Raw genomic sequence first — 144,179 nt, forward strand, 5'->3', positions numbered from 1 at the left:
TCTTCTTAGTGTCATGGAGGAAATTATAATCAAGATGACACCAGGAAACCATTATCCCAAGTATTAGTTTAAAATTTGAAAAAAAAGAAAAAAAAACAACAAATAAATGACCTCACACTTCATCTCAAAACCCTAGAAAAAGAAGAGCAACACAACAGCAAAAGTAGTATAAGGCAAGAAATAATTAAAAGCACAGCTGAAATCAATGAAATTTAAACAAAAGAAACAACTGAAAATTTTGACAAAACTAAAAGTTGATTCTTTGAAAAATAAATAAGATTGACAGACCCTTAGCCATGCTAATGAAGAGAAGAAGAGAGAGAACTCAAATTACTAGCATATGGGATGAAAAGGGCATTATCACAATAGACACTACAGAAATACAGAAGATAATTAGAAATTATTTTGAATCCTTATACTCCAATAAAATAGAAGTTAATGAAGGCATCGATAAATTTCTTAAGTCATATGATCTGCCCAGATTGAGTCGGGGGGGGGGGTATACACAATCTGAACAGACCAATATCAATTGAGGAAATAGAAGAAGCCATCAAAAGACTGTCAACTAAGAAAAGTCCAGGACTGGATGGGTATACAGCAGAGTTTTAGAAAACCTTTAAAGAAGAACTAAGAACAATACTTTTCAAGTTATTTCAGGAAATAGAAAAAGAGGGAGAACTTCCAAATTCATTCTACAAGGATAACATCACCCTGATTCCTAAACCAGACAAAGACACTTCAAAGAAAGAAAACTACAGACCAATATCTCTAATGAACATAGATACAAAAATCCTCAATACAATTCTGGCAAATCGGATACAGAAACATATCAAAAAGATTGTCCTTCATGATCCAGTAAGATTTATTCCTGGGATGCAAGGCTGGTTCAATATATAGAAATCAATAAATGTTATTCACCACATCAATAGACTTAAAGATAAGAAGCATATGATCATCTGGATTGATGCAGAAAAAGCATTTGACAAGGTACAGCATCGCTTTATGTTCAAAACACTAGAAAAACTAGGGATAACAGGAACATACCTCAATATTGTAAAAGCTATCTATGCTAAGCTTCAGGCTAACATCACTCTTAATGGAGAAAAATTGAAGGCATTCCCTCTAAAATCTGGAACGAGACAGGGATGCCCTCTCTCACCAATTTTGTTCAATATAGTTCTTGAAACACTGGCCAGAGCAATTAGATGAAAGAAATTAAAGGCATAAAAAAAGGAAAAGAAGAACTTAAATTATCACTATTTGTGGCTGACATGATTCTATACATAGCAGACCCAAAAGGGTCTACAAAAAAACTACTAGAGCTAATAAATGAATTCAGCAAAGTTGCAGGATATAAAATCAACACGCATAAATCAAAGGCATTCCTGTATATCAGCGACAAATCTTCTGAAATGGAAATGAGGACAACCATCCCATTCACAATATCCTCAAAAAAAAAAAAACTTGGTAATCAACCTAACAAAAGAGGTGAAAGATTTATACAATGAAAACTACATAACTCTAAAGAGAGAAATAGAAGAAGATCTTAGAAGATGGAAAAATATACCGTCTTCATGGATATGCAGAACTAACATGATCAAAATGGCGACATTACCAAAAGTTCTCTATAGGTTTAGAGCAATGCCAATCAAAATCCCAATGGCATTACTTGTAGAAATACATAAAGCAATCGTGAAATTCATATGGAAAAATAAAAGAACCAGAATAGCAAAAGCAATTTTAAGCAGGAAGAGTGAATCAGGCGGTATAGCGATACCAGACTTCAAACTATACTACAGGGCAATAGTAACAAAAACAGCATGGTACTGGTACCAAAACAGGCAGGTGGACCAATGGTACAGAATAGAGGACACAGAGACCAATTCACAAAACTACAACTATCTTAAATTTGATAAAGGGGCTAAAAGCATGCAATGGAGGAAGGATAGCATCTTCAAAAAATGGTGCTGGGAAAACTAGAAATCCGTATGCAACAAAATGAAACTGAATTCCTTTCTCTTGCCATGCACAAAAGTTAACTCAAAATTGATCAAGGAGCTTGATATAAAATCAGAGACTGTGCGTCTGATAGGAGGAAAAGTTGGCTCCAATCTACATATTGTGGGGCTGCGTTCCAAATTCCTTAATAGGACACCCATAGCACAAGAGTTAAAAAGAAGAATTAACAAATGGGACTTACACAAACTAAAAAGTTTTTTTTCACAGTAAGAGATTAAGAGAGGTAAATAGGGAGCTTACATCCTGGGAACAAATTTTTACTCCTCACACTTCAGACAGAGCCCTAATATCCAGAGTATACAAAGAACTCAAAAAATTAAACTATAAGAAAACAAATAACTCAATCAACAACTGGGCCAAGGACCTGAACAGACACTTCTCAGTGGAGGAGATACAATCAATCCACAAGTACATAAAAAAATGCTCATCATCTCTAGCAGTCAGAGAAATGCAAATCAAAAGCACCCTAAGATACCATCTCACTCCAGTAAGAATGGCAGCCATTATGAAGTCAAACAACAACAAGTGCTGGAAAGGATGTGGGGAAAAGGGTACACTTGTACATTGCTGATGGGACTGCAAATTGGTGCAGCCAATTTGGGAAGCAGTATGTAGATTCCTGGGAAAGCTGGGAATGGAACCATCATTTGACCCAGCTATTCGCCTTCTCGGTCTATTCCCTAAAGACCTTAAAAGAACATATTATAGGGATACTGCCACATCGATGTTCATAGCAGCACAATTCACAATAGCTAGACTGTGGAACCAATCTAGATGCCATTCAATAGATGAATTGATAAAAATGTGTCATTTATACACAATGGAGTATTACTCTGCACTAAAAATTACAAATTCATGGCATTTGCAGGGCATTAGAGCAGATTATGCTAAGTGAAGCTAGCCAATCCCTAAAAAACAAATGCCAAATGTCTTCTTTGATATAATGAGAGCAGCTACGAACAGAGCAGGGAGGAAGAGCCTGAGAAGAAAATTAACATTAAACAGGGATGAGAGGTGGGAGGGAAAGGGAGAGAGAAGAGAAATTGCATGAAAATGGAAGGAGACCCTCATTTTTATACAAAATTACACATAAGAGGAAGTGAGGGGAAAAGGAAAAAAAAACAAGGGAGAGAAATGAATTACAGTAGATGGGGTAGAGAGAGAAGATGGGAAGGGAGGGGATGGGAGAGGGGATAGTAGAGGTTAGGAAAGGCAACAGAATACAACAGACACTAGTATGGCAGTATGTAAAAATGTGGATGTTTAACCGATGTGATTCTGCAATCTGTACATGGGGTAAAAATGGGAGTTCATAACCCACTTGAATCAAATGTATGAAATATGATATGTCAAGAACTATGTAATGTTTTGAACAACTAATAATAATAAAAACAATAGTTTGGATTTTATTTTGTCAAATAACATGTTTAAAATATGGAAGTAGTAGGGGAATTAAATATCAACTGTTTAACATCCTGTTAAGAATCTGCTCAAAAACAAACTTTCATACTTTATTTTGCATAGATGTACTACATTTTATGTCTTCACTAGTTAATATTGTTGATTCAGTGCTGGTTTTAACTCTTTCTTAAGATATATCTCTGAGTATATGATTCTGTGCAAAGAAAGGCAGTTTTTTATCTTTAATTCTATTTTAATATCTGGGATTACCAGATTCTGTTGTATATACATGTGGGCTTGTAATAGGTTTACAATTACTAGTAGAAGTGCTGTCTAATGTCTGCTTTTTTTGTGCATCTAATGTTCAGTAATTGACCCTCCTGCTAATCTTGAATTTTTTTATGCTGTAAAGTAATAACTTTGAGCAGGATGAAGATTTGAACTGTTCTTTGGGATTTTAACTTGTCTCATTTTCTTCCTCTTTGCTGATACACCTCCTCCTGACTATATGCCACCTGATGAACAGCTGGGCCAAGATAATGCCCAGCCTATGGATACAAGCAATAATATGATTCCTCAGATTATGCCCAGTATATCCAGCAGAGGTAAGAGAAGTATATTTTATCTTTTATCAGAAAGTTATGTTCAACCATGTTGATTTTATTGTAACTGTGTTTTTTCTTTGTTTAATTTTCTTTTTTAATCAGTGGATCTTTTATTTATTATTATTATACCTGGTGCTGAGGATTGAACCCAGGGCCTCACACATGGCAGGCAAGTGCTCTATCACTGAGCTAGAAATCCAGCCCCTGTAGCTGTTTTTATTTTATTTTTGTTTATTTATTTGCAGTGTCATAGGCTCAGTGCAGGGCCTACCACATGCTAGGTGAGCATTCACCACTGATCTACACCTCCAGTCTTGGCCACTTTAAAAGAAACAGGAACATGTATATTTTATATACTATAAATTCACCTTAAGTATATGATTGAATGATTTTGGAAAACATATAAATTTTGTACCCCAATGAAGTTTGAGAGCATTTGAAGGGATCGTCACTCATATGAACAGCTCTACATACCATTCCAATTTGTTTTCTGTATGTATAGATTTATCTTTTCTAACCATTTTATATAAATGGTCATGTAATATGTAATCTTTCATCTGGCTTCTTTCAAGTAACATAGTATTGTCAAGATACATTCATGTTATAACATACTAATTTGTTCCTTTTTATGGCTGAACAGTGGGGTTTTTTTGTATAGGTATACCACATTTTACCTATTCAACAGTCAGTAGGCATTTTAACTATTTCTTGTTTTTTTTTTCTTTAGTATGAATAATACTCTTAGAAACTTTTGTATAAAAGTCTTTGTGTGGACACCATTTTTGTTTCTTGGGAAGATACCCAGGAGTAGAATCACTGTGTCATATAGTAAGTTTAACCATTGAAGGAAAACTGCCAACCTTCTCCAATGTAGCTGTAACTTTTTATACCTGCAGCATATCAGGGTATGAGTTTTTCATAATCTGTTAACACGTACTATTATATCTGTCTATTTGATTATAGTCATTTTAGTGAGTATGAATTGCACATTGTGGCTTCAGTTTTATACTCCTAATGAGTAATGATGTTGAGCATTTTAAAAATTTTTCTTTGATGAAATGTTTATTTTATGTTTTTTTGCCCATTGAGTTGTTTATCTTTTTATTAAGTTGTACAAGTTCTTTATATATTCTGGATTTGCATCCTTTTATCAGAAAGTGATTTACAAATATTTTATCTCAGTAGATTTTGTTTTCTTAATAATGTTTTCTGAAGAACAGTAGCTTTAAATTTTGATGAAGTCAAGTTTATCAATTTTTTCTAGATCATGTTTTTTGGTATTGTATCTAAGAACTCATTATCTGTTCCAGGTATGTATAGATTTATCTTTACAAAAAATATTCTTCTGTGTTTATTCTATGTGTTCTGTAGTTTTAGCTCTTATATTTAGGTCTCTGATTCATTTGAGTTATGTTTGTGTATGCCATATGGTAAATATCTATATTTTTTGTTCTCCATTGCACTGACATCTTTATTAGAAATCACTTTATAATAAAAATTTACAAATGTGAGGGTTTGTTTAGGGCCTCTCAGTTTTCTTCATTGATTGTATATCTGTACCTCTTTGTCTTGATTACCAAAGCTTGATATTGAGGATTTTTCCACATAATTTTTTATTGCAGTAAAATACACATAAAATTTATCATCTTAACCATTTTAAAGTCATATAGTTTGTTGCCATTAATTACATTCATAATGTGCAGTGGTTACCATCTTACATCTCTGTAACTGTTTTTACCGTATGAAACCAAAGAAAATTTCTGTACCAATTAAACAATAACTCTACATATCTTCCTTCCCTAGCTCCTTGAAACCACCATTCTATTTTATTCCTTCTTTCTTCTCTTTTTCTCTCCCTCTCATGAATCCAGGACCTTACTCAAGTGCTCTTTCACCCAGCCCCACCATTCTACATTTTGTCTATTTGTCTTTTTATGACTGACTTATTTTACTTAGCATAATATCCTCAACTTCATCTTTTGTGGTAAGATGAGTAATATTTCACTGTATGTTCACACCACATTTTGTTTATCCAGCATGCACTGATGAACACTTGGGTTGCCTCTAGGTTTTGGATATTAAAGATAACTTTTTGAAACCCTCCTTTCAATTCTGCTATTGTGGGGTATCATAGGTTCTGTGCATTTCAACTAGGTGAAGTTGGTTGACATTATTGTTCAAGTTTTCTATATCCTTATTTCCTTTCTAATTATTCAATCATTTATTGAGAATGGGGGATTGACGTTCCCAACTATTGTTGAATTGTATATTTCTACATTCAGTTCTGTTGAGATTAACCTTACATGTTTTGGGATTCTGTGGTTTGTATAATTCAGCATACAATTCAGTGGTGTTCAGTACATCTACAGTGTTGCTACCACTGTCACTATCCGTACCTATTATAAAGCTCCCTATTCTCTCTTCTCTGGCCCCTGATCAATACTCTGTTACTTTTCATCTCTGTAATGGCTACTTGAGGTATTTAAGTGGAATGATGTATTTAGGAACTTTATGTCTAGCTTATTTCACTTAGTATGGATGGCATTTTCAAGATTTATCCATGTCATAGCATGTATTAGAAATTCATTCCTGCTGGGTGCGGTGGTGCAAACCTGTGATCACAGTGGCTTAGGAGGCTGAGGCAGGAGGATTGGTAGTTCAAAGCCAGCCTTAGCAACTTAACCAGGCTCTAGCAACTTAGCAAGACCTGGTCATTAAATAAAATATAAAAAGTGTGAGGGATATGGCTCAGTGATTGAGTGTGGCTGAATTTTAATTCCCAGTGATAAAAAAGAAAAGAAAGAGAGAGAGAGAGAGAGAGAGAGAGAGAGAGAGAAAGAGGGAGGGAGGGAAGGATTCCTTCTTAAGGCCAAATTATACTCCATTGTATGTGTGTACACTTTTTGTTTCTCTTTTATCTATTGATGGTTCGGAGTTTTTCTACTTTTTTTGGTTGTTGTGAATCATGCTGTTATGTTTGAGTGTCTGCTTATAATCCTCTTGAATATTATATTCTTGAAAATAGAATTGATGTGTCATATGCTAATTATGTTTAACTTTTCAAAATCACCAAACTGTTTTGTAGAGCAGCTGCATCATTTGACATTCCTACCATCTACACATAAAGGTTCCACTTTTCCCATGTACATGCTAATGCATGTTTTTGATGTTTTTTCTTTTTTAATAATTACCATCCAAAGGATATGAAGTGATTCTCATTGTGGGTTTTTAATTGTCTCCTTTTTAAATTGACAATGAAAAATGGTATTTTTTTATCCTTTCATTGTGGTTTTAAAGTCACTTTGGTTTGAGACTTTAAGTTCTGTGGATTTTTATTCACAGAGTTTCCTTATAACCTCTTAGGAAGGTGTGATCCCAGCTAGAAGCCTCATGGTCCTAATAATAAAATTAAAAGGTCATCACTCTGGACAGCTCTGGTGGGGGACAACAGGCTGCTTTTGTGGATGAAGCAGCCACTGTCCACAGGAAAACAGCTGCCCCATGTCCACCTGTACCCAAAAGTCCTACCTAGCACACCGGCCAAAAATTCCCTGCAAATCTGTCTGACCATGCAGAAAAGAAGTGTAAATGGGAATGTCAGCACACATGAAAAGTCAGTCACAACAAGGCACTTGGGGAAATAGACATCAATAAGGATGTTAGGAGATCAGGCAAAGTACAAAATGAGTGATAAGATCAAGGATAATTTCAACAGAGGGGTAGTTGAACACACATTCCTTGAAAGAATCAAGTGTATACTCACCATAGCATTGAAATTTGAAAACAATAGGCAATGCAGACATAGATGATTTTAGTAATTCATGCTCTCTTTAAAATGAGGCTTTGGGAGAAGAATAAAATAAGTGTGAGTTTTGCATTTTGTGTCCAGAACATGATGTGATGAAAGAAATATACGGAGCAGGTGACATGCATATTTCTTCCACTATTTTTGGGAGCATGTTTTGAAACCCTATCATTTAGAGTTTGGGGATAAAAATAGGTGTACCCTGGGTTTATGTATATTGAGATGATGCATGAATAGACCATATGGTGAATAAAAAATATAACAGGTTACTATTTTAAATAATGGATTGAATTGATATTTTCAAAAATACATGAAATCTGGTATTCACATACAAACATTCAATCCAAGTAGTTATACATGTAGTGCTAATATTAGGGTTACTAATTATAACAAGCTGTGTTTGAGTTTTGCTTCGAAAATGATGATGGAATTCAAAAGTTATGTGATATAAAAGAAATTTCATGAAAAAGCAAGTAAAGCAACATGGAGAAATACATGGGATCTGATACAGGGAGTGAATGTAAGTGAATCATATGCATATCAATTTGTGAATTGTGGATGAAATGATACATCCTATGATGTATATATACTGAAGAAATAGGAATATAACAATTTTGAATAAAAATTTAATTCAAAATACACATCATGTCCCATAGGAATATACTTTCATTGATGTTAAACTGGGTCACTTACTGTAGAAATACTAGGGTTAGTACTCAATATTCACAGAAGTTCATGTTGAGTATTCCGAAATGAATATGTATGTCAAGAAAATGAATATTTCTGAAAAATATCTCCTGAAAAGTTGATTATAAATCCACACAGATGGACATGAAAGAATCAATGGAGTATAAGTGTATGACACAAATAAATCATGTTTGCAAATTCATAATATATATATATATATATATATATATATATATATATATATATATTTAATACATTAAATGTAATAGTATGTATGCCAATCAAAATTCATAAGGGGATATATATCCTTCACATATGTACCCAAAATATTCATTTTCCTCTACATTGTTTCATGTCTAAACTTGAAGTATAAAGCTCAACACAGATTGAAATTTCAGTTACCTCAGTGTATTGGGGGGCAGTGATCTCTTCATGAAATTCGTATTTACCAAAATGAGAATACTTTCAAACATATACCTGTGATGGCACTAGGATTATATATATATATATATGTGTGTATATATATATATATATATATATATATATATATATATATATATATATATATAAACATACATTGTGACCCAGGCGACAGAGACAGGGAGTCAGGAAGTTACATATTTGTTAATTTTGAAAATTCATGGAGAATTAAAATGAGAAAAATGTGTCACAGGTTTTATGATATGTATCTCTGATGAAGCAAAGGGAAGTCCAAGTATACACCATGCGTCCTATCATATGCCTCTACTTCTATTCCTTTAGGATTAATGTTATCGATGTTAGGATAAGTAGTCAGAGCCTAGGAGGTTATGGGTTAGTGCCAGATATTCAATATTTCAAATGGCAAAATGGAAAATGAGTCTAATACATATGGGAATACATGGCACATAAAAAGCTTCCACTGTCATCCACCACAATGCCTGGACATTACTATCACCCCAAAGAAGACACAATGAGAGGAGAAGAGGAAATAACTCTGTGAATACATATCTGAAATGGGAAATTCTGAGGAGCTCACAAACTTGGGTGTGGAAGAAGAGATCCCAAAAGTAGAGGACAGGGTAAACATTCCACAAACCTAGAACTTTGCTGGCCTAATGACTTCTTGACTATCTGCCTCTGACATTTGTCCACTACAAATATAGCTTGCCGCAGTCTCTGGCTGGGCACAAATCACGAGCCTCCACACAGCTTGTAGATTCAAACAGCAATTCTTTATTCCCGAACTCACACCGGCCGTCTACAAACACGCTCTGGGGAAATCCACGTTCTCTGCCCAAATCCACTTTCTCCCAAATCCACTCCGCATGGGCTTCTGTCTCCCAAAATATACTGTCTGACCCTAAGCACTCAAGAGGAATTCAGCAGCAGGATACGCCCTATTCTAAAGGGGGAACACCCTAATCTCCTATTATGCTAAACTGCCCTATTCTAAAGGGGGAACACCCTAATCTCCTATTATGCTAAACCGCCCTATTCTAAAGGGGGAACACCCTAAACACGGATCCTGCCCTGGTCCTTGAGCAAGGTCACCTTTCAGAAGTCCTTCCACTAGACAGCATGGGAGTAAGCTGGCAAGGAATTTGTCATACCTACTTGGCTGATGGCTCCCAGCATCTCCCCCCTTCTGATTAATTAAACAACAAGTAATGTGGCTTAAGGACCGTGCCTGGTAGGTTGTCCAGTTCAACATATGGCTCTTACCCGTCATTGGAAAACTGACCTTTAGGCGTCAGCCTCCTCTCTTAGGTTGATACCACTGCAACTGGATCATACCCGTCACTGACTACCGGTCCAGCATACAGCCATACTTGTGGATAGGTCTATGCACCAGTGGGGGGTGAGGTTCTTTGCCTCACCTCTGTTGGCCCCCAAATTTGGCCTTGGTGCCAGTGGGGGAGTGAGGTTAATGTGGCTTAAGGACCGCGCCTGGTAGGTTGTCCAATTCAACATATGGCTCTTACCCGTCATCGGAAAACTGACCTTTAGGCAACTGACCTTTAGGCGTCAGCCTCCTGTCTTAGGTTGATACCACTGCAATTGGATCATACCCGTCACTGACTACCGGTCCAGCATATAGCCATTGGCCCCCAAATTTAGACCATCACTAGCAGAAGGGAGGAGGATACAGAAATGCCACGACACCAAGCCAATTGACAGTTCCTTTGGAAAAAATTGCATCACTGGTGACACCTTCAGCAAAGATATGCCAGCATTACCACAATTTGCTGCACTAAACGTAGTTACAAAGTCCAGGCAAGTTCTGTAAGCAGTTCAAAGGGGAGGAATCTATCAATCTGTCCGTCTCTTCCCAAAGTCCATTTCCTCCCAAAGTAAGTTGACTCCTTGATTGAGCATACTTGTTGAGTTATATTCATTGGGATGAAGATAGGAATTCTGGCAATGATGCTAAAAAGACATTAACCTGAAAAGAATTATTAAATATAATGAAAAGGAAAGGTGAAAGTAAACAAACAGATCTGTTAACCTCCTTAAAAAACAATCCTTAACAGCTGTTTACCTGATTTAAATTAGTAAACAAGCAGATCTGTTAACCACCTTTAAAAACAATCCTTAACAGCTGTTTACCTAATTTAAATTAAGCCATTTAAATCACGTGAATAAAAAAAAAATAATAATAATTTGGATCCATTTTTCATGAGCGCTCCTCATATATGAAATATGAACATACGCACACACAGACATATAACACAAAACACAAATGTGCAAACAAACGTACAACACATAAGATAATAATAAAGGCCTTGTAGCTTTACCTAGGTGAAATCTCCATTGCAATGTTTAAAAACTCTATAGTCAAAAAATAAAACTGATCAGAAAAACATTAACCTAGGTTTGTATGAGCTCAAAAAATAAAAATAGAACCTTATGATGTGGAAAATGCAATAATAAAATAGATATTGAAAAAAGCATCCTGGTTAATCACAGTCGCAGATGTAAGAAGGGCAAGCTGGAGTTCTGGATATCAGCTGTTATGGATTTGAGTCAAATCATCTTCTTTTCGATCTGTAGAAATCATTTTGGTTAGTCTTTCTGATATCCAAATAGGCTGCTGTTCTCCCTGTGGAAACACGCAAACAGAGCCCCGACTCCAGACAATCACTGGGTCTGGACCTTTCCATTGTCCTGTTAGAATATCTTTCCAAAGAACTTTAGGCTTATGCACATTTTTTGGATACATATGCCTTTCCGCAGCACTAAGTCCTGATGAATCCAAATTTAAAAAGTTTAGAGTAAAAAAGCGTTATTTTAAGTTTATCTTTGGGGGATATATACCCCTTTCCAATTCCCTCTTTTTGCTTTAATAAGTACGTTTTAATAGTTTGATGAGCTCTTTCAACTATGCCTTGTCCCTGTGGATTGTATGGAATTCCTGTTATATGAGTAATACCAAATGATGAGCAAAATTGTTTAAAAGAGGTAGAGGTATAGCCAGGACCGTATTCAGTTTTTAACTGTTTAGGAATGCCCACAGTGGCAAAATTTTGTAAGCAATGAGCTATAACATCTTTAGTTTTTTCTCCGGCATGAAGGGAGCCCATCAAAAATCCGGAAGAAGTATCAACTGTAACATGTAAATATTTTAATTTTCCAAATTCTGGCAAGTGTGTGACGTCCATCTGCCAAATATGGTTTGGTATCAGTCCTCTAGGATTGACTCCAAGATTAACTAGTGGTAAAAAGGTCACACAATTTTGACATTGTTTTATTATATGTCTGGCTTGTTCCTTAGTTATTTTAAAACACTTTTGTAAAGTATTAGCATTAACATGGAATTTTTTATGAAAATTTGTAGCTTCTTCTAGTCTAGAGAAAATATGTATGTCATGTGTAGTTTTATCTGCTAAATCATTGCCCAAACTAAGGGCTCCAGGCAATCCTGTATGTGCTCTAATATGTCCTATGAAGAATGGATCTTTTCTGTCCCAGATTAGACTTTGTATAGTGGAAAACAAAGAGAAAACAGTAGAAGAAGGGGAAATCCTACCAGCATCTTCAAGAGATACTATAGCATTAACTACATACTGACTATCAGAAAATAAATTAAATACAGAATCTTTAAACATTAAAAAGGCTTGTAATACTGCATTAAGCTCTACCTTTTGAGCTGATTGTTTGGGTACTAAAAATGTAAAAGTTTGATCAGGGGTAACTACTGCTGCTGTACCATTATTTGACCCATCAGTGAATATATTTGGAGCATTCATGATAGGGGTTTTTCTTGTCATTTTTGGAAAAACTACAGGATGCTTAGACCAAAAAGACAACAAAGGATTAGATGGTAAGTGATTATCAAATGAAACATTAGATTTACACATGATTATTGCCCAAGTATTTAACTCATTAGCTAACTCATCAATTTGATCCATAGTGTATGGAGTAATAATTTTATTGGGAGAAATTCCAAACACTTCCTTTGCTGCCTTTATTCCTTTGAGTATTAATTGTCCTACAGCCTCAGGATACCTAGTAAGAATAGTGTTAGGAGAATAAGATAAATGTATCCACAATAATGGACCTTCTTGCCAAAATACTCCTGTAGGAATATATTTTGTTGGTAGTACAATAAATAATAAAGGCAAACTTATATCAATTCTATCCAAATGTATATTTTCCATATATGTTTCAATAATTTTCAATGCCTTTCTTGCTTCAGGCGTTAACATGCGGGGTGAGTTTGGATCTGATGGACCTTTTAGAATATCAAATAAAGGTCCCAACTCTCCTGTTGGTATGCCTAGATAAGGCCTTATCCAATTTATGTCTCCCAATAACTTTTGAAAGTCATTATGTGACTTGAGTTGATCTACTCATATTTGAATTTTTGGTGGACGGACCATGGTTGAGGATAATAGAAATCCTAAATTATTAATTGGAAAATTTAATTGTACTTTATCTATTGCTATCTCTAGATTATAATTTTTTAATAAGTTTGTAAGTGTGGCATAACATTCCAGCAATATGTTTTTATCTTTATGTGCCAATAATACATCATCCATATAGTGAAATATTTGTAGTTCAGGATTTTGATTTCTAAGTGGCTGGATTGCTTTATTAACATATATTTGACACATAGTTGGACTGTTAGCCATCCCTTGAGGGAGTACTTTCCATTCATATCTCTGATCAGGACCTTCATGATTTAATGCAGGGATAGTAAATGCAAAACGTGGACTATCCTCGGGATGAATTGGAATTGAAAAAAAAACAATATTTAATATCTATGGCTAAAACATGCCAGGTTTTTGGCAAAGCAGACAATTGAGGAATCCCTGATTGAGCAGGTCCCATAATAACCATCTCATTATTAATGGCTCTTAAATCTTGCAATAATCTCCATTTACCAGATTTCTTTTTTAATGACAAAAATGGGAGTATTATGAGGAGATATGGAAGGTTGTATATGTCCTTCCGCTAATTGTTGTTTGACCAGATCATGGGCTACTTGTATCTTTTCTTTAGTCAGGGGCCACTGAGGAACCCAAACTGGTCTTTCTGATTTCCAAGTAATTTTTATTGTCTCAGTGGCCCTTTCTGAAAATCCAACCCATGTCTTTCTGTTCCTTGATCTATTTGAATTGGTGCTGCTATACCTTGTCCTTGTTTTCCTAATCTTTTTTCTTTCCTAAAACCTTGTCTAGCCCTAGTAGTGGGCGCATTAGGATTGATGTTATTTGTTAACGTCAAACCTAATTGATCTAGGACATCTCGTCCCCATAAATTTATAGGAAAATGATCCAATACATAGGGCTGTATAGTTCCCTCACAACCTTCAGGATCCTTCCAATCTAATATCATTGCACTTCTATGGGGATTAGTAGCCACTCCTAGCCCTCGAAGCGTTTGATTGGCTTGTTGTAATGGCCAATGTTTTGGCCATTCCTTACTAGATATGATGCTAAGGTCTGCACCTGTGTCCAGTAGCCCATTAAAGTCGTGTCCTTGAATATTTAGTTTTAACATTGGGCGAGAATCTAAATTTAAAGACAACATAGCCCAATCTACACCTGTGGAGCCTAATCCCCTGGAACCTCTTTTTACACTATGACTAGGAAATTTATTGTGTAGGCTGGGTATTATTAACAACTGTGCTATTCTATCTCCAGGTGAAATTACTGATATACCTCTTGGAGAACTAGCTATAATTTTTATTTCACCTACATAATCGGGATCAATTACCCCAGGACTTATCATAAGTCCTTTTAATGTAGATGAACTACGTCCCAATAATAAGCCTACTGTCCCTTAGGGAAGAGGTCCTTTTATTCCTGTGGGAATGATTTGAACTCCCATCTCTGGAGTTAGTACTGTTCTGGCAGAGGCGCAGATGTCCAACCCTGTGCTCCCTCGGGTTTGTCTGATGAGGGATTTAATGGACAATGTGTCCTGGGCAGTACTCTGATGGTGTTGCTGGGTTCCTCCACTGCCCCGTATATTTGTGGTTGTGGGCCCCGGAGCATTGGGCCCGGCTGTCCGTTTTTTGGCAATGGAGCCTGATGCCTTTCTCCACGATATCGTGGGTAAATACTTGGTCCTTGTCCGTTTCTTGATAAGGGAGTACCCTCTATGGTAGTTTGAGAACGGCATTCATTATCCCAATGTCTCCCTCTACGGCATCGTGGGCAAATACCCGGTATTCTATTTCTTTGATACCTAGTTTTGTTAAAACCTCCTCCTATGGGGCAACTCCTTTTAAAATGTCCTGTCTGTTCACAATCATAGCATGTTTTTGGCCTGGCATCTAAGGCCTGTTGTACTGCAGCTGCCAAGACTTGCCCTTGTTCATTAATATCTCTACATAATTTAATATATGTGTTTAAATCTTCATGTCTCCATGGTCTAAAAACCTCTCTGCAGCAACGATTTGCTTGGTCATAAGCCAGTTGTTTTATCATTGGCATTGCTTGTTCCGTATCCCCAAATATTTTGGCAGCTGTTTGAATTAGCCTATCTACAAAGTCAGCGTAAGGTTCATTAGCTCTCTGTATTACCTTAGATAGCTGACCTTGTAAATCTCCATGTCCTTGTAAAGTCTTCCATGCCCTAACTGCGTCTGCAGCAATTTGTGCATATACAGCAGGATCATATTCAATTTGTTTCTGCTGACCCTCATAAGGTCCTTTCCCTAGTAACATTTCTAGATTTCTAGTAACATCTAGTAACATTTCTAGATTTCTTTGAGGGTAACCGGCTGCTGCATTTCGCCTAGCTGTCTCTGCGCAAAATTCCTCATTGGCAACCTTCCATAACAAATATTGTCCTCCATTTAGCACAGATTTACACATGCTAGCCCAATCTGCTGGCGTCATGTCCATGTTAGTAATGGACTCGACCATGCTTACCGTGAAGGGAGCTTGAGGACCATAGCCTCCTTTAACTGCTTTACTCTTTTAAAATCTAAAGCACGGTGAATTCGCTGCCCTCCTACCTGTTCAAGTACAGGGCATACTAATCTTTGAGGTCCTGTCTCAGGATTCCATTTATCAACTACGGGGTTTGAGGGCCACTCAGCTGTCTCAATCGGTGGGCCTGTTGGTTGAATTAAACCCTCTTGTGATAAAACAGAGTTAGTAACAGCCTCCTGTTGTGGCCTTTTTCCTAACAACCCCTTTTCCTTTAAATTTTCTTCCTCTGTCTGACTAGCTCGAGAGACCTTCTCTTTTGCTTGATCTAAAATGTCTTTCTCCATGTTCTGAACCTCTAACAATTTACTTAACATCTTTTCAGTTTGTTTTAACCTACTATAAAGATAACACAACCCAATAAGATAACACAAAACAAAACTGAAATTGAATGAAGCAAAAAAGGAATAAAAAGTCGTTGTATCAATTTTCTCTTCCTCAGGGCCGACAAACTTCAAGCCTTTAGTCAATCATTTTTTCCAGTTTGCCTGAGAAATTTCTAGGGATAGGCAGCTTGAAAGAAAAACAAAATAAATCAAAAGAAGAACACATTGTTTTTTGAAATGGTCACCCATTCTCTCGCCTTCCCTCAGGGGTGAGCAATTTCACTTACCTCCAAGTTTCAGACGTTCCGCGTACGAGCCACCAGATGCCGCAGTCTCTGGCTGGGCACAAATCACGAGCCACCACACAGCTTGTAGATTCAAACAGCAATTCTTTATTCCCGAACTCACACCGGCCGTCTACAAACACGCTCTGGGGGAATCCACGTTCTCTGCCCAAATCCACTCTCTCCCAAATCCACTCCGCATGGGCTTCTGTCTCCCAAAATATACTGTCTGACCCTAAGCACTCAAGAGGAACTCAGCAGCATGATACGCCCTATTCTAAAGGGGGAACACCCTAATCTCCTATTATGCTAAACTGCCCTATTCTAAAGGGGGAACACCCTAATCTCCTATTATGCTAAACCACCCTGTTCTAAAAGTGGAACACCCTAAACACGGATCCTGCCCTGGTCCTTGAGCAAGGTCACCTTTCAGAAGTCCTTCCACTAGACAGCATGGGAGTAAGCTGGCAAGGAATTTGTCATACCTACTTGGCTGATGGCTCCCAGCAATAGCTTTGTGTTTTAGCTTCGTTTGTAGTGAGATCATGAAAGCTTGGTCTGAGTCTATGTGAACAGGAGGACATGGGTTCATATTTTCCAATAGAAACAGGAGGCAGCAGTGCTGAATCCTCTCTATGCAGGTAACTGTGGCCTTTGGGGTATGAATGTCTCCCTGGGTGCATTGGGAAGCCTTTGGCTCACCACCCAGTTTTAAAGGCATTTCTTACAGCTTCCATGGAAAATTGGTGTTTGATTTTGAAATACAAAAACGTCAACCAGGACACAGTGCTGGAAAAAGCTCTGCCACGTGGGGTGAGTCAGGGTATGAAGGCAAAAACACAAACTGTGCTGCTACCCCATATACCTTTCCCACTTGAGCATACCAACTTGTTTCTGAGCATCGCACCAAATACTCTCCCCCCAACAACATGCCTTTACATTTTTGGGTCTCCTGACTGCACCTTATCAACAGATGTCATTTGGAAGCCAATGACAGAACCACAGGGGACCACCACAGATTTTGGATCACACATCTGCACTCCATTGCTCCAAGCCCAGTTCCCTGCTGGCTCCTACTCACTGGCATCTCTGTTCTTCACCATGGTCATGAATTCCACTCAGGCAAAAATTGTACTCGCTGGTTCAGTCATGATGAGCAACAGGAGATCTAAAGTTCTCCAGGGATTTCTGGTCATGGGATTCTCAAAAACTTCATGCTATTGGCCTAGCCATATTTCAAGGATGAAGAAGTTGACACTGTGGGTTTTGATTCATTCAGGAGCCACTAAGTGTTGAGGAATCTCCTTTCAGTAAAAGCTCTGGAGATCGCATGCAGGCAAGGTTCCCAAAGAGTGGGGAAAGGTCACAGGAATCCAGGCCCATTGGGGTCTAAAATATGAGGTTCCTCTGAGTTTTGGCTCTCAACTATAGCTGAGAAGGCTTTCACAGCAAAATCATGTGAAATCCTGGCTGAGATTCCCAGTGCTGTGAAGAAAGACACCCTCGTCCTAGATACCGGTTTCCAAAGGCTCCTCTAATGACTGGCCTTCTAAAATCCCAACACAATTCATGGCAATACTTCTCAGAGATCAGTTCCAGAACTCAATCTCTAATGGCAACACACCAGAGTTCAAGCTGAGGTGGACTCAGTCATCTTTTCCAACCACCACACCAAAGACCACTATTCTAACAAAAACAGTCCCACATGGCCCTCATCTTCTTCCATACAGACACTCATCATAACATTCTAGCTGGGGGTTTCTATAGGGTGAGCAGTCTTAGACGGTGTGCAAAGAAAGCTCTCATGCCCATCATATGCCAAATGTCATGGTGGCCTGGACACCCTTCCTGAGAAACAGGATAGAAAAAATGGGCCTGTAGTTAATACTGCTCTGCTTGTCAAATTAGAGGCCTCCTGCCTGCCAGGGGTAGATTCTTTATGTGTACTAAACTCATGAAAAAACCCAAACATCTGTGTGCTAGTTACTGGAGGGCTTGCAACAACTCATTTGACCCAGAGGATCCCTGTTCTGACTTCATAGGGGTCAGGAGCCTGACCAGAGGAAGGCATGAGACTTCATCCAATAGTACACTTCTTTTTTATCCTTTTAGATTGGGATGGACACATGGGATTTTTCTTGAGTTTTTTGTGGTGCTGATATTGTAATTCACAGCCACACAGAGGGCCAAGAGTCTGATTAAGACACAGCTTTTACAAAGCACTTTACTTCAAAGGCACAGATTAGGCCTTTTCTTTTCCATTTGAAACTGTTTTCTTGAGGAGTCCAAAGGAGTGCCCTAAGGCAAACACCTCCCTGACTTTCAGGGAAACAGAACAATAGGGAAGAAAGAAGCCTGGAGAAACACTTTTCTTTAATTGAACACTGTGGCACTGACAGCTCCTAATTATGCAACTTGGGTTACTATCTATCCAAGCAGGGATTCTCCAGAGAGATCCTTACCAGTGATAGAGCAGGACGCAAGAAAAGACCACTGACTCCAATTAAAATCAAATTAAAGAAAGCTTATTATTTCATCCGGCTGGGCTGCTTCTCCCTCCAAAAACAGAGGGAACAAGACAGCAAACCCACCTTTCCTACAGCCCAGCTTTATAGCCCAGGAAGTTACACAAAGGGGGGTTACAGATAACAGAACCCTGACAAGCATCACACTAATGGTAGTTTACATTTTTTGCTGGCCCCAACATCAGAATTTATGAGGAGCATTAGAGCCTCAGAGAGGGTCATTGTCTGGCCAGGGAAGGCCAATATTTATGAGGTGTCACTAAGTTTCAGAGAGGGCAGTTATCTGGTCAGAGAGCCAGGCATGGGTGAATTCAAGGCACGGAAGGCATTCCAAGCAGGTTCAGAATTTGCAGTAATTAATACTAAAGCCGAAATTATCTTTTCATGGCTTTGTGGCAAGATGGCTCCCAATTTTAATAAAAGATCAGGTTGGGTCTATCAACCAGTCATGCTAATTTTTGAGTTTTCTGAGATGCTTGGCATGCCCTTCAGCAATCCATTCCATGGCCATGTCACAGAGCTTGAATGTGGTACACATCTTGGACACAAAACCACGAACCCCTTCAGAGAGTGGCCAAAATTCAGGAAGAATACAGGAACTTAGGATCTTGGTAGGTGTTGCCCATCTGCAAGGCAAGCAGCAGTCCATTCATAAATTGGCCATGAGGAGTCCTGCAAAGATTTCCACTAGACAGGACACATTCATGGCTGCATTCTTCTCTCTATTCTCTTTAACCACAAACCCAATGGGATCCAATGACATAAAAGGCTCACTAGTTAACAGTCATTTTCTAACAAACAACAACAAAAAAAATCGTTTTTCCTTCATGTTCTCAGAACATGAGACAAAATGACAAATTGAAACACACACCCACTGAGACACACAAACCACCCCTGTATTTGGTCTGCATCTATCCACTCTGTCCTCTGACTGGTGGGTCAAAATATGTTCCTCAGCAGTGGCCTGTCCTGTCTTAGCTCTAGTCTCATTGGCCATCTCTGTTTAGTTGTCAGGAGCCAGCAATGAGCCAACACTTCTTTCTCAGGAAAGGCCCCTGTTGAGACCATTCAAGGCATTTGGCTATCCACACATCACTAGGTACCAACAAAGAATGACTCTGGCCTTGGTACAGACAATCAAGTGAGCCCACTGGGAGTGGAACTGCCTCTGGATGCCTCGCCTCCTGGATGCCAAGTTCAGAGAGTTCCATTTCCAAGGAAGTGAGGTGAGGTCACTTCCTTCAGGGAAGTGAATGAGGTCACTGCCTTGGCAACCACTTTGTCCTAACAGTTGTTTCCAAGGGTCCCATGAGATGGAGGCTGCCCCACCTTCCTGTGACATTTTCACAAGACATAAAGGTCTATATACCCTAGGAGCCCAGTTTCAGCAATCCACACAGACTTGATTGTGTCCATCTTCCCTGCATTGAGAAGAGAGGGGCTGATTCAGCCTCATCCCTTCATCCTGACTGGGTTCTTGGCCATGGAAGATGACTTTAGACCTCACAGGTCCTACCTAGCTGCCTACATTTGCTCCAGGGATCATTTCTGCATCTACCTTTGATCTTCTCAGCAACTGTAGGATTCCCTACATACCTGTATGGCAAGATCACCTCAGGACCTGCTGTTATGTTAAAATAGATTGAGGGAACAGAGTATGGTTAAGGGTCATATGATGTTCGATTTTGGTTAGGTGTCATTCTGCTGGATGAATACGGGTATTGGTCATCTGGGATATTTATATGAATGTAAGGTGAAATGTAAGTATGAAAATAGAAAACTAGGTTAGATCTGAAGCACACAAGTTTGTTGGGCCCTTGATTTGGATACATAGTTTTGAATTATGTTCTGCAGAGATGAATCCTTTAAATCCATAGACAATGGCCTAAGATCTTGTACCTGGGACTACTGAATGTAAAAGAGAACTTGCAGTGAAATAGAGTAGGCAGGATTCCAGTGTAGGGTAAGGAAGAATAGTGAGTTTAGGATTTGGACCAAAGGCCCTTTTTGCAATCCAATGAATTTCTATTAAAGTGTAAATGGGAATGTCAGCACACATGAAGAGTCAGTCACAACAAGGCACTTGGGGAAATAGATATCAATAAGGATGTTAGGAGATCAGGCAAAGTACAAAATGAGTGATAAGATCAGGGATAATTTCAACAGGGGGGTAGTTGAAAACACTATCCTTGAAAGAATTCAGTGTATACTCACCATAGGATTGAAATTTGAAAACAATAGGCAATGCAGACATAGATGATTTTTGTAATCCCTGCTCTCCTTAAAATGAGGCTTTGGTAGAAGAATAAGAAAAGTATGAGTTTTGCATTTTGTGTCCAGAACATGATGTAATGAAAGGAATATATAGAGCAGGTGACATGCATATTTTTTACACCACTTCTGGGAGCATGTTTTGAAACCCTATCATTTCGAGTTTGGGGATAAAAATAGGTGTACCCTGGGATTATGTATATTGAGATGATGCATGAATAGACCATATGGTGAATAAAAATATAACAGGTTACTATTTTAAATAATGGATTGAATTGATATTTCCAAAAATTCATGAAATCTGGTATTCACATACAAATATTCAATCCAAGTAGTAATATTACGGTTACTAATTATAACAAACTGTGTTTGAGTTTTGCTTCGAAAATGATGGTGGAATTCAAAAGTTATGTGATATAAAAGAAATCTCATGAAAAAGCAAGTAATGAAACATGGAGAAATACATGGGATCTGATACAGGGAGTGAATGTAAGTGAATCATATGCATATCAATTTGTGAATTGTGGGTGAAATGATACATCACATGATGTATATATACTGAAGTAATAGGAATATAACAATTTTGAATAAAAATTTAATTCAAAATACACATCATGTCCCAAATGAATATACTTTCATTGATGTTAAACTGGGTCGCTTACTGTAGAAATATTAGGGTTAGTACTCAATATTCACTTAAGTTCATTTTGAGTATTCCAAAATAAATATGTAGGTCAAGAAAATTAGTATTTATGAAAAATATCTCCTGAAAATTTGATTATAAATCCACACAGATGGACATGAAAGAATCAAGGTAGTATAAGTATATGACACAAATAAATCATGTTTGCAAATTCATACTATATATATATATATATATATATATATATATATATATATATATATATATATTTAATACGTTAAAATGAAATAGTATGTATGCCAATTGAAATTCATAAGGGGATATATATCCTTCACATATGTACCCAAAATATTCATTTTTCTCTACATTGTTTCATGTCTAAACTTGTTGAAGTATAAACCTCATCACACTTTGAATTTTCAGTTACCCCAGTGTATTGGGGGGCAGTGATCTCTTCATGAAAATCGTATTTACCAAAGGAAGAGTACTCTCAAGAATATACCTGTGATGGCACTAGGATTATATATATATGTATATAAAAACATACATTGTGACCCAGGCGACAGAGACAGGGAGTCAGGAAATTACATATTTGTTAATTTTGAAAATTCATGGAGAAGAAAAATGAGAAAAATGTGTCACAGGTTTTATAATATGTATCTCTGATGAAGCAAAGGGAAGTCCAAGTATACACCATGCATCTTATCAAATGCCTCTACTTCTATTCCTTTAGAATTATATTTATAGATGTTAGGATAAGTAGCCAGAGCCTAGAAGGTTATGGGTTAGTGTCAGAGATTCAATATTTCAAATGGCAAAACAGAAAATGAGTCTAATACATATGGGAATACGTGGCACATAAAAAGCTTCCACTGTCACCCACCACAATGCCTGGACATTACTATCACCCCAAAGAAGACACAATGAGAGGAGAAGAGGAAATAAATCTGTGAATACATATCTGGAATTGGAAATTCTGAGGAGCTCACAAACTTGGGTGTGGAAGAAGAGATCCCAAAAGTAGAGGACAGGGTAAACATTCCACAAACTTGGAACCTTGCTGGCCTAATGACTTCTTGACTATCTGCCTCTGACATGCGTCCACTAGAAATATAGCTTTGTGTTTTAGCTTCCTTTGTAGTGAGATCATGAAAGCTTGGTCTGAGTCTATGTGAACAGGAGGACATGGGTTCATATTTTCCAATAGGAACAGGAGGCAGCAGTGCTGAATCCTCACTATGCAGGTAACTGTGGCCTTTGGGATATGAATGTCTATCTGAGTGGATTGTGAAGCCTTTGGCTCACTGCCCAGTTTTAATGGCATTTTTTACAGCTTCCCTGGAAATTTGGTGTTTGTTTTTGAAATACAAAAAGGTCAACCAGCACACAGTGCTGGAAGGAGATCTGCCACATGGGGTGAGTCAGGGTCTGAAGGCAAAAACAAACTGGGCTGCTACCCCATATACCTTTCCCACTTGAGCATACCAACTTGTTTCTGAGCATCGCACCCAATTCTCTCCCCACAACAATATGCCTTTATATTTTCAGATCTCCTGGCTTCACCTTGTCAGCCACATGTCATTTGGAAGCCAATGACAGAACCACAGGGGCCCACCACAGATGTTGGATCACACACCTGCACTCCATTGCTCCAGGCCCAGTTCCCTGCTGGCTCCTACTCACTGGCATCTCTGTTCTTCACCATGGTCATGAATTCCACTCAGTCAAAAATGGCACTCTCTGGTTCAGTCATGATGAGCAACAGGAGATCTAAAGTTCTCCAGGGATTTCTGGTCATGGGATTCTCAAAAACTTTATGCTACTGGCCTAGCCATATTTCAAGAATGAAGAAGTTGACACTGTGGGTTTTGATTCATTCAGGAGCCACTAAGTGTTGAGGAATCTCCTTTCAGTAAAAGCTCTGGAGATTGCATGCAGGCAAGGTTCCCAAGGAGTGGCAAAAGGTCACAGGAATCCAGGCCCATTGGGGTCTAAAATATGAGGTTCCTCTGAGTTTTGGCTCTCAACTATAGCTGAGAAGGCTTTCACAGCAAAATCATGTGAAATCCTGGCTGAGATTCCCAGTGCTGTGAAGAAAGACACCCTCGTCCTAGATCCCAGTTTCCAAAGGCTCCTCTAATGACTGGCCTTCTAAAATCCCAACACAATTCATGGCAATAGTTCTCTGAGATCAGTTCCAGAACTCAGTCTTTAATGGCATCACACCAGAGTTCAAGCTGAGTTGAACCCAGTCATCTTTTCCAACCACCACACCAAAGACCACTATTCTAACAAAAACAGTCCCACATGGCCCTCATCTTCTTCCATACAGACCCTCATCATAACATTCTGGCTGGGGGTTTCTATAGGGTGAGCAGTCTTAGACGGTGTGCAAAGAAAGCTCTCATGCCCATCATATGCCAAATGTCATGGTGGCCTGGACACCCTTCCTGAGAAACAGGATAGAAAAAATGGGCCTGTAGTTAATACTGCTCTGCTTGTCAAATTAGAGGCCTCCTGCCTGCCAGGGGTAGATTCTTTATGTGTACTAAACTCATGAAAAAACCCAAACATCTGTGTGCTAGTTACTGGAGGGCTTGCAACAACTCATTTGACCCAGAGGATCCCTGTTCTGACTTCATAGGGGTCAGGAGCCTCACCAGAGGAAGGCAAGAGACTTCATCCAATAGTACACTTCTTTTTCATTCTTTTAGATTGGGATGGACACGTGGGAATTTTCTTGAGTTTCCTGGGGTGCTGAGAATGTAATTCACAGCCACACAGAGGGCCAAGTGTCTGATTAAGACACAGCTTTTACAAAGCACTTTACTTCAAAGGCACAGATTAGGCCTCTTCATTTCCATTTGAAACTGTTTTCTTGAGGAGTCCCAAAAAGTGCCCTAAGGCAAACACCTCCCTGACATGCAGGGGAACAGAACAATAGGGAAGAAAGAAGCCAGGAGAAAAACTTTCCTTTAATTGAACACTGTGGCACTGACAGCTCCTAATCATGCAACTTGGGTTACTATCTATCTAAGAAGGGATTCTCCAGAGAGATCCTTAGCAGTCATGCTAATTTTTGAGTTTTGTGAGATGCTTGGCATGCCCTTCAGCAATCCATTCCATGGCCATGTCACAGAGCTTGAATGTGGTACACATCTTGGACACAAAACCACGAACCCCTTCAGAGAGTGGCCAAAATTCAAGAAGAATACAGGAACTTAGGATCTTGGTAGGTGTTGCCCATCTGCAAGGCAAGCAGCAGTCCATTCATAAATTGGCCATGAGGAGTCCTGCAAAGATTTCCACTAGACAGGACACATTCATGGCTGCATTCTTCTCTCTATTCTCTTTAACCACAAACCCAATGGGATCCAATGACATAAAAGGCTCACTAGTTAACAGTCATTTTCTAACAAACAACAACAAAAAAAAATCGTTTTTCCTTCATGTTCTCAGAACATGAGACAAAATGACAAATTGAAACACACACCCACTGAGACACACAAACCACCCCTGTATTTGGTCTGCATCTATCCACTCTGTCCTCTGACTGGTGGGTCAAAATATGTTCCTCAGCAGTGGCCTGTCCTGTCTTAGCTCTAGTCTCATTGGCCATCTCTGTTTAGTTGTCAGGAGCCAGCAATGAGCCAACACTTCTTTCTCAGGAAAGGCCCCTGTTGAGACCATTCAAGGCATTTGGCTATCCACACATCACTAGGTACCAACAAAGAATGACTCTGGCCTTGGTACAGACAATCAAGTGAGCCCACTGGGAGTGGAACTGCCTCTGGATGCCTCGCCTCCTGGATGCCAAGTTCAGAGAGTTCCATTTCCAAGGAAGTGAGGTGAGGTCACTTCCTTCAGGGAAGTGAATGAGGTCACTGCCTTGGCAACCACTTTGTCCTAACAGTTGTTTCCAAGGGTCCCATGAGATGGAGGCTGCCCCACCTTCCTGTGACATTTTCACAAGACATAAAGGTCTATATACCCTAGGAGCCCAGTTTCAGCAATCCACACAGACTTGATTGTGTCCATCTTCCCTGCATTGAGAAGAGAGGGGCTGATTCAGCCTCATCCCTTCATCCTGACTGGGTTCTTGGCCATGGAAGATGACTTTAGACCTCACAGGTCCTACCTAGCTGCCTACATTTGCTCCAGGGATCATTTCTGCATCTACCTTTGATCTTCTCAGCAACTGTAGGATTCCCTACATACCTGTATGGCAAGATCACCTCAGGACCTGCTGTTATGTTAAAATAGATTGAGGGAACAGAGTATGGTTAAGGGTCATATGATGTTCGATTTTGGTTAGGAGTCATTCTGCTGGATGAATACGGGTATTGGTCATCTGGGATATTTATATGAATGTAAGGTGAAATGTAAGTATGAAAATAGAAAACTAGGTTAGATCTGAAGCACACAAGTTTGTTGGGCCCTTGATTTGGATACATAGTTTTGAATTATGTTCTGCAGAGATGAATCCTTTAAATCCATAGACAATGGCCTAAGATCTTGTACCTGGGACTACTGAATGTAAAAGAGAACTTGCAGTGAAATAGAGTAGGCAGGATTCCAGTGTAGGGTAAGGAAGAATAGTGAGTTTAGGATTTGGACCAAAGGCCCTTTTTGCAATCCAATGAATTTCTATTAAAGTGTAAATGGGAATGTCAGCACACATGAAGAGTCAGTCACAACAAGGCACTTGGGGAAATAGATATCAATAAGGATGTTAGGAGATCAGGCAAAGTACAAAATGAGTGATAAGATCAGGGATAATTTCAACAGGGGGGTAGTTGAAAACACTATCCTTGAAAGAATTCAGTGTATACTCACCATAGGATTGAAATTTGAAAACAATAGGCAATGCAGACATAGATGATTTTTGTAATCCCTGCTCTCCTTAAAATGAGGCTTTGGTAGAAGAATAAGAAAAGTATGAGTTTTGCATTTTGTGTCCAGAACATGATGTAATGAAAGGAATATATAGAGCAGGTGACATGCATATTTTTTACACCACTTCTGGGAGCATGTTTTGAAACCCTATCATTTCGAGTTTGGGGATAAAAATAGGTGTACCCTGGGATTATGTATATTGAGATGATGCATGAATAGACCATATGGTGAATAAAAATATAACAGGTTACTATTTTAAATAATGGATTGAATTGATATTTCCAAAAATTCATGAAATCTGGTATTCACATACAAATATTCAATCCAAGTAGTAATATTACGGTTACTAATTATAACAAACTGTTTGAGTTTTGCTTCGAAAATGATGGTGGAATTCAAAAGTTATGTGATATAAAAGAAATCTCATGAAAAAGCAAGTAATGAAACATGGAGAAATACATGGGATCTGATACAGGGAGTGAATGTAAGTGAATCATATGCATATCAATTTGTGAATTGTGGATGAAATGATACATCCTATGATGTATATATACTGAAGTAATAGGAATATAACAATTTTGAATAAAAATTTAATTCAAAATACACATCATGTCCCATATGATTATACTTTCATTGATGTTAAACTGGGTCACTTACTGTAGAAAATATTAGGGTTAGTACTCAATATTCACTGAAGTTCATTTTGAGTATTCCGAAATGAATATGTATGTCAAGAAAATGAATACTTATGAAAAATATCTGCTCAAATGTTGATTATAAATCCACACAGATGGACATGAAAAAGTCAAGGTAGTATAAGTATATGACACATATAGTTCATGTTTGCAAATTCATACTATATATATATATATATATATATATATATATATATATATATATATATATATACATATATATATATTAATAGATTAAAATGTAATAGTATGTATGCCAATCGAAATTCATAAGGGGATATATATCCTTCACATATGTACCCAAAATATTCATTTTTCTCTACCTTGTTTCATGTCTAAACTTGTTGAAGTATAAATCTCACCACAGCTTGAATTTTCAGTTACCTCAGTGTTTTGGGGGGCAGTGCTCTCTTCATAAAATTTGTATTTACCAAAGTGAGAGTACTCTCAAGAATATACCTGGAATGACAGTAGGATTATATATATATATATGTATATAAAAATATGCTTTGTGACCCAGGCAACAGAGAAAGGGAGTCAGGAAGTTAAATATTTGTTAATTTTGAAAATTCACGGAGAAGTAAAATGAGAAAAATGTGTCACAGGTTTTATAATATGTATCTCTGATGAAGCAAAAGGCAAGTCCAAGTATACACCATGCATCCTATCAAATGCCTCTACTTCTATTCCTTTAGGATTATTTTTATCGATGTTAGGATAAGTAGTCAGAGCCTAGAAGGTTATGGGTTAGTGTCAGAGATTCAATATTTCAAATGGCAAAACAGAAAATGAGTCTAATACATATGGGAACACTTGGCATAAAAATCTTTCACTGTCATCCACCACAATGCCTGGACATTACTATCACCCCAAAGAAGACACAATGAGAGGAGAAGAGGAAATAAATTTGTGAATACATATCTGGAATTGGAAATTCTGAGGAGCTCACAAACTTGGGTATGGCAGAAGAGATCCCAAAAGTAGAGGACAGGGTAAACATTCCACAAACCTGGAACCTTGCTGGCCTAATGACCTCTTGACTATCTGCCTCTGTCATTTGTTCACTAGAAATATAGCTTTGTGTTTTAGCTTCGTTTGTAGTGAGATCATGAAAGCTTGGTCTGAGTCTATGTGAACAGGAGGACATGGGTTCATATTTTCCAATAGGAACAGGAGGGAGCAGAGCTGAATCCTCTCTATGCAGGTAACTGTGGCCTTTGGGGTATGAAAGTCTCCCTGGGTGGATTCTGAATCCTTTGGCTCACTGCCCAGTTTTAATGGCATTTATTACAGCTTCCCTGGAAAATTGGTGAATAAAAAGTATAACATGTTCCTGTTTTAAATAATGGATTGAATTGACATTTTAAAAATTACATGAAATCTGGTTTTCACAAAGAAACATACAATCCAAGTAGTTATATATGTAGCGGTAATATTAGGGTTACTAATTATAACAAATTGTCTTTGAGTTTTGCTTTGAAAACAACATCTCTAGCAATTAAAGAATTGCAAATCAAAACTACTCCAAAATTTAATCTTAGTCCAATCAGAATGAAAATTATTGAAAATACAAGGAAAAATATATATTGGTGAGAATGTGAGGAAAAAGGCCCACTGTTACACTGTTGGTAGGACTCTAAATTGGTGACACTAGTCTAGAAAAGAATAAGGAGATTCCTTAGAAAACTTGGAAAGAAACCAAAATTTACTCACCTATCCCACTCCTCAATTTAGACCAACAAGAGCTAAAAACAGCATAATACAGAGGCATATCCACATCAATGCTCATAGCAAAACAATTCACAATAGGTAAACTATAGAACCAATTTATATGCTCTTCAATAGATGAATGGATAAGAAAAATATGGTCTATTTACACAGTGAAATGTTACTGAACATTAAAAGAGAATAAAATTATGGAATTGGGAAGTAAATGGATGGAGTTAAAGAATATGATTTTAAGGTAAGTAAGCCAATCCTCCTAAATCAAAGACCTAATGTTTTCTCTGCTAAGTGGATGGTGATCCACAATGAGGAAAGTGGGAGATAGCATGGAAGAAATGAAGAAACTTTGAATAAGACAACAAGGAGGGAGGTGATGGGAGATGGTATAGAGGTAGGTAAGATGGTGTAAGGAGATGAAAATCTTGTTGTACACAAATTAGAGGTTCATGGGTTTTGTAACTATACTTTCTGTACATCAGAAGAAATAAAATTGTGTGTGCTATGAAGTGAAATGTATTCTGCTCTATTAGCAAGTTAGAACAAATTAATAAATTAATTGATTTTTAAAAATTCAGGAAAGAGACTTGCGTTTCCCCAGATCTATATATAAACATATATGTGCATATATATGTATATATTCTATATATAACATGTACATATTTAATGTGTATAATTTATGAATAATTTTTTTATATTTCTATCATTTTTTTAAAGAAATGACAACAGAAGCATTACAATTCTTATTTAATGTATAGAACACAATTTTTCATCTCTGGTATATATATAAAGTATAGTGATACAAATTTGTGTCTTCGTACATGTACTTTTGATGATGGTCTCTATCACATTCCACCATTTTTGCCCCCTTTCTTTTCCTTCCACCCCTATTCTTTGTTGAGAATCCATCTATTTCTCTCATGCTCCCCCTCCCTACCCCATTATGAGTCAGTCTCCTTATATTTATTTTTTTTTGGAGTTGGCTAATATCACTTAGCATTATCTTCTCCAATGCTATCCATTTACCTGCAAATGCCAGATATGATTATATACCTAGGAGACTCAAAAAACTCCACCAGAAAACTTCTAGAACTAGTAAATAAATTTAGCAACGTAGCAGGATAAAAAATCAACACCCTTAAATCAAAGGCATTTCTGTATGTCAGTGAAAAATCTTCTGAGAAAGAAATGAAGATAGATAACTACCCCATTTATAATAACTTCAAAAAAATAAGATACTTGGGAAGCAACTTAATAAAAAAGGTGAAAGACCTAAACAAGAAACACTACAGAACCCTAAAGAAAAAATTTAAAAAGACCTTAGAAGATGGAAAGATCAACCTTGATCATGAGTAGGCAGAATTAATATTTTCAAAATGACAATGCTACCAAAGCACTATACAGATTTACTGCAATCTGATCAAAATATTAATAGCATTCCTCACAGAAATAGAAAAAGCAACCATGAAATTTATCTGGAAAAATAAGAGACCAAGAATAGATAAAGTAATCCTCAGCAGAAAGAGTGAAACAGGTGGTATCACTATACCAGACCTACAGTCATACTACAGAGCAATGGTAACAAAAACAGCATTGCATTTGCAAAAAAAAAAAAAAAAAAAAAAAAAAAAAAACCAGACTGCTATAGAATAGAGGTCACAGAGACTAACCCCCAAAATATAATTATTATATATTAGACAAAGGTGTCAGTCAAAACATGCACTGGAGAAAAGATAGCCTCTTCAACAAACTACTCTCTCTCACCATGCACAAAACTCAACTCCAAATGTATCAAGAACCTAGGAATTAAACCCAAGACTCTGTGTCTAATAGAATAAAACACAGGCTCTAATCTTCATCATGTGGGATTAGGCCCCAATTTCTTTAATAAGACACCTATAGCATAAGAATTAAAACAAATAATCAATAAATGGGATAGAATCAAACTAAAAAGTTTATTCTCAGCAAAAGAAACAATCTGTGAGGTGAAGACAGAGCCTACCTTTTAGGAGGAATATTTTACCCCTCACATATCAGATAGAGCACTAAACTCTAGGGTACAAAAAAAACCTCAAAAAACTAAGTAAATAATAATAATAGTGATGATGATGATGATGATGATAATAATAATAATAATAATAATAATAATAATAATAATAATAGCAATAATAATAATATTAATAACCCATCAAGAAATGCTCCAAGGATCTGAACAGAGAGTTTTTAGAAGAGAATATACAATCAATCAACATTTTTTTATTTATCTGATTGATTATGATCCTCCCTTTTCAGGAACAGTTCTGAACAGGTTCAGTTTCTAAGGAAGGGAAACATGAGCAAGAATTATTCTCAATTCCCCTTTATTAATTATCAAATACAATTATCTATGTCATTTTCTAAACATAGCTGGACATGGGAAATATAGGTTTGGAACAGAGAACATTTTTATTAGAAACACAGTGTAAAAGAAAGAAAAAAACATAATTATATGTACCACATTGAACCACAAGAGAAATGTAACCTGGAATTCAGAAAAGAAAGATTCAAACTTTATACTTGGGAATGTGGATGACATGGATGCCTAAAGTGAAAAGTTTATTACAAGCTTTTGAAAGAAAATTCATGTGAGTGGCAGATAACGGTTAACCAAATACAATCTGCTCATTGTATTCCAGGGGCTTTGTCAGCTGTGCACTATAGAACATACAGGTATTCATAGCCTCCATGAAGAGCATTATTGATCTGTGCCCTCTGAAATTATTCCCATAGTACAGATGAAAAAACATGGGTATCTGGATATTAAGTGGCAATTCAGCAGCCCACAGAAAACTACCCAGAGACAGAACTGTATGAAATTTCTTCAAAGACCATCAATGTATTTTTAGGTCCTAACACAGGGATGTCAGTCTGGAAAAATATTATTTTCTCTCCATTTTGAAGAGAGTGCATTGACAGTACATTTCAGGGGCAACATATAGACATTTTTTCTTTAATGTTAAGAAACTCTTCAGAAACAGAGCTCCCAAGACAGATTTCTTAGAAGGGTAAATGCCTGGAGATTACAAAATAAAAAAATAAAAAATAAATAAAAAAAACAAACATCAGTGGCCCTGAGTGACTCAGTAAGGAAATAAATCTAAAAGGCTTATTAGAAACTGAAAAGCCAAAAAGTAACTATGTCTAAAAATAAATATGTTCATTAGTTGCTATCTCCACAACATGTCATTAAGTAAACAACAAATTATGTATGAATACTTCTAGGATTGGCCTAATTTTATTCCATATGATTTTATATTAATTCCCCAAATCTAGATGATAGAATTCATGATTCACTGCCAAAAATATTACAGTAAAAAAATTTAAGGAGTGGATGTTTAGTAAGTATGTCATTTAACAATTTTATTACCCTATGATTTTAAAGAAATTTATTCATTTTCCTGCAGCCATAGTGTAGAGAAATTCCTTATTTAATTTTCCTGAAGTAACTAACAAAGATAAGCCCTAGAATCCACTTTAAATAACCTACCCTTACAATCATACAAGAAATCTATAATAAATGATGAGTAAAGAAAAAAGTCAATTATAGAAATTTAAACCTTTTTCTTTTTTTGAAATCAATGTCTAGCTGCATTTTTGGATCCTTTTCTCATTTTTAAGCCAAAAATATATAAAAGACAGAAGTTTGAACTTCAAATTTATACATGAGATACGTTTATTAACTATAAAAATTCAAAATCTTTAGAAATTTTAGAAATACAAAATAAAAACCCATCATGGAAAAAATTAGGTAATATTGATGAACATTTAAAACAAATTAATAATCATTAACTCAAAAGGAGTTTAAATTAGTATCTATTTGTGGAAACTATTTTGCTATTGAATATACATGATACTCCCCATCACAGAGACTTACTGAAATTAGAGCATATGTGATCATGATAGCATGTAAGTATGCGATGGTACTTACCCAAACACCTGAAGCCCAAGGGCATAGCTCAATACAGTATACATCTTGGAAGAGATAAATAATAATCTGTAGGAAAAATGGTGACTGTATGGAAATATGTAAATCAATGGATGTGTAACTGATGTGATTCTGCAATCTGTATACGGGGTAAAAATGGGAGTTCATATCCCACTTGAATCAAAGTGTGAAATATAATATATCAAGAACTATGTAATGTTTTGAACAACCAACATTAAAAATTAAAAAAAAAGAAGAAGAAAAATTGTCACTGGGGCCAGTCAAATTTCCCAATATATCCAGTTTAAAAAAGGGCATAAAACACTATGTATAAATTTTACATAGGTGCCTTATGCAAGTGGTATTTCACAAGTGTACATTTTTAGAAATAAAATATGTAGAACTTATGAGAAAATAGAAGTCACAAAAAGCACATAAAAGACTGAATTATACATCCCATGTAAATAATATAACTCATCATTACAAAGGTGATCATTTTCCCCCAAATTAACTGACAATATATCTCACCAAAACTGCTATATACAAATAGAAATATATCACAGTGAAGTCTACTTTTATGTGCATTCTATAAAGCAATAATAATAATGACACTTCCAGTAGTTTATGGTAGTTAATAACATTTTGGGAGACCAAGTAGTTCAGCATATTCTCCCCTCATGGCCTAAGCCAATCTGTTCAAATGAATCCCCATCTTGTATTAACCAATCATGCTTACCCAACTTGTTCCCACTAGTGAATGTGCTAATCATGTTTTAGAGTTGTTTATGATAATCACAAGGTGTGTGATGATTTGCTAAGAGATGCTCTTGAAGCCAGATTTAAAATTAGGTAGTCAGTGTAGTTAGGTAAATCAGATCTAAAATGGAGGCCATGTTGAGAATGAATTCTGGGAAATGTAGGACACCTCATGGAATGTTAATGAAGTTCTGACAAAAGCCCTAGGCCCAAAGTCCATCCCAAAGAAATGTTAATTAACAGCCCCAGAATATTTAAAGATAGCCCATCCCAAAGAAATGTTAATGAAGTCCTTCAGGCCCAGATTACTTCTTTGGCCCACCAGTGTCCCACCCCTTGGGCCTTGGAACCTACATTCCATCACTGAAAGAACTATAAAAAGGGGAAACAACTGCACTTCCATGGATTCCACCTCTTGGGTCCCCTTCTTCCCTTTTCTGCTGTCCTTTAATAAACTTCTATTTTCCACTCTGACCTGGCCTCCACCTGCTTCTCTGATGTTGTACTTTAACAGTGGGGAAGCAAGGACTCCTCACAATCACCAGTCAACAGCAGTAACACTATGATGTATGTGGGGTTTCTGCCTTTCCCAAAGAGTTATAAAACTGCTGCAAACCCCGGGCTCGGGGCCTTTAAGCCACCAGTTTCTGTGTGTGTGGAGGACTGAGCTTGCTTGCAATAAACACCTCTTTGATGCTTACATCGATCTTGGTCTCTGGTGGTCTTCTGGGGATCCTGCATTTGAGCATAACAGTCTCTCCTGAAACCTATGGGAAAAGAATTCAGCACTCCAGTTCTCTAGGACTGTAGTTTTATAGCACAAAAAATTACAAAAGTGGGGTGACTTTAGAACTTACACAAATAATAGGATTTTTACAATCATAATACAAAGACACATAGTAGGTTAATGGTCTAAATGGTTTAGCACATAGGGAGTAAATTTAGATCACAATATCAGAATTTATGATGCAAACACTAAACTTTCAGAGTGAGTTGTTATTTGGTCAGGGAAAGACAGAATTTATGAGTCATCACTAAAGTTTCAGGGAGGGTTGTTATCTCATCAGGGAAAACCAGACTTGGGTAAGTTCAAGGCCCTGGTAGGCATTTCAAGCAAATTTACAAGTCACAGTAATTATTAATGAAGCAGAAATTAACTTTTCATGCCTTTGTGATGAGATGGCTCCCAATCTTAAAAGGAAATTAGGCTGGATTTTTCACAAGCTATGGCCATTGCTTTTAAAGTATATGTTTCATACTTTAACAAGTATGACAATTAAATTATTAATATTAATTACTAATTTTTTTAAAAGACCGAATAAAATAGGAACTAAGATATTTGTTATATTAATTGCGTAAAAATTTTTGATTAATATATTGATGATATAAACATGAAAAATTTTGACAATGATAAAAAGACATTTAATATAAGGGATTCAATATTATAAGTCCCTCATGTAAAGTGCGTCAGTCCTTCAATGATTTTTTTCATTTTATTTTTAGGTCATTTTGAATTACACTTCTACAAATGTTTTTTAAGTATACAAATTTAAGATTTTGTATTTTGTAAAGTAGAAAAATGGCAGATTTGAGCTCCTGTTAGGATTTTAAAACTTATAAGCTATGTGGGGCATTTTAGCACTTTTTAAAAAAATGTTTGCATACAGTCCAATTTTAGAGGGCAATGAGTTGGAGATATAGTCTACAGTCCTGAGTAAAAGAGAAATTGCCTTAGGGTATTTCTAAAGCTTTTAACTTTTCTAACTTCAAAATTTTTGGTGATATGAAAAAAAATTATTTATTTTAAGAAATGAATTGGTTGAAATTAACTATTTATCTTTCCTGCATTATTTTTAACTTTCATTGATTTTTTTATAAGTACTAACAGAACAGAATTCCAAAAGTGTTCCATGTAAATTTAAAGGTATGTTTCTAATAATCAAGTTAGAAAGCAGAAGCAAAACATCATCTATTTTGGTGGTTCTGCCTAAAACTAGAGAGTTACTTATTTATTTCTGCTATTATTCACTAGGTTCCTGAGGTTGCAGAAATCACCAACCAACACAGAGAAAAGTCTTTTTAGTTTGTTTCTCACAACGAATTCAAGGTAAAATACACTAGTATCACTGTAGTTTCAGACCAAAGTGTGTTTGTAAATAATAAAAATATGTATACACAAATATATAAATAAATATAAAATAAAATATAATATTAGATAGATTTTTTCCTGGATAATCATTTTGTACATATTTCCCTTTAGACACAGTTCTGGGAACAAAGTGTCACAAAAAAGACATAAATCCTACATTGCTACACAGAGTAATTAAGGCACATACTAGGAGCTTGGTATAAAACTTGGCACAGAAAACATAAATAACTAGATAACATCATAGAGTATTATAGCTAAGTGCTAAGTAGCAAATTCATAGTCTTTAAGTACATTAAGAGACAAGTTATCATAGCAAATTTTGTAACTTAGTTGCTGCTAATTTAGAGAGTTAGAGATATTAGTTAAGAGATGGTTTTATGTAGATTTTTGGTTTAAAAAGGGAAAGATCAAATAATGGAAGTGATTTAAACCTGAGCAATAATATTTTTCTGCATTCAGTACCTTTTTTGCAGACATATGAATTATAATTAATTCCATCCAGTAAAATGCAGAAATAGTATAAAGATTTTTCACTAGAAGTAAAACTACTTAAAAAGAGAAAAAAACTTCCATTCCTGTCCAAATGTTTATTCCTGACAAAAAGACTGCTTCTTTTGAACCATTTCTGTAGATATGATTTTTTATAATACATATTTTGGTGATTTTTGCATATTACTTAATATATTTATGCTTCACATTTTCTATTTTGTCCTATTTTACTACCTATATTCTGAAAGAAAAAATTTCTAACTCCTAAACACCCTTGATATTTGAGCGATCTTTTAATTTTTAAGCTTATATCATTTCTATAATGAATACTGTGCTTTCAGTAAAGAACGACTATTTTTTATGCACCTGGCTCATTTACAGAAGTTTTGTTGTGTTCTTTGGTTTTATTTACAGTGAAGTTAAAAAAAAGGTTAATGTTAAGCCAAAACACAAAGAAAAGACGACCAACTCAAATTTTAAATCTAATTAAATCAAGATTGTATTGTGGGCTGGCTGGGGATGTGCCTCAATAGGTAGCGCGCTCGCCTGGCATGTGTGCAGCCCGGGCTCAATCCTCAGCACCACGACAAAAAAAGATGTTGTGTCTGCCGAAAACTAAATATATATATATATATATATATATATATATATATATATATATATATATATATATATATATATATTAATTCTCTCTCTCTCTCTCTCTCTGTCTCTCTCTCTCTCTCTCTCTCTCACACACACACACACACACACACACACACACACACTCTTTCTTAAAATAAAAGATTGTATTGTGTACACAAAAGCTGTCCAGGACTGTGTCTTATAAAATTTCATGCTAGAGATCATTACCCTAATCTTCAGGAAAAAGTTTTTACAGCACAAAAAGTTACTAAGGAGGTGGGTGTCTAAGGTACTTAAAGCTAACAAGATTTTGACAATCATAAGACAAAGACAAAGACCAGATTAAGTATCTACATGGCTAACATTTCAAGGTAGAAAATAAATTCAGCTCCAGACATTAGAATTTTTGAGCTGCCACTGAGATTTAGAGAGAATTGTTATTTGGTCAGCAGGAGCCAGAATTTATGAGGCAACAGTAAGGTTTTAGAGAGGGTTGTTATCTGGTAAGGGATAGCAAGGCATAGGTGAATTCAAAACACAGGTAGAAATTGCAAGCAAGTTTAAATCATCAAAATATTGTCAGGCCAAAGAGAAATTTTAGTTTTCTTACAAAATACAAAAATTAACTTTTTACCTCTAAAAGCTCTAAGAGAAGATATTATGTATGTATGTATGTATGTATGTATGTATGTATGTATGTATATTTTCATATCTAATGGCTTCTGGCATTCCTTTGTTTGTGACCATGAATGCTTCTCTTCTGTGTTTATGGGGCTTCCAAAACAAAAAATATAGATAAGCCCTTCTCATAGGGAAGATTCTTCAAACATAGCAAGTAACTACCCTTTAACCCACATGGTCTGACAACCATATTATAGGATATGAAAGACCCTCCAATATGCTTGTTCTCCCAACCATTGTTTGCAAAGATTGACAAAAGTCAATTCATTGCCCATAATGAGTGAGGTGAGTCTCTGCTCTGCAGTGCAGAACAGGAGGTAAAAGAGCCCCCAAAGTGAGTTTAAGACAGGGCTTTACATGACATAGCTGCCAGAATCCTAAAAACAAAAGAAAACTTAAATTCAGAGAGAACCATACTCACATAATCTCATTTGACAGAATCAAATTCATAAAAGGAACAGAGGACAGAGGAAAATCTAAAGGAATTTAACTATGTTTTCTTTTTCTAAATTGCTGTTAATGTCTCCCACAATTATAGAGTTCTGGATCTCCTCAGTTACTACTTTATCATTACCTTCAACCTACAATACATGAGGCACACTGAATTTACCCTGATACTCATGTACTTATCACTTATTTTTTTTTATAGAAATGCATATGAATATGAATATATTTTTCCCACATTTCCAAGATTCTACCCTGAAAATTTCTGTGATATCACTTCCCTGAAATGTATTTTCATTATTTCATGTCAGTTCATCTAAGTATTCCATATCATGTGTTGGAAAAGATGAGACAACTCTAAGGTCCTTCTTATTTGATATTTATAAACTATAATTAAAATTCAACCTCAGTACCTCCACAGAACTAAGTCTCATTCACCTTTCTCATTCATAGTGCTTTATTTTTTAAATAGGTGGCAGAAATTTTATTTTAAAGAAGAGTAAGTGATTTAAAGCCATTCAGTGTAATTTAGAAGATCCCAAAAACCTATGATTGTGGTTCTCAAACACCCTTACCACTGAAAGATCTGGATTACACACCAGGTTGGACACTGATTCTATGCTTCCATGGGAAATGGTTTCTTGGTTGTGAATATTGTCTTTCCCTTTTTCCTATAGTCTTGGAAATGTGTAGATTGTGTGAACTTTTAGAATCACTATTTTCAACTCACTTAGCATGGACCCATTTGATAATAGAAGACATCTATATTCTGAAAAAAAATTACCCTTCACCAAGCCCTAAAGAAGTGATAAAATAATCTCTGGAAAAAATAACAGTCATCCATTAGATAATTTTTTAAAAATACTAAGAATAAGTTTAGTTAGTAATACATTACTGTACTAGGAAAAGTGATATCAATGCAATTTTAATTTTTAAAGTTTTTTTCTAATTACTACAAAGAGAGTATAAAAAACTGGGTACATGGGCTGCAGTTGTGTCTCAGTTGTAGATTTCTTTGCTAGCATGTGCAAAGCACTGAGTTTGATTCTCAGCGTTACATATAAGATTTTTTTGTTTTATTTTTTAAATACATGGCAGTGGAATGCATCACAATTCTTATTACACGTATAGAACAACTTTTCGTACCTCTGTTTGTATATAAAGTATGTTCACATCAATTCCTGTCTTCATATATGTGCTTTATTTTTTTAAAGAGAGAGAGAGAGAGGGAGAGAGAGAGAGAGAGAGAGAGAGAGAGAATTTTCATATTTTTGTTTTTTTAGTGTTCAGTGGACACAACATCTTTGTTTGTATGTGGTGCTGAGGATGTGGTGCACGCATGCCAGGTGAGAGCACTACATCTTGAGCCACATCCCCAGCCCCATATATGTACTTTAGATAATAATTTCTATCACATTCCACAATCCTTGCTAATCTTTACACAACACTTCTACACTGGCTACTTCACATAAATTTGCCTCAGGGATTTAATGCATTAATCAAATAGATTTTCTGCAACCTATGCAGTGCTGTTGGAATGACTATTATAAAAATCTAAAATTGTCATTTAGGGTGGCATATGCCTGAAATTATAGAAGCTATGGAAAATGACACAGGAGAACTGTTAGTACAAAGACAGCCTCAGTAACATAAAAAGGCTACAATCAACTTAATGAGAGCTAGTCTCAAAATATAACATAAAAAAATGTAGATTTATCTCAGTGGTGTGCACCTCTGGGTTCAATATTCAGCACCAAACCATAGAAAACCAAGAAAATATCTCATAATTAATAAGGATTCCAGGGTACACAAATATGTAAAAATGTTGGTGACAATATAAATTTAATAAATATATTTTTATGAAAGTTTTAAGGTTCTTTAAAAGCCCAAAAGAAAAATGCCACATAATCCACTAGTAATCGTTTGGGGTAGCAGTGCAAAATTGTACATGCCTGTACTCCCAGTGGCTTAGGAGAATAAGAGGTAGAAAACTAGGGTTTTATTTTCAAGTTAAAGACCAGCCTCAAGAACTTGGCAAGGTCCTAAGAAACTCAGTAAAACCCTCTCTCAAAAATAAAAAAATAAATAAATAAAAGTGTTGGAGACTGGGTATGTAGCACACTGGTAAAGTGACCTAGGGTTAATCTCTAGTGTTTAAATAAATAAAAAATATATAAATAATAATTCTCAGTAAATATGCCATTCAATCCAGTAATAATAACTCTGGGTATATATGTAAAAAATTTGGAATTCTTTTGCTAAATATATTGCCACACATCTATTTTTATTGTACCTTTATTCAAAGTATCTACTAAAAGGAAACAAATATAGTTCCTTTTAGATAGAAAGTATAACAGAAAACGCCTTCCAGCTGCAAAGCATCCAATTAGTCCATCCCTTTAGAAGCTACACACTTAAAATTCAAACTGGTCCCTAGAAGGCAAGACTCAAGAGAGTGGTGTTTTCTAAATACTCCCCAAATTTTGGAATCTCTGGGAACCTTGTTTCAGATATTCTAAAACTCAGAACTAGGTCATATGGAAGGTCAAAATGAGAACACAAGACAGTAAATTCTTTAATGGGGAATCTTAACTCAGACACTGACATAACCAAAAGAAGTGTTGGAGATAAAAAATAGATTCTGTTTCACTGATTTCTGGGTTTTGGATTCAAATCAAATATATATTAGAAAAAAAGTTAAGGCTACTGGTTAAAATCTACGTAAAACAGGTATTAAAAATGTACCAGGGGCTGGGTGTGTTGGTGCAAGCCTGTAATCCCAGGTGCTGAAGAGGCTGAGGAAGAATTATCAAATGTTCAAAGCTAGCCTTAGCAGAAGTGAGGTGCTAAGAAACTCAGTGAAAAACTGTCTCTAAATAAAGTAAAAAAAAAATAAAATCCTGGGGATTTGTCTTAGTAGTCAAGTGTTAGTGAATTCAATCTCCAATATCCGCCATAAAAAATGTACCAGGGGGCTGGGGCTGGGGCTCAGTGGAGCTCACTTGTCTGGCACATGTGAGGCACTGAAATCAATTCTCAGCTCCACATATAAGTAAATAAAATATAAGGTCAATCAACAACTATATATATATATATATAACCAAGATATTGACATGGACTTTGATCTAATTTGTGTGTACTTTAGTCTTTAAGATTGAAGTTGGTTGGGGCTGGGGATGTGGCTCAAGCAGTGGCATGCTTGCCTGGCATTGCATGTGGCCCGGGTTCAATACCCAGCACCATATACAAACAAAGATTTTGTGTCTGCAGAAAACTGAAAAATCAATATAAAAAAAATTCTCTCTCTCTCCCCCCCCTCTCTCTCATACTCTCTCTTAAAAAAAAAGATTGAAGTTTGCCAGGCATGGTGGTGCATGCCTGTAATATCAGCTGAGACATCAGGATCATGAATTCAAAACCAGTCTCATCAATGGTAAGGCACTAAGCAACTCAGTGAAACCCTGTCTCTAAGTAAAATACAAAACAGGGGTAGGGATTTGGCTCAGTGGTAGAGTGCCCCTGATTTCAATCCCTGGTCTCCTTGCCCCAAAAAATAGGGCTGAGTAAATAGCTCAGCTTGTAGAGTGCTTGCCTTCTAAGCATGAGGCCCTGGGGTCAATCTCCAGGACAGAGAGAGAGAGAGAGAGAGAGAGAGAGAGAGAGAGAGAGATTGAAATTGCATGTAATTTAAATACAAGTTATTCCCACTTTTATTTTTTCCTGCCACACAAGAACAAAAGAGTTTTCTGAAATGTTTGGAATGTTTCTGTGGGTTATTTATTTACTTATTTATTATTTACTTATATTTATGTGTTGCTGAGGATGGAACCCAGGACCTTGCATGTCCTAGGTGAGTGCTCTATCACTGAGCCACAATCCCAGATTGTCTGACCATAAATAAATCAACAAACAAACAAATTAATAAATAAATAAACCCTCAATTGATGACCCATTACAGTTTTTAAAAATCCTAAATTGGGAAACATAAACCTCATTTAGGAGAGATTCATTCTTTTTAATGTCACCTAATTTCATTCTGCTTTCTTCTCATGTGAAAATCTCAGAATGACAAATTATAATCTTTAAAAAATGCCCTCCAGTTCTTGAAGAAAAACATTATAAATGATGCATATATTTGAAATAAAACATGGGAAAATAATGATTAGTGTAATGCTGAAAGTGCAGTTTTGAGATTAACCAAAATTTCTCAGTTTGCAAATTCAATCTGGGTGCTTGTCTCATTAATTTTGAAGAAAAAAAATCTATTTAAGCAAGAACAAATAAAACTTCCATCATGTGGTATGAGGAATGATACCAGGAAAAAAAAACTCATTTTAGTGTGCCATCTTAGAAGTTTCTTGATGGTTTTGGGCAGAACATGGAGCAAAATGCATTTAGAATAGGCATTGGAAAAGGCATCCTGACTACCATATGTATTCACTTTCATCCTTTCAGTGACCCATCCTTTTTTCTTCAAAATTCAATCTGGGACAAAGGAATTTGTTGAAGGTGTTCCCACCTATGGGCTCCAAGGTCTTTTACATTTGAAATAGGCCTTAATGGTGTCCATTAATATATCTTCCAGTTAGACTCCAGGTATTGTTGATAGAGGCTCATTATCCTGATTACATGGTCATTATACCATCTATTCTATTTTATACTTATTCACTGTGAACAGAGAACCCTAGATTTGGATATGTGAAGAGAGAGCTAGAAAACTAGGGGTTTATTCTGAGATATATGGAGAGTTCAGCTGAAGTTCTGGATTTCAGATTTTTGTTCTGGATTTGAGATACTGCTTCCCCTGCATTTAAAAATCTCAGGACTCATAAAGAGAAGGAGATAAAAGCTAACATCATAAAATTAATGAGACCCTAAAAACTCAAAGGGACCCTGTCTCTAAATAAAAATATTAAAAAAGGGGTGGGAATGGGATTCAGTGGATGAATGCCTCTGGGTTGAATTTCTGGTACCAAAAAGAAAACAACACACACACACACACACACACTCAAACACACACAAAAAAAATTAAATAAACAAACCAACAAACAAACCCTCATGAGTAACAAGCCCTAAAATCAGAAGCCTCTCTCATGCATGAGTACAACAAATGGATTTGGGGTTCTCTCCTGAAAGTTATCCCAGTCTTCACCACACAATCTGGGACATGCTGAACTCCTGGCACAGGGATGCCCAAAAAGGGCTTCAGAAAGTAGCTAAAAATATCATACAATGATGGAATAATATGCCCAGGTTTTCAACTGCTGATCTAAGCTTCACTATACTAGTCAGAGGGAGGTGAAGGCTAGGCTGCCACAGAGTGACCATCTGGCCAAAAAACTCTGGAGAGGACCATGAGGAGTCTCTAGCCATGACTCCTAGTTTCCACCATTGCCACTCCTGTCATCATTAAGCCACCTTCCTACCCAGTCTCAAGATAGTAAGTCACACTTACCATTTCATGGGTTTCAGGGTTCTCAGCGTTCTCCCTGTGGTTTGTTTTCAAATTCTACATAGCACAGACACCTGGCTTCTGGATCCAGGACAGAAGCCTACAAAAAGATTGAAAAAAAATGGTGGGCTTCAGAGACCAAGGGAACAGAAGATTGTGGAAGACCTCCCCCTCATCACCAGCTGCATGAGGATTGCACAGTTCTCACCTAAGAGACTGATTGGTCAAGGCTTCAGGCACTGCCTCCAACCTGAGCCAAGTGGGCACAGAATCAAAGTCTGAATGACAGGCTGCTCCATTGTCATTGTTAAAAGACTACAGATCATGGCTGAGAATATAGTTTCATCAATAGAGTGCTTGTTTTGCTGATATGAGGCCATAGATTCAATCCACTGCACTACACACATACACTCTCGCCCCCGCCCCCCCCAAAAAAAGATTAATTAAAGGACTTTGGAGACTAGGGTTATGGGTCAGTGGTAGAGCACTTCCCTAGCATTCATGAGATACTTGGTTGAACACCCAGCACCACATTAAAAAGCCACCCAAGAGGGGATGTGGCTCAAGCTGTAGCACACTCGCCTGGCATGCAGGCGGCCCGGGTTCCATCCTCAGCACCACATACAAACAAAGATGTGTGTCCGCCAAAAACTAAAAATAAATATTTAAAAAATGCCAACAAACAAACTACTTATGGTACTGTGTCCATCTACAACAAAAAATATTCAAGAAAAAATAATATTGTGTATTGGACTTGTGCACCCACACTACAGAACTCATAAACACTTTTTATAAATAATATATACATATATGTCTTCAGACATTGTATAAAATTCTCCTATGATGTCTTTTCAAGTAACTTATATTACAGGTTTGCTTCATAACCCTGAAATCCTCCCCACCTCACTACTTCTTCTTCTTCTTCTTCTTCTTCTTCTTCTTCTTCTTCTTCTTATTATTATTATTATTATTATTATTATTATTACTTGAGCCCTGTTAATTGCATTAAATGCCTCTGTATGGGGTTATTTTAAGGCAGAGTTTTCTTCCAATAATAGGACCTCTCCAAGAGAGAAGAGTATTTAAACTTATATCTGTTTATAAGGTTAAAGCAATTTGTGAAAAAATATGTATACATTTTTATGTAAATGATATCACAATTACTTTAATATTTTTTTTTAATTATTCTATTCTTTGTCTCATAAAAAGCAGTTTGGGCTTTAAACTCATTAGCAATGTCTTCATATCACTTTCCCCAAAAAAAGTGACTCACAGGTATAATTCAAATTATTTAGACTCATATATTTTTGATTCTTTATTTTAACAAGTGAAGTCTAAAGATTTTCTTTTTATTTTCACCTTTAAATGAAGCTCACTTTTTATACCTTTCTTGTTGTGTAACTGACCTTTAATATTCTTCAAATTTTACCCACATTCTGATCACTTTGGACTGTTGATGTTTTGATGGAGGGGATCTTAATGTGGTCATGCACAATAGAGGAAATGGATATAGTAAGATATAAGCCTGGTGATTGCTGAGCATGTAGGTTTTGCTATACAAAATAAGTATTGGTAGATATGTGGGGGTGGGGAGAAAAGAGCAATGAAACAAAAGAAGAAAAACTTGAACAGTAGAGGGGTTCACATGCTACAAGTCTACAATGATAGCGTGAATATAGAGGGTAGTGTTCTTGGAAGTAGCAATAAAATTTGAGGGGAAAGAAAAAGGTAATTTTTGCAGTTTCCAAGTGACAGAGCCAGGTGAATGGGTTCTGTGTTCAACTCTTCCCACCTAGGATGGAATTTGTAGTTCATAAGGTATGTCTCAATAAGTAGTAAAACACCATTTCTATGTACTTTTACATTTTTTCATGGCTACAAGCTGACTTTGAAAATTCTAGTCACATTACATCATTGCACTTGTTAGCTATTCATTCATTAATTCATTCATTACATTATTTATTTGTTTTTTATTAATTCACTTTTTCTTTAGTTGTCATTGTTTTTACATTACTGGTGATTACATAATTGCATAAATATTCTGAATGTTGACTTTCAGTTAAATATTGTTTTATGTGTTTTTCATACATTTACTTTTCATTGAAATGTTTTTCCTTTGCCAACCCTGATTTATATTAGAACTCAATCTTCATTTATGAAGACTAGATAAAATCACTGTATTCCAAATAACTCAAGGATTTATCATCTTGCAGAACCCTAATCACCCACTAAAGGTCTGGGTCAACTAAAAGCTGTATCAAAAGTCCTCTTTTTTCTTATATACACTTTAATAAAGAATCCCTCTCTCACTTTTATATTTTGGAGAGTAGACTAACTTCCCAAGGAGTAGTTAATAACCTAGATGAGTTTTCCAAGTAGCTCACTATTACTTTTAAAATATTTACATCCTTGACACTAAGAGTGTCACTGATTACTTTTTTTTATTTTTGTATGATCTCTCTCTCTCCCTCCCCACCCTCTCTCATATGACAAATTGCAATCAGATATTTTTTTTTACTAAGAAACACTCTCAGACTTTAATAAATTATTCTGTAAAGAAAAGGGGTTCTGCTGATTTTCACAGAGCCTCACTAAGTTGATGAGGCTGGTTGACTTTGATCTAATGTTATAGAAGTTTGCAATATATATATATAGCGTGAATATAAAGGGTAGTGTTCATTTGACTCTTTCTCTTGGAGACTGTGGCAGAGTTACCTTCTTCTTTCACTTCTACCTTATTTCTGCCTCCAAAGAAACTACCCTTTACCCTCATACTACCATTGATCCACAGTTAGACTTTTTAAATCTGAACACTTGAGCAGGTAATTCTTTCCCTCTGTCCTTCACAGCACGTTTTTCTCTACCCATACCTATTCCACCAATACTTTTCCATGAATACTCACTACTATATACTCAGCATCCACAAATCTCACATCCAGACCCATCCCTGTTCTGCCTTTACCATGGATCACTTTGAGATCCATTCCACCCAGATATTAATAGTCCAGAGTAAGGTCAGGTTAGGGTGTTATATATGCAGGTTTTTAAAAGTCATTTACATAACAATAAGCCTATTAAAATTGGGATGAATTTTGTCTTAGGTTAAAAAACAAAATCTACAGAATGCACTGTTAAACTGAATTGTTTAAAATTCATTAATCTCAATAATTTGGAAAAAGAAATTCTATAAAAAGGAGAATAAAGAAAAGAACATAATACATAAAAGTGACAAATTTGAAGACACACCAAGTGTATATCTCAAAGAGTGTCATATATTGGTGCTTTCAAAAGACAAATTAATTTCAAATAAATGTAGTAAATGTGAGAAGTAGTAATCATTTATTAATTATATATAATGGTAGTATACATGTATATGTACAAAATGCATCTCATATAATTATGTGTATACATTGCAAAAAATTAACTGTACAGTAATTTTTTTTTAATTTTGTTGACAACACTATAAATACCTACATCTAGGTTTATGTATTACCAAATGTTCAGGATACATTTTGTACTTTATAAAGTATACAACTGACCAACAGACCTTTTTTTCAATTTTTAAGAGGAGTAGTATTTATTTTCTGTTAGAACATAATGCCATCAATTATCTTTAATTTTAAATATTTTTAATTACATATGACAACAGAGTGCATTACAATTCTTATTACACACATAGAGCACAATGTTTTTCTTTTCTCTGGTTTTATGCAAATTATATTTACATGAATTTACTTTTGTATACATGTACTTTATATAATAATATACATCATATTTCACCATCATTTCTAACCCATGATCCCTCCCCTCACCTCTCAACCCCCAAAAGTTTATTTTGACACACACTGATGTATGCTATGAAGTTATAGAAAAGAGTATATAACCTTATAATAATATGAACAGATAAAGTTTTGTAACTAATATAAAGCATAATAATAATAATAGTAATAATAATAATAAACTTGTCATTTAGACATTAATAAATTATATATCTGGCACTATTGACATCTTTTCCAAAAAAAATTGACATCTTTTCCAAAAAAAGGGGGGTTATTTGTGGGGGAAAATTGTATTCTATGCTTTCTTAATATCAAGAATAAATTATTTTCAGAAGTAATATATATTTCAATATAAAAATAAAATAGAACGAGGTTTCATGGCACACACCTCTAATCCCATTGGATTTTGAGGCTAAGGCAAGATCATCCTGAGTTTAAAGCCAGCCTCAATAACTTAGCAAGGCCCAAAGCAACTATGTGTGACTCAGTCTCTGTGTGCCATTGATTTAAAGTTCCAGTAAGCACTGGGCTTATGATTCTCCCAGGTCTTTGACCACTGAGTCCCCAAAACAGAGCCTTTCTCCAGTCCAAGTGAACTTTGTCCAAGGCCATATTTTCATGAAATAACAACAGCATTCCTTCTTCTGACTCTGGGCAGATAGTGCCAGCCTCACAAGTACCAAAGAACCCAAAAGAGCCTCCCAGTTGTTCTTCTGTGCTGTGCTCACCATCTTGAAATCCTCAACAATTTCATCCTTGAACTTTTGCTGTGAAAGGGAAGCCTAGTGGAACAAAGGCAGTCCACTAGCACAAAGTGCCTGCATCAGGCATGGCCATCCTTCCTCACCTTCCCAGTCACCTGCAGAGCCTGCACCACATCAGGAGCACATGAGGCTGGGGCTGGCAGAATGCCTTGTCAGTCAGAAGGATGCATAGTGAGTACCACAGGTGCATCATGAGGAGGCCGGAAGATAAGCTGCCTCAACAAGTTACTCAGCACCTAACCACAGTTTGCTTTAAATGCAAAAAAAAAGAGAGCAGCAGCAGCATTCTAAGAAATATGACTGACCAAAGAGCTGCCTAGTGGATTCCTGCCTCCTGTTACTCTGGAGTATTAGCCAACTGTTTGGGCTACAGTGAGGCCCACAGAGGAGACGGAGGAGAGGGCAGTGCCAAGGTGCTTCTCTTGCCAGCTCTCCTTGCTCATTGACACACAAAAGGAATAAACTATTGATATCATAAAAAGAGATAAATTTCAAAATAATTACCCTGAGTGAAAGAAGTCAAAAAATAAAAGTTCATGTGATAGAATTCCATTTACATAAAGCCCTAGAATAAGCAAACTAACCTACGGTGACAGTAGAGAGGGATGTCAGTGGCTACCTGGAAAAAGGGGCAGAGAACCATGAGGATAGAAGTACAGAGAAATTTGGGGCAGTGATGGATCTGCTCATTCTCCTTATTGTGATGATGGTTTCCTGGGTGTGCACATGTGTCAGAACTGACAAAATCATACACTTTAAACATGAAGTCTATTTGTTATCAATTAGACCTCAATAAAACTGTCTTTAAAAAGAGCTACCTGAATTTTATAATTCTTATTTTAAATTGTCCCTTTTCCATCAGCATACCAAAAATCTTTCACTGTAGCAAACATACTCATGTAACTGCTCCAAAAACACCGTTTCCCTTGACCTTTACTCTATATAAACATGACTTTAAAAGAAAATTGCTATTGGATAGAAAATTAAAGAAATTGGTCTCCCTGGTTTGCACAGTTGTCTGTTTACTGGCTTCAAATGAAGTCTGAATTTTTAGCTAAACTACCAGTACTGAAGGCTCAGTCACTGAATACTGAAAACATTACTTTTGCAAGCTGCCCTAAAGCAAATCTCTAATTCAAATAAATATTTACTGCACATGTGCTCTCTGTATGGCACTGTTGAAAGTGCTGGATTTCATGCAGAATAGACAGTACCAAATTACAAAGTTATTCCATGTCTTTTTGTGGAATAATTTGTAAGGTATAGCAACACTTAAATCACATGATGAAAGAATAGCAATGGAAACATGCCACAGCCTAGAACAGTGACTCTTCTAATTAAAGGTTAAAATACTAAATTTCAATAATAACATGACTGAAAAACTGTATCCTAGCAGCTTAGAATTCCAAAATGACAAGTATCTCTCATATATTAAGTGAACTCAGAGAAAAAGTTTAAAAATTATTCCACACACAGCAAGTATAGAGTCTACTAGCTCTAAGAAGTCCTTCTGGCTTTGAAATATAAAAGGATGTGAAGACAGACCCCAAATGATTTTTTTAAATACCAATAACAAACAGGAAAATTTAAGTAAATATTCTAACAGGTGGTATTTAATATAACACTGTAACAGCACATTCTTCATTACTGAGCTCAGCTAACTGGACCAAGAATTGAAATTACTATATCTTATAGAAGATACAACCTTAATTATTCATCATAAATATAACCATCCATAGCTCTGCCACAATATTCAAGACATTTTACAGCTTAGCAAGGATATCCATTTGAAAACCATCCACTATCCTTTTTCCCTTGCAATGAAACTACCCTTTAAGGTTTTTTTTCTAAAAGAACACAACACCTGTTCCATTTGTGCATGATGAATTGAAGCATTTTCTACTCTCATGTACAACTAATTAGAACTAGTGAATACTTTTGTTTAAAAAAAGAACCCAACAAACTCATGCCACGTCCATCAAAATCTATTAAAATCACTGCTCAGCGATAACTGTGGATGGCATGTGCTTCAGATTCCCGTAGAAGGTTACTCTTCTTCTAATTTTTTTCAGATTCCTCAGAACTGAAATGTTTTCTGTTCTCAAAAGTACAATTTTGCTAAACCATAAGCTTTTAGTGAATTTTGACTGACATGATTACTCTGCACGTGTTCCAAACACATCATACCCAAATTTATATCTACATTAAACACTACTAATCCTGAGTGTTCAGTAACCATGGAACCTAGATTATGAGCTCTGCAAGCACAATATCCAAGTATTCTCATCTTCACTGAGAAGCAGTATCCACTAAAAGACGAAATCAACCATAGTATTCAGATATTGCATCTTCTATTTATTGATTTTTAGAGTTTTACAAATAAAAACAGCTTGCTTTAGGTAAATTGGTGAAAAAAGCACAGAAATTTAACTGCTTACAGTTAAAATTATGTAAATTTACATCTCACCTCTAATACTGATTTTAATTAAAATTGTGAAATAACCCCTGCTACAGCTTGAGTTCCATTGAAGATAAGAGTCAATTTGTGGTTCCTTGTGATACCTCTGCTGTCAATTACTGCCCTCCTGTTGCATTTTACTTTGAAGAAAAACACTGTTGTGTGGAGTAAGAACTAATTTTAATTTGAAATGTTTTTGGCACTGTCCAAGGTCACTGAGCTACTTCCCATTACTAACAGCACAGAGTATATCTTGAATCTTTTATCAGGAGGGCCCTAAATGGGACCACACCTGCCAGAGAATATGGATTCATCCCACCATGAGTACCTTCCATTTAATCTCAGCAAATTTATTTTTTTCTAGTTCACCTTAATCTGATCATCTGCCTTGGCATGGAGGAGAAAAAACATAGTGGCAGAGCTGTTGTGGGCAATAATTTATCTTCAAAGATTTGGCATTCAACTAGCCTTCATTGTCATATCTTGCAAAACCAGGCAAGATCAAGATCTCTTTAGTAAAATGGTATCTATGGAATGGCCTTACCAGCAATGCTATTATCAATCCTGACCATGTTTAAAGTGACTTTGAATATTCAAAACAATTCTGATCTTAAATGTAGCAGTGTTTATCACATAAGCAAATGATTCATGTCATCTTATATCACATAAGATATATAAATGATTAATTTATCCTTCTTTTCTCCACAAATGACTTTGTATTTCATTAATGAAAACAGAACAGTGAGTTTTCTGGGGAAGTGAATATCAAACCCAAGACCTCACACATGTGAGGCAAGCCACATCCCCAGCCCAGAAAGCTGGTGTTTGAATGATGCTGTTGGAGTAACAGTCTAATGCCAGCGCAGCCTTCCACTGTCCTCTGACCAAAATTGCTATTTAACTGCTACACACACTGATGGTTCATGGATTATATTCAGAAAAGAAGTTTACAGAAACCATATAACTTCCACCCTTATAGAATTGCTGTACACTATATTGTACTTTTTGAGATGAATAAAGAAATTTCAATTCAGACTTCACTAACATAGGAGCAAGAACCAGTTAAACAGCGTCTACTGTTCTTTGTCCATTAAGAAAGACTGTTCAGCCAGATTGGTGGCACACTCCTATAATCCCAGTGGCTTGTAAACATGAAACAGGAGGTTTGCAAGTTCAAACCCAGCCTTAGCAATTAGTGAGGCTCTAAGCAACTTAACAGAACCCTGTCTCAAGAAAAAAAAAATAGTTGGGGATGTGGCTCAGTGATTGAGCACCCTGAGCTCAATTCCTGGTTAAAAAAAAAAAGAGTCAGAAAACATAAAAACAGAACAAGCTGCACTGTATAAAATGAATTTTAATTACTTTATCTAAGAGCTAATAAAGGTACCTCTGAAAATCCATGCTAGTCTCTGGAAAGTCATAGCAAAGAAAATAAGCATTCCCTAGAGAGGCTTCTATTAGTGAATGACGTCAAGTGAATTGTCACCGAAACATTACATCTTGACAGTCACATCCCAAACTAAGCTGGTCTGAATGTGAACTCTGTTTACTTAATGCATTCTTGTTCTTGCACAGAAATGCTGTCATCATGGTCTGCTCAGGCCACAAACTTCTGAGGCATTCCCAACCTTCCCCTTCAGATCATAACATCTGCCCAAGCCAACTTGAATAACCAAACAGAACAGATGGCTCTATTCTGCAATCCTTCCCCACTTCTAGGAATGCTAGTGATGATGGCACGGAGCTCCCAGCAAAGCTTCTGCCTGAGCAGAGGGCACAAATCCCAAGGCTAAGAGTACGCTTGTGGGCTGGGGTTGTGGCTCAGTGGTAAGCAATGGCCTAGCATGTGTGAGGCACCAGGTTTGATTCTCAGCACCACATAAATATAAACAAAATAAAGTTCATTAACAACTAAAAAAATAATATAAATTAAAAAAAAAAGAGTGCTCTTGGGATTTTAAAAAGCACAGCTGGAAATAGATCCTCTTTCCTCCCTCTTGTGGGAGAGCCTGAGTATGGCCCCTGCTCTGTTGCTTAGCCCCCAAGGGCCTAAAATCATGCTGGCTTCTGTAGCATTTCATTCCTTTGAAACTTTCTTCAGAAATCTTCTTTCTTCAGTAATCATCCTTTTTACTTATGATGGTTGATTGCAGCCAAACATCCTGACATGCACCTTTTAAACATTTCCAGTCTTTGTGTCCACCTCTATCAGCAGTGCCATAGATCAGGTCCTCATTGGCTCTCATCTGGACTAGTCCCAGAGTCCCACAAGTCTCCTGTCTCTAGTCCTCACAAACAGCTTCTGTGGTACAGATAACAGGAGGGACCATGTTCCCAAAACACACCCAAACTCATCAATAGCTCTCCATTATTAAAGAAAGATCTAAATTCCTTAACAGGACTCACCCAAATCTCTATATACAATCTTCCCTCCAGTCAAACAGCTGTTCCTCCTTACTATTCAACAGGTTAAGTGGAAAGTGCATGCAAAGTTAGACCCACAGGCCTAGAAATTTGAGTATGCTATCTATTCCTGTTGGTGAATTGGGATTCAGAGTTTTCTCTCCCTTGATTATCCTACCTTTTAATCTTTTTTCTATTCCCCTTTTTAGCATACTTCATATGAATATGTAAAAGTAAGTGAAAATAATATGCTGGTATTTAAGGTTAGACAAATCTCATAGTATGTATTTCACAATATGAAACAATAAGAATAGATTTATGTAGTCCTATTCTTATATAAGAAATTAGGATTCTGTACTTCAAGTAAAATCATAACCATTGTGGTAAATGTTTCGATTCTTGGGTTTGAAAAGAGAGTCCACAAGAATAGTGAAAATAACTTGGATCACTTCTTAAATCTATTTTTTAATCTCCTATGGGTTTCCTTCAGAAACTCTTGCCTGTTGCTATTTTAGAGAAGTTGCCCAGTTTTTATAGTTCACAGTCATGCTGTATTATCTTTATGACAAGCCCAAGAGAAACTTTTTTCACATACATTTGTTCACTTAGTTTATTTTATGAACTATGTTATGCATATTTGGATACTCAATCATTGTTTTGATGGGGGTTTATTTTAGTACTGATCAAAAAAGAAGACAACATACAAATTTTGATCTGTACTACCTGGAACTTTAAAGTCAAGAATCATCTAAAGAACAAGTATATATAAATTTCTTCCTCAAAACCTTCTAGTACTTTAGAGATATCTCTAGCTTTACTTGACAATGTAATTTGCTTTTCTTAGATTAATTAGTATGTTTTCCAGGATCATAATCTGTTTGTGTCTTTTAACATCCTAATTCAGAAATCTTGATGAAATTTCCAACACAAGGTTTTAAAGTGACAAATATGTTTTTTATTATTTCTGAACCTGAATGTAATAAGAAGTGTATAATCTGTACATTTCTGGTTCTGTAACATTTATTTATTCACAATTTTATGATATTTAGAAACTGGCATTTATAAGTGCTACTTGATATCCAAGAACAGGCAGGACTCATTTATGAGACTTTTAAAGCCATTCTTCTTCAAAACAAAAAGTTACATTGTTCTAAGGTCATGTGAACCAAAGTCCCAGAGTTCAATTTCAGTTCAGAAGTACAAACCCAGAAGATATGAGTGGGTTTCCAATTTGGTGAATACTTAAGATTTACATTCTGAACTGCAGAACAGGGATGAGGTGAACCCTTCTGAGACTTTGAACAAACACATTTCATACACTGAGTGGCTTTGGGTTGGTAGAAAGGGCTGACAGCTTCAACTTACCCCTCCATACCACACTCCCTTTTTGACTTGAGAAAGAGGTCTTTTGACTTGAGCAGGGTCTACACCTGATCAGGAAAACAGCTCAACACAAGCATTAGAATCTGTCTGCTTTGGCCAGTTCTTTTGGTCTGTTCTGATCACATGGAGGCAGTCTTCAGCAAGTGGTCAACAGGACACTTATCTCTCCCTTCTCATTTAAAGTGTGGCTGTGCAAATCCTGTCTTTAGTAGCTTCCAATACCTTTCCTTTGGACCATCTTTGTACTCGCTGCCAAAGAATGACTTTGATTATTTTTCTTTTATGATTACATCAGCAATATATAGATGTTCATTGTAGATAGATAACTTAGAAAATAATCCCTGAAGAGCATGCAGATGTTCCTTAGCTTATGACAGAAAAATGTCCTAATAGCCCAACAAACTTGGAAAATATCATTAATTAACTATACACATTTAATGCACCTAACCTACTAAACCTCATAGCTTAGCTTAGCCCACCTTATGCATGCTGAGAACACATAAATTAGCATACGTTAGTGTAAAACCGTCTAACAGCAAGCCCATTTTTAAAATGAAGTGCTGACTATCTCATGTAATTCATTGAATACTATACCAAAAATAGAAAACAGAATGGTTGTGTCAATGCACTTTTCTACCATGGATGATAAAGTAAAAAATCACAAGTCAAACCATCTAAGTTGGGTGCCCTTTGAATGTACTTTCAGTTGCTGTTTCTAAACCCTCATTTTGTGTACTTAAAGACATACAAAACAATTTTGTTTTCAGAGTTTTCACCATAAGAATTTCTCTATTATCTTAAAAATCTTTTCAAGATAATACTGAATAAAAAATATTCTCTCAATGTAATAAATGATATGTTTTATGTCCAGTGTCCTTTTTTACTCATTTTTAATAAACTTTATAAATTAATCACTTATACTATTTAAAAGAATCATCCATATTAATGCTTATTTTAAGTCATTTAAGATATTTTGACATTTTTTAAAGATTTTTACCGATTTAAAAAAATATTGATTTTGACCATTTTTATTTTTGCAGTTTCTCATAATATCTTTTCTACTTTTAGTCCTTCTCACTTTTACCTTGGTAGTTTTTCCCCAAATAAGTAAATGTTTGCTGAACTTTTTCTAAATTGTCTTTTCTAATCTTTGATGAAGATGTTACTGATTTGAAGTATTTATGGATAATAATATCATTATACCAGTTGTTCCCAAAATTTAGTATCCATAAGAATCAGCTAGGATATTTTTTATAAGATTGTAATTTGAAAGGATAGTGCAATACCTAGGAATTTGTATTTTTAACAAGCACTGGTCAAACGGAGATGGGGAAAATGGTGGAAGGAAGCAATTACAAAATTATCTTGATTATAATGATTTTTTAATATTTATATTATGATGATTTTTAGTACATAAATATATTAAAAACACAACATAAAATTGTTTAGAAAATTCAGAAGACAGTGCTTTATGTGATATCACCTTTCTACTTCTCCCTCACTGGGATGACTTGATTTCTTGGTTAACGATTATATCTCAGAACAAAATCCAAAAGAATTTTCAGAACTTTGCAGAAGCAGAAATGATAAAATTGGTTTATCTTGTTTTGTTTTTGTTTTGATTGGGGGTGAGTTCATGGAAAATCAGTCCGCCTAAAAGAAGCTATTTCTACTTTGATTTGGTTTCTCTAGGAATAAGACTCTGAGATAGAGTTACCTGTGTAGGATTTTCTTATGGTATGCCATTGGGATTAACCTCTATTCAAGAGGGGAAGTAGTGTTGGACAGAGAAGATATGATGCAGACCTATAAACTTCACCTAACTCCATGGGATTCTCTGGCACTGAAGAATCAGTAATATGTAGAGTTAAATCACAATAGATGATCAAGTATCTATAAAGCAGTCACATTATTATAAGACATACAAGTAGTTATATCAAACAATCTAAGTAGCAATGATTTCAGATAAGACTTGAACCACTGTTCAAAAGGTATTTCTCACTGTCTCTCTGTCCCACTTCTCACATGTTCAGCTCCAAGCTCAGGGTCCACTCAGTGGCTCCTCAATTCTAGACTTATGTGATAGAAAATGAAGGCTATGATCACATACTTCACATTCTCATACTGACAGATTCAGTAGAAAAGGATCAAGTGTCTAGGAGCTCTGGTGGAAAACAAAATAGTTCTGGAATATATATGTATACATACAGACATATACACACATATATGTGTATGTACATATACACAGACATTTTCTTAATTCAACAAAAGTCTGTTTACAGCTCTTTTATTAGTCTTGTGCCTATGGTTGCTCGGATTCCTCTGGTGAGGAGATTGGATTGGACTTACTGACACAGTACTAGGATTTAAATGGAATCACCTCTTCCAAAAGAGAGGAGAGGTGACTTTCATAGGGAATTTCTGTGCATTTGTATCAAGAAGTAGATTTAATACATGCTGAGCCACAAACAAAACTAATTCTCTAGTAGGATTGTAGTGAGTTAAAGCAAAGACACAAACAATAGGGCATTTTAGGGACTAAGGCAGTAAAAAGGGCACATTGGGGACCATAGGGGCCCTTTAATGGCCATCCAAATACCATCACAGATAGGTCCCTGACCCTACCTACTCATGCACAGGCCATTTTTATTTTCCTGATGAGTAAATATATCCTCATCTTTTCAAATTAAAAACCAAAGGAAATGTCAAAAATGAAAAAAAAAAAATTTTAAAATTAAACTCCATTAAAGAAATGCTAGTTCAAAAAATACATAATTGGACTCTCTAAAACCTGGCAGCTCCCAAACGCCATCAAGTTTTTTCTCTTCGCAAGTCTGTTCTCAGCCATTCCAAGAAAGAAACAGAGAAGAACAGAGCTATATCATTTTGATGACAACCCAATTCTAATCCACAGGATCATATGCCTTTGCACCCTGTTCAAAGGAAACTTGGCCTAGAAAAGAATTAGTTTCATAACAAACCAGCCATTCTGAGAATAGAGGTGAGAAGAGTTGGGGCAGAAGAATCCCAGACAGTGTAGAAGAGTTGGCGAGTTTTAATTGCCAGTTCATATGCAACTTCATGATCATGCACAGTGACCAGAGGGACTTGGCTTCTAGTTTCTCAAACTCTCATTTCAGGAGCAGAAAATAACAAAATCTGAAAGGTGTTTAGTTCTTCTAGAGATAGCCAAAAAATGTTTGAGTCACTGAGAGAGAGGCAAATAAAATCATTTCAAGAAAAATAGATTACTAGGGAAAGTTTAGCATCTGCAGCATGATCTTGGTTATTCTCATCTAACATTTATTAAGTGCATAGTTTACAAGACATGCCAAAGTCCCTCTCAAGTGCATGGTTATGTGGGCTAAGGAAATTTAGAGAGATATAAGCCCAAGGAAATTTGTGAAACTGGGCCATCACTAAGAAGCAAAACAATGCAAAATACATTTTTATATAAATAAAAATTCTGAGGCATGATCAAAATAATATATGTAAGACAGATGATTATGAGAAGATTTAAAGATTATGATTTTGGAAATAACAGAATTTAATGCCAAGAAAACTTGAAGAGGAACAACATTTTAAATGGCTAGGGAAAACATTCTCTCTAGAGAGTGGATTCTCTTTCTCATGAATGTGTTTGAATGGCACCGTTTCTTAAGCTTCTTCCTTTTTTTCTTCTTCCCTCTCCACATTCTCTCAGTACTTACCATTTCAAGCAAGCTTTATACTCAAGAAGTTACTGCTGCTAATGAAGCAAATGGTAGTCATGAAACTCAAGCTGGAAGAAAAAGCCTGTCTTAAGTAAGTTCTAATAAACCTTCTTACATATTAAACCAGGTAGGTAAAATGTACATAATGCTTACTAATTTTTGGTGCTTTGATGAAATAAGCAAAGAGACATGAAAAAAATTAGTACCCTTTAACAAATCCCTTTCCCTCATCACCCTATCACCCAACAGGCTACTAAATACACTAGAGAATGATTCTGGGAAACAGAAGACATGCTCCTTTGGTTCTCTTGATTTTCTCTCATTTCTGTGAATTTAATTTTCTGTGCAAGCATGTGTCTGAGCTGGGGCAGACAGATTGGTGCAGGGTTTCTTAAAAACAATTTTTTGCTCCATCAGACACAATATATTCTGCTGAAAGAGAAGAAAGCACTATACCCCAGGGGGGAAAAAGTTTCCACAATAGTTTGTTCCCTCAAAACTTTACAATGAAAGGCAATGTCCCTCTTGGGTGATTTAATTTAATTGTTATGTTTTTTAACTTTGTTCTAGGGGAAATTAAGCATCCATCAGTTGCACTTCATAGACAAATACCACTTTTTGGTAGATAGAACACAAAACTAGGAATCGAAAAACCCAAAAAAGAATCCTGGCACAGCACTGGGTGATTTCATCTCCACATGCCTAAATTTCCTGTTTGCAAAATGAGATAGAGCTTCCCAATCATCACTTCTTTCTTCCAGAGGCTGTGAAGACTAATAGTCTTCACTCTGATTTTTTTTTTTCCTTCCAAGAAGCAGCATAGATTTTAATGGTACAAAAGATGCATCTCCATTCATTTGGACAGGGCAACACAGACTGATTCGGTGCTAGGTCTGATGGTTACAAATGTAGGGCATGTTATGAGCTCAGAACTCAAAGAGGCATCTGGCACACAAATAGAATACTGCACACAGAAGACGTCAAGAGACATGTGAATATATTTCAAACTGAGTTAGATCTCAAGAGTAAAAAGCCCTGGAGGACGAATGCATGAACTCCAGATCCAGATTCTGAAACTAGACTTTTAGCTGAATGACTGCAGACATGCACATTCTCTGTGCCCCAGTTTCTTAATCCATAAGGAGATTTAAACAATAGTACCACTTCCTAGGAATAGCATACACATATATAAAGTGTTTAGAACAGTCATACAGTAAGTAGTATTGTTGCTATTATCAAGAAAAGGTACAGAGAGCAGTGTGAACTGCAGAGGACAGGAACATCACAACTGGTTTGTTGGGATTGCAAAGGTTCCATTCTTAAGTCCTAAAGGACCTAAGCAGACAAGGCCAATTTGTAGAAGGCTTTACTATGAGTTTGGATTTTATTTCATAAGGAATGAATAGTCACTGAATAATCTTAGATTAATAAATGTCACAGATTCATGAGTTGATCCATAATTAAAGGAAGTTGTTGACAAGAGTATGATGGCTTCTTAGGAAAATGGCCACAATTACTTCTCTCCCAGTTTCCACATCTCTTTATAATGTCTTTGGAGGTTTTTTCCCATCAAGAGGTAAGAATATATGTCCCTACCTACTTAAAATGGGCTGACTTTGGGCTTGTGTAACTAAATGCAGCAGAGTTATAATGTGCCTGTCCCAAGCCTTTACTTTAAGAGGTCTTACATGTTTCTGTTTTCTCTCCTGGAATCTGCCCCATTATATGATCAAGCTCAAGGTAACCTAACAGATGAGGAGAGGACACATGGAATAGAGCCAACCTCTCCAACTGAGGCCAGCCACTCCCCAGCTAACCTGATAATTGGCATAGAGCCCAGCCAAGACCAACTGCCTAGTTTAACCTAGCCTAAATTTCCAACTTGCAGAATCATGAACTAAATAAAGATTGTTCTTTTAAACCACTTAAATTATTTTGGAGAAGGTTGTTATGCAGCAATGATTAGCTTATAAACATACTATAGAATTTGAGTAATAGTTCTAAAGTATTTAATATATGCATGCACATGCCAGTGCAGACATAATTATTGCTTTTATTTATGGGAAAGCTTTAATTTTATAGTGAGTTTACTTAAAGTAGTCTCATGCAGGTATTATTATTCCATTCTATGGAATTTTTATTCCATTCTGTGGAGAGCTTGGTGACATTTATAATCACACAATTTGGGAAGTGGGCTTGGAATTTGGGACTGCAGATACCTTGGAGATTGGCAGATTTGTTTTAATGATACCGTTGTTTTCCCAGGAAAATAAGCAAAGTTGCCATTTCTTTGTTTCATTTATTTATTCAACAAATCTTTGAGAGTTTTCTGTGCACTAGGCTTGTGCTGAATCAAAGAAACTGAGTGATAAATCTGCCAGACATAATCCTGGCCATTGTTGGTGTTGGTATGAGACAAACTGGGTTAAACAGACAATTATCTAAGAATGTGCTGAATGTTATCATATAAGAAGGACAGGGCATTCTCAGAACTTGGGTAAGCATAGAAACCTTTCCAGAAGAAGCAACATCTAAATTTAAATCAAAGAATGGGAATTAACAAGGCAAAGAGACAGAGAAAGGTAATCCAAGTATGAAAGACTAGCAAGGCAAAGTCATGAAGATGTTCTCATGACACATTACTCAAGTTTATAAGCTGCTCATATATGGCATGAATGGAAGAGGTAAGCTGTAGGCATTAGAGGTATTAACAGAAATTTGACCTTAGAGGACTGCCTTAATCCATTTTCTGCTGCAATAACAAATACACAGACAGGGTAAATTACACACACACACACACACACACACACACACACACACACACACACACACATCACAGGTTTATTTTTGTTCTAATCCAAGATCAAGGAGCAGCATCTGATGATGGCCTCTTTCATGGCAGATGCTCATGGTGGTGAGAAGCATCTGTTGCAAGAACATCATGTGGCAAGAGACAGGGAGTACTAGGGACCTACCCAAACTGACTTTTTTTTAGCAGACCCAATGTCAAGATAAACCATTGACTCATTTACTCCATTAATCCATTTATCACTTGAATAGATTAACCCATTTGTTAATCTATTCAAAAGCTTAGAAGGAGAGTTTTCGTAGAGATGACAAAGGCAGAGCCCTAATCACCTCTTTAAGATTTCAACTGGTCCCACAATTTAATAACTCATAATGGGGATTCAATTTTAGTTCTGAATTTTCAAGGGGCCAAGCAATATTCAAACCATAGCAGGGATTTATGAATTTGGTCAGTATCTTGAAGGCAGGTGAAAGCCTGAAAACATGTTAAGCAGGTTCATGAAATTGTCAAATTTGCATTTCAGAAACATGATCCTGGCTTGAATATGAAAACAGAATTGAGGAAAGTTGGGGAATGAGTAGAGGCTGAGAGAAAATTTGGGAAACAGTGATGGTAATTCAGGTATTTCAGAATGAAGACCTGAAACAGGTTAGGTAGCAATTAAGATGACAGAAAAATGAATACAATTAAAATATGTTTAGTAGACAAACTCAAGAGGTTTGGGTACTTAATTAGATTTTGGCAGAGGGAGGGAAGCTCTAGACTGCTGTCATGGGCAAGTAAATAGATGGTGGTGAGATATTCACTGAGGTGGGAGACACAGAAATGGAACACTTTGAAAAAAGGAAATATTAAGTCTGGTTTAAGATCTATTAAGTGTGATGTTCTTCTGAGATGTCCCAAAGAAGATGTCCAGTAGATAGCTGAGGAAAACATGTATGTGAAGAAGAGTGGATTTAATTTCCACAGTTTCTTGAAGGATTGTGGACACTTTGACACTAAGTTGTGTCAAAGCAGTGTGAATGGACTTAACAGAGCCTCAGTGTTCTCACATGGTGTTTGGTCCTCAGGGGTTAGCAATGTGATAAGCAGCTTCTGGAGAGCTTAACTGTTGGGAGCCATCAGCCAAGTAGGTATGACAATCTCCTTGCCAGCTTACTCCCATGCTGTCTGTGGAAGGACTTCTGAAAGGTGACCTTGCTCAAGGACTAGGGCAGGTTAGCATAATAGGAGAGTAGGATGTTCCCCCTTTAGAATAGGGCAGTTTAGCATAATAGGAGAATAGGGTGTTCCCCCTTTAGAATAGGGCGGTTTAGCATAATAGGAGATTAGGGTGTTCCCCCTTTAGAATAGGGCAGTTTAGCATAATAGGAGATTAGGGTGTTCCCCCTTTAGAATAGGGTGTATCCTGCTGCTGAGTTCCTCTTGAGTTCTTAGGGTCAGACAGTATATTTTGGGAGACAGAAGCCCATGTGGATTGGATTTGGGCAGAGAGTGGATTTGGGAGAGAGTGGATTTGGGCAGAGAACGTGGATTCCCCCAGAACGTGTTTGTAGACGGCCGGTGTGAGTTCGGGAATAAAGAATTGCTGTTTGAATCTACAAGCTGTGTGGAGACTCGTGATTTGTGCCCAGCCAGAGACTGCGGCACTTAACCTTCACGATGATCAGGGCTGGGTTGCTACAGGAAGCAACAACAAACTCTCCTTCTAAGCTTTCGAATTTGGCAAAGGCATTGAAGTGGATGGTACTCAGGTGGCACAGGTTTCATGTTCTGGTACCTGGAGATAGCAACAGTCCACTTAGATTACCCTTGCCACGTTCTACCACATAAATTGGGATAATTTACAGTAGCTCATTTCATAATATCTTGTAAGATAGAAAATACAGCACACAATGATTAGCCAAAGGGAATTAGAAAGAAGGATTAAGATAAGTTCATGATTTCTGGTTGGGAAACTTGGATACTGATGATGTTTCTAGTCAAAACTAAAAAGTCGAGAATTGAAGGGAGCTCAGCTGAGAATAGGACTTCAGTTTTGGACTGAAATTGCTGAGCAATAAGTGAGCAGGCAAAATCTCTAAGACAGCTCTTGTTTCTCTGTAGCTGCAAATCAAGACCCATCCCTCGGAGAGACAGGAAGGGAGTCAGTTTTTCAGAAATATCAACCACACCCACAGCCTCTTTGTGTAGGGGGCAATTAAAAATAGACCATAGTTCAGAGTATGTTCAGTCTAATACAATTAAGATATTACTTAAGCACTAACTCTAGCTCTAAATATCACTCCTAAGTGTGAGTTAAAAAATACTTTTAAACATATTTCCCGGTTATCCATAAGAAAAAGAGCAGTATTTCTACTCACTTACGTAGAGGAAACATATGTGTCTTCACTGATAAATGTGTTTAGATGAAAGGAGCCCCAAAAGGTTGTTATTTATTAGAAAATACCATAACTAGAGGGTCTCAGGCTATATTTTTTCTGACTGCCTTTCTGACATTTTCTGTGAAGGTTGTAGAGATGACGAAGTAAAAAGAAGCTCAGAATATTTGGGATTATTTATGCAACTTCTTGTGGACATACAATTTAAGCTTGATCAGTCTGATCACTATGGAATGAGCCCTGGCCAAGTGGTAGGGATTAATCTGCCATGAGACAGTCTTCAATAAATTATTTGGTTGTTTTTTCCCCTTTTTCTGGTTTAAGACATTTTCCTCCAATAAATAATTGAGTTGTACACTGGAAAACGAAAATGACTGACCTCCTCAGAAAGTAAAAGAAAGTCTGAAAATGGAAACCAGAGTTTTCTCTTCTAGTGCCCACTGAGTGAAAAAAAATGTACTTATTTATTTGAAATACCAGCAAATGGGCTCCCATGTAATGAAATATTTATTGAAATTGCTTCTTTGGCCCTCTATAGTTGCTGATAGGGTTTAATGAGAGTCAGGTAAGGTAGCCAGAGTGAAGGTACCTCTATTTATTTATTTATGATTCAAGCAGCTTCGACCATAAGGCTTACTTTGGGAAATCATACAGGCAGGGCCATACATGACTGACAATAATAGTTATTTTCCATTTTCGTTGAATCGTTTGCCACAGCCAAGAAAAATCAATCTTAAGAGATTTCTATATTTACTTGGTTCTGTTTTTTTAAAGCTTTTACTCTCTTAAGATATTGTTATGTTAGTTTTAATTAAAGTTCACCATGTTCAATCTTGCTCAATATTTTTTTTCAGAATTTCAACATCAATATCTCCATTTCCTTTTTTGTTGTTGTTCTCTAGATTTTGTTTATATGTTTGTTTGTTTTCCTAGCCTTTCTATATTTTGAGAATTAGTTTTAGTTCACCAACCCAAGCTAAGGGCTTTTTCTATTCCTTCTTACTTCGATCAAGATATATCTATACAAATTAAGAACATATCTGTCCAAACTATAACTATTACCCTGTGAAAGCAATTATTTTAAAACAAATTCTTAAAATAAAACATCTGTATGAGCTATGCTAAGAAAGAATGAGAAGTGTCAAACATTCTAGAATCTCATATATACCAAATAAAGACATTGTAGGGACAAAAAGAGCATCGCTGCTCTTCAGAGCACACTGGGTTATACCAGGGCTGTGTGAATTTTCATGAGGTCCATCATGATTATTGAGAGAACTTGAGAAAGTCACTAACCAGAGGTTGCAAGAAATAATCTCTAGCATTACTTAAAAAGCATTCCAGCATGTTTACTTTTGCTATTTCTGGCTTTTAGAAAGCTAATAAATTACGAGTAACATAGAACTTTACAGCTTAAAACAGCCTTAGAGACTATCTAATCAAGGCTTCTCAATTTATGAAAAAGGAAACTGGAATCCAAAAGCATTAAGTAATATTGAGCAAAGGCATATAGCAGGCAGCAGAGGAGGAACTAGAATCCAGTTCTCTTAACTCCTACTTTAGTGTTTTATGATAATGTTCAATAATTACACCACAATAGGTGTCTCTGTGACTCTGTGTCTGTCTCTCACACATACACATATGTATGTGTGCGCACACACACACAAACACACACACACACACACTAACACATATACAGAGAGGAGACATACAGAGGAAGAGAGAGCCTAGAGAAACCAACCATTTATTAATCTAATAAATAGTTTCAAAGATGACACATGATGTGAGCAGACTGCTTACTCATGGGCTCAATATGTGTTTCCCACAGTTTCGCGATGCCATGATGTGGTGTCCAGATTCACTCTCCAGGACTGGTCCCTTATCCCCAGCTGCTGGCAGTGTTGGCAGTCACTTCTCAGTGTAATCTCTCTTTGGGACTTCCATTGACTAAAAAGAACCCAAGGTTAAAATTCAGTAACTGGTCATTTAGTAACTGGTCATAACTAGAGTATGAAAACCTAGCTCCCTCTCCCAATTTGAGGTCCATTCCAGATATCAAGTTCCTCATTGGTTCCATTTGGTCTTTTATTGTCACTGTGTTATATTTTAACTACTCCTTCTACCCAGTCCTATTGTCTTCCCTCCCCTACATGTATTGATCCTAAGAACTCTATCCCTACAGATACTGCCTCCGGAAAACCTCCATCTCAGATTCTGCCTTCCACAGAGCCTGACCAGAAAGACATACAATATCAAGGTTAAGAGGCTAGGATCTAGAATCAGACCGTCTGGATTTAAATCCCAGCCATGCCACTCAAGGTATATTCCCTTGTGCAGGTTACTCTCCCCAAATTTCCTTTTGATCAGTTTTTGAAAATAAAAATAATAAAAAATACAACATAGGTAGGTACTTATGATATAAAAAAAATCTATGTAGAAATTATAGCGTAGTGCTTGGCACAGACTAACTGGCAATGTATCAGCCAGTATGCTAAAGGAAACAGATGGCACATTCAAAATACAGGAGTATTTACAGGGATGTGGGTAAAGCTAAAGCAGCCCATGTGGAAGGGTGAGGTGCACAGGGACCAGCTGCAGTGAGAAGCCAGTATCAGGTCTAAGTTTGACACTTATGGATGTTAGGTTTGAATGTTACGGATTCTAGAGAGAACTGGAACTGTGAGTGAGGGGCCTCTGACAGATGCAAAGAGGAGCTCTTGCCTGCCAGACCATAGCCAGAGAGGAAGAGAATAGTGATAAATACAATGGATTCTCTCCTCTCCCCCCTCTATATTCCTGCTGATCCACCAAATACAATCAAAACCAAGGCAACAGGTATGAGGAGAATCGACATGCAGAGGCCAGCACTTCACCCCACGGCACTCATATACCCAAAGAACAGAACAGGGCAAAGCAGGAAAGAGAATAGATCTGTATTAGCTATTACTATTAGCTATTAGCTATTACTCCAATTTCTGTAATTCCTGGCATAGCCTGTGTTTGGAGTCTTGCTATTTTTAAAAATGCAAGTAAGTCCAAAATTTGATTAAAACATAGAATTGGACTGTTTTTTTTTTTTAAAGTATCAATGAACTTGCTAGCCTAATATCTGGCATATAGTAGGAATTTAATATATACCCATGGATTGATTGACTAATTGATTTTACATAAATAAAGTAAAGCATTCTTTATAAAATAACATAGAACTTAAAGAGTAACATAAAAATTCAAGTAAGCCCTTTGGGAGATATAATTTGATTTCAACATACACAACACACTTTCAATTCATCATAAATAATTTTACAATTATCAGGAATTGTATTTACTGAATTCCTTAAAAGAAATCTATTGAAGAAATGCAAATTTGAAGTGTTATCATTTCTCATGGAGAGAATAATAAGTTGTAAGATTAAAATTCTATTTACATAATGATAGAAAAATAATTCCCCCAACCAATTGTATTAAGTATTATAAACAGCAATTCCTCTGATGGGAAGTCATTTTTTCACCTTGATGGAGAGATTCAAGGGATATTTCTAAGAATGAAGAAAAAATTACCTCTCTCCTGAGTTTTTTGAGAAAACTCAAGCACTGGATCCACACAGGGGCCTGGGGTTCAAATCTAGCTCCATGGGCCTCAGTTGTGCAGTTTTAGATATGTTACTTTCCACCCTTTCTGTGTCACAACCTTCTCCTCTGCAAGATAATAATAATAATAATAATAATAATAATAATAATAATAAATTAAGAAGAACCTCTATCACAAAGGGTTACAAAGAAGAAATGATATAATTTATTTCATGTCAAATGTACAGAAATGTTGGTATTAGTTTCCTGTTCCATGCTTATATATGCACACACAGCTACCATGGACATGCCTGCCCATCATCAAGGAAACCTGTGTGTTCCAATTCAAGAGTGACTTGTTACACTTCAACGAGAAAAATAAAAAGTCCAGAGATCCCATAAAAGACCAATTTTCTGATTCCAAACTCTAAACTTCCTCCAAGGTATGGAGCCCAGGCCTCCTCTATCCCTCTCAACTTGGAGAATCTGTGTAGTCTTTGAATCTCCCAAGAAAAAGGATAAAAAAGAGTTGTATTGTTCTGGGAAGATGGCCACAGATTATGTGAGATCTTCAAAGTTAGTGATCAAAAGAAAGATAGCATTTTCAGCTGTAAGAGTCAATCTATGGCACCCTCTCTAACCACACCCAAGATGCCAGCCCCTTCTCATCTGGTCCTTGAAGGAGTTAGAGGTTGCCCAGTTAAACGTGTGTTCCTCATTTCCTTCCCAAGGGTAAAGAATGGAGGTTTTAACTGTGAATATTCTGATTTTACTTCCAGAAGCTTAAATAACAATTTACATAATTCAGTTTTCAGTACATGTAGTCAAATATCAGAATCTAATGTCCTATTTGTTGTTATTTTAGATTGGCTGAGGCAAATCTTTTGAGTGCCTCAAGGTTTGCCTTCAAGCTTCATGCAGTGGAAATTCTAACACACAGGTTAGTATTTATGAAAATCGCAATGCTATGAATCAAATGCAATATTTTTTGCATTTAAACCTGAGGTTGTTTCAATAAAGTTATTCTAAGATTGTTTCATTAATAAAGTTACAAGATTTATAAGGTTAATCTAAGTTGGTTTTAATAGAAGTATAGTTTACTACAAGTTTTCATACCTTAAAAACCTTATTTCATTAAAACTTTAATTCTTGATTCTGGGTTTCTTAGGTAAAGAGAAGGAAGATTATTCTTTAACTTGATTAGTGTACTGACAATAATGTCATTTAATTACTTAACATGTATTTATACAGCAGTATTGGCCAGATACTTTTCCAAGAGCTTTCTAGATATCAGCTTATTTAATTCTCATAATAATCATACAAGATAGAGATAATATTATCATCATTTTAAAGACAGAAATTGAAACACATGTTGGTTAAACAATGTACCCAATGTCACACAACTAGTAAGTGGCAGAGCCGTCCTTCAAACTCAAGCAAGAACAACAGCAGCCACAATAAAGAAAAGCTAATGCTTATTGAGTGCTTAGGAGGTGATAGGTTTTGCCAGGTGTTTCCCATGTAATATTTAACTTAATACTAACTATAATAAATTATGCAGCTACTAACTTTTTAGCTCACATTACAAATGAACAAATTAGCCCAGAGAGTTGTCAATTAGTCAGTGGCAGAATCAACAATCTTTATCTGTTGGCTCCACTGCTTTTACTCTTAATTATAATAGTATATATAAAAAAACATATGCCAAATAGTATGAAGGGTAAAAAAGAGAATAAACACTTCACTCTGTAATTTTCCCTTCTATTTCTCTACTAGCCAAGGGAGAGGCTGATGATGTTTGTTTCTTTGGTTTGCATCCTAGTTGCAGGCTCCCCTCTCATCTGACGTGTTCTCCCAAGCATGCCATCTTGGGATGACTTTCTCTGAGGGACTTCAGAAGAGTGTTTGGATTAATCCAATGGACTGTGCTCAGATTTCCTATCCATGGGCTGTGGGAATCAGAGGCAACAAGAAGTCACAGACACAATCTCCCAGTTCATTCAGAGAAGCAGCTTCCTCTGCCCACATTTACTAAATCTCTAGAGGTCTTTTCTCTAGAGACTGTTGTTAATCTGGTCTCCTGGCCCTGGGGGATGAGAATCTGGGCCAAGGTATGTAACAGCAAAATAGCAGAAGTCAGCAATGCAAATAATAAAAATGCATTTCAAAGATTTGTACATTAACAAAATGGTTTCACATGTGTTGTCTCATTTCAGCACTTTCTGTGGGAATTCTTGGAAACTGAAACATGTTCAAAGTCATATTTGGTACTTTCAAGCTTTTATGTTTACCTTTATTATTATTATTATTATTATTATTATTATTATTATTATTATGATTATTATTATATTGCATTTCCTATAATAGTTTTAAATTGGGATTTCAACTTTTCTGTTTACTTAACAAGAGACTGATAGTTTCTCAAAACACATTTAATTCTACCAGAATCTTAAAAGGACAGAATAATTATCATTTTGTAACAACTATCAATAGTCTTGCCCTATATTTAGCTTGAACACCACAAACTTGGCATGTTCTAAGACATCATTGTATGTGTGCACATGTGCTTGTATGTATGTGTATGTGGAGACAGAAAGAGATGGAATGTGAGTCCCCCATTCACTAAAACTTATATGTTGAAGACTTCATTCCCAAAGTGATGTTATCTAATAATGGAAATTTTAGAAAGCTATCGGTTTTCAATGAGCTCATCTAAGGGGGGCCCTTATCATTGATTACAGCTTTTGAAAGAAGAGACACCAGAGAGCTTCTCTTTATTATTACCCACCCACCCCCCACAGTGAAGGAGCAAAAAGAAGAAGCCATGAGTATGCACAGCAGAAAGTCAGGAACAGTACCCTTCCCCAAACCTAACTATGCTAGCACACTGATCATGGGTTCCAGAACTATGAGAAAATAAATCTCTGTTGTTTACAGTACCAATGCCATGGGATTTTATTATGGCATCCCCAGCTGGCTAATGTATATAGAAATACAATATAATACATATTATATGAAGACACAACACTGATAGGTATTATAACATGCATGTATATATAAATACACATGGAAAAGTTGAAAAGAAACTTGATATTGCATTAATAATGAAATTTATTAGTGACAGAAGTCCAGAAATTATGATCTAACATCTGAAGCTATTTTAACAACAAAAAATTAATAAATAAGAAAGTTTCCCAAATTGTAAGTCACGATCTGAAATGGAATAGTCTAATTGAGACAATCTCACACATAAGCTAGAAAGGTCGTAAAAAAGGTAATGCATGAGCAGCCATGTCAGTAGCTACAAGAGGATGGCACAGGTGGTGGAAGGAGGGGAATGCCTTTTGCTGAAAACCTCCAGTCTGAGTTGTTTAAGGTTAACACTAAGAAACTAAATGCAGGATGTCTGTTGGAGGAGAGGGTTTGGGAGAGACCACTCTGTGCACTTATGGATAAGTAGAAAAGAGGTCCAAGTTTGCTTTTGACGACATGGTCTTTTGTGCCTTTAATCTTGGCTGTTCTGCCACTGGAGTGCAGGGCTGGTGTGGGAGAGCAGAACCAAAATGCCTGGACTTTAGCAAGCTTTATCTCAGTCTATTAAGCCCCCTGGTGAGTTAAACAGCTCAGTTGAGAGGCATCAGTGCCTTCTGGAAAAATTAGTGTCAGTAAAGTTGGGGAACAAGTCTCCATAAGCAGTAACAAGAGAAATATTTCTACAAAGCCATGGAAAATAAAGAAAGGAAGATTTGAAAAGAACAAAACAGGGGTTTGATTCAGAGAATTTTGATTTGGGTATTATAGTGCTTAAATAGGGAGTTTAAATAAGTGCCTTTGGCTCTTCCCAAAGCCTTTAATAAAATTAGTCAGCAAGAAAAGTGATGGTCCAAGAAAAGAAAGGCTAGAAAGGAAATCCATGATGTACAAACTTATCCAACCTTAACAAGTCACAGAGCCTCAAGTTTAAATTTATGAAGGATTTCCTATACCTTATCTTTGAGAGGATATATATATATATATATATATATATATATATATATATATATATAATCTTAAAGTTTAATAACAAATACATCAATTCCATTTCTACACTAGAACTCAAATTTCCAAGACAAATGTAGCCTATTGAATCTATCAAACTGAAGAAACTCACAGAGTAGCTGATCTTTAGAATCATTAGATAAGACTGATTGGCTTGGCTGAGAAGTCAGCCAGCACACAGAAGACTACAGATTTTCTAGGTTATAAGTCATTGTCATAGTGTGATTTAAACACAAGATGAAATGAAAACGCATACCAATATTTCTCTAATATTTTTGCTGTTTTGTTTAATATCATTCAACAATTGGATATTTCTGTCTAGCAAAATAGAACTAGATTTCTACCTATTCAGTGAATGATTTTCTAAATTCCCATGTTTATTGATATTTTCTATTGGGATGAGGTAATTAGCACAAAAATACAGGGCACTTCTGGACTTTGAAAATTGAAGTTTGGTTTGTACCATGATTTTAGAGCTATTAAATCTGGGGAAGACCTGGGGTCTCTCCACTTGAATGGACTTTTATTTTATTTGCATCAAGTAGTTGGAGAATGATGAGTAGGGCCAAACTGTAGGATGGTTTCAGTAACACTTATCTAGTGTTAACTATGTAGCATGCATAGACCTAAATATTTTGCATTTCAGGTCCAAAGTCCTTTAGTCAGAATTCTAAAATACAAAAATTTTAGTTTTCGTTTGGAAGATTTACCCAGTAGTAAGAGAGGTGTGTTAAAGTCACCCAGTATTATTGTGTTATAGTCTATTTGATTCTTGAACGTGAAAAAGGTTTGTTTGATGTACATAAGGAAAACTTTCATAAATCATATTTTTTGTAACTGAATAGAGAGCAAAATTTATCCAAACTCATTCAGCAACAAAACCTGATCTGATTTTTAGCGGCAGAAAGTGTTAATTTGGATTAGTGATTAGTGTCATAGATTCCTTTGGGATATTAATGTTATATATAGTATATTACACAAGTATTAATTAACTGTATGTGACTTATGGCATGGTATACAGTAACTTTATATAGTAAATATGAAGTGAATGTCCCATATTGTCTTTCTAAAATCACCAAAATTATAGATTTCAAAACTCAAGTATTTCAAATAAAGAAATTGTTTGTTTCAAAATACTCTAAAGCACTTTAAAAAACATCTTGCAGAAGAAAAAATTGAGATAAAGAAAATGTGAATACATTGCTTAAGGCATCATATCTAGCAACTAAGTGATGGATCTGAGATTTAAACCCAGGTAAAATGGCTCCAAAGTCCATGCTCTTAATTACTGCCCCCATTATATCACTTTCATTTATCTGCTAAATAAATCTTTCTGTGTTCTTATTATATAAAGATGAGAAAGAGAGAATGTGAGAATACAAATTTTCTTTAGTTATGATTAGCAGCTTCCTGTTTTTATCAGTCCGGATGCAACTAGGAAAATGGAGTCTCCTCCAAATTATTCACTGAAGGGAATTCAAAATGGGCAACTGGTTACAAAAGCATAAGAAGAATTAAAAGGCCTGGTAGGAGTCAACGAGGCAATCCCAAAATTAGCAAGACTCAGAAAGCTATCACTACCTTTAGGTCTCAAATAAGAAACAGAGGAGATGGCTTTACCAGAGGCTGGGCTCCAAGACCATCAGGAGTCGACCCTGTGGACTGAAGTGCTGTCCTAAAAAGCAGCACTCTCTGCCTTGGAGATAATGCTCAAAGCAGGAAAGATGAGGAAAGACATCCTAGATTCATGCCTTCTCTCCTTCAGCCTCCTAAACCATCTCTATTATACAAGTCCAGCGAGAAGCCAATTAGTAGTAAAACCTGGAAACATAGGGGTAAGTCCTCTATGCCACAAAGCAGAGCCAAGTAAAAGAGCCAAAAGTTTGAATTTGAGGATCAGATGATCAAATGATCACGTGATTATTCCCCAAGGTTGAGAGGGAAAGCATTGGATAACAGACCAATATCAATCTGAAAAGATTTGACAAGAGCTTACAAGACAAACCCTAACCAAATGGATCTCCCATATTTATTTATTAAAATTTATTCATTAAGGACCTTTCATATGCCAGCTATGATCTGAAAGAGTATAAGCCTCCAAAGGTCAGAAAGCATAATTTGTTTATTTACAAACACCACAATTTTCTTTTAGGAAAGTCAGTAGAATATAACAGACACTGGTATGGCAGTATGTATAAACGTGGAAGTATAACCAATGTGATCCTGCAATTTTTACACATAGTAAAAATAAAAATTTATACCCCATTTGAATCAAAGGTATGATATATGATATGTCAAGATCATTTTAATGTTGTGAGCAACCAATAAAAAAATTTAATTCAAGCAACATAAATGAAAGGTGTAATTGAACTTCAGTACAAAGAGCCAATTGTTCACAAGATGGGAAGAACACTGTCATGGTAGCATGTACAAAAAAAAAATGACTCAGACATTTTAGTCAAGAGAAAATTCCATGAGTCAACAAGATATCGACATGATTTTATCAGAAAAAAAAATTGGTTGAATCTGGGGGTAGGGATACTAGGATGATATTCCTATCCTAAAACTTACTGGTCAGTTAAACTTGGAATGATTTTGAACTTCCAGCCATTCCCTTGTGAGAAAAGTAAATCAACTAAATCATGCACAGAAGAGAGGTGGAGTGGTATAGATCCTCAAAATCATGTATGAATAACAACTGAAAAACCTACAAGTTTTTGAACTGAAGGATAAAAAGTTAGGAAGGTATATAAACATCCTACTCAAAGAATTTGAGGAGCAAGTAGTGGGTATGACCTACCTGCTCCAATTGAAAGAAACATGGCCTCCAACTGCGTCCTGCTTCCTAGATACCCATGCAGTGTCAGTGCTTTATATAACATAGAATTCCAATTACAGGTGTCTGGAACAGTCGTTGACAGTCAACCCTTAAGCCAGCCACTTATCCGCACTTGGAGTAAAAAGGTAAGTTGGCACCGATTCTCCTTAAATGGGGACTTCGACTGGAAAACACTGAAAGACTGAACCAGTTAGTAATAGAAGCCAAAGCTAAAAAAAAGCCAGCAGTGTGTCCATGGCAAACAGAGACCATGTGTAAACTAAAAGAATGAAGAAACAAGACTCTTTATAAGTAGAGAGTATTCAGCTGCAGAAAGAAGAAAATAGCTAACTTCAGAGGGGCAGCCAAGGTGCTAAGAAATTGAGGGAGAAAGTGTCTGGAGAAATTCTAGATAGGGCAGAGGGGTTGGAGGGGAAGGGAGTGTGCATGGGGTTAGAAATGATAGTTGAATGTGATTATCATTATTACCCAAAGTAAATGCATGAAGACACAAATTGCTATGAATATACTTTGTATCCAGAGATATGAAAAATTCTGCTCTATATGTATAATAAGAATTGTAATGCATTCCACTGTCATATTTAAGTAAAAAATTTTAAAAAAGAAAAAAAAAGTATGGGGAGAAAAAAGTGTCTGGAGAGTCAGTTCTGTTCCTGCTAACTTTTCTCCTTTGGTTCCATTCCATATGGATTCTTATAATAAGTTCCTTGTTTCTTAAGGTCATATTTATGAGTTTCTGCTCTTGCAATATATACATACATACTAAAACAAACAGTTTTGAGAATAAATGAATTTAAACAGTTTTGATTAGTCTTGAGATGTAAAAAACAATTGGTAGAAACTCCAGAAATTCCAAATCTTTCAAATAGTCCATTATTTGTGAAATGTGCTGCAGAACTTAGCCACAGAGAGGCCCAAGCACACGCTGCCAGTCCCACGGTTGGAATTTAAGCCCAGGATATGCAGCTGTGAATGAACTACCTCCAAGGCCCTTTGGGACCCTCAGACTACATCCTCTGATTATAGGTGCAAACTCTATAACTTCAAGTAATAGAGATGATTTTCATAATCTAAGAAAGGCCTCGTCTTCTCAAAAAGAATTCTGTCTTTTGTTTTTCTTTTACAATACTTTTCTGTCCAAAGTTTTGGCATCTTGAGCTTCTTTTCTTTCAAATATAAAATGACAAGCCCAACTACAGTTTTTAAGTTCAGTAAATAATGTTTTAAGAATTTGAGGTTTTAAGAAAAGAAACAGGTCATTTTGGCACCAATTTTTTTCCATTAATTTTTAAATTCATGTGTATTTTTTATTAAATTCAGTTCATATGATTTTGATTTATTTACACTTAGCTCCCTAACATGTGTGGTTAGCAATTTGATGACTATGCACCTTCTAATTAGTCTGTCTCAAAACCAGAAATTCATGTGTTGCCAACACCACCAAAGTGAAATCCAGCTGACACAAATTGAAGAAGCCACAAAATTAAAGACTGTTCTAAACTTGGTGATAAAAGTTCTCTTGTTCCCCAAAAGTTACAGACAAAACAAGTTCCAAGTATAGAGTATTTGACAAACTTTTTATGCAAACATGTGCTACACAGATAAATAGCAGTGGGACAGATGCCTCTTCTATTGCTCTGCTGCCATGATTACCAGAGCTTGTGATTATTGCTTCCTGTGGGGTTGTTATTGCATACCCAAAGAACTGGGGACCCTAGTCAAGAAAGCCAGTCAACCCGGTTGTTAGGCAGAGTGTGACCCAAACCCTCAGACAGAATGATTCTCATTCATAGAATTAGATAATGTTGAGTGTGGTGGTAACTTTGGAAATCGTCTTAGCCAATACTTCACTCTACCAATGTGTTTTAAATGGTTGTTTTGACATTTCCTATACATAACCTTTAAAATTCAGAAGACATTGGTCCAGGCATGCATTTAATTATAAAACTTAAGGCACATATGGAGCAGAGAGAAAATTTTCTAGGGAAACATAGAGAATTATGTTTTTGGATGCTTCTTTCTACTTATCCCTGAGACCTACAACATGCAAATGAATTTCCCCCTTTAAATATGTTAAAAAGAGTAATAGTACTACGAGGTATGTAAAATGAACATTAATTTCTCCTTATTGTATAAAATGTACATCTCATATACAATTTATGTTGATAAAAATTCTAAACTTTCAATATGTATACACATGCCAACTTTCTGCGAGCCAACATTGCATAAATCATATTCAAAACAAATACCAAAAATATATGACTTACATAATTAAACACTTATGTATTAAATTTACATATGGGAATAATCTTTCCAATTTAAATATATTGAGCCATGCTTGGGTCCATGTATTCAACAATGTTTGGGCAAAAAACTCCTTATCCAGAAGTTCTTTTCTTAATGAGTTCTAAAAACGTTTAGGCCACTGCCCTCAAGTCACTTTGAGTACCCTTAAAGTTAGAAATACAGGCCTAAGGTGGATCTTCCTATTGCTTTTTCTCAAAGCAGTGTCAGATTATCCCACCATATTTATAAGCTCTTGTCTTTTATTATTACATTTCTACTAATTAATGGGTTGGAAGATGGCTCATCTAACATGGACAGGCATTACCCAGACCACCACTCCTCCAAAATTCTCTTCCATTATTATTTTGCTCATCATCCCTCTGAGATATCTTCTCTGTAATCACCATGTAGCAGTGAGGAAGCACAGGTCTTCAAAGATTCAATGGTTCCTAATAACTCATCTTTTTTTTTTCCTGTCATTTAAAAATGTATTTCATAAATTAAAATCCTCCTTTTTAAGAAATTTCTTATTTCCCCAAAACTACTGCTGCTTCCTTCCATCCACCCAAGTTGTACCCTGTATACTCAAGTTTTACATGTTACATAAATCCTTACCTGAGCCCTAGGTGATCTATACCAACTTTGAACCTCTGCTACACATACTCTATACCACCCGGTCTAGTCCACCATTATACATAAGCTTAGGTTCATTTGAATTGTTTCTTTATGTTGCTCCTATCCTCCAAGATATACTATAGATCCCTAAGAGGAAATTATTACCCTCTATATTATTTTCCTATTCTCACAGTGACCAGTAGACTGCAGAACCCAAAGTAGGTGTCAAATACAAGTCAGTTAGTAATTGGATAAATGTTAAAGTTTCTTTCTGTTTTACAAATGATAATAAAGCAATATTTCTGCCACAAGCTATCACAGGCTTGTTTCTTCTAAAATTACCTTTTAATTGATTAAAATATTTATCTATAAGGAATGTACCTATAACATTAATAAAAAGTAAAAAGCTTTGCAATGAAAGCCATCCTTTCTAATCACAAATTTGTTGAGCTAATAAGCTTTTAAGGTACTGATCTTCACCTTCCAGGAACTCACATTCTCCTGAGAAAAAATAAAGTCAATAAATCAAGATAAAATGTAAAAAGCCCTTCCAAAGAGACAAGTTCCACCACATCAAAGGCCAGAGAAGAACCCCCAGAGATTTCTTAATCAAACTCTACAATCTAGTGATTGTACACATTCTGAGTCACCTTTTCATTTGTCCTACTATATAAAACCAGAGTACTTTAAAACAATAAGATTTATGATTTATATTGAGATTCACCGAAAACAGGAAATAGAGATAAGAAGTAATTTAGGAAAAAAGCAATGGATATCATATTTGGAGAAAGTAAATTCAGACAAATATAAAATATGAAGGTACATTCATGAAAATGTAGTTTTCTATTCAAAACAAAAGCCACACTCACCTGAAGCATCTATCTACTTTAATCATGTTATTTACTGTGGTTTTGCTTGTTCATGCCTGTGCAATTCCTTGTACATATACCTGGGGACTGGCAAGGTTCAGCTGGCTTCTATTCAGGACTATCTTTTGGTAAAAATTAGTGTAAGATGGAAATACTGTCTTTGCTTATTTGCAATCTTAATGTTACATGACAATGTCAAGATCTCACTGCAGATCAGTGTACATATCAAACCTGTGTCTGAAAACTCTTTGACCTTATTGTGAATACTCTTTTTCACATTTTTCTTTCACATTTCAGGATCTTATTATCCTTATGTTTGTATAAAAATATTACAATTAGATTTCATTTTCTTCCAGAATCAGTGAAATAGACCTCTGATATTACTTGCTTTGAAATAAGTATATCTCATAAGTCATGGCTGGCAGCAGAAGAAACAGTAAGGCTTACATATTTGGAAAAGAAATTTGAAACAGTAACCTCAATAAAGACTGGCCCAAGGTGGAAATAGAAACACATAAGAGATCTAGAGGGAAAAAATGTGTGTCATGTCCTTTTGAGTTTTCTAAATGATCATTGACAGTTGAAACAAAAATTATTACACTCCTTAATGTGGGTTTAAGTATATAAAAATACTTAAGACAATTGTATAAAAAATGGAGGAAGAAGGAATTTAAAGGTAGTAACAGTGAGTGAGAACACCCAGTCAACCATCCAACCACACAGATAGGCAATCAATACTCAATATTTTTCTATATTCCTAAACTATGGTGTTCAATATATTGGGTGTTTTAAACACCTTTTTAATTATGGTATTTTCAATTCACAATAGGCTTACTGAGATATGGACCCATCAAAAGTCAAGCAGTATCTATAATCCAGAAGTACTTGAAATGATAATAAAAAAACAGTAGACTGTAACAAGTTATGTGTATATAATGTAATACCAAAACAACCATCAAAAACATCTGTACAGAGAGAAACTCTAAAAAAAGTGGATAAATCAACATGGTATTATTTTTAAAAATCTTCAAATAACTCACAGGAAGCCAAGAAAAAAGAGAAAAGTGAAAAAAGAAAAGTCAAACAAAACAAAAATAAAATAAATTTAACCACTAACAAATGAATGATTTCATATAATGCAAATTAGCTACATATACCAAGTAAATGAGACTGGTAAAGTAGATTTAAAAACACATTCAAACTATATTTTGTCTTAAAGAAACTCAAAGCAAGCATAGTGTTATGGATAAGTAGAAATAAAAGATAAAATAAGATAAACAGACATTAGTCAAAGGAAAGTAGAAGTAGCTACTTAATATCATATAAAGTAGACTTTAGAGCAAAGAAAAGTATTAGAGAAACTGATGGGCATTATAGAATGATAAAGCAGTTCTAAATGCATATGCAGAATATGTGAAGCAAAACCCAGTGAAACCAAAAGGAGAAATATGTACATCCACAAATATAGTTTAACATTCCACCTGAAACAACTGAGGGACTAGGCAGAAAGTCAGCAAGGACATACCATACTTGATCTTAGTCAGAAGCCAATAAGTGATCAGAAAGGATAGAGAAAGATTCGACAACACCAACCAACAGAATCTAATAGACATTTGTTGAACAGTTCCCCCAATTACACACATTTTGTCAAGTTCTATGGATCAGAGATGCTCCTTGATTTATGATGGGGTTACTCCCAATAAAGCAACTGTAAATTGAGAATAGTGATTACATGGCTGACTGGGAAGCTGTGGCTCATTGTTGCAGCCTAGCATCCCAAAAGGGCATTGTACCAGCTGGGGTTAGCCTAGGAAAATATAACAATGCACAGTATCATTTGTACTGAATGTGTATCACTTTCACAACATTGTAAATTGAAAATAAAAATGTAAGTCAAAACATCCTTAGTCCTCACAGTCAGCCCTCTTTATCTGTGGATTTTGCATTCACAGATTCAATCAACTGAAGATTGAAAATATTCAGGAAAAAAATGCACCTGTAGTTAGCCTGAATATGTTGTTTCTTGCCATTATTTTTTTAAACAATATACCACAACTACTATTTATATGATATTCACAAATTACATTAGATATTATGAGAAATCTAAAGATGATTTAAAGTATGCAAGAGAATATATGTAGGTTTTATAAAAATACTGTGTGATATTGCTTAGGAGACTTGAGCGTCAGTGGATTTGGATATTCATGTCCAGGAGTCAATACCCTGTAGCTATCAAAAGTCAACTGTAGGCCTGGGGTTGTGGCTCAGCCATAGAGCGCTCACCTAGCATGTGTGAGGCCCTGGGTTTGATCCTCACCACCACATATAAATAAATAAAATAAGGGGGGTATTGTGTCCATCAACAACTAAAACACACACACACACACAAAAAAAAAAAATTAACGTCAACTGTATATATCAACGTAGACCACATCCTGACCTATAAAAGAAACTTCAACAAACTGAACAATGTATTATTATACAATAATGTACTCAAAGCAGAAATCTAGAACAGAAAGATAACAGGAAAATCTCCAAGCACTCTGAAACTAAACAACACACTTTCTAGCAATTCATGGGTCAAATAGGAAGCCTGAAGGGAAATTAAAAACGCATTGATCTGTATAACAATGAAAATACAATATATCTAAATTTGTGGGTGCAGCTAAAGCAGTGCTAAAATAAAAATTTATGGCACTCAACATAATTAAGTCTCAAAGAATAATCTAAGTCAATACATCAAGAATCTAAAAAAAGAAGAGCAAAATTAACCCAAATAAAGCAAAGGAAAAAAATAAGAAAAATAAGCAGGAAAGCAACAGAGCAAACCAATGAAGCAAAGAGTTGTTTCTCACAAAATTTCAATAAAATTTAGCAACTCTAGGAATAGTAGTAAAAAATGGAAAAAGGCACAAATTATCAAGCATGAAATTGTATATCACTACAGATTCTGAAATCATCAAAAAAATTTTATTAGAATACTATGAACAACTCTACACACACAGTTTTGACAATTTAGATAAAATAGTCCAATTCTTCTCAAAATAAAATATAGTACAATTTGTCCATGATTAAAGACATAATTTGAATAGTTCTAAAATTTTTAATGAAATTGAAATTGCAATTTTAAAAATAACTTCTGACCTGTTCTCTATGCCCACATTGTTCACTGATGAATTCTGCCAATGTCTAAAACAAAACTATTACATGGTGATACAAGCCAAATAGTGGAGCAGAAAAGAGCTGTACCTTCCTTTCCTCAATGAACACACCAATTCAACAACAGTTCATGAACAAATTCTCTTTGTGAGAAATACACAAACTAATTGAAAACTTCTACATTCCACACAAACAATAAACCAGACTCATCAAAAGTTAGGGAGATTTGAGGAACTTCTTACCAGAATCCATATGCCTGGCCAAACACTACACAATTTCTAAGAGACCCACCAGCTCACAGCTTCTATGAGAGAAGAATTGGTCTGCAGGTCCAATGCCCCAATTTCAGTGGGAGCTACCCAATGAACTAACATCTTTTTTGCCTATTGTGGTCTCAGATAGGTCCTCAAAATCCAGCTGCCTGAAAAAGAATAGAGACTGCAACTTGGGCTAGTAATCATATATGCTCAGTACAGATGAAGCATACAAAACACACACACACACATCCCTTCCAATTTCTCCCTGGGAAAAGAATGGGTTGATTTTTATATATACACATATACTGCCCGACTTTTCCAGGGGTTCCCCGAAAACTGATTTCTTTCATGCCTATTCTAATAAATTTATGGCAGGGAGTTCAATTAGATATGCCTCACCAGAAATGCTAAAGAAAGTTATTCTCCTTGAAATTAATTGATACTAAACAGCAAAATTATTTATTATTATTATAGTATAAGATATTATAAAACTTATCATTAAAGGTGCACATATAGAAAATTATAAAATAATTTGAGTCTTTGTATTCAATTAAACTTGTTATTACTAGCTTAAAAAGACTAATACAAGATATTTTGTGTAATCCCTATTGCAACCACATAGAAAATGGCTATAGAGATTACACAAAAGAAGAATCAAAACATCAACAACCCAATGAAGATATAAAGAGAGGAAAATATGTACAAATAATTACAAGACTAACAGAAAACATCTAATAGCACAGCAATAATAAATCCTCTCTCATCAAAAATTAACTTAAATATAAATTGATTAAACTCCTCAACCAAAAGATATAAAGATACCAGATGGATGTTTTTAAATGACCAAACTGTAGGCTGCCCTCAAGAAACTCTAAAAATGTTCAAAAAAGTAGAAACAAATGGAAGTTCTTTACACATGTAAACTGAAAGCTAAGCAATGGAAAAGGATATTCCATGCAAATGGTAGGCTAATAGGGAGTGGCTTTACTTATATCAGACAGACAATATATAATTTGAGTTAAAAATGGTTCCAAGGGACACCGAAGTACAAAAACATTTTTTTTAAATTGTGTGTGTGCTTGCGTGCCCAACATCAGAGCGCTAAATGTGTAAATTGAACATCGACAAAACCGATAGGAAAAATAAATAGCAATATAATAATAGTAGGAGATTTCAATATCCCAATTTCAATAATGGATGGAATATCTAGAAAGAAGTCTAATAAGAAAACAAAAGACTTTAACATTACAAGCCAAATGGACCAGAGATGCATACACAACATTTCACCCAATAGCAGAGGAATACACATTCTTTTTAAGTGCACAATAAAAATTCTCCAGAATAAATCACAAAAAATTAACAACTTTAAGAAGTTTGAAATCATAGTAAGCATCTTTTTTGAACATAGTGAAACAAAAATAATAATAAACAGTAGAAAACTAGAAAATTCACAAATACATGGAATTGAACAACACACTCTTGAGTAACCATGGAGTAAATAAAGAACTAACAGGGGGATTAGAAAATATTTTGAGACAAAGAAAAACAAACTAAAATATACCAATACTCATGGTATGCTGCAAAAGCAGGACTAAGAGAGTAGTTTATTGTGGAAAATGCCTACATTAAGAAGAAGAAAAACTTTAATAAACTAGATTTATGTGCCAAGGAAATAGAATAGTGAAGAACAAACTAAATCTAAACATACCAGAATAATAGAAATAAAAATCACAGGAAAAAATTTAAAATAGATAACAGAAAAGCAATTTAAAGCCAAAAAATTAATAGCTGGTTTTCTGAAAAGATAAACAAAATTGACAAATTTTTACTACACTAAGAAAGAAAATCAATCAATAAGATCATGAATAAAGGAATAGACATAACTTTGTTGCCACAAAAATACAAAGGATTATAAGAGACCACTATGAACAATATACACCACCAAATGGTAATTTAGAAGTACATTTCAGTGATCTTATACCCTGACCAAATGGGATGTAGCCCTAGGATTCAAGGATGGTTCAGCATATGAAAGTCAATTAATGTGTGGGTTATCACATTAATATGATAAAGGATAAAACTCATGTTTTTTCTCAATAGCTGCAGAAAATACTTTTGATAAAATATAATTCTCTTTCATAGTAAAAAATGCTCAAAAAGTAGGAAAAAATGGAAAGTTCTTTACATAATAAAGCCTACATGTCCACAGCTAAAATCACACTTGATGATAAAAACTGAAACTTTTCCCCCCAGATCAGGAGTAAGAATTCCTCACCTAGTCAAAAATAGTACTGAGAGAGTTATTTGGCAACAGAAAGAAGTAAAAGGTATCCAAGTTGGAAAGGAGGAAGAAAACTTGTCTTTGTTTACAGATAATGTGATAATATCGGGAGAGAATCCTAAAAACTCCATTTTAAAAATACCTGTTATAGTTAGATGCTATGACACACACCTGCTACTGGGCAGGCTGAACTGAGGTAAGAGGTTCAAGACAAAACTCAGCAACATAGCAAAACCTGTCTAAATAAATAAATAAACATACTAATAAACTCAGTGAAGTTACAAGATGCAAGTTCAGCATCAACAAATATCACTTGTATTTCTATACATTAACAATGAATTTCATGAAAATGAAGTTAGAAAAACAATCCCATTTTCAATAATAAAAGAATAAAATGCTCAAAAATAAATTTAAGCAAAAAGATAAAAGACTTACATACTAAAAACTACAAAGCACTGATGAAAAAAAAAATTAAAGGGACACACAAGTGGAAAGACACTACTGTTCATATACTAAAAGACTTAATATCATTTAAATGTCAATACCTCCAAAGAAATAAAGAAATTCAGTGCCACCAGTCAAATCCCCAATGGCACTTTTTACAGAAATAGAAAATCAATCTGAAATTCATATGGAACCCAAAAAGATTGCCATAACCAAGTGATTTTGAGCATGAAACAAAGCTGAAGACATCACAATTACTGATTTGAAAATGTATTACAAAGCCACAGTAATTAAAACAGTATGCATTTTTAATGTATATACAAATATACCGCAGTGAAATCCACAATTCTGTATAAATAATATGCACCAATCTTTTTTTAAAAAAGCATAAAAAACACTATGGTAATGGCATAACAACCAACATATCATACAAAACAATGGAAAAAAATAAAGAATCAAGAAATAAATTGATACACATCTGGCTAACTGATCTTCAAACAGGGTACTAACAATGCAAAGTAGGAAAAGGATAGTCACTTTAACAAATGGTATTGGAAAAATGGGATATTCACATGCAAATTTTATTGAGTCATTATCCTACATCATACACAAATACAAGTCCAAAGTGAATTGAAGACTTAAATCTAAGACCAGAAACTGTTAAAATTCTTAGAAGAAAACATGGGGAAAGCTTTGTAACATTATTCTTTGCAATGCAATCATATATGCATTCCCAAAAGTGCAGAGGAAATGCAATGAAAAATCATTCAGCCTTAAAAAAAGGAAACTCTAACCAGGCATGGTGGTGCTCACCCGTAATCCCAGTGGCTCAGGAGGCTGAGAGGGGAGAATTGCAAATTCAAAGCCAGCCTCAGCAAAAGTGAGGCTCTAAGCAACTGGGTGAGACCCTGTCTCTAAATAAAATAAAAATAGGGCTGAGGAAGTGGCTCAGTGGCTGAGTGCCCCTGAGTTCAATTTCCAGTGAAGGATGGAAGGAAGGAAGGAAAGCTAATATTTGCAACTACATGGTTGAACCTACAAAAAAAAAGTTAATTAAACCAGTCACAGAGGGCAATTACTTCCTGATCCAGTTCTATGAGAATAATAATCTAAAATAGTCAAATTTATAAAATCAAAGAGTGGCATGGTGGTTGCCAGGAGATGGGAGATTGAGGAGTTACTAATCAACAGACCTAAAGTCTTAAAAGAAAGATGAATAAATCATAATATTTACTTTAATTTTTTTTCTTGTGGTTAAAAAATACAGTGTTATACATTTAAAATTTTAAAAGGGTAAATTTCATGTTAAGTGTTCATATCACCCATAAGAGAAAAATTTTCAAAAAGCATCCAAGATATTTTTAAAAGGCTAGAAAACAATCATTGACTCCAAAAGTGCAGTCTCTTTTGGAAAATATGAAGATTGAACACTTCTTGATTTATTGTATGAAGCTAATATTGTTCTGATAACAAAACCAGGCAAAGGCAATATAAAATAAAGGAAACTACAGACAAACATTCTCATGACTACAGAATTATGATGAATGGATAAAAGAATTATGTACTATGATCAAGTAGGGTTTATTCCAGAGATGCAAGGAAGGTCCAAAATTTACAAGACAATCAATGTAATCTAACATGTTATCAAACTAAGGAAAAAGCTGCATGGTCATATCAACTAATGAAGAAAAATCATTTGGAAAAATTTAACACTCATTTGTAATAACTATCAGGAAAACAGGAATCTAGAGGAACTTCTTCAACTTGAAATGGGCATCTATTAAAAAAAATGAAGCAAACATTCTTAATGGTAAAAAAAAAAAAAAACACAGAATAATTCCCCCTTAACAATGGGAACAGGGCAAGAGTGCCTGCTTTCACCATGTTGCTCATCACAGCACTGGAAATTCTACTCAGTATATTAAGGCAGAAAAGGAAATCAAAAGCATGAAATAAAAAATTAAAATGGCCTTATTTTCAAATAACATGGTTATCCTTGTAGAAAATCTCAAGAAATATTCAAAAAGACAATCAATAAGTAAATTCAGAAAGGTTATAGGAGACAAGATAAAAATAGAAAACTCAATTTCATTTGTTTATGTTAGTAATAAACATATGGATGCTGAAATCAGAAAGATAATGTGTGTGTTTTAGATTTGATGTGTTCCTCAAAGTTTCATGTGCCAGAAGCTCAGTCCCCAAGGTAAATATTGAAAGTTGGTGGACTTTTGAGAAGCAGGACCTAGTGAAAGGTGATTGAGTCTTGACCACCCTCATGAAGGGACTAATGCTGGTCTCCTGGGGTGGATTAGTTCTCTCAAGAGTGGATTAATTCCCACAATGCAGATTGATATCAAATAGTAAAACTGGCTCCCCCACCCCGAGGCTCTCATTTCTTCTCTCACTATATGACCTCTCTCACATATGATTCCACCATATGATGCTATTCACCAGGAAATTCTCAACAGAAGTCAGTGCTAGAACAATATTCTTGGACTTCAGAATTTTGAGCTGAAGCAAACCTCTATTCTGTTTTTTAAATGTATTTTTAAACATTTTTTTATTATTTATTTATTATTTATTTATTTTTTCTAATTATTTATACATGACAGCTGAATGCATTTCATTTCCTTGTATACAAATGGAGCACAACTTTTCACTTCTCTGGTAGTACATGATGCAGAGTCACACTATTTTTCCAGTGATACATGTACCTATGGTAAAGATGTCCATCACATTCCACCATTTTACTTACCCCATGCCCCTTTCCTCCCTGCCTCCCGTTTGCTCAATCCAAAGTTCCTCCATTCTTCCCACCACCACCACCACCACCACCCCTGATTATGGGTCAGCATCCACTTAGCAGAGAGAACATTCACCCTTTTGTTTTTGAGGGATTGGCTTACTTCACTTAGCATCATATTCTCCATGCCATCCATTTACCTGCAAATTCCATAATTTTATTCTCCTTTAATGCTGAGTAATATTCCATTGTGTATATACACCACAGTTTCTTCTATCCAGTCATCTATTGAAGGTCATCTAGATTTTTTTCATGGTTTAGCTATTATGAATTGAGTTGCTATAAACATTAATGTAGTGGTGTCACTGTGTTATGCTTATTTTAAGACATCTGGGTATAGACTGAGTAGTGGGATAGCTGGGTCAAAAGTTGGTTCCATTTCAAGTTTTCTAAGGAATCTCCATACTGCTTTCCATAGTGGTTGCACAAGTTTGCAGTCCTACCAGCAATGTGTGAGTATACCTTTATCTCCACATCCTTGCCAACACTTAATATGGCTCAAATTCTTGATAATTGCCATTCTGACTTAATCTCAGTGGCTGAGGAATTTGAAACAGGAGGATCTCAAGCTTGAGACCAGTCTCAGCAATTTAACAAGGGCCTAGGCAACTTAGTGAGACTTCGTCTCAAAAAAAAAAAAAAAAAAAAAAAGAAAAATGGTGAGTCCCACTCCTACCGTGAGGGTTTTTAAGGCAAAGACTGCATGTATCCACCCCGAAGACTGAGATCATACTCCTTACAGTAAACTTTTATTGTTTATAAAGCTTCCAGCTTTGGGTATGTTTTTATAACACAAAATGGACTAAAACACAATACTATTGACAGTAGGTAAAAGAAAAATAAATATTTAGGTGTAAATCTAACAAACTATGTCCAAGAATAGTATGCTTAAAGTGACACAATATTTACCAAAGAACATCTAAATAAGTGGAGAGGCATTCCATTTCAAGGCTTCATTCAGGAAAGTCACTGCTTAGGTAGACTAGAATACTTCATTTCCATTAAATTATGCATCAATTTAAATATGATTTTTTTTAAAAAAGCAAAGATGAATTCAGTCTAATATGCTTTACATTTCTAAAATAGTGCCAAAATTTTCATACTCATATATATACAATGATTTGTATGTGTGTATGTGTACACTGGATGGATAGATAGATAGATAGATAGATAGATAGATAGGTAGGTAGATAGATACACACACTGTATACATACATATGCTGTACAATTGGTTTAAATGTTTTGGTTAAGTTGAGTCATTATTTTTGACTGGCCACTTTAATTTAAAATGTGAACCCACAGTAGACTGAGAAGTGTTAAACAGAGAACAGATACTAATTTACTCATTGTTTGAAGTAATTGAGTTAAGAGTTAACTAGCCTAATCAATTCAGTCAAACAGACATTCTGACTGTGCTGCTAGAGGTATGTTTTAATGTTTTTAGAATCATAGAAATTGTGGATACTGGCATTTTTTAAAGATAATAAGTAATAAGTTGGAAGGTTTTGGTTGTTGTTGTTTGACCTTTTAGCAACATGCTTGGACTTAAGGAATAAAGTAAGAAATACCTGTGTGCTGTTGCTTATTTTTTCTTCCTACAGATTAAATACTAAACTCCATCTTTATGCTCAGGCTTTCATTATTCATATGTAAATCCTGCTACACTTTCTATCTGGTCTCTGCCTCTAATTAATGTTCCCTCCAATTCTTTCTGAGAACCGCACTTCTTAAAATAATACATTTCCCCATCTTCACTCCCAACTTCATTATGATTCAGTACTGTCAATTTCTTTAGCCCTTCACGATCTATCCAATCCCACTATTGAATCTTTGTTTCCTGCAATTCACGCCCCCCCCACACACTTCATAGCTAGCAAGTGTCTTCACATACCCCTGTGATTTCCCAAGTCTATCTTCATGTCTAGTATTTTCATGCCTGAAAATATTCCCTTACCAATTTTGCCACTTTCTGCATCAACCTTCCTCTAATTCTCATGCTCTATTTAAGGCCACCATCTTTCAGCAATCATTCTGACTTCTCAGTCCACAGTCCACAGTCCACTGTGATTTTATCAAAGTTAGCCTAAGTTTTCCTCAGAATCAGACTCAATAATGTGGTTCTTGATTGTTCTTTTATTCATTCATTCACTCATCTGCTCTACAAAAATATGCTGAGCATTTATGTTAAGCTACTCTGCTAATTATAGTAATTATCTCACATCCCTTTTTTTTCCATTCATGATTATATATTTGGTAAATAAAATGGATAATGCATTACTACCTTCATTTCCAGGCTGCTCAATACCCATATGGTTGACATAACCTCACCATTAATGTCATCAATATCAAATATCAATTGACCTACTTCTACCTATGGTCAGTACTCTCCTTGGCACTGGAAACTCAAAGATGTAAGATATACCACTACAATCACAGTTTACATGGAAAGGAAAGTAGCAGTGAATGGCAGGCACTATGTTAGAGCTCAGAAGAAGGAGCAATCACTGAGAACATGACAGAGATGACAAGGCTTTTGATGTTTTATGTTTTTGTAGTGGATCTTGTGGCGATCCACACAAATCTCTTTTTGAGGGCTAATGCACCTATTTCAGGCATGGAAATATCAACATCAACTGCTACAATCTTCACTGGGAAGTGATTCCCACTACAGTGAACTGCCTGTGCAAGGCTACAGTCTTCCCCAAGGGACAACCCACAGCAAGTCATTAGCCTATAAAGAAAATAAGGCTTAGACTCCTTTGTCTCAGTTTGAGTCAATTCTGAAGGACCAGTCACCTGGAGTTTCTGGGGTCAGCTGAGACCTCACCTGTGACTGCACTGCTATCCAGCTTCTCAGTCTTCCCGGGGTGGCCTGTCTTGCTATTTCCCAAGGTTACTTCCCAAGAATACTCTTCAGTTATTTTTCGCATGCCAACTCCTTATCTCATAGGCTGGTTCCAGGAAGACTAATCTGTATTTATGCTTTTGAAGGAAGGATTTTGTTATCCATAAAATTAGTTGTCTGTGAAACCTACTACATAAGTAGTAGTTATTAGCTGAAATAAGGTCAGGTTATGTTTCAGAACACTAACAAAAAGATAAAGTCAGAAGAAATTTTTTATCTCCATACTTGCCAATATATGACATATGTATACATGATATCATAGATATGTGATATAGATGATATACATGTACTGTGTGATATAAAATACACAAGTGATGTGTATCATATACCAAAACTATGTTGTATATCATAAGATAGAGGATATATAACACATATCACATTTGATATATCATATATGGTGATATAATATATATGCTGACATGTGGCAAATATTGAATTACAGATGTTTTGTTCTGCTATGCTTGCCCTTATAAGTTGTCACATGAAGGACAAAAAAAAAAAAAAAAAACACTTTTCACCTTAAGAACAGGATACTCTAGAAGACATACAAGATCAGGTTGAAATATCCAACCTACCCAATAAAAGAATGTGGACCTATGGATGTCAAATTCTACTAGTACAAAAATCAGCTAAACCATTCATCCTCATGGATAAAAGTAAGGAGCCAAGGGACAAATCGGGAGTGCGTCTCTAATTCTGTTTATTCCTAGAAAACATGGAACCAAGAGAACTAGGAAGGGAGTTCCCCGAACATGAATCTTAGTCAAATCGGAAGTAAAGGCTTTTGCTGAGTTGGAGGATGGGATGGAAATTCTGCTGTAGGAAATGTGATGGGGAGTCCGCAAAAGAATTGTGAGCAGCCATTAAATTCGAAAGCATGACTCTGTACAGATCCAGTCAGAATAGTTTTGTGATTTTCAATAGCAACATTCAACAATCCAGCTGTGTGATTTCTCACTCATATATTCCAGCACTGACCATAGCAATCACTCAGTAAATATTGAGAAAACTAAATAGGTTATACTTTGAAGCTAGTACCAAGGATTTGAGAAATTTAAGTGTGGTATTAGATTAAGGCTAACACTTACCGCTGATGCACCTGAAACTACCAAGATAGAAAAAATACACACTCAAACTCATAAAATTTCTTGTGTCAAATGGTTTCTGAAACCAAATGTCTAACTCTCAGCACAAGTCTTATTTTTCTGGACAGTACCAAATTAGCTGAACAAGATTACTTGGTCTCACCAGCGTAATTCAAGCTAATGCAGAAGACCTATTTTGGAAAAATTTTTTTGGTAGCATGTTAATCTTTTTAGAATTTTTATTTAATCAATACACTGACAATGAAAAACTATAGTTTTAAATATTAGTAAAAATATCTTAAAATATGACCAGTTTCATCATCCTTGACTTAATTACTTACACAGAGTAACAACTGAACCTCACTTTACCTCAGTATAATGCCTATGATTTTTAATTCTGATCTGAAAAATGAAACATAAAACTAAGGGTATTCACAGAGTGCCCGTAGCTGTACAGTGTCATTGTAAGCACCACTGAGCTATAAAATAAGTGGGAGCCACAGTCTTTGCCTAGATAAGTGGGTGCTTAATGTGGCTTGCATACATTTTTCAAGTACAGCATAAAGCAAAAGAACGATTTGAGCACTAATTTAAAACTCCATTCAATTTTCACAGTAAAGTATATTTATTTTTGCCCAGATCTTAAATCTATCTGAATAAATGGCTTAAAATTTCTCCTTTGCAACTTTTTCACTGATGATTTGTTTATTTAACAAATTATTTCTCCAACAAATACTGTCATTCAAAGTAATTGAACATTCCCTAGCACTTGAGATAAATGTACAAAACCAGGTATAATCCCATTGGTAGTATTATTTCATGTTTTCAGACTTGTTTATGTGTCTCTAAGACTATTGTCATTTTTATTATACTTAAAAAAAAAACTGTTGAGGTCGTCCTGTGACTGTATCACCAGTACAAATGTATGTGGTTATATAAAAATGGCATATTTAAACAGTTCAAAGTATATTGTTAAAAAGAGCACCTCATTTTATCTGCAGAAGAAACTATTCTAGTTTGGAAAAATATCAATTTTAGGAGTCATTATTTCTAATAAAATACCATTTCTTGAAAAGTAGCAGTTTCATGAGAAAATGGAAAATTTATGAGAATTCTTTAAATGCAAAATGAGTCTAAACTGAGTTCAGCATTTTCTGGCCCAAAATAAATTTTCTTTTATCTCCAGAAATGCCAACAGGATTTTGTTTCCTCCATAGTCTTTATTCCCAAATGTACTTGGGAACCAACTTCTGACTCCAGACAAATGGCTGTTAGTTCCAGCTCTTACCTGCCAATTAACAATACTTTGGGAATCTGTGCCAGTCTCTGGGTCAGCTCCATGATGAGATTAAGGGACCTGTTTGTTTAGTTCATTAGTAGAAATTTGTTCCACCCAGGCAGAGCAAAGGGTGACGGTGGGGGTGGGGGCCTGGAGGGAACTGGGGCCCTCCTGGAATGGATCTTTTCTTTATTCTCTTTCTTTTCTTTCATTTTACACTAGAAACTGGGAAATGGAAGCACTGTTTCCCCTTCTGGTTGGTTCCCTACTTTCCCATTTCAGTTCCTTGATTGAGGCAGTAGGGTGGACAATAGAAGCCTCCCCTGCCCGCCCCTCACCCACCGGCTCCCCCAATTCTGGCTCCAGGCGGAGATTTGTCAGAACCCTTCAGTTGAGACTGATTATGATTGCAGCAGGTGGGCTGGATTTGACAGCGCTGAATCTAAGCAGCTTCTGACTGGGGGGGGGCGTGAAGGGGGTGGGGAGGGGGAGAAAGCTGGGGGTGGGAATCCCTTTGCCGGAGCCTCCTGGTAGGAGCGCACGCTGTGCAGCCCAGCCAGGCGCTTTGGGGCAGCTCTTTAACACACGCCTCACAGGAAAGTGGCACTGCCGACTGGAGGAGGAATGAATGCCAAGGAAAGGTCCCGTGGCTAAGAGGGCGCTGGGACACTGGCAGGCAGGCACAATGGGCACTGGCAGCCGAGCACAACAAAGCAGAAGAACGCGAGGTGCCCCTGCTGTGGAGTGTGCGTGGCCCAGGCTTGCCATGGCAAGTTTGTTAACTCCAAACTCTGTGGCCAGAGCCTTGCTGCCCCCAAAGTGATGGCAATGCAAGGTCTCCCTCAAGGGGAAAGCGCCCACCCTGTCCCCAGCCTGCTGCAAAATGCTCCACCGAAGGCCAGGTAAGGAGACACCAACCCACACCCCTCCTAGGTGTGTCCCCAGCGAACGGCCTCCCGTGATGTACAAGCCCCCAGTTCTTCAGCTCCTTGGCTGTCCTGGGTCTCTGTGGACCTGTGACTGTCCTTCCTTGGTTTCCTAGTTCCACCTCTGCTCTCCATCGCTTTCGGTCATGGGTTAGCCGCCGTTTCCCTTTTACCAGATCCCAACGGCAGGGGGAGAAGTTCAGGGAGTTGGCGTGAGGTTAAGGGTTCTCTGTTCTCTGAAATCCCAAAGCTAGTGCCAGGACTCGAGAGGCAGGGAAGGCTGGAAGGTGGGTGGAATTCGGGTTAGTGAGTGTGCGCGCATCCGCCGCCCTGCTCCCAAACAACCCAAGCCGAAACTCAGCACAGCGTGCATGCGCTCGCACACACAGGCACACATCGGATTTTTCCACCTGTGGGGCCTCGCTTTTGTGTCAGAAGCGCAAATGAAAACATGCACACGTGCAGACACACTTCCACGTTTGCATCTTCCAGGGATTCCCGAAGGGCAGGAGTGTAGGCAGGCACAGAAGGGTGGGTCTTGGGTACCCTGGCCTACTCCAGTGCACAGGGCTGGTATCCAGGTGATAGCAGAGTTTGGCGCCTTGGGGGCGGGGGATGGGGGAGACGGAGTCTGGTGAATTTGGCAAGTGCAGTACTGTGGCATGAGAAACCGACTCTCATCTGGGAGATCAACAGTCAGGGCCACTGCCTGGCCAGCCCTCAGTAGGGCTGACCCCCACCTCGCACAGCCTCTGCTCCTTCCCCTCCCCTTATGCACCTGATCCCTGACCTTGTCTGCCCAACCCAGGACCTTTTACTCAGGTGGCTCTTTTCTCCCTGCCACTGTCTGCCTCTGTTCACCAGGAGCGTGGACCCTGTTGCTAGTGGCAACTGCCTGTACCCAAAGCTCAGCCCCTAAGCTGCTTAATGTTGATTGATGGGCAGAAATACGATATTTTCTGGAGTGGAGCTGAGCGGTTGAGGGTGCACTGGCCCTTTTGCCTCAGAATGTAACTTGGAGAAGATAAGTAAAATGCATGGAACCGATATATTAGCAGGGAGGCATCCTGGGAAGAGACTCCATCCCACAACCTTGGTGGCCCAGTGAGCTGCTGGCTGTTGAAGGTGGAGGCTTTCCAGGGCCCTGGACTGCTGCCTTATCCTAGGATCTAAAATGGGATGAAAGTGTTAGCACAAAGTTGCTGGGAGACTAGCAAATTAAGCAAAATGAGTAGGCAATGATGTTACTTTCTTTAGATACAAAGCATTCTTGAGCTATCCGCAAGTTTCTAGCATATATTTACTTGAGAAGTGAAGCAATTTTCTGTACTTAGAGAATATAAAAAAATGAGTTTGTGTTCCTTGTCTGAGCCATAATGAAGACAATTGAGGTTTGGAGCATATTTTACCCATTACTTTGAAAACTGGGCATATCTCACATGGATAAATGGGAGTTTCTGGTTTTTTTTTTTTTGATACATAATTTATAGGGAGCCAGTACTGTAGGGCTTCATGTAGATTTGTTCCCTTTCTCTGCTTCTTGAACATGCAGGGTGCAGGGCAGCCCTTCTGTGACTTCATTGTGAGTTTCATTTGTGACTTCCCTTCAGAAATATTTTCTGGAATGATAGGTGATAGTTTTAAAAAATTGGCATTTCAGATATTATGCTACTGTACTTGTGTATCATTGTAAAGTTTTGTAAACAAGTTAGTATAAGTTGTTAGGGTTAGGTGCTAGCTCTGAGTTTGCCTACATTACATATAAGCCAAAGAGAGAATCACAGAGTAAGGTTTATCGTGATGAAGGTTAGAGATAATCAGAGAGGTATTTACTGTTTCATATCCTGCGACTTCATGCCACTCATAGATGTGTAGGTTTTTTGCTAGAGTTTGTTTACTCAAAACTATTATACATTGAGTATCTCTTACCTGATGTGTTACCTTTGCATCAGTGTGACCAAAACATCTTACAAGTAAATCTCAGAGTAGGAAAAGTTTATTTTGGTTTATGGTTCCAGGGTTTTTTCCATGGTCAGGAGAATCCATTGCTCTGGGCCCAAGGTAAGGCAGAACATCATGGTGAAATATCCTGGTGCAGGAACACAGCTTTATTTCTGGCAGCCAAACAAAGAGGAAAAAGGGGGAAGAAGAGAGAAGGATCCATAGAAGAGATGAATCCTTCCAGGGCACCCCCAGTGACCTACCTCCTCCAGCCACACCCCACCTGCCTACAGTTACCACCCAGTTAGTCCATTCAAACTAGAATGAACTGACAAGATTACAGCTCTCATAATCCGATCATTCACTTTAATATTCCTGCATTAAAGCAGGAGCTTTTGGACAACACCTCATATCCAAATCATAACACTGGAAATGCTCAGGATCAGAAGTGCTTAGGATTTTGGAATTTTTTCTTTTTAAATGAGTACTTGCACATGCATAATGAAACATCTTGGGTCTGGGGCCCACATATAAATGTGAAAATAATTTATGTTTTATATAAGTTATACATGTAACCTGAAGGTAATTTTGTAGAATATTTTCAGTACATCTATGTTTTGACTGCAGCCCATCACAGGAAGTCAAGTATGAAATTTTCTCCCTGTTGACATCTTGTCTATGCTCAAAACAGTTTGAATTTTGTAGCATTTTGGATTTTCAAATTGATGAGACTCCACCTATATTCTGTATTTGACATTCCAGGATATTAGTTTCATTCATAAATGTTACAAATTTTAGTTTACCTATGTCTCTAGGTTGGTTATATGTCAATGAAAAGGGCATAGTAAAAATATCTGTTGTCTACTTAGGAAGTAAAATTGGACATAGTGGGGGGAGGTAGCCCTTTTCTAAGGAAAATTCATTAACTTTGGATTCTGAAATGACTTTTAGAAAGAGATGGGGTTGATTCCAGCCTTAGGCATACTCTGATTTTTTAAATTTAACATGAGAGTTTTTAGCAGGGAAAGTTTTCGGCACTACACTAATAGCTAGTTTCTCCTGGAACGGGGTTGGCTATCTTTTCCACTGTCCTCCAATCTAGTGTTCCATTAATTATTCATTCATTTCATAAATACTTACTGAGGTGCTGTTTTAGAGATTAAGCCGCCTTGCTTCTAAGGCATAACTGTGCCGTTTCTTGCTTATCCACAGTCTCCTTTCAGATACCTGAAAGTTTCACCCTTTAGGGTACATGTAGGTTTGGTTCAAAGGCAGGATATGGGTGTTTGAGAGAATTTCCTACTGCATGGAGTATAGTGTTGCTGGCAGTAGCAGCTGTGAGGGCTGGAATTGTACCCTGGGAATTGCACTCTTTTATCCTTTTTCTTAAGAGAAATTGAGAAAGTTTTCTAAGGTGAACTCGGTTTTCATGTATCCCTTCAGCTCAGATAGTAGGTAGCAATGCATTAAATAAACAGCCCCTGTGAATTTGTCACTCATCTCCAAGTGTGGCTGTTTCATATTAGTAGACATAACATGACAAGGTGCTTCAAGGAGGATGCTGGTACTTAGATATTTAGGTAACCTGGCAGGTGGAAAGAGATGATAGGGAGGGAAAGAAGTGAATCATTTTTTATTGTGTTGGAAGGTATTGAACATAAGTCAGATTCTGTAGTGCTATGGGTAAAACTGGTGTCATAGTAGATGGATGTTTAGTAACTCAGTGTTGCTAAAACGGCCTGTAATATGGCTTTTGGTTATGAGTTCAAACTTTGGAATTCTTAGAGACCTGGACTCACAGCCTGAATTTATCACTCACAATTGATGTGATTTGGGGTTAAAGTTATTAATTTATTTAACCTATTTCCTCATCTGTAAAAATACAAAGAAAAGTTATGTGCATTTATAAAAAGTTAAGAGTAAATCTAACATATAAGAAGGGTTTAGAAGTGCTTAACAAACAAGAAACACAACAGATCTTAGTGGCTATGGTCTTCTGATGTTTTCATGTTGCTTTGAAAAAGGTGGCCTTTTTCATAAATCAACCTCATCTCTGAACCTTCTCTCAGCACCATGCAGAAAACAACCATTGTAAAGAAGTTATAGTTTAAAGCAATTGTAGCCACTTCCAAAGGGAGCATGAGCCCTCCACAGTGTGACAGGAGATGATACCTTCCCTTGAGGAGCAACAGGTGTCAGTCAATAAGATAAACATTTTAGTTTACAAGGTAAGCCTAGAAAGTTTCAGTTAACATTTAGTTCACTAAATGCCTATGAAAGGCTCTGTACTGGGCTGCAAGAAATGCAAAAATGAAGGTTGACATGAGAAGTAACAGCATAATAATGAGGAACATTGAAACAAACATACCTGTCACTTATTAAGCCCTGGTATGTGTTGGACAAATACTATAATCACACCTTTAGACTTTTCAAATCTTTGGACTTCATATTAAGTCTTTATCTGTGAGGTGATGTCATTGTCTCCATTATAGAGATTTATAAAGTATAAACTTAAGCATCATACTAATATATTAATAACATAATAGAGCATGCAAAGTGCAGCATTATCCTACCAGATAAACCTACTGCAGGTGGATTTCTTTAATGTTTTGAATGAATTGTTTGGGAATCTTGAATGTAATTCTTTATTAACTATGCTATCCCGAGTTGTATTAGTTTCAGCAATCTCTTGAGCCTACCACCTATTCATAGCATTATAGAAGTGAGAACAAGGAAAGATTGGGTCTTGTTAAACAGCCACTGAGAAATTTGTTCTTCCTTTTTCTATTCTTTGTTCATTTTCATTGCAAATGCCTCCATGGAAAAATATCTTTTCTTCCATGTAAGGCTCTCTTAGTCTAAAGACCACATTGTCTTCAATTTTGTGATCCTATTTTCCTATGACATGAAATTTAAGCTACCAACATTTTTCCTTCATTTAATTCCTAGCAACTTTTGCATGTGTGCACATGCTAAGTAGTAAATGCAGTATTATAAGTAAAGTTAAATTAGCTCAGCTAACTGGCATTCTGGTCAGACTGAGCATATACCACACCTCCTAAGTGATAGGTGTTCCAATTCAACTATTATTTTCTTCACCTGTTTTTCTGTTGAGATTGTATAAAATAGACTGCCCATGCAAAATTCTGTCACGGTGTTTTTATTAAAGGAGCCCTAAATTTGACTGAATGACTACTACATGAAAAGGGAATCACATAGGCCTATCTAAATACTTTGTTTTGCATATGAATTTTAATCTTTAGTATCTTGTAGTGAAATGTGAATTAACTCCAGAAGGTAAGGATGAATTTACAGCCCACCTTCCACTGTGTTCTAATATAAAGAAATTACACTGTAAAAATTTTTAGCCAAACAGCATTTCTATATACAGGCAGAAGGTCTCCTTTCCTGCCTTCTTTCATTAATTTCTGTATTCAACAGTTGACTCAACAGACTTATTAGGTGCCCACCATGTATTAGGCAATGGGTTAGGCTTAGAAGAGTGATTGCTACCAGCAGTGAGTAGTCTTAACACTGAACTCAATTTAGCAAGACAGAGTCATTGGTTCTCAAACCAGTAAACCAAAAAAAAAAAGTCAAACATTGCATGTTCTGCCCTCTTACTGCTCTTGACAGCCTTTAGATAAGACTTATTTTAGGCTATCTTATCCTTGTTGTGTTCATAAACAACATAAAATTGCTATTTCCTAAGACTTTGAGAAGGCAGAGGCTTTTTTCTTCCATACCTCAGTTTATTCTAATTTTTCCCTGACACATTTTCAGTTGTTGTTGTTGTTGTTGTTTTCTTGGTATTTGACACATAGTCAAAATTTAACAAATAACTGGTGAATAGAAGGAAGGAAGGAAAGAGAAGAAACTTACTGTATTAGGATTTAGCAAATTATCTGACTTGGGATTTAACATACTCCAGAAGGTCTGACCCTCTTTTTCTTTTCCTGTAAACCACTGTATTCTACCTTTGATCTTATCAGAGACAATCTTTTTTTTTCCCATTGGGCAGTTCCCTTTGAATTGGTTGGTACACATGGCCTTGAGGTTACTTATTTGTTGTTTTGGCATTGGGGATGTTTTTGTAGACATTCTAGAATCCCGGTACAGCATTGTAGAAACTCCTTACCCACTCTGCCAAATTACTTCTACTCTGAGAATTTTATTCTATTGTAACATACCTCCCCCTTCCCTTTCTTACACTGACACAATTGCAACAGCCCACCTTATTTTCATTAAATGATATTTAGCACCTGCATGGTATAAAATCTTATTCTAGTTTTCATGAATTTATAGTAATTAGTTGTAAAATATGAATCGTTGTGAGCTGGTGATAAAAGTAGTTATCTATTCCAAACTCCCCCTAGGGCTTACAATTTAGGTGGAGAAACAGATGCCATCAGACAGAATACCAAAACCTTAGTGTGGAGCTGCTCTAGAAACATCAGTGCAGTAGGACATTAGAAGATGGAATGATGGATGAGACAGTAAGGTTAGGATATAGCTGGGAAGGAGGACAGGAGCTGACCTCGGTGGTACTTAGACCTGAGGAGCAGGAGAGCATAATCCATCAGTCAGCAGAGAGCCTGAACTTAGAAAGGTCATAAACAGCACTGAAAAGGGGGTTCTGAAGGTGTAGCAGTAGCAGGACCCAGTGATAAAGGTCGTACATTAAGTCTGTATGTTAAACAGTTTGGACTTTGTGTTCTGGGGCAGCTTTACCCAAAATGCAGCTTTCTGTATTACTGATTCTACTGGATATTGTAGGGGTCTTAATCAAAACAAGTTTCTGTGGTTGAAAAACTGAGAAAAAAAACTGGGATAAGTTTTATTGAAGTTTTCTTCTGTGGAATTTCTTAGAGGGTATAATATGCTAACGTACATTATTAATATCTAAGAGCTTCCCTAAATAGTTTTGATCTCTGAATCTGTTTTTAATGGGGATCCTTGTTAGGGGAGTTGTCTGTGAAGACTATTTTGGGAAATGTTGTTAGAAGACATTGATTTTGAGTCAGAGGCAATATTGGGTGGCTGGTGTTGGAACATGAATTTTCAAATGCTGCAAAGGATGGATCTGACCAGGGAGTGATGAGGGAACTTTGAGTCTGTCTAGATGGATGTGATGAGGCCTGGATTTGTTGGTGAAGCATGTGAATGGGAACGAAGGGACAGATTTGAGGACCTTTTAGATATTTGGGTGAAAGAACCTTCACTTATCTGTGAATGGCCAGATGAAAAAAGGATTGCAAAGACAGAATTAAGAATGGCTCACATTTTTGAGATGTCTCCATTAGGAGCCTGAGGTAGCAATCTCTGTATGGAATTCTTACCTTCTTTATCCTTGGCATAATCATCTAAGACCATGAGGTACTCCAAGAGTACTCAGAACACAAGGAGACAGGGATGTCTTTGTAGACATGTCCCTTTTGTAGCAACTGCTCTGTAGTCAAAATGCTTTCTTGGTATAAAACACTGAAAACACAATTTGGCAAGGTCAAGCTATGTGTCAGGTGTAATATTGCCCTAAGTGTTCCCGTGCAGTCCTGACCACTATCTGTCCTGTGGGGTGGCTGATATACACCCAGGAAGGAAGTATCTTCTACATGAAATTGACTCTACACCCTGCCATAGAGAATCTGGCTCTTCGGCTTAAGTGCACTCTTTTCTGTTCATCCTGAGAAACTTTTATCAGAAAGACGGTGGACACAGTATAATGTTTTGGCCAACTCTCTTGTGTTTATTCATCTCTAGAGACACAAAGAATTTCAGCACACCATGTTGGAACCCATCATTTATCTGTCTCCTCTGCAAGGACTGGTCTGCAGATTTGTTCACAATCTTTACGTCCTGCTTTAGGTATGGGCCTGATGTTATACATCTGTCTCTTCAGTCATTCATGAAGTTATGTAGATTAATGCTTTCTTTTCCCATAATTATTTTATATCTATTTGACTAGAGTTCTTAACACTTTTAAAAATAGGCAGTGGAAGAAAGCAGCAGTGTAAAATGAAAAGCAGAGTTGTGTTTTCCCTCTTGAATTGTTCATCAGAGTACTAATGGTAAGTTTCCCAGTTTTCTTACATATTTATGAATATAAATGAATTTAACTGCTTAATTAATAACTCCTATATCCTCTGTGTTTGCTTCTTTTCATGCCTACACTTGCTACAACTCTGTTCATGTATTTGGTGGCTTACAAATGATTCAAAGTAGTGGTGGTCATTAGTGTGACTATTTCTGAATATTTTTCTCCTTTATTGTTTGCACTTCCATAAAATATCTGAATCCTCTTAATTCTCCTGCCATATTGCTTATCTGCATTTCACAAGGGCCTTGAAAACCCTACATTGTGTTCCTTTGTGCTTTTGTTTGAAAGATTTCTTCCCACTGGTGTCTTATTAAATTAACTTGCGCTACAGAGATATATACCATTGTCTTTGAGTGTGTTGACTACTTCAGGCTGAAGAAGTTCATATTGATGCATAAATTCTTTGTTTGGCTGTCTACCTTGGATAAACTCACTATATCATTGCAAAATCGCTCCTTTTTAAAGGTGGTGGTTATATGTGTGCCATGTCTACATACTGACATCTATAGATGGAACCATTGTGGTGGATCCAACAGAGCTGGCTAGCTGTGGTTATTTGGCTAGCCAGAATTCAGGGCCTCATGTTGCTGCTTAATCCAAGGAGGCATGGCACACGAAGCCACAGCTGGGGAGGAGACTCTTATCGGGGACATTAATAAATGGCTTCTAGCATGCTTGATTGGAACAAGAACTTTTAACTGCACAGTGTATTTTTCTTCCATTAATTTTGGAATGATAACCAATGAATGGGAGATAATGTCATGTCTCTATCAGTTCATGTGCCCACATTTATTTTCTGTTCAGATGGTTACAATGCAATCAAGGTATTTTTCCAGATATTTTATCCTTTTTTTATAAACCAAAAATTGAATATGTTTGTTGGAATATTGGCTGTGCCTTTCAAAATGTGGATTTAAGAGTATTTTTCAGGGCTGGGGTTTGGCTCAGTGGTATAGTGCTTACCTAGCATGTGTGAGGCACTAGGTTTGAGTCTCAGCACCACATATAAAAAAATGAAATAAAGGTCCATTGACAATTAAAAAAATATTTTAAAAAGAGTATTTTTCAGAGTTTTATGAGTGTTATTTGATTAAAAATACAAACATAAACAGTATATTATTAATATTCATAATAATAAAACACTTGTAATAGCCTTTTAGAAAGATTGGACAAAAGACATGCCAACTCAGCCATAATCATACTAGAGTGTTCATTACTTTGGGAGCACAATTTTCCTAATGGGATGCTAATTCAAATAAAGGATTTAATGTAGAGGGCTACTCATAGTTTCTATCTTTATGTAACCAGGTTCAGAATAGTGGATAAGTTTCCCATTTGTCCAGTTAACAAATGACAACATGTCACATAAATAAATGTACACATGTATTGTATACTTATATTAACAGAGAATAGTACACTTGCCAAAAAAAAACTTGAGTTGTGAATTCAGAATCAAATAGATTAGATTTTATTTCTAATTCTATCCTTATTTAAAAATGTTTATTGCATTAAGTAGATTGTTTTACTTAGTCTTAATTTAGTCATTGTTCCTTCCACTTTGAAATGTGAACTGCAATCTTTAGTTTATTCATGTATAGGCTTTGGGGCTTTGGAAAAGAATCCTTTGAAATCTTTAAGAGAAAGCATGTACTTGCTACTTATCATTTCATTCTCAGGAGTTGGCACATAATTGACTCTTTAATAAAACTTTTGTTCTTAATTCCGTGATCTAAGCTTTATATACTTATCATCTTATTCTACTTCTAAATGTTACTTACAATGAGAGAATCTTATGTAAAGTGGCGAATACTCCCACTACTAAGTAATGCCTTTGGAGGGCTGTTCTCATGCTCTTAGCTGCCTGCCACTGCCCACCCAAGAGGAAAGAGCTCATTCATGAGAAAACTTGTATCCTATACCACTGAACAGAGAGACAACTTTGGATACTTACCTGGGCCGGTCTGTGTTACCAATGACCTGATTTCTACTTCATTCCTCATATCTTGGTTGGAATGCAAAGAATGAGGTACAAACCATGTAGAAATAAAGAGTGATCAAAATGAAATATTGGATAAAAAGGACTTTTGCAACACTGAGCCTTTTGTTTGTCCACCTCAGGACTGCCGAATAGACACATTTCCTGCAGTCATCACTAATACCATTTTTTTCTCTTCAGGAACAAAACTACCATCAGATAGTGGATCACACAGATGGAAAAATGTAGCTATTCCCTAAAAACTAGAGGTTTTATACTTTTTGTAGTTTTTTCTTCAAAAATATTAGTAAGGAGATGTTGTATTGAATAGTTGTCTGTGAGTTTATTTTGCATTTTTTCAAAAAATAATGTGCTCTAAATTTCTTGAGACAAAAGCAGTGTTTATATGAATATTTTTTCCTGGAAAGAGACAGGAAAATACACATAGCTTGTAACCTGCTGCTTCTGTGATAACTATAAATTGATGAAAATTCAAGTTCACTGAACATTTCTTTACATTTGTATAGGACATTTTTTCTCTTGTTTGCAAAAGTCCTATTTATCCAATATTTCATTTTGATCTCTCAACAACCATAAAATTCTAAGAAGATATTTCCTTTTTATGAAATGATACTTTGGGGATTTAAATTTCTTTTTCAGTTTCATACAGCTAATGATGAGGTCAGGAGTCAAATTTGAGTTTTGAGGCTCCTAGTCTAAAGCTCTTTTAAATGTAATACAGTGCTTCCATTTATATTTTTTAAATTAAGTAATTAACGAGTAACACTCCCCGCCCCCCACTAGTTCTCAATTCGTTAGCAGAAACCAGTATGTCTGGATCTGCCTGACCTTGGATGACTTAACTTCAACCAGCCTCACATATAAACTGGCATCCTTCTGCCCATATCAAATAGTTATAATGAAGATTAAACTAGATAATGTATGTGAAGGGTGAAGCGTATAGTAGAATTCAAAGATCCCTTTTCTTTATTTCTTCCTTTTTTCCTATATAACAAACAATCCTCAGAATTAATGTTTTAAATGACTTCAGTGGTACTACCTTTCTTTTTGGGGAGTTGACTGGGTTCATCTGGGTCCATTCACTCCTCATGACCTGATCTGGGGCTACCATCATCTGAGGGCTTAGCTGAACTGGAATAACCAAGGTGGCTGACTTAACATCTGATGCTTCCAGGAAGATGGGTGGAAGGCTGGGCTCAGCTGGGGTGCTGGGCAACTGGAGTTTCTCTCTCTCCCCTTATCATTTCCCCATGTGGTCCTTCCATCAGGATTGCTTACATGATTGCTCAGGATAAACATGGAAACTTCAAGACACTTCTAAGTTTGAGTCCTGGAACAGGATGTCATTTCTGCCACATATTATAGGTCACAGTGAGTCCAGTGAGTCACAGGACCAACCTATTTCCATTGTAAAAAGAGGCTACATCAGGGCATGAATAGTCATGGGTAGTCTGGGTCATGATAGGTTGTCCTTGTTCGACTACTGTAGTCATCATCATCTGAAAGTTTTTCAGTTGATCTAGAGCTTTCACAGTAGAAAAATGACTGAAACAATGACAGCATGTGAAAAGGATTTTTCTGTTCTTCTTAATTATTCCCAGAGTTGAAGGAAAGCAGATAACCTGGCGGTTCTTCTAAAGATCATCCTGGAGTGGTGGTTTCTTTCGTACTCTGAGGCACACATGGTAAAGAAAATGATGAAAGACATCTGGTCTTTCAATGGTTTGGGGTAACACTGCCTCACATTGGAATTTATAATTTTCAAGTACTTTACATATATTTTCCCTTTATTCTCACCTTACTGGAATGCACAAAGTTTCAGCATGACATGAGGAGTTTAAATGACCTTTCCAATGGCACATAACTTAAAAAGGTAGAAATAGAGCTTCAACTCAGAACTTTCACAACTGGATCACTGTCTTCCATCTTGGCTCCATTCTAAGGATACATACTATGGGATGAGGGGCAGGAAGCCTAGTGGGAGGAGAGTGCTTGAAGAAATCATGGGGTGATTAGAGGGCTCTTAATGCACTTCTTGTCATTGTCTGCCTTTATGGACACCAGTGTTTAACTTATTTTACCTCTTTCATTTGCTTCATTTGTGAAAAATACTGTCTCTATCATGGGATAGGGAAGAATAATTCTTGCCTAAGCTCTTTAGGGGCTTATCATCAGTATAAAGTAAATTATATAAATGGTCCAGCAGAATACCTGTCCTATAGTAAGTATATAAGACATATTCATTTTTCTTCCTCTCTCCATTTCTTAAATTGCTTTCTGAGGCATGAAGCTGAACTTGGATTATATTTTGAAATGCATTTAGCATTTGCAGTGCACTTTGTATCATGACCAATGAATGGAAAAGTTGAGGATTGCTTGCCTGGCTGCCCAGCAGGGACTCTGTTATGCTTACTTCTGAGACAGGCCACTTTGGCAAGGTTGGCATCTCTGCATGGAAACACAGGGCTCGTTATTCTGTCACAGGACTAGTGACCTGATTGAACACAACTGTCCAGGTCCTTACCCATGTCCCATTAAATTTGCTGTCTACAGACCCTCTTCCTTGGAGCTTATCACCTGTTTGAGAATATGGTAAAGTGTGCTGGCTTGTTTTTGTAAATGACTGTTTTAGTAAAAGATTCTGTACCAGCAGCAAGTAAGTCATGAATTTAAATTTGCAGGCATTGTGCTGTACGACTTCAAAAGCCTTCCAGACCCTTTTTTGGTTGGCACGGAATGGAAGCATTCTGCATTTATATTTGTTGGTGCGTCTGGGCAACCTGGCTCTGGCCTCAGGAACCTGTGCTTTAAAATGAGGTAGCTGAATTCACTTCCCTGGGGCTGGAGGAAGTTCTTAGTATACTTCTTTTGCTTAAATCTATGACAGGGTAGAAGAAATGTATCCTCGGAGTTTAAAGGTGACCATTTCACAGCAGCAAAGCTCTGTGCTGTGGTCTCTTGTGATCTGATATGACAGTTCACGTATTACAGAGAGGAAAGCAGCCTCAGTCTGTGGCAACGCGTCTTTGAGTTTGTGACGTTGTTGGGAGAGATCATGCTTTGGTGTGTCTGCTTGTTTGTGACTAGAAAAAGAGCCCCGTGGTGACAATGGAAGCTCAAAGTGTCTTTTTTCTCTGCAACTGCTCTTAGGCATGCTTACATCAAACCAATACAAGCAGATGCATTTTTTAAGACCTCTGGGTAACATGATTTTACATTTTTTCTAAGTAACTTTTATTGTCAGGAACTCTCGCCTTATTGCTTATACATGTCTTTCCCATCTGAAAATAAAGCTGCTGGTCTCTTATTTGTTTAATCAGGAGATATGGGGATTAGAATGTCACTATCTTGTGACTAAGAATATTCCTGCTATTAGGAGGACATTATTAACTCACTGTAGTTAACCTTACCCCGCATTGCATTCACTTTTTGATTCTTGAATGAAACTTAGGTTCATCAGATACCTTTTGCCTATTAAATTAAAATAAGAATGTAGTGAGTTACGGCCATGATTGACATTGAGAAAATTCCTTATAGTCTCACAGGCCTAAAATCTTGATTTCAAAGAACCACTGAAATCCATAAAATGTGGTTGATTACTTATGGGGCAGAAATATGCATTTGTGTCTGGTCTTCATTGCTATGAAAAGGAATAGGCTTTTTATAATAATTTTTGAGAGTTCATGCTTCTTTATATACACTGATTTAATTTGCATTTTCTAAATTTAATATATATGTTAAATTGTCAGGTAGCAAACTTCTGCTTTGGGTTAAAGTTGGGTAGAGTGCCTTGTGGAGTCAATAATGAATGATTTTGTGTTTTTTGTTTTGTTTTGTTTTTGGCATCTTCCACTGCTAGATGGTGTGGTCTTCTCCTTAAAATCTATGTGTCTGATGATGTCAGACCCGTGTCACCAAATACAGACCAGCATGTTCATATAAGATCCAAAATGTCGTTGAGAGAGCTCAATGGCAGTCTCAGGGTCTGGGTCAAAATTCTTTTATCAGTTTTTTGTTTCACTGTGTGATAGCGACTAGCAGCAGATGTTTTCTTTAAAGGCTAATAAAAGTAAATCTGAGAGAATTTGCTTCCAATTTAGGTTCTTCTCCACTGAGAAAATAGCCAGCAGTGCAGGAGGGAAGTGAGGAGCCAGTGGTCCTGTCCTCAGCTGCCTCTACGTGTTTCAGGAGGCATGCCTGGAGCACTTCCCTGCATGCCTAAAGCTGTGGTGTGAGCTGAGCTGTCTGCTTGGTGGGTACCAGGGTGAGGCAGACAGCCCAGCCGTCTAAAGGCCCATCCAATGACAAATGTGAATTGGGTTTTTCTGGCCTGCAGGTCCTGAATGCACAAGGCTTGGGCCACTGGCCAGCAGCCTCGCTCCCCGGGTCAATGGTCTGTTGGACTGAGTCCCTGGAGGCCGTCCTGGCTGACTGCTCACTCCATTTGCCATGCATTTTTCTCAGCCTTCCCTCCCTTCTTTGTGGAACTGCTCAGTGGTCAACTCACTGAAAGATGAAATTGTTTCTGATAAACTTGGTCACATAGCTGTAAATGAACATGTACTTCTTTTTCTGAGGAATATTTGTACATTTAATCAGAACCTCAAAGGCTTGAACCCAGTGTTTGTCCTTGTGTCCTGAAGTCACTTCCCTGATGTTGTCTCAAGAGCCAAGCATTTTCAGATGTCCTTGTTCTGTTTAAACTTCTCTCCTTATGCCAAAGTAAAAAACAGCAAAACATTGCCATGGCCCACAAGTTCTGCCTTGGTTTCCCTCTTCACTTACTTTCTTTCACTGCTCAAAAAGCACATTGCTGGCTTCTGGGCTCTTTTCTCCAGACTAATGACTCCTCATCTTTTAGGTCTCCGCTTAAACTTCCTCCATCCATAGACTCTGTCAGAGCCTTTCCCAGCCCCCACCATCTGCAGTGTGCATCCTGTACTTCCTTTGTGGTTCTCATCACATTCGTACATACAGATTCAGGTCAGAATTTCTTGTTAGAGTGTCATGAACATAGAGACAATGTTTGTCTTGCTCATTATTCAGTACTGATGGTAGAGCTAACATGTGCAGGTCCTCATTGAACACTTACTGTAAGGAACTAGGAAAGAAAGGAAGAAGGGTACTTAGCATTAAGCAGCCTGGGGATGGTGGTACCTAGAGCAGCCTGAGAGGGTGTATGAGCTTCCTATCACTTCAGTAACAAGTTGCCACAAACTTAGTGGCTTGAAACAACACACCTATATTACCTCTCCGTTCTGGAAGTCGGGAGTCCTAAAATCAAGTTGTTGGCAGGGCTGCATTACTTTTCAAGGCTCTGTGGATGGAATGAAGCCCTTCCCACCTTCTCAAAGATGCTTGAATGCCTTGGTTGTAGCCCTCTTCCAGCAACAGTATCACTTCAACCTTTGCTTCCATCATTGTACCTTCTTCTATTAATCTGGAATCTTTTGGTCCCTTGTATAAAAACCCTACTGATGATTCTGAGCCCACTCAGGTATTCCAGGATAATCTCCCCATCTCAAGATCCTTAATTACAACTGAAAACTCCCTTTTGCCATGTAAGAAAAAGATTAACATGTTCTGGAGATGAGGATGCCGACATGAGTTGAGGTAGAGGTGGGGACATCATTTTGCAAACCACTACTGGATTAGCTGTTTAAGCAAATGTGTCAGGGGGCATAATATAGATTTTGGGGTAGGAGAGGAGAGTGACTAAAATGTCAGGCATAGTTCAGGACAAACAAATTTAGTGGCGTCTCTGAGAGAGAACACAAATCAGAAAGTAAGATTATGGGCAGCGTCTAGGGATACTGCTAACCTAAAACTGGGCAGCAAAGAGGGAATTATTTTTTTTTCAGGATAGTGAAGTTGTAATTGAAATTGAGGAAGGAAGAAATAGAATTTCCCAAGGATCAGGGCTGCTCTGATGACTTGGTGTTAGAATAAGCTAGAGCAGCACAGCGTTGAGTAGGCAGTCTGGGCCGGATCTGTTTGGATAAAGGATGTTGCCATAAATCACTGTTACCCAATTGTATATAGAAGAGAATTCTTCTTGAATCTTGATGCCACATTTTACAAGGTAGGGATCGAAGGCCTAGGAAATTCAAGTAGGTTGACCAAGGACACCTGGCTCCAATGCTGCCTTTCTTCTAGCTGTTGGATACCTCCTCTGAAATGTTCTCAGATGATCCTGTCCTATGTTCATTGCCCGCTTGTAGGAGGCACATGGTAAAGGAGAATCCCCATCTAAAACTAGTAGATTGCCTTTTGATGGAGCCTTGGGCAGCTGGTTTGATGAGAGATGGACAAAAGGAAACCCTTTCTGAGAGTGTATAGAAGGAAGTGGAACATGCCAATTTAAGAATGATCACAAGCAGTGTAGCTCAATGGGGCACCTGTTGTCAACAGAGCATAATCCCACCATCTTCTTATGGTATCTGTAATGAAATCCAGGGAGCTTGACCCAGGAGGCTGATATGAAAGGAACCTCATTGATCACTAGTATTTCCCCTTTTAGTGCCGATGGAGCCCATTTTCTTCCTGGGCAGTAAGAGTAGTTACTCCAGAATATCCACATTACTACTTGGGATGAATTTCTCAGCTGCTTGGAACACTTCATCAATAATATGATTGATCTATTAGCACACAATTAACACATGACCTTTCTGGAAAAGAGACTACAGATAATCTAACAAAATTTTTAAAGTTTTCAGTTCCCTTTTCCTAGTCTAGTAACCCATTCAAAATATTTCAGAGTGATTCTGGGAAAACGTGACGTAAACTAGCCACGGCAGAAAAGGATGTAGTAAGGGAGAGGGTGTCAGAAATCACAAAACCATGGAGAAACAGACATAGGCAGAACAGGAAGGGAATATACACCTGAGATGTTCTGTGCCTGCCTCCGTGTGTTTGCCAGGTTTCAAAATGAATGTAAGTCTTCTCTGCTCCTAGGATACACTTTTGTAAAGAAAACATATATTCATGTATTTAAGTGGGTCTTTAACTGTTAATGGATATTCTCCCACAATAAAAGCTTTGTGAGGCTGATTGGAATGCTTTTACCACATAAGACCTTGGGTTCCTAGGGGATTTTCCTTTTAATTTAAAGTGATGAGGGTGGGTACATAGGTGGAGGCTGCTTATTGGATTTTAATTTTATGCTATAAAATTTGAAAGGGTTGGGAAATTTTATGTGATTACAAATGAATAGTGCAAAACATTAAGGGGCTAGGAAATTAACATAGAACAAAATTGCTATATGTCAAATATTTTTACTGTTTCTTCGTTTTTAATGTCAACATCATTAACGAGACTATCATAAAACATCTTTTAGTCTCACAAGAGCTAAATTTATACAGTGAAAATTATGTTGGGAAACATGACAACCACCAAGATAATCGATTATTTTAAATAACAATTTGGTATAGATTTAAGGTGTACAGTGTGACAATTTAACGCACAAATACCATGTAGAATGATCAAGTCAGAAAAGTTTTCATCGCCTTTAACGTTTTTAAAAAAGTTTTAATACATAATGGTACAAATTTATGGGGTACAGTGTGATATTTCAACACATGTATATAACATGTACTGAAAAAATCAGGATAATTAATGCTTCCATCTCCTTATCATTACTTTTGTTTGCAGCTTTCAAGCTTTTCTAGTTCTTCATAAGATGTGTAAGAAGCCTGTGAATGATAGTCACTCTACTGTGCTATGGAACATTGTACTTACCATTTCTTCCCAACTGTTTAGGTACCTGTTATTCAGCTTCCTTCTGTCCCTCTCCACCAGTATCCTTCCCAGTCCCTACTAAGCACTATCATGCTTCTCATTCCCTGTAGCTCAGTTGTTGGGACATGCAAGAATTGGCTGCCCCAGCATTATAATCATTCCATATCTTCTATTTCTCTCTCCTTTTTTTCTGTTAAATTAAATCTTTATTCTTCTCTTTTCATCATTCATAAAATCCTGGCCCCAGTATAGGAACTCACTGAATAGAACAATGGAAACTGATTGTGAAGTGTTACCTGTTCCTCATGCTTTCCCTCTAAATTCTCTAACTTTAAAACTGTATTATATATCCATTGTAAGTAGGGATGGTTTTAATTCTAATTGCTAAAGATCTTGCACATATTTTCATATATTTGTTGACCATTTGTATTTCTTCTTCTAGGAAGTGCCTCTTCAATTCTTTTGGCCGTTTATCACTTGGGTTATTTGGTGTTTTGGTGTTAAAATTTTTGAGTTCTTCATATTTCCTGGAGATTAATGCTCTATCTGAGGTGCAGGTGACAAAGATTTTTCTCCGATTCTCTAAGCTCTCTCTTCACATTCTTGATAGTTTCCTTTGATGTGAAGAAGATTTTTAGTTTGATACTGTCCCATTTATTTCCTTATTTATTGATTGATTCTTGATTTTACTACTTATGCTTTAGGATTCTTATTGAAGAAGTCTGACCCTAAGCTGACATGGTAGAGAGCTGGGCCTACATTTTCTTCTAGTAGGTTCAGGGGCTCTGATTGAATGTTGATCTACTTTGTGTTGAGTTTTGTGCAGGTGAGAGATAGGAGTTAAATTTTATTCTGCTGCATATGAATTTCCAGTTTTCTCAGCACCATTTGTTGAAGAAGCTATTTTTCCCAATGTATGTTTATGGCATCCTTGTCTAGTATGAGATGACTGTATTTATGTGGGTTTGTCTCTGTGTCTTCTATTTTGTATGATTAGTCCTCATGTCTGTTTTAGTGCCAATACCATGCCATTTTTTGTTGATAGGCACTAAGGGCAATTATCAAGAAATCAAGTAATAAAAGATGTTGATGAGGATTGAGGGAAAAAGTACACTCCTACATTGCTGGTGGCATTGAAAATTGGTGCAACCACTCTGGAAAATAGTACGCAGGTTTCTCAGAAAACTTGGAATGGAACCACCATTTGACCCAGTTATCCCATTCCTTGGCATGTACCCAAAGGACTCAAAATCAGCATACTATAGTGACTCACCCTCATTAACGTTTATGACAGTTCAATTCAAAATGACTAAGCTGTGGAACCAACCTAGGTGACCTTCAACAGATGAATGGATAAAGAAAATGTGGTACATGTACACAATGGGATATTACTCAGCCATAAAGAAGAATAAAATTATGGCATTTGCAGGTAAATGGATGGGACCAGAGACTATCACACTAAGTGAAATAAGCCAATCCCCAAAAACCAAAGGTCAAATGTTCTCTCTGATAGGTAGATGTTAACACACTATGTCAGAGTGGAGGGAGAATAGAAGTTCATTGGAGGAGACAAAGGGGAAACAATGGAAGGGAGGGAGGATGGGAATAGGGAAGGCAGAATGAATTGGACATAACTTTACTATGTTCAGGTCTGAATAAACATAAGTGAAACTCCACATCATATACCACCACCAGAATGAGGTCATAATTAGAATAAGTTATACTCCAGGTATCTATAATATGTCAAAATATACTCTACTGTCATATATATCTAAAAAGAACAAATAAACAAATAAATTAAAAAAATAGGGTGGTGCCTTTAATTTTTTGAAATCATTTACCAAAGTGTAACCTGCATTCCAATGAGCACACAAATCCAAAGCATATTGTTTTATCACAAAGTGAACACACCCATGTAATGGTATCAGATAAAGAAAATAAGTCAAGAATACACTTTGTATCCTGTTGTAGTCACCAGCAAAATCTATCATGATTTATAGTGCCATAAATTTGTTTTTTTCCTGTTTGAGGTTTATATAAGTAGGCTATTCAATACCTTTATTTTGATTTTTGTGCATTTTTTCATTTAATGTTATAATTATGATGCTTACCTATATTATTGCAAGTAGTTTTATATATGTCATATATATTTTTTATGTTTTTTAGTTATACATGGACACAATATTTTGTTTATTTATTTTTATGTGGTGCTGAGGATCAAAGCCAGTGCCACACATGCACAAGGTGAGCATTCTGACACTGAGCCACAACCTCAGCCCTTGCAAGTAGTTTTAAATTTTTACTGTGCCGTGTTCCATTAACTGCATATACCATAGCTTATTTATGAGTATTGATGGGCATTTGAATATTTTCCTGGCTTAGGGTTTTTGTGGAGCATATAGCTATTGAACATCTTGTACATATTTTTGTTAGATATTTTCTTGGCTCTTCAGTACACTTATGTTTAGGTGTACTAGGTACTACCAAACAGTTCACCAAACTGATTGTACCAATTTAGATCCCACCAGTAGTGAATGAGAGTTTTGTGTTCTTCATGTCTTTGATGATGGGCACTTGGTATTTTCAAGTCTTTATGTGGGTATAGATATTAAAAACACATATTTTCCTATTCTGTGGCTTTCTTCTTAATATTTTTGAACATATTTTTCTTGTGAAAAAAGAGAAGCCAGTTTGCCAGGCCCCCCTTCATGCTTAGTATTTGCTGTGCTTTAAGAAACTTTTGCTTATTCTGAGTGGTTGAGTTTTTTTTTTTTTTAATAGTTGTTTTGCTGCTTTCTATCTTCTATGTATAGTTGCACTCCCTCAGGAATTGACATTGGACTGGTGGTTTGGGTTAAGAATCAGGAGTCATTTTCCTCCTATGGGTGTCCAGAATCATATAATGAAAAGACCTTTCTTCCCTAAGTACATCCCCTTGTCACTTTTGTCATATATAATTATGTGAGAGTCTATTTCGGGTTTTCCCTTCTGTCCAATGGGTCTTTTTGATTTTTTGTTTTTTGTTTTGTTTTTGCTTCAAAGACACTGTATTAATTCTTCATTTGCAACTGTTCTTAATGTGCAGTGTAAGTCCTGTAACGTTTTTTGTCCATCTTTAAGATTGTCTTGGGCATCATAGATTTTAATGTTTTGAGTGTCATGCTAACTGTGCATAAAATAACACTCTATAAAGAGTCCGCTGTCAATAAATTTTATGAGACCAATGGGAGGTTAAAGAGAAAGGTGACACTGAAAACCAATGAGAGAAATCCATGCATGTTGGAAGATGTTATCCTGTTCTGATTTTGCAAACTTCAAAATTCCTGAATTTGATGAGGGGAGGTCTTATATAGAGACATTGATTCTAAGGGGGATTTGATTAGGTGGTGGGAAGACTCTAATAATAAATTAAGGTGATAGTTGAAGTAGGAAAATGAATACAAAGAAAAACAGCTTTATTAAGTTGTGTGCCAAAATAAAAGCTTAAATATAGTTAAGGATATAAAATAATAAAAAATAAAAAGTGAAAAAAAAACAGAAATTGATCTCTGGAGAAGGTTCCATTTTTGAGTGGGGTGTGAATAAAATCTGTGTAGAAAAAAAGGCTTTAGTCTTTCTTTATTTTTTTAACTTGTCAATCATTTTCCTACTGAGGGAGCCACAAAAGACAAATCTTAAATAGAAGGAAATTCTTGACCCCCAGTTTTAGCTCCTGTCTAAGTACATGTGTGGGCACAGAAAGAAAAAACACATGGACCAATGACATTATGGCAAGTCATGGTGATTATGTGCATTTCTACCTCAGAAGAGGAGACAAGAGGGGGATATAAATATGCAAACATTGTATTTCTTGGAGTGTATAAGGCAGGTTTCACAGGCTTTACTTCTTATTATCTGGACATTATGACTTTTTATTTATTTATTTTGGTACTGGAGATTGAACTCGGGAGCATCAGAAGCACTCAACCTCTCAGCCACATTCCCAGCCCTATTTTTATTTTATTTAGAGACAGGGTCTCACTCAGTTGCTTAGGGCTTCACCATTCCTGAAGTTGGCTCAAACTTGGTGATCCTCCTGCCTCAGCGTCCCAAGCTACTGGGATCACAGGAGTGAGCCACTGGCTGGATCTCTGAGTATAATGACTTTGTGATGGTTAATTTGAATTATTAACTTGATTGGATTAAGAAATGCTAATGATCAAGAGGCTTCTGAGTGTGTCAATGAAGGTGTGTCTAGAAATACTTGGCATGTGCTATAGTGAACTGAAACAGAGAGTCTTCCTAAGCGTGGGCAGCACTGTCCAATAGAATGGTGACTTGGATGTAATAAAACTTGGAAGAACAAGAAAACAGCAGCAAATGAAGCTATTCTTCTTGAATGCGTTTTTTTAAAAAAAAATATAAGACATCGGAATGCATTACAATTCTTATTACAAATATAGAGTACAAATTTTCCTATCTCTGGTTGTATACAAAGTATATTCACACCAATTCGTGTCTATAATGTACTTTAGATAATAATGATCGTCACATTCCACCATTATTTTTAACCCCATGCCCCATCCCTTGCCCTCCAACAACTCTGCCCTATCTAGAGTTTGTCTATTCCTCCCGTGCTCCCTCTTCCTATCCCACTATGAATCAGCCTCCTCCAAGAAAACATTTGGCATTTGGTTTTTTTGGGGATTGCCTAACTTCACTTAGCATTATTTCCTCTAACTCCATCCATTTACCTGCAAATGCCATGGTTTTATTCTCTTTTATTGCTGAGTAATATTCCATATATATGTGTATAAATGCCACATTTTTTTTTTTAAATCCTTGAGTGAGTTCTTGATTGCTGCTGTGATTGACTAAGGGTATCCGACTCTGGCGCCTTCATTCTTCCATGCCAACTCTGGCAATGATTGTCCAGGGAGTTTCCTGGAGCCTTCAGTGTCAGATTTACACAGCATGATTGATCCCTCTTTTTCTGAGGCTTCAGCCTCTTGGACTTTGCAGCTTCTGATTCCTCCAGCTCTCCAGCCTGTAGACAGCCATTTTGGATTACCCAGCGTCTGGTCATGTAAGCCAATCTACTAAATCCTCTTTTCATACTTCCTGTTGATTTTGTTCCTCCAAAGAACACTAATAAAGGCTCCTTGCAGCCTGATTAAGAAATACCTCCGTGTGTTTCCTAATTTAAATCCAAGGTGTCCAGTAAATATCAGAGCTTTAGCTTGAGCTAAAGCTGGAGCTAAAGCTGGAGAGGGCTTAGATGATTTGACCATATTGAAAAATGAAGATTCTAACCATGGAATCCACCAGTGTAAGGAATAGTTTGATTTCATGTGGTTTGCCCAGAAAAGGGCCAGTTGGCCTTTGAAATATAGTTTCCATAGCTACTGGGTGGAATCAAAAGCAAATGCTATGGCAGAATATATTTCTATGCTACTTTTACTGCTCATGGTAACTACTAAGGCAAGCTATTCTGGAGATGAAATACTGGGAAGTGATACAGTGAGTGATTGACTTTCTTTTGGGGAATTTTATCATTTTTCTAAGATTTTACTAGAACTGCCTTTCTGTTAAAAAAAAAAAAAGATCGTAGTAAAGGTCATCTTTCCAGATACAACTTTATTGAACAATGCCCTGCTAATTGTGACTTAAAAAATTTGGACTAAAGTTAAATGATAGAAGAATCCAGGATTTGCTGCTCCTGGATATTTTTTTCCTTTATGAGGAGTATAATAAAATGATTTCTCACAGGATCCTTAAAGTGTTTACTTTGAACTTTTCAGTATAATATGGTCAGCTAAAAATGCCAAGCACTTAACATCTAAGAAACATTATGACAGTTTGCTTTTTTTATTTGGGGATATAAAATATACACTGATGTATATCATGTAACCCTAGTTTTATAGTCATCTATCATTTGTATGAACAAAAAAAGACATTTATTCCTTCAATGTAAAAATATATGGCCTTCCCAATAATGACTCCCAGGTATGAAAGGAAGATAAATACACATTCACTTTGAGTTGTTGTTTATGTGTCTTTTAATTTGGGTCTGTGTATTCTTTTCTTTCTTGTTTTTCAAAAATGTTTTCTCATTCATTTATATTTCTTTTAAAACTGATAGATCAAAGTGACTATTTAGAAAGGTCTGGCTGATAGGCAGTGACAGTAACCTTTTCAAGACTGTTTTGAAGAGTACATTAACATGGCTAAAAGTTGCCTCTCTGTTATCTGTCTGCACCAAACCTTCAATAAATCCATATTCCAAATAACAAGTATGATTTGGCTCAACAGATACAGTTTGGGGACAGATATGTTCCTGTCTCATCCAACCAGGTTGCTTCCTCAAAGTCTCAGCTTATAGAAGTTCTAGGAACATTTTTGTCTCTGGGTATTATCTCTCAGATTGAGCTAGGTTCTTGATTTTAAAGCACTTTTACTCTTTATAAAATTTTTATTGATGTGTTATAATTATACATAATAGTAGTATTCATTGTGCCACATTCATACATGCCCTTAACATAATTTGATCAATCTCATTCCTCAGTACCTTCCCTTTCTCTTCCCTTCTTCCTCCCCAGTCCACTAGCTCTACTCAATTGATTTCCCTTCTATTACCTTTTAAAAAAAAAAAAATTAATGACATGTCCTTTCCTTTTGTTGTAGTAGAGTATAATTCCATGGGTAGGTCAGAGTTCATTTTTATAAATGTTCTATCTAATGTCTTTATAATTTAGAAAATGCATGCACTTAACCAAGTCAGATTATGATAGTATTTACTCTTTTTAGAAACTGGGATTAAGATGTTTTAAAATAGGGGTTGAACTGTTTGGTCTTGGTGAATTTATTTTTATTTATTTATTTGTTATTTATTTATTTATTTATTTTTATAGCGCTGGGATTGAACCCAGGGCCTTGTGCATGCAAGGCAAGCACTCTACCAACTGAGCTATATCCCCAGCCTCATTTTATTTTTAATGTCTAAGATATCCCTATATCCAGATTACTCATCTCATCCTGAAATTTAGAAGGCTGACCCGAGAAAGACCTTTGATCAAACCACATTCCTGGGGTCTTTGAAAAACAAAGACCTGAGACAGTAGATAAAAGCAAGAGAGGAGAAAAAGGTATTACTTCTTGGAATCCAGAGGAAAGATCACCAAAGACTGCCGTATTTTATGTCTCTGGGAACTTTCTTTGGAAAGGAAAGTCAATCCCAGGGATACAACTTGTGTCAACAGTTGAGCACCAGATAAAATGCCTGAATTTATAAATACAAATTGTATTTTGTAAACTTGATGTAAATAAATCCTTCTTGGGGAAGATCCAAAAGTCAGGTTCCAGAGCTAAAAGTCATCAGTGATTTTCATAATGTCTCTAAGATACGTTGAGCCTGTCAGTCAAAGCATGAAATATATATCTGTATGTGTGAATTTTTGTTAATTATTGCTGAGTAATACTGCTGAGCCTGAAAGAAAACGCCAAGAAGGGTAGAGAAGAGAGTTCTCTGACATTTAAAAGCAAACAATTTCTGGAATGAAATTCCAGAAAACATCAATAATTGTTTATATGCAGTGTGTGGGAATCTTTCGCACAAAGCATACTAGCTTACTGGAGATTCCAACTTACTTTCTAAAAAGCCAGTTTTCTTTGCCTGCTAGTCCCAGACTTGAAACAGAAAGCAAACCCTATGTTGAGGATTAATTTATAGAATAAGGAAATGATAAGGTGAGAAAGCTTAGAAACTTGTGATTCTTCTTTAATATATCAAAATTTTGGCAAAATTGCCTGTCTTTAAAGTTAGTGTTGTGGGAGGGTGGAAGCAAAGGAAAAAAATGTAATGTACTGAAATGTTTTTCTATTAAATAAGCTGAATATCCCATCCTGAAGGAAAATAGAGGCAGAAGACAGCCTTCTAATGAGTGCTTTGTGAATCAGATTATCAGAGCTTGCTTAGAGCATTCACCTAGTATTTCATGTGGAGGTTGTGGGTGGAGCTGCCATATGCCAGCTTGGGTCTGGGCCAGGGAAGCACACAGGAGAGCTTTTGCATTCTAGCTGTCCACTCTCGCCTGGTAAAAAGCACTTTGTGTATGTGGTATAAGTGGCCAAGTTATTTGTACACAATGGGAAGCTGAAATTTTATTTCCACATGAAATTAGTGAATAATGGCTTTCAAGTCTCACTGAATAAGCATGCCCAAGACACAGTCAGCATTTGAAGTCTGTTCTGGACATCAGCCATCTGGATGAAAGATAAATCAGTTATGCTGCTTCTTTGAGGGTGTCAGAAGTGGAGTGTGGCAAAGGCAAAGTGTCTGGGTACTGTACTGAAGCTTTTGCTGTTCATTGGGACTTTTGGTGTGATCAAGGTTTTTTACTTCTGTGAGCCCATGTCACTTTTGGTAGGGGCCTAATATCCTGAGCCATAAATGCTTATGCTTTCATCTCCAATTGAGATATATTTGGCCACCGTGTACCTACTAAATGTTTTTTTTTTATTACTAAGATTTCTATTATACCAATTCTCAAAATATTCTTAAACATTAAGTTTGGATTGAGCCTCTAAGAGAGTAGGTATTCTGTGTGCATGGCTAACTTACTATAGAGTGCACAGCTCTAGGCTTAATTAAGTGATGGTGAGATTTATATTTTTCCCAAGTTGTCATGGAAGGGTTTCCTTTTCTACTGATTTAAAGACTAGTTGCTGAAAGATGATTTGAGAAAAGCTGATTTCATTTTTGGCAGAGTATGATTTTGTAAAGTAAGGCCACGGTTGTTTAAGTAGTAAGATGTTGGTAACTTGCCCACGTACTATAATTAAAGCGAAGACATCGAAACCAAACTGAGGGAAGCAGATGGAAGCATCCCATAAGTAAGTATGAATGTTTGTTTGCACAAATGAAACAAGTGTGCCAGCAAGATGTGTGATCATCTTCTTTCAATTATACCTGATTTTGATCTTAAAAAAATGTGGACAGAGCTGCATTTCAGCTTTATTTAATGTGGTTTTAATTTAAAAAAAAAATGCTTCGCAATTTAGCACATGAATAGGCTATAAATGAAATGTAGCAGGGTTTGATGGAAATTGGTTAATGAGCTGTAAAATAATTGCTTGGTTTGAGAATTTTTTGGGGGGATATAGAAAAATCAGAATGTAGTTGGTGTGATCAAATACCTTAAAAGAGCCTGAGACTATGATAGAAAAGATTTATATAGTGGGGGAAAAAAACTATCATTAGGGATTCCTTAATTTTCTAGAATTCCTGGTATCAGGTTCATAGAATGCAATATACATCATGATCTGAACTGTTTATTTCGTGCTCTTAGAAGTTTGTTGATTCACATACGGCTTTAAATAGGCCATCAGCTGAAGTTTGGCTATCCTTTGCAATTTGAGCTATTCACTGAAACTGTATTAGTTGTAATGGGATTTGGCTTTTAACTTTATAGTGTAAGCTATACACATTAATTAATTTTGAGGCAGCTGCTCATTAAAAATTCTTTCTAGTAAACATAATAAGAGAATGTATTTTGGAGAATGCCAGCACATGATATATTAAATGGATTTTGGTAAGTGAATTTGGCTGATTTGATTGGCAGATATGAATAACTATTTATGGGAATCTAGCATGATTTTTAAAGCAATATTAAAATGTTTTTTTATAATTTTTGGCTATACATATTTATCTGCTATCATGTGGTGTTTTGATACATGTATACAATATGTAATCAAATCAGGCCAATTAGCATATCTGTCACCTCAAACATTTATCATTTCTTTGTGCTGGGAACATAGTGTTCTCTTCTAGCCATTTTGAAACATACAATAAATTATTGTCTACTATATATAGTAACTCTACTGGACCATGGAACACTAGAGCTTATTCTTCCTAACTGTAATTTGGTATGGTTAACCAGATGCTCTCTTTCCCTTCCCAGCTTCTATAACCACTATTCTACTCTCTATATGAGATGAACTTTTCTAGCTTCCACACATGAATGATAACATGTAGTATTTGTCTTTTTATGTCTGGTTTCTTTCAGCTAACATAATATCCTTCATGTTCATCTGTGTTGCTGCAAATACCAGAGTTTTATTTTTTATTGTGGGGTAATATTCCATTATGCCACATTTTCCTTACTGGTCCATTTGTCAGTAGACACCTAGTTTGATTCCATTACTTGGCTGTTGTAAACATGGGAGTGCATATCAACATACGATTTCTTTTGGATACATACACAGTAGTGAGTTTGCTGGATCATAATGTAGTCCTATTTTTAATTCTTTGAGCAATTCCCACACTGTGAATTCCATCATGATTGACTATAAAATAGTATTTTAAAATCCTGATTAACTATGGATTTTGTGTTGAACATAAGGACCTCATAAAAAAAAGGAATTGGTTTTCGTTATAAACCTGGATAGAAGATGCATGACAAGGCAATACTCATCCAACTGAGAGAGCTGGAAGAGGAATTGAGAGACTCTTTTCCCCCCCCATAGTTTTATTGCCATATTATAATAATACATAATAGTGGGATGCTTTGTTATATATGTGTACATGCACACCATAGGGAGATGCTCCTTTATCTTTTCCTCTTGCTTTTTAATGAGAAAACTGAGACCTGATAGGTTTTGATCTTCTGAAACCAGTTACAAGGTACAAGAACTAGAAGCAAGACCTTGATCCCTACTAGTTTAAATGTTCTGCCAAACCACCTGGCATTGAACTGTGTCCAGAGAAGAATGAGATAAGTTACTGCAAAACTATTTTACTTGGAAAAAAGACTGTTTTTCTTTGAAGTGTATCTAGTTGGGGCTGCTTCCATTTTCTAGAATTTGTTTAAAGAGAGACTGGACAAGTATAAGAGCTTGATAGTAGAGACACTGAGATGACTGAAGGAGGGAGGTTCAGATGATACAGTTCCTTGTTAGAATTACAATTTACAACTTGCTTCATGTGGTGTAGGTTGTCCCATTCGATATGATTTTGATTAAATTATGCAATAACTCCCCATCCTGACCTATGCTAAAAAAATTTATTTCAGTATCTGAGGTGCCAGGACCTCCAAAATGCTTCCAAATTTATTTCCTTGGCCTTGGGAAAGTGACCTTTTGATCTTAACCTAGTAATGAAATGCTGGGAAGAATGAAGGTCATAGTTTTTGTCACCTATATTTTAAAAATACAGCATCTTATTTCTATTTCTTTGGGGGGTATGGATTTTTTGGTTGTGAATTCAGAATAATGGACTTCAGTCTGCCTAACTTAGGAAAAGTTAAGGGGGTGAGTCAATTTCATTTTTTAGAAATATTTATTTATTCATATGTGGTGCTGAGGATCAAACCCAGTGGCTCACATGTGCTAGGCAAGTGCTCTGCCACTGAGCTACAACCCCTGTCCTGGTGAGTCAATTTCTACCAGCAGAGTGCTCAGTGCATGCCTATGCAGGCAAACTGTGTGGACAGACATGTTCTCAAATAATCCTCCTTCTCTCTGATACAAGTGGCTTCATCCCCCATGCTAAGAGAGAAAGGCAGATGAGCATAGGAATTGAAGTGGGAGAGAGAGATGCAGTAGAGACATGTTAGAATATATTTATTAAGTTGTCATGACATGTGCCTCATTGTTTACCCAAGAGTAAGGTACTCTCAACTGTGTAATAGAAACAAGAGGCTTAATTATGGTAAAAAATAAACTCTCAAGCAATAAAAAATGTATTAAGATTCAGTGATTAAGATTCCTTCTCCACATTCTTATTCAAGGGCCCAGGCTGATGGAAGCTCTGCCATCTCAAACTGAGTCGTTCAAGGTTACTCTTGGTTCCTCTCCATCTATCCTGGTGTTGAGAAGAAGAAAACTGCGTGGAAGCATCTGTGGTATGTCCCTAAGGGCCAAATGCAAAGTCACATATGGCTGAAATTGTAACTGCAGAGGAGGCAGGAAAATGTAGTTTATCTCTGTGTCCAGAAGAAGAAGAAATGGATTTAGATAAGTATTTGGCAATCATACACAGACACACATTTTGTATATATGATATACAATTTAGTATATGTATATCATATGTAATAAGCATGGTGTATGCTCTTGTGTGCACAGCAAGATTATATATATAAACAAAATATACACACACACATGGTCACATAAATGAATAAGTATCTGTTTTAAATCAGTCCTGAGACTGAACGAGTGTTTTCTGTCAACTCCTTCACCTGGTTTATTTTTGAATGATTGAACTCCCTTGCTTTCTCTTTCTGTTCATGCTTTGGTGTCAGGATCTGGGTCTTTTATCATGAATCATAGGTTCAGAGATGTCTAAGCCTTTGTGTTACTTTTTGTTCTCCATGAAATTGTTAGTATCCCTGTTCTAACAGGTAGATTCACAGTTCTTCCAGTTTCATGAGAAGGATGTCCTTTGTGTTACTTTTTGTTACTTTTAGTCTCCCTAGTGCCCAGAGGGGAGAGCCTCTGAGTAGAGACAACTAAGGAAAGATACCTGGTGAGAGACAGACCTTCAAGGTTATGTGAAACACAGACAGTTCAGTTAGAGCGGGCATCAGGACCTCCTCCATTTGGGGCAGCACATGTGTATGGGCCTCTCCCAACTGACCTTAATTTCACTCCTTGCCTGACCACTACCTACCTCCCACGCCACCACCAATTCTGTCCTGGAATCTCTACTTCCCACGCCACCTCTTGACTTCTCATTAAAGCTCCTGCCTTCCTAGAAGCATGGGGACAAGATTCTGTATTCAAATAGGAGGGGCCGTGGTGTTAAACAGCCTTAGTTTCCTTCTCTTTATCACTACATTCTCCTAAGGAATAAATCATATAATGCATGTGAGACATTTAATTCTGTGGGTGTGTCATGTTAAAAACAAAAGCTGTGATGATTTTTAATATGATAACTGATCCAGTCTGATGGACTCTATGTATTCCATCACATTTGATTCCTAATGATATTGGTTTGGAGGACTGGCCAAGGACTGGCCTTGCTAGCTCTTAGACTGACTGAAATAGAAAAAAAAATGCAGAGCTGGAAGAACTGTGAATCTGCCTGTTAGAACAGGGATACCAACAATTTCATGAGAAGGATGTTCTTTTTTTCTCTCTCAAGACTGTGAGAGCATTCTGAATTTGCTCAGGGAGTCATCCCCCCAGACTGTGCTGTTGTGAGGAGACCCTGGCAGTGAGGCCTTGGCGATGGGCTGTTGTGTGTATGGGTGGTGGTGATTAAGTTCTCCCAGCTGATCCTGTTTCTCTTTAGGAACTTCAAACAGATGAGCCATTCATATCCTAAGCCTGGGAAAGGACATTAAATCACAGATACTTTGTATTATAAACAAAGAAAGATCAGAAAGGAAAAAAACTATGTGGTAGTACAATGGAATTGTCCCTTTTCTGAGAAAAGATGACGTGAGTGAACTGACCATCAATGGACTAAGCAAATCAATCCCAAGACATGGAACTCTGGTTCTTTCTCCCTTGAGTACATCATAGGTTTTCATAGGCTAGGAGGGAGCACTCTGTGACATCCTGGAACACTCAAGCAGGATGCCTGCCTCTACCTCGTGATAACCTTAGTTCCTTTCAATTAGGTTTGGATGACAAAAGGGACTGACGATGAGGGTGAGCGGTGCTGGTATCCCCCAGTCTGCATGAGTAGACCTCCCTCTCACCTCCATGGGATTTATAACTGCATTGTTTTTCAAGTTTTCATATGAACTAGAACTTAGTTGATAAAGGACCCTCAGAAGGATCCTTAATTGTGCGAGATTGAGGTCCCCCCCGCTTTGGTTTTTTAATTAAATTATTTATTTTTATTGGTTCTTTTCTGTAATATATATCAATAGAATTCATTCTGACATAATTACAAAAGCATGGAGTATAATTCGTTCTAATTCAGTGCAGGTGAGATCCCTTCTTAAGGACTATTTTCAGTCCTACGTCATCTGGGTGGCATTTTCGCTCCTTTGCAGTTACAGCCTCAGTTGTATTTGTCGTCTTTCAGACCTTCTGTTTAGACCCTTGACTACCAGACAGCAAGCTTCAGAAGCCTGGTCCTGTCTTTTCCTGGGGATTTCTGGTGGCTGGTTCAGAGTGAAACTTAATAAATGCATATACGATTAATGAATACTAGATAGATAAGTAAGTCACATGTAAATTGATGCTTTTAAGGTCCTAATATTTTTTCTAAATTATTCTATATTTGAAAACTTTGGCCCCTTTAATATCATTTATCCTTTGTCCTACTAAAATTTGTGGAATAAAAGATGAATATCTAGGGCTGGGAATGTGGTTCAAGCAGTAGGCGCTTGCCTGGCATGCGTGCGGCCTGGGTTCGATCCTTAGCACCACATACAAACAAAGATGTTGTGTCTGCTGAAAACTAAAAAATAAATATTAAAAAAAAATAAAATTCTCTCTCTCTCTAAAAAAAAAAAAAAAAGATCAATGTCTATCTAGGCTCTTGATTCTGAATTAGTGAAATCTGAATTACAGTGGTCTTAACCAACATTTACTTTGTTATAATTGTATACAGAATTTAAAATATCTATCTCTGCTTGGGAATACCATAATTTGTTATAATTAGTGAAAAATACTATGTTTTAAAAAAAACTGAATGATACACTCATGTTTCCTAAAGTGAATTCTCTAGTTTCGTCATTTCTTGGTGAGTTTCTGTTCTTACCAGCCCACTGTGTGGGCTGCTAGGACAGCTTTGTAATTGAAACTTGCAGGGTAATAGGACTTGTCACCAATAAGCTCAAGTCTGAACTGCCATTATAATTAGATTTGTTGGAAGAATTTATGAATGAAAGACTGTGATTTTCTAGTTGGCAGAGTGGATAGAAAACTTTCTGTCAATGATAACCTGATCTAGAATCCAGATGCCTTTTGACTGATGGTAAATGATAGGTTAATATTTCCCACTTCTAATAATGTTGACTTAAGTGATATAATGAAATTAAATTTCATTTTTCCTGTCCTTATCTATGTGATATAGTGGATCTGAGATTGACAATTTTAATTGTGTTCCTTATCTGGCACTTAAGAACTCTGGTTTTGCATTGAGGTAGATGAGATTCCTCAAATGTCCACTTTCACTGGTCACTTTACCAGGTTGTTAACCTACATTTCTTTAGAAACTAAAAATAACAACAACAACAATTGGAAGGGCATGAACATGGAATTAGCAATACTGAACCATTGCTTCTAGAGGAAGAACACAGGGTCCTGTGAGCCTCTGGTCAAAATATTTTCATCAGGAGGTGAACATGTAGTCTTGTGTGAGTTTTACATGTGTTTCTGTTTAAAGATACCTTATTTATTATACATAAACTCATTATCATTGAACTCCAGCACGGTAGTTCATACCTGAATGAAGCTAGCCTGATACACATATTTTTTATCTATAAGACACATCACAGCCTTTTTGAACCTAGGAACACTGGATAGCTCTTAAGCGCTGTGCTTGGAGGGGCATTTAAACCAGGGAAGTCACCAATAGAAAGCACAAATGTACCAAGAGTGTGATACTATGTAGAGCATGAAAAGGACAACTGCAAGACTGAAAACTGCAGAGTGTCCCTTTGATTGACCTCAGTTGGGAACACAAACACTGGTACCATACATTCTGTCCCTCAATGCAAGTTTGCAAAAGACTATGAAAGACCATGGGTATTGATTTTGGGGTTGGATGTTTGTTTTAGTGAGAAGGTAGGCCAGCTTCTAAGTGTGGAATGTATGGGTAGTGAGAGTGGACTGGATTATCACCTGAGATTTAAGATGAAGATATGAGACTCAGATGTGAAGCAATGCAGTTAAGCAAGCATCTACTAAGTATCCAGTGCACATCAACACCATATTGGATTGGATGGCACCATTCATCATCATAGATTAATGCCCTTAGTTGTTACTTAGCCTTAAGGATTTTTTTTTCTGTATTCATTTAAGTGTTTTCTTTAGAATGAATGGCTTACTATGTTTGTTTATTGCTTTGTTCTTTCCAACATTTGTTATTATTCTAAAACACAGGGTCAACCTTTAAAACTTTGAATAGGCATTTGAAAAGTAAACTTGATATTGAGTCCTCTTTTGCTTTCCTCTAAGGGAAACTGGTTTGCTGCTATTCTTGTTGTATCAGAGCCTCAAAATTAGAATGGATACATCTACTCAAAGGTGTCCCTTCTTTTAATAGTCAACAACCAATTGTAGCATGTGATTGGAAGGAGAATGGTGCCATGAGTTAGAGGGTAAACTGTGAAGCTGCGTGTTCTGATTCCTCATCTATCAGAAGGAGAAATTTGTAAAGATGTGTTGGCACAGTTCATACAAAAGCATATAGGATAGTAGCTGCCACGTGGTAACAACTTAAAAAGATATTAGCTGCATATTGTTATAGTACTCTATTCTACCAAATTATTAGCATAGTTTTTGAAGTACCTCATCACATTGCACTTAGTATGTAAAACTTGGTATTTATACATAGTTAAGTGTGCATATTATGTATACAAAATTATGAAGTAGGAAACATCCATATTCAAAAAATTGAATCTTTTTATGAGTCTAAGTTTATAAACATTCAATTCTATTTTAACATGATATATGTGTGTTCCAGCAAAAAGGAAAAAAGAATGCTTATAGGGATGCTGTCCAGCATTTGAAAATAACTTCATTTATAGAGTTGATACTATTTTATGCTTATGAATCACGAACATTTGTATGATCGTGAACCACAGTAGCGTTTAACAAGCCATAGCTCTTGGAGAGCAGGGACCATATGCTGTTCACACTATTGTCTTTGAATTGACCTATATGTAATAGGTCAATGGCTATAATGTAGAATGAAGAATTACAGAGAGTTTTATTGTCCGACTTTCCTCTGTTTTTCTGTAAACTTGATTCTTTTTAACAATTTCTTTCCCCAGCCTCACACTGGCATGGGCCAATTCTTACAGCCCTGCAGGTTTTCCCAGTGTGCAGCAGTTATCCATTCTTGGACTCACATAACAGAGAAGCTGGCCAGTTGAATGGATTCAGTGTCGCTCCTTCTGCAAGTGCTTATCTTGTTCACTGGTTGCTTTGTAATTGTTATTACTTTGAAAAAGTGTTTCTTTTTTATCTGTACACTCAGATTATATAGGAGAATTTTTTTTTCATTGAGTATATTCTTATCAAGAGGTTTTTCTTCCATTTCACAAATAATGGTATTATTAGACATAGGATGAAGCTCTCTTGCTGTTGGTGCCAGAGGAAACAATACAATATGCATGTGCAGTGGGGGGTTTGCTAGAGAGAAGCTATCTTGTTTTTCTTGCTTGCCTTTAATCAATGCTAGTATTCTCTTAAAACTTTCCTATCCATCTTTTGTGGGCACTGTGAATTTCCTTCCTTTCTTCTTTTTCTTTCTGTGACAGTGTTTCTGTTTCCTTAATTTATCAAGGTGTCACACACAGCAGTCTTATTGTGTTGTGGCTAAAGATGTTTTCCATTTGCCAAAGAGTCTGTGCTGGGTTTTCTTTCCTTTTGGACTTGGTCATTGCTAGTTGTTTTGTTTTTGGCTTTTGAATGTGTTTTAGTTCCCAACTTTGTTTTTATTTTCCTTTTAAATGGATCAAGCCCTTCTCCAAAGCAGAAATAGTGTCTTCCTGTAATGGAATTCCATCTATGACAATCTGCTCTTTATTGTAACTTTAGACTATTGCAGCTTTCTTATATATAGGTGTCTGCAGAATGCTTTTCTCTTTGTTTTGTTTTCTCTTTTAGACCTGAGAATTTGGCCAAGGAGCAGGCTTTTGTGATCATAAACTACAAATCTCAGTTTTATCATTGTCCACTAAAAAAAATCATCTTTGTGTTACTTATTTTGTCATAAGGGAAATTGTTTTCCTAGAAGCCATAGGAAGCTTTAGGTAATGTGTTTCTTTGGGGTTTGGGAAAATAGCTAGAATAAAATTAAAGGGAACAAATCCCTTAGTAGTTTACATGTTCCATTTGTTTTCTTTTAAGACTCAGTGATGACTTCTACATTTTAAAAAAAGTTTTTTACAGAAAGAAATTTAGAAGTTACTAAAGTGATAATGGATGGAAGTAACTTTTTGGTTTTATTTCCCACCAATTGCAGTCAGAAGCAGCCAGGGATATCTATATTATCTTTCTTCCAGATCTTTCCCCCTTCACCTTTCTTCCTTCCTCTCTCCCTTCCTGTCTTTCTTCCAACAGACTCTGCCTTTTTCATTCCTTCATTGGATATGATAGCCATTCTAATCATTATTGTTTGGAGCAATTATCTAGTGAGTTATTTATACATCAGATGAGTACCAAAGAAAGCTTTTAGATAGAATGAGTAACTGGTTCTGTTTCATATCTGAGCTTAGATAAGCTTTGACACTGGTTCAGCCCCAGCATCCTTCTTGAGACATAAGCTTGGTGGATCCTAATTAATCCTGTTGGCTTTTGTGAGTGTGCCAGATCAAAACCCAGTAAGATGCTAAGAAATATGAAGCAAATTTCTGGGCTGGTTACTTAACATGTTGATTGGTTATTCCTCTTGTTTCCATGTTTTCTTTTTAAAAGAAATGAACCCTGAAAATTGGACTAGTTTGACCCTAAGGATGATGATCCTGCTTTAATCGAGTTTACCATTGAACTCACATGTATTTTTCTCAGATGGTCAACCTTTGTGCCTCTATTTCCTCTTTTCTCCAATGAGGGCATTGGTGTCAGAGATGTCCTTGAGTCCTTGAGCCCTCACTAAGATGACCAGGAAGGAGTATCACACTATCTTCCCCTTGCCCACCAGAGAACTCAATATCCCTGCCTATTACAACATATCTATAGTGGTCTTAGGCAGCATACCCTGAAGGCAGTCTGTGGAACATAAATTGGCTTTACTATAAAGATCTGTGCTTTAGTAAATGGAAACCTGCCCAAACTCAAGAAACAGATTTCTCAAAGTGATCTAATCCTTCCTCCATAAAAACAAAGTGGTGATAGCTATTAAGATTCCCACAAAATTGTTTGCCACAGATAAGAAACTGATATCTAACTGAATTTGAAAACAGAAGACTAAGAGGAAAGAAGGAAATTTCAGAGGAAGATCTTCATGGCCAAAGCAACTGACTAAATCTTGTAGAAGAAAAACTGTTTTGAGTATTGAGATCAGTAATATTAAAGTTCTGAATAATAAAATAAAAAACATAGGAGTTTACCACATTGATAAGGGAGCATCAAAGAGGTGGTAAATTTGCAAAGATCCCCAAGGGCAGCCAGTCTAGTATTCGAGCAATGTTGTAAAGATTTGAAAACTAGAAAAGCATTTGATTTGATCTGTATTGCAAATGCCTGTTTATTTCTCTACTCACAGTCTTTTCAGGGGAGTACCTGGGTCACTGATACATGTTCTGTTACTGATATGAGAAGATAATCATAGGGTGAGCACTTTTGTGAAGCTTGTCAGTGGCAGCCACTGGTACATGTGCTTTGTAATAATCACTCATTTAATCTCACAACATCCTTAGAAACTTGGAAAACACAGAGGCTCAGTGTATGGGTGTAGAGAGGCAGTTACATTAAAAAATCAGTCTTCAGATCATGGTGGGCTAGAACAAGGGTATATTTCTTGACCCAGTAGATGTCTGGATGAGCTTCTTCAGGGCCCAGGCCAGCCTTCTTGAATGTTGCTAATGCTAATGAGAAACGAGAACATGGCGCACCTTGTCCTGACTCTCAGAGTCTCTGCCCAGACATTCCAGGTTTCTTCTATTTATATTCCATTAACCAATACAAGTCATAGGTCAAGCCTGGGTTCAGTGGGGTGGGAAAGCAAAACCTTTCCCCAGCTGGGGGCAGTGTGTATTTGTAAACATCTGAGCACTCTAACTCAGAGGGGGCAAGTGACCTTCTCAAGGTCAATGAGCTGGGAAGGGAAGGGCTGGGATTCTAAGAGATATTTGTGTTAGCTACAACTCTCTTCTGCCTTTTCAATTGTCTGATTCCCACTGGAATTAAAATGGATTTTGAGAGCTTCCCATGAAATTCATTTAGACTTTTTACTGTCTGTATTGTTGAACAATCATATGCAATGTGAAAATAATAACCCCAACTAAAATCACATTGACAGCATAGCTTTTGATTATGAACGAGGACTTTGGAGCCAAGGGTGCCAATGTCTCAATAGTGACATCATCTTTTACTAGCTTTGGGACTCTGGGGATGATACTTATCTCTCTACCCTTGTGTTCATTATTTGTAAAATGGGGATAATTATAGTGCCTACCTCAAGGTTGAAGTAAGTATTAAATGAACCAACAACTAATTATAGTACTAGGAATATAACCACCGTGTGAGAATTCATTATTGTTTTGATTATTCTTCTCTGTCTTAAGTGTAAACAAATTGTATTCAAAAATTTTTTGAGCCATCATCTGCCTCAAAGAAAGAAGGGTGTTTGTCATCACTTAGAAAGTAGATTTTGTTGGCTTTTTGTTTGGATCCATTACTTGCCTTTTCTCTGTCCTTTTAAAATACAAAAAGAGACCTTTATTTCTTTATTTCTCTCTCTCACACAAATGGTGTCAGCAAAACAGTTGATTATTATAAATGCTGAGACTTATTTATGTATAAACAGAAAGTTTATAATAACCTGTCTTGACAGGATTAATTTTTCTTTCTGGTTGTTGTGCTGTTATTATTTTGCCAAAACCTCTGGTGATGTGTGCATACCAGTTGCTCTCCTGTTTTCTAAAATATGTTTGTTTTTTTTTCACCATTGAGAGTGTCCTCAATGGTTATGTATCTTGGGAACTATTTCCTTTCCCCTCAGAATTTTGCCTGTTATAATATATAGAGGTTGAACCTTTTTAATTCAGAAATCTGAAATGTAAAATCTTTCAAAATTTTGAGTCTATCAGAGCTTGGATTTTTGGATTGAGGCTGCTCAACTAGTAAAGTCTATGCAAATATTCTGTGATCTGAAAACTCATAAATCTGGGGGCTGAGGCTGTGACTCAGTGGCAGAGCACTGGGTTTGATTCTCAGTACCACACATAAATAAATGAATAAAATAAAGGTCCATCAACAACTAAAAAAAAAAAGAACCTAGTAAATCTTAAAGACCACTGATCCTCCAAACCAAGCATTTTGGAAATCATTAGTAAATGATTTCATAGACTGATATCTGTTCATTTCTCATCTCTTAGATCTTAAACTCTGTGTTTTTCTTCTTAGTTTCTTTTGCCCTTTAGAATTTTTGACATTGGTCAGGCATAGCGGAACATGCCTATAATCCCAGTGACTCAGGAGGCTGAGGAAAGAGGATTATAGTTTCAAGGCCAACCTCAGAAATTTAGCAAGAGGTCCTAAGCAACTTAGTGAGACCCTGCTTCAAAATAAAAAATGGCCTGGGGATGTGGGTCAGTGGTTGAGCACCACTGGGTTCAATCCTCAGTGCCAAAAAAGAAAAAAAAATGATGGTGGTGACTGCATGTGGGCTCAGAGGCTTTTGTGTTGGGAGTTGAGGATCATAAGTGGGCTTTCACGGATGGTCAAGGGCATTTTGGGTTACCTCAGGATATCCAGGTCAGTTCGCCAGAAGTTGATTCAAGTTCTACTGGCCAAAGAAACCTGGCAGTACTACTGAAGATTGGACAAGCATTTTTAGATCAGCTTCAGGAGCCTCCAGGATCCAAGCCAAAAGAAGTTGCTTGCCTCAGGTTTTGGTTGACTTTAATCATTTATTCATTGTCAATAATATTTTCTGGATGACATTCATTTTTATTATAACAAGAGAAACTCTTTAAAATAATGACTAATAGTAAATAAGCTCTTTCTTCAGTTGAAATCAAATTTAACCCTCAAATGAATCTGGAATGAAAATGCACCATTCTTGCTTGTTTCTATGATTTTAAAGCCCCAATATAATATGTTTATATTCTACCAGCTTCTAATGTTATTTCTGTTCATTTCTTACCTTCCCTTATTATTAAAAATGAAATGTTTCTTACTATTTTCCCAAGTATCTAGTAACAGTGCTTGGCACCTGGTAGACATTGCATGAATATTTATTTAACCCATCAGATAATGTTTATTGTTGTAACACAACAAAACAATACCCTTTTCACTTAGTACTTTGGAAATTGCTTAAACTCATTGAAACTACCAACACTCTATGAGGCAATTCCTGCTCTAACTGGGTTAATAATACTCCAGCAGTCTCTTAGAAGACTACTTTACTTACTTATGGCAGAATCTACAGTATAAATAATATCACAAGGACATGAACCAATAACAGAATTATAATTTCAATATTAGAGTTCATAATTGTTCTTCAAAAGGAAGAAATAAAGCTAATTCAAGTCTTCATGGTATTTTCGGGAATCAACATCCTTTCCACAAAGATCATATACTTTAATTGTCTCTAGATAAATTCCTGAGGCTGGCCTTGAACTTGTGATCTCTTAAGTCAGCCTGCAGAGTTGCTGAGATTATTGCAATTGTAATTTCAAGCTTGGCTTATGAATTGTCTCTAGATAACTTTGCCATGCTTTATAGTCGCTTGTTTTTGACATGTTGATGCTGATTACTTTTTATGTCTATATAGCTGTTTTTCTAGGGGATATGTGTTTTCTGTCTGGTCTATTTCCATATGAGATTGAGTTTATTTACATAATTCCAAAAGAATCTTCACTTTGTTTCTGTGAGTTGCAAATCTGTGCTGTAGTGACTTTATTTATTTATTTATTTTCTATCAGTCAATGATTAAATCACATTACTCATGAGGATATATGAGCTTAAATCATCCAAAATCAAGTTTTATAAATGTAATGTAATATTCTAAATTTTTAAAAAGTTTGGTTGCAGTTGAAGTTAATCATTAATCAATAGTTTAACAATTACCCTCTTGTATCATTACCCTGTCTTGTATCATTAAAGATTTGGTTTTGGCATAAAAATCAATAAATAAATTAGCATAGTTATTGCAGATAATGACATTAATTACTTTTAAAAAAGCATTTCTTTAATCCTATTTTTGAAATTCATCATACTTAACTCCTATACAGAAGCTACTGTAGATTATGATGCATCCTAAGTCTGAATTGAAGAAACAAACTGGAAAGAAAAATAGCTAGATATTCATAGCGAATGTGATCTAAATTCCACCAGCTGAATAGTCTCAAAGATGGGCCCTTACGGAGGATTCAAGGGGACAACTCCCTGTGCACAGAGGAGACAGATTGTCATTCAGTGTTTGAATCACAAAGCCTTTATGGCTGCCTCAGCCATTTTTAGGTGATATCTATTATTTACTAGAAAGAGAGATAAGAAAATAAATATTTCTCCCTGTCAATCAATGTTAAGTTAAAGAAGCTGTTTCCAGTAAACAACAGTTTGGAAAAGCAGATATGAAGGCCTCTAGTTGTTTGTTATGTATTCAAAAAGGAAAAATTAGCCTGAAAAGCTGAAAACTCTGACATAACCATGTCAATTAACAGGACGTATAGCGTCTCCAATGTCAACTATTTTTACCCACCTGGCATCTAGTTATCCTTTCAGATTTTTTTTTTTCCTGAAAACTACTTTTGAGAGAGTTTGGCTTTAAATGTGGTAATTTAACCTAATAAATATTTCTCAACATACTCTAATCACAAGTTCAGGACAAATGCGAAAGATGGCCACTTTCTGTGTTACTGGATACATTGTGTAGTGAAGGTTACAGATGGATTAAAAAAATTAATAGATATGTCAGATTATAGAGGAATATCACAGTGGTGATTATGGGTAGGAATTAGGGATAGTGGCAGGGAATGTGCACAGGAAGAGAGGATAGTTCTGGTTGACAATGGAAAAGTGTCATGGTGATAAGAAAACACAAACATACACAAACACACAAACACTGAAAGCTGTCATTCATTTAATCAGGCCAATAAAAGATGGCATTTCTTCAGAACCAGAAGAGAGAGGCCACTAAACAGATGCATGGTTAACAGTACTAACAGGAGTACAGCTTATCTTTTGCTTGGGGGAAGAAGAGGCATCAAAATACAGGAATTCAGATCCATTGTATAGGTTGTTTTTTTTTTTTAAATAATATAATAACTTGCAGAGTCATCTGGAAACATAAGTTTAAGTTCTTTAATAAAGCACTTCTGTGACCACTATCCTACCTCACTAGTAAGATGATTAATTAATTTATGCCTGCAATGTGTTGGGTACTATATTTGGACAATAATTGTCCAAAGGAAAGAAAGTCTCTGCCCTTATAGATTGCATGGTCTTATTTGCAACAAACAACAATTAGGTGAACTGTATTTAATTATGAATTGTGATAAGTGCTAGTTTTATAATCTGAGTTAATTCTTATAAACTATAAAATAAGTAACACTTATTCCTGTGCCGAATCATCTTCCTCTCCATTTATTATTATCTAACACTTATTCAACACTTATGAGCACTGTGTTAAAATTCTTTATGCATTATCTTATTGAATTCTCACAATATAAGAATCATGTGTTATTGTATATACACTGTTGCATACAGCACAGTTAAATAAAGTTCCCCCAAACAACTGCTAATTGGAGTAGGGTCTGGACTCAAACCTAAGATTACTAGAGTTTTTGCTCTTCACCACTTTGCTCTCCCACCTCTATGGTTGGAGGACAAGACTTATGATTCAACACACTAATATGTACAATTAGTTGACACTTTGTCATATATATTCAAATCTATGGACATGCACAAGGAATCAGCCAAGGAAAGAGAATTTCTCCACCCAGGGTCATCCTTGCAATGTTATTTCTTTTATCACACAGCTGGGTTGTTGAATGTTGCTTTTGAAAATCACAAAACTATTCTGACTGTATCTGTACAGAGTCATGCTTTCGAATTTTATGGCTGCTCACAAGTCTTTTGCGGACTCCCCATCACATTTCCTACAGCAGAATTTCCATCCCATCCTCCATCTTAGCAAAAGCCTTTACTTCCGATTTGACTTAGATTCATGTTTGTAAGTATGTAATGGTTGGGGAACTCTCTTCCTAGTTCTCTTGGTTCCATGTTTTCTAGGAATAAACAGAATTAGAGAAGCACTCCCGATTTGTCCCTTGGCTCCTTACTTTTATCCATGAGGATGAATGGTTTAGCTGATTTTTGTACTAGTAGAATTTGACATCCATAGGTCCACATTCTTTTATTGGGTAGGTTGGATATTTCAACCTGATCTTGTATGTCTTCTAGAGTATCCTGTTCTTAAGGTGAAAAGTGTTTTTTTTTTTTTTTTTGTCCTTCATGTGACAACTTATAAGGGCAAGCATAGCAGAACAAAACATCTGTAATTCAATATTTGCCACATGTCAGCATATATATTATATCACCATATATGATATATCAAATGTGATATGTGTTATATATCCTCTATCTTATGATATACAACATAGTTTTGGTATATGATACACATCACTTGTGTATTTTATATCACACAGTACATGTATATCATCTATATCACATATCTATGATATCATGTATACATATGTCATATATTGGCAAGTATGGAGATAAAAAATTTCTTCTGACTTTATCTTTTTGTTAGTGTTCTGAAACATAACCTGACCTTATTTCAGCTAATAACTACTACTTATGTAGTAGGTTTCACAGACAACTAATTTTATGGATAACAAAATCCTTCCTTCAAAAGCATAAATACAGATTAGTCTTCCTGGAACCAGCCTATGAGATAAGGAGTTGGCATGCGAAAAATAACTGAAGAGTATTCTTGGGAAGTAACCTTGGGAAATAGCAAGACAGGCCACCCCGGGAAGACTGAGAAGCTGGATAGCAGTGCAGTCACAGGTGAGGTCTCAGCTGACCCCAGAAACTCCAGGTGACTGGTCCTTCAGAATTGACTCAAACTGAGACAAAGGAGTCTAAGCCTTATTTTCTTTATAGGCTAATGACTTGCTGTGGGTTGTCCCTTGGGGAAGACTGTAGCCTTGCACAGGCAGTTCACTGTAGTGGGAATCACTTCCCAGTGAAGATTGTAGCAGTTGATGTTGATATTTCCATGCCTGAAATAGGTGCATTAGCCCTCAAAAAGAGATTTGTGTGGATCGCCACAAGATCCACTACAAAAACATAAAACATCAAAAGCCTTGTCATCTCTGTCATGTTCTCAGTGATTGCTCCTTCTTCTGAGCTCTAACATAGTGCCTGCCATTCACTGCTACTTTCCTTTCCATGTAAACTGTGATTGTAGTGGTATATCTTACATCTTTGAGTTTCCAGTGCCAAGGAGAGTACTGACCATAGGTAGAAGTAGGTCAATTGATATTTGATATTGATGACATTAATGGTGAGGTTATGTCAACCATATGGGTATTGAGCAGCCTGGAAATGAAGGTAGTAATGCATTATCCATTTTATTTACCAAATATATAATCATGAATGGAAAAAAAAGGGATGTGAGATAATTACTATAATTAGCAGAGTAGCTTAACATAAATGCTCAGCATATTTTTGTAGAGCAGATGAGTGAATGAATGAATAAAAGAACAATCAAGAACCACATTATTGAGTCTGATTCTGAGGAAAACTTAGGCTAACTTTGATAAAATCACAGTGGACTGTGGACTGTGGACTGAGAAGTCAGAATGATTGCTGAAAGATGGTGGCCTTAAATAGAGCATGAGAATTAGAGGAAGGTTGATGCAGAAAGTGGCAAAATTGGTAAGGGAATATTTTCAGGCATGAAAATACTAGACATGAAGATAGACTTGGGAAATCACAGGGGTATGTGAAGACACTTGCTAGCTATGAAGTGTGTGGGGGGGGGCGTGAATTGCAGGAAACAAAGATTCAATAGTGGGATTGGATAGATCGTGAAGGGCTAAAGAAATTGACAGTACTGAATCATAATGAAGTTGGGAGTGAAGATGGGGAAATGTATTATTTTAAGAAGTGCGGTTCTCAGAAAGAATTGGAGGGAACATTAATTAGAGGCAGAGACCAGATAGAAAGTGTAGCAGGATTTACATATGAATAATGAAAGCCTGAGCATAAAGATGGAGTTTAGTATTTAATCTGTAGGAAGAAAAAATAAGCAACAGCACACAGGTATTTCTTACTTTATTCCTTAAGTCCAAGCATGTTGCTAAAAGGTCAAACAACAACAACCAAAACCTTCCAACTTATTACTTATTATCTTTAAAAAATGCCAGTATCCACAATTTCTATGATTCTAAAAACATTAAAACATGCCTCTAGCAGCACAGTCAGAATGTCTGTTTGACTGAATTGATTAGGCTAGTTAACTCTTAACTCAATTACTTCAAACAATGAGTAAATTAGTATCTGTTCTCTGTTTAACACTTCTCAGTCTACTGTGGGTTCACATTTTAAATTAAAGTGGCCAGTCAAAAATAATGACTCAACTTAACCAAAACATTTAAACCAATTGTACAGCATATGTATGTATACAGTGTGTGTATCTATCTACCTACCTATCTATCTATCTATCTATCTATCTATCTATCTATCTATCTATCTATCTATCCATCCAGTGTACACATACACACATACAAATCATTGTATATATATGAGTATGAAAATTTTGGCACTATTTTAGAAATGTAAAGCATATTAGACTGAATTCATCTTTGCTTTTTTAAAAAAAATCATATTTAATTTGATGCATAATTTAATGGAAATGAAGTATTCTAGTCTACCTAAGCAGTGACTTTCCTGAATGAAGCCTTGAAATGGAATGCCTCTCCACTTATTTAGATGTTCTTTGGTAAATATTGTGTCACTTTAAGCATACTATTCTTGGACATAGTTTGTTAGATTTACACCTAAATATTTATTTTTCTTTTACCTACTGTCAATAGTATTGTGTTTTAGTCCATTTTGTGTTATAAAAACATACCCAAAGCTGGAAGCTTTATAAACAATAAAAGTTTACTGTAAGGAGTATGATCTCAGTCTTCGGGGTGGATACATGCAGTCTTTGCCTTAAAAACCCTCACGGTAGGAGTGGGACTCACCATTTTTCTTTTTTTTTTTTTTTTTTTTTTGAGACGAAGTCTCACTAAGTTGCCTAGGCCCTTGTTAAATTGCTGAGACTGGTCTCAAGCTTGAGATCCTCCTGTTTCAAATTCCTCAGCCACTGAGATTAAGTCAGAATGGCAATTATCAAGAATTTGAGCCATATTAAGTGTTGGCAAGGATGTGGAGATAAAGGTATACTCACACATTGCTGGTAGGACTGCAAACTTGTGCAACCACTATGGAAAGCAGTATGGAGATTCCTTAGAAAACTTGAAATGGAACCAACTTTTGACCCAGCTATCCCACTACTCAGTCTATACCCAGATGTCTTAAAATAAGCATAACACAGTGACACCACTACATTAATGTTTATAGCAACTCAATTCATAATAGCTAAACCATGAAAAAAATCTAGATGACCTTCAATAGATGACTGGATAGAAGAAACTGTGGTGTATATACACAATGGAATATTACTCAGCATTAAAGGAGAATAAAATTATGGAATTTGCAGGTAAATGGATGGCATGGAGAATATGATGCTAAGTGAAGTAAGCCAATCCCTCAAAAACAAAAGGGTGAATGTTCTCTCTGCTAAGTGGATGCTGACCCATAATCAGGGGTGGTGGTGGTGGTGGTGGTGGGAAGAATGGAGGAACTTTGGATTGAGCAAACGGGAGGCAGGGAGGAAAGGGGCATGGGGTAAGTAAAATGGTGGAATGTGATGGACACCTTTACCATAGGTACATGTATCACTGGAAAAATAGTGTGACTCTGCATCATGTACTACCAGAGAAGTGAAAAGTTGTGCTCCATTTGTATACAAGGAAATGAAATGCATTCAGCTGTCATGTATAAATAATTAGAAAAAATAAATAAATAATAAATAAATAATAAAAAAATGTTTAAAAATACATTTAAAAAACAGAATAGAGGTTTGCTTCAGCTCAAAATTCTGAAGTCCAAGAATATTGTTCTAGCACTGACTTCTGTTGAGAATTTCCTGGTGAATAGCATCATATGGTGGAATCATATGTGAGAGAGGTCATATAGTGAGAGAAGAAATGAGAGCCTCGGGGTGGGGGAGCCAGTTTTACTATTTGATATCAATCTGCATTGTGGGAATTAATCCACTCTTGAGAGAACTAATCCACCCCAGGAGACCAGCATTAGTCCCTTCATGAGGGTGGTCAAGACTCAATCACCTTTCACTAGGTCCTGCTTCTCAAAAGTCCACCAACTTTCAATATTTACCTTGGGGACTGAGCTTCTGGCACATGAAACTTTGAGGAACACATCAAATCTAAAACACACACATTATCTTTCTGATTTCAGCATCCATATGTTTATTACTAACATAAACAAATGAAATTGAGTTTTCTATTTTTATCTTGTCTCCTATAACCTTTCTGAATTTACTTATTGATTGTCTTTTTGAATATTTCTTGAGATTTTCTACAAGGATAACCATGTTATTTGAAAATAAGGCCATTTTAATTTTTTATTTCATGCTTTTGATTTCCTTTTCTGCCTTAATATACTGAGTAGAATTTCCAGTGCTGTGATGAGCAACATGGTGAAAGCAGGCACTCTTGCCTTGTTCCCATTGTTAAGGGGGAATTATTCTGTGTTTTTTTTTTTTTTTTTTTTTTTTTACCATTAAGAATGTTTGCTTCATTTTTTTTAATAGATGCCCATTTCAAGTTGAAGAAGTTCCTCTAGATTCCTGTTTTCCTGATAGTTATTACAAATGAGTGTTAAATTTTTCCAAATGATTTTTCTTCATTAGTTGATATGACCATGCAGCTTTTTCCTTAGTTTGATAACATGTTAGATTACATTGATTGTCTTGTAAATTTTGGACCTTCCTTGCATCTCTGGAATAAACCCTACTTGATCATAGTACATAATTCTTTTATCCATTCATCATAATTCTGTAGTCATGAGAATGTTTGTCTGTAGTTTCCTTTATTTTATATTGCCTTTGCCTGGTTTTGTTATCAGAACAATATTAGCTTCATACAATAAATCAAGAAGTGTTCAATCTTCATATTTTCCAAAAGAGACTGCACTTTTGGAGTCAATGATTGTTTTCTAGCCTTTTAAAAATATCTTGGATGCTTTTTGAAAATTTTTCTCTTATGGGTGATATGAACACTTAACATGAAATTTACCCTTTTAAAATTTTAAATGTATAACACTGTATTTTTTAACCACAAGAAAAAAAATTAAAGTAAATATTATGATTTATTCATCTTTCTTTTAAGACTTTAGGTCTGTTGATTAGTAACTCCTCAATCTCCCATCTCCTGGCAACCACCATGCCACTCTTTGATTTTATAAATTTGACTATTTTAGATTATTATTCTCATAGAACTGGATCAGGAAGTAATTGCCCTCTGTGACTGGTTTAATTAACTTTTTTTTTGTAGGTTCAACCATGTAGTTGCAAATATTAGCTTTCCTTCCTTCCTTCCATCCTTCACTGGAAATTGAACTCAGGGGCACTCAGCCACTGAGCCACTTCCTCAGCCCTATTTTTATTTTATTTAGAGACAGGGTCTCACCCAGTTGCTTAGAGCCTCACTTTTGCTGAGGCTGGCTTTGAATTTGCAATTCTCCCCTCTCAGCCTCCTGAGCCACTGGGATTACGGGTGAGCACCACCATGCCTGGTTAGAGTTTCCTTTTTTTAAGGCTGAATGATTTTTCATTGCATTTCCTCTGCACTTTTGGGAATACATATATGATTGCATTGCAAAGAATAATGTTACAAAGCTTTCCCCATGTTTTCTTCTAAGAATTTTAACAGTTTCTGGTCTTAGATTTAAGTCTTCAATTCACTTTGGACTTGTATTTGTGTATGATGTAGGATAATGACTCAATAAAATTTGCATGTGAATATCCCATTTTTCCAATACCATTTGTTAAAGTGACTATCCTTTTCCTACTTTGCATTGTTAGTACCCTGTTTGAAGATCAGTTAGCCAGATGTGTATCAATTTATTTCTTGATTCTTTATTTTTTCCATTGTTTTGTATGATATGTTGGTTGTTATGCCATTACCATAGTGTTTTTTATGCTTTTTTAAAAAAAGATTGGTGCATATTATTTATACAGAATTGTGGATTTCACTGCGGTATATTTGTATATACATTAAAAATGCATACTGTTTTAATTACTGTGGCTTTGTAATACATTTTCAAATCAGTAATTGTGATGTCTTCAGCTTTGTTTCATGCTCAAAATCACTTGGTTATGGCAATCTTTTTGGGTTCCATATGAATTTCAGATTGATTTTCTATTTCTGTAAAAAGTGCCATTGGGGATTTGACTGGTGGCACTGAATTTCTTTATTTCTTTGGAGGTATTGACATTTAAATGATATTAAGTCTTTTAGTATATGAACAGTAGTGTCTTTCCACTTGTGTGTCCCTTTAATTTTTTTTTTCATCAGTGCTTTGTAGTTTTTAGTATGTAAGTCTTTTATCTTTTTGCTTAAATTTATTTTTGAGCATTTTATTCTTTTATTATTGAAAATGGGATTGTTTTTCTAACTTCATTTTCATGAAATTCATTGTTAATGTATAGAAATACAAGTGATATTTGTTGATGCTGAACTTGCATCTTGTAACTTCACTGAGTTTATTAGTATGTTTATTTATTTATTTAGACAGGTTTTGCTATGTTGCTGAGTTTTGTCTTGAACCTCTTACCTCAGTTCAGCCTGCCCAGTAGCAGGTGTGTGTCATAGCATCTAACTATAACAGGTATTTTTAAAATGGAGTTTTTAGGATTCTCTCCCGATATTATCACATTATCTGTAAACAAAGACAAGTTTTCTTCCTCCTTTCCAACTTGGATACCTTTTACTTCTTTCTGTTGCCAAATAACTCTCTCAGTACTATTTTTGACTAGGTGAGGAATTCTTACTCCTGATCTGGGGGGAAAAGTTTCAGTTTTTATCATCAAGTGTGATTTTAGCTGTGGACATGTAGGCTTTATTATGTAAAGAACTTTCCATTTTTTCCTACTTTTTGAGCATTTTTTACTATGAAAGAGAATTATATTTTATCAAAAGTATTTTCTGCAGCTATTGAGAAAAAACATGAGTTTTATCCTTTATCATATTAATGTGATAACCCACACATTAATTGACTTTCATATGCTGAACCATCCTTGAATCCTAGGGCTACATCCCATTTGGTCAGGGTATAAGATCACTGAAATGTACTTCTAAATTACCATTTGGTGGTGTATATTGTTCATAGTGGTCTCTTATAATCCTTTGTATTTTTGTGGCAACAAAGTTATGTCTATTCCTTTATTCATGATCTTATTGATTGATTTTCTTTCTTAGTGTAGTAAAAATTTGTCAATTTTGTTTATCTTTTCAGAAAACCAGCTATTAATTTTTTGGCTTTAAATTGCTTTTCTGTTATCTATTTTAAATTTTTTCCTGTGATTTTTATTTCTATTATTCTGGTATGTTTAGATTTAGTTTGTTCTTCACTATTCTATTTCCTTGGCACATAAATCTAGTTTATTAAAGTTTTTCTTCTTCTTAATGTAGGCATTTTCCACAATAAACTACTCTCTTAGTCCTGCTTTTGCAGCATACCATGAGTATTGGTATATTTTAGTTTGTTTTTCTTTGTCTCAAAATATTTTCTAATCCCCCTGTTAGTTCTTTATTTACTCCATGGTTACTCAAGAGTGTGTTGTTCAATTCCATGTATTTGTGAATTTTCTAGTTTTCTACTGTTTATTATTATTTTTGTTTCACTATGTTCAAAAAAGATGCTTACTATGATTTCAAACTTCTTAAAGTTGTTAATTTTTTGTGATTTATTCTGGAGAATTTTTAATGTGCACTTAAAAAGAATGTGTATTCCTCTGCTATTGGGTGAAATGTTGTGTATGCATCTCTGGTCCATTTGGCTTGTAATGTTAAAGTCTTTTGTTTTCTTATTAGACTTCTTTCTAGATATTCCATCCATTATTGAAATTGGGATATTGAAATCTCCTACTATTATTATATTGCTATTTATTTTTCCTATCGGTTTTGTCGATGTTCAATTTACACATTTAGCGCTCTGATGTTGGGCACGCAAGCACACACACAATTTAAAAAAAAAATGTTTTTGTACTTCGGTGTCCCTTGGAACCATTTTTAACTCAAATTATATATTGTCTGTCTGATATAAGTAAAGCCACTCCCTATTAGCCTACCATTTGCATGGAATATCCTTTTCCATTGCTTAGCTTTCAGTTTACATGTGTAAAGAACTTCCATTTGTTTCTACTTTTTTGAACATTTTTAGAGTTTCTTGAGGGCAGCCTACAGTTTGGTCATTTAAAAACATCCATCTGGTATCTTTATATCTTTTGGTTGAGGAGTTTAATCAATTTATATTTAAGTTAATTTTTGATGAGAGAGGATTTATTATTGCTGTGCTATTAG

The sequence above is a fragment of the Callospermophilus lateralis genome, unplaced genomic scaffold (genome assembly GCF_048772815.1).
Source record: "Callospermophilus lateralis isolate mCalLat2 unplaced genomic scaffold, mCalLat2.hap1 Scaffold_66, whole genome shotgun sequence".
Lineage (NCBI taxonomy): Eukaryota > Metazoa > Chordata > Mammalia > Rodentia > Sciuridae > Callospermophilus > Callospermophilus lateralis.